At 41.2% G+C, this 144,179-nt stretch overlaps 1 protein-coding gene across 8 annotated transcripts; it reads right to left on the bottom strand.

The window, feature by feature from the left end:
- Positions 1-32,283: 32,283 nt before the first annotated feature.
- Add3 (adducin 3) lies at positions 32,284-140,476 on the bottom strand. Of its 8 annotated transcripts, none has more exons than XM_036172336.1 (16): positions 140,243-140,476; positions 90,060-90,212; positions 66,702-66,913; positions 55,051-55,189; positions 50,414-50,565; positions 49,312-49,392; positions 48,368-48,517; positions 47,577-47,720; positions 47,366-47,464; positions 46,091-46,273; positions 45,107-45,364; positions 43,632-43,751; positions 43,128-43,214; positions 37,056-37,179; positions 35,240-35,335; positions 32,284-34,460 (listed from the first exon to the last, which is right to left on the bottom strand). In XM_036172336.1, exons 3-16 carry the CDS (start codon positions 66,894-66,896, stop codon positions 34,168-34,170), a joined length of 2,121 nt encoding a protein of 706 aa, XP_036028229.1. In that variant the 5' UTR covers positions 66,897-66,913; positions 90,060-90,212; positions 140,243-140,476; the 3' UTR covers positions 32,284-34,167. The 8 variants fall into 8 exon arrangements, with proteins under 8 accessions (XP_036028229.1, XP_036028235.1, XP_036028213.1 ...); XM_036172342.1 differs by lacking the exon at positions 140,243-140,476 and adding an exon at positions 137,917-138,220; XM_036172320.1 differs by lacking the exon at positions 90,060-90,212.
- Positions 140,477-144,179: the final 3,703 nt, after the last annotated feature.

The following is a 144,179-nucleotide window of genomic DNA, read 5'->3' as shown; positions in this document are numbered from 1 at the left end:
ATCCATACACACACATACACACACACATATATACACATACATATACATGCATGCACATACATACGCATACACACACATACATACACACACACACATACATACGCACACATATACATACACAAACAAACAAACAAACAAATAAATGCATGTAGTAAAACCACTTTTGGTCACTGATGGCCCTGCTGCCAGGAGGCAAAAGGCAGGGGACTCTCTTGGGAAAGCCTGTGACGACCACACATCAGAAAACTGCCTGGACTACTTCCTGTCCTTGACACATGTCTGTCAAGAAGTGAAAGGGTTCCCTCTCAGGCTCTGGGGCACTAGAAAACTTCTTGTACTACAAGGACACACCCACTTCTATCCTAAGGACAGCCCTGTGGACCCTCAAAGTGTCCACCACATGTACAGAAAATAAGACAGGGTTACTGTCCGTCCCCTTCCTGGGCACCAGGGTCACATAGGTGCCCAGGTGTCTCACCTCTGAGAAGAGCCCAGGGTCAGCACTTCAACTCCATCATATAATCATCTGCTCAGGGTTGGGAACATGGGTGGCAGAGCCCCAACTCTTGGAATGGAACCATTTACCTCTCTGTGTGGCTGATCAGTCTTCTTGGCCTCCCGTAGGCTCTATTGGGCCCTCCTGGAATGTCCTGGCTCCCAGAGCATAGGCTAAATATTTCACAGCTGTGGAAACAGGCTCATAGCCTGTGGTAGTGTCACCACTGGGAACAAAGCAAAACACACACACACACACACACACACACACACACACACACACACGCACACACACACGCACTTACTTTACATGGCTCACGTGGATAACCTTAGTGGTGGCCCTGTCACCAAAGCTGAACCACAGAATGGTTGTATACTGGCTGCTATATGGGCTATCTTATTTCTCAGAGGAACCATGTACGATGGGTACTAAAGATTCTCCCTTTTTCACAGGTAACTGGAGACTTGGAGAGACTTCTCTAGTGCTCAATGGTTTGAACCCTCTGTCCCCACAGAGAGGGAAGGTGCCCCAAATAGACACGCCAAGTCCCATCATCCCCCCGCAGACCACTTTCAGGGTCCCTTCTCCTCCAGGGAAAAGAGGGTGCAGTCACTCCAGAGTCTGTTCCACAGAAGGAAAGAGAGGGGCTGAGGCTGGTCATGGGAAGACCCTGGGCCCTCGAGGGTGCTGGCCATCGGTTGAAGGCCTCCTAACTGCTGATTCAGGCGGCGCGCAGGTGTTGGATGGAGTCATTCAGCATCTTGCTGTCCCTCTGACATTCTTACGGCTATTTCCTGCTAGTGAGCTATTAAGTCCCACCAGCTCACCTGTTCCCTCTTTGGCTCAGATACAGTTACTGGGGCCTTCTGGCAACACAGATGTAAAACATTGTGCATTGGGACACCATGGATGGTCTAGGGGTGGAGAAGCATCCTATCTTCTGAATCGTGCTTGGTGGTTCCGCCCATCCTTGAGGAGCCTCACAGAAAAGAGGTGGAAGAAAGCATCTTCTGTATGTTGGGGGATGGTGGTGGTGGTGGAGAAAGGGGAGGTATCTATCTGCCTCCAGATGCCTGTAGGACTGTCACAAGGAGAGATCTGGAAACGAGGCTCTGAGGCACCAGTGCCCATGGGTATATCCACATCCTAGGGCTGCAGATGTCAACACAACCCGAAAAAGAACGTGGGATAACTTTCCTCTTGCAGCAGCCATTCCGGCAACAGCCGGTTATTGAGGACGACGACATCAAGCCCTACACTAAGCACTTTTATCTACACTGCCATCAGTAAACCTACTGACCATCTGGGAACTAGATGCCTGCAATTAATTACAGCCCCCACATCACACAGGAGAAACCATTAAGTAACTGGATGAATGTGGCTGAGCAAGCAGCTGGGAGCACCGAGGCCCCTGCCCACATCTGGCTCCAAAGTCTGCATTCTTAGTGGTTAACTCCCTCTTCACTGCTGCGCTTGAGAAGCAGTGGTGAGGTCGCCATTCTCCAGGGTGGTCAAGAGATGCTGTAACTTGCCTGGCTGTAGGAATCACCTGACAAGCTCCTCAGTATCCCAGTTCCCAGACCCCACCCCCTCTGAGTAGGAGCTGAGCCTACAGGGAGGGCCCCTAGAATCTGCTGTTACCCAGTACTGAGCAAGTATGGGAAGCCTGAGAGATGCTGTGCCCGATGCCCTATCAGAGTTCCTAACTCCTGGGTGGCCTGAGATTTTTGAGATTCTATTTTTAGGCAAGTCCTTCCTGAGACACTGTGTCAGACTTTCTGGCACCTTCTAACAGGCTCCAAGGCACCTGGGCTGTCTTAGGAGCCGCCCTGATGCCCCAGAGATACCTTGAGCAGGGCTGGGAGGAGCCATGTACGGGAGGGCAAGGCTTCCTGCCGGGGGCGGGGCAGAGGGGTGTGCTTTCCTTTCTCTGCAGTCTGGAGGCCCACTGCCTGGAGGCAGCCCCTGCTTGTAACCTCCTTTGCAGCCAGGTTGGCCTTGCTGAAGCCCGTGGGTGAAGAGAGGAAGGACTTATTTACAGTACTGTTTCCTTGGCTGCTTTGGTGGCTAGGAGATGGTCTGGGGTGAAGAGTGGAGAAGACATGGCAGCCCCGTCTCCCTCTGCAGCACCCACGTGGACAGTGGCAATCGCTGAACCCTCCTCACTGTCTGGGTGCCAGAACTATACCGCAGACCCCCACCACAGCCCTCCAGCAATCGTCATGCAGTTGCCTGAAACAAGCACCATGATTTTGCTCATGTTACAGACGAGCTATACAGGCCCAGGGAGGTGAAATGCCCTTTTCAGCAGCACATTGGACATGACCCAAGGCAGACACAGACCTTGGAGACAAGGCTAGACTTAACAACCCACCATCCAGGGCTTCGGGCACACAAAGGATGTCATTTCATAACTTCCACTTGGGATTACGAGTTCTGTGGGGGCTTTGTTTGTTTTGTTTCCGGAGGAAGACCAGGCTAGCCTCAAACTCCTACATCGGCCTCTTGAGTGAGGAGAGCACAGGGGTACCAGGTTCCAGGGCATCTACTTTTTTTTAATGCTTGAAGCTATTGCTAGCTATCAATCAGGGATATCTGTCATGGGTAAAATACAAGAAATGTTCTAGGTCCTATGTATATACTAATTGGGTTAATCCTATTGACAACCATATAAGGCAAGGAGGATTATTAGCTAGGTTTGTAAACGAGATAACAACAAGCATAGTGATGGCTGCCCTGGTCGTAAACTGCAATCTGGCTTCACATTGGTGGTCCTGACTCTAGAGTTGACACCATGGCTACTGCTCGATGTCGCTTCAAAACAGAAGCAGAGGGGTACACGTGTGTTACTTGTGTACTTGGTTCCAAAGATTTGGGCTCTCTTCAGGCCCTCTTTCGATGTCCAGTTTCAGATGAACAAAACCCAGGGCTTAGTTTATTGTTTTTGTATGCCACACCAAAGATTTGACTTGCTGCTTCAAAGAAAACCCAGGCTGTCAATTCCAGAAGGATCAGTTATGTTTTCTAACTCACCCTGCTGGTGGGCAATGCACAGCCCCTTGTCCTGGAATTGCTGGCCAACATTTGTCCTTTTGTGAAACTGTAAGCCTGGGTTTGAGTCTAGGGAAGGAAATTGTCAGTGGGGCAGGTAAAGAAAGTGTTTGAGTTCTGAACTTTTAGTTTCCATCAGTCACCTGTTCAAAAGCAGGTTCCTGGGCCCCACTCTGAGCGTAGCAGAGAGGCAGTCTGGCACTGGTGTTTTTAATAAAGGTCACAAGCATTCTTGACAGCATGACCTACTGATGAAGGCTGCTCATAGTTAGAGTCAGAAGGCTTCTTGGTTAATCCCACCTGTTTGGGACAGTGTATGAGTGTAGAATCCCAGAGGGGTGTGGATCTAGTCAGTGAGGACAGAAGGAAGTAGTCCTTGGAACTGTTCCCTGGCTGTGCCCCCACCCCACCCCCATCCTGAGAAGTTCCCACTGTGCAGTCAGCTGCTCACTGGCTTTTGCTAAGCCTTGACCTGTGTGCTATGCAGGGAGACAAATCAGATTTGACACAAGAAGACACAGTCCCTGGCTGCAGGGACCTGGAGTCTAGTTCAGAAGATGGACAGTTAAATGAGAAATGTCAGTGAACCTGAGGTATTTGAGAGCTGGGAATGAGGAAGTCCCAGCACGTTAGTGAGGGAAGGAGCACACATCTCAGCAGGAGGGGATTCCAAGGGCTGCAGGGAGTGCTGTCTGGGGACCTGAAGGCCTCTGCAGGGGAACCCGGGAAGTGTGGGAATAAAGGGCCTCATTCTCCCAACTGGAAGGGTATATTGCCTAGGGTGGAGAAAGGACAGGTGGATTTGAGTTCATCTGCCGCAGACCGGGGATGCTCTCCAGGACACGGAAGAGCCCACCTGAACACTTTTATGGTACTAGACTCTACTCAGGAGAAAGGGGACAAATGTAGGCTGGGGGATGATCACTTGTGAGTACCCAAAAATGCATGTGCACTGTCTGTCTCCCCAACACTGCGATTATAAGCCCACGCTGCATGGCTAGCTTTCCTTCACATTGGTTTGTGGCATCTAAGTCAGGTCCTCACACTTTCAATAGCACCTTACCAACTGAGCTGTCTCCCCAGCCCCCAAAGCTCTTTTATGAGTCACCACAAGTCCCTAACGTGGAGGACTGGACCCAGTCACCTGTGGTTCCATGTACATAGGTGAATTATACCACCACGAATCCATGGAAGGGCAGGTGCCTGCTTAATTAACTGAACTCTTGCTATGTACAGGGACTGTGATAAACATCTCATACAGCCTGTCTCGTCTAATCCTCTTAGCTTCCCTGGGAGGGAGACTTTATTGCCTCTATTAGACAGATGAGAAAATGGGTACAGAGGGAGGAGTCCACCTGCTGTAAGTCACACACCCAGCAGACAACTACCCTGGTTTTACCATACTCAGCTTCGCAGAAGGAGGTGGTGGTGGTGGGGGGGGGCACTGCAGGGTTCTGTCTCCAGCTGATTACAAACACGTCTCCAGGTTTAAATGAAGAATGCTCACCCGTGCCGGAGAATGGGAACCAGAACAAGGAAGTGGTTTTGCCACTACACCATATTTTTAAAAAGAAAGATCCGAACTGGGAAGATAGCTCAGTGGGTAAAGACCTTGCCACCGAGCCTGAGTGCAATGCCCTTGAGTCCCACACGGTAAGAGAAGAAAACCGATTCCTGCTCACTGTCTTTTATCTCTATTCCGGCTCCACAACACACCCACACATAGCCATACAAAATAAATAAAAAAACAAAACTGTAGTTTACAAATTTACTTGAAAAACAAAGAAAAATAAAAATTCAAAGCCAAGTGTGCTGGTGTGTGCTTGTAACTCCAAAGAAGGCTGCCCAGGCTGCTTAAGAGACCCTCATTTTAAAACAGAAAAACAAGAGAGGTAAAAAAAAAGTAATTGCTAATGAGAAATCACCGAGACAACATCAAAATGAGCTTTCAGGGTTGAAGGCACTGGAGATCCCCTCCACACAGTCCAGGGGAACCTGGAAGCTTGCGGCTCCCAATCCTGCCTTGCCTAGGCTGAGACTTTCAGTCAGGGAGAGCGGTCAGCATGGGACAAAGGAGTGAAAGACCACACCAATATCAGAGGGGACCCCGGAGTCTCCCTGGGTCCAGTCATCCCACTACCAAGAAGCTCCTGGCTGCAAACCTTTGGCAGCCGGTGGCACAGGGGAGCTTGGAAGAGGAGGAACCCCTCCCCCCCAGCATGGCAGTCTTCCCAACTTTCCCACTGTGGCCCACAGTAAGGAAAAAAAAAACTTCCTTTCTTTCCATTTCTTTTTCTTCTTCTTTTCCTACCCCCACTTAAAACAAAACAAAACAACCAAACAAACAAACAACAGAAAAAACAAAACAAAAACAAAAAACACCAAACCCTAAGCTTTGCAGTCTTGCCTGGCCTTGAACTCATGGTGCAGTACAAGGGGCCTCAAAGTCAGCGATTGTCCTACTTTGTCCCCCTGTGTGCTGAGGTTTCTGGCCTGGGTACCGTCCCGTTAGGAAGCACAGTTGGCTTTGAAGCACAAGGGCTTCTCTGAAGTGTTATTTATTTATTTAAGATGAGGTCTCTTTATGTAGCCCAAGTTGGCTTTGAACTCATGGTCCTCATGCCTCAGCCTCCCTAGTGTTGAGATGGCAGGCATGTATTACTACACCAACTTGGCCACTACACCCAACTCGGCAGATTCTTGTAAAACTAATTAAATATTCTCCTAACACAAGACCATCAATCACATCTCTTGGTATTTACTCAAATGAACTGAAAATTTATGTTCACACAGTAGCCTACACACCCTTGTTTATAGCAGCTTTAGTCCTCATTGTCCAAACTTGGAAGAAAACTAAGTGTCCATCAGTAAATGAGCTGAAAAATAAACTGTGATGTATCCAGAAAATGGAATTGTATTCAGCTTTAAAAGAAATGAGCTATTGGGCTGGGAAAAAACATGGAGGAAACATGAGTGCCTAGTGCTAAGTGAAAGACGTCAGTCTGAAAAGCGCCCCCCCACCCCATTCCAACCATGCAGCCTCCTGGGAAAGGCAAAGTTATGGAATCAGCAGAGAATCAGTGTGGCTGCCAGGGATTGGGGTACAGAGGAATCAATGAGGCATAGAGCATTCTTAGGGCTGTGAGGCTATCTGTTGTCTGATGTTCTACTGGTGGACGCCTGTCAGTCACCAAAGCCCACAGTCTCTAACACCAAGCAGGATCCCCAGTGTAGACCTCACACTCTGGGGGAGGGTGATGGCATGTCTGTGTAGTTCCTTCAAGTGCATGGAATGGGCCACTCTGTTTGGGACACTGACGGTGGGGAGCTGTGTAGGGCTATGTGGGAAGCCTCTGTGCCTTCTGCTGGATTTTGTGCTGCCCCTGAAGCTGTTCTTTTTAAATGCCTGCTTTAAAAAGTGGACCTTGGGTTGGGTGTGGAGGCATACACCAACAATCTTAGTAGAGGCAGTGGGATCATAGCAAGTTCAAGGCCAACCTGGTCTATGTAGTGAGCACAGGTCAACCAGGGCCACAAGACAATACCTTGTCTCAAAACAAACAAAAAAAAGAAGAAGAAATTAAAATAATTTTTAGTTAAGAATTTTAAGCTGGGCTGTTGTGACACATGCCTTTAATCCTTTAATCTTGAGTTCAAGGCCAGTCTGCTCAACAAGAACAGCCAGGACTGTAACAGAGAAACCTTGTCTCAAAAAAAGAAAAAAAAAAAATTAATTAATTAAGATGGGTTTTAATAAATGTGAGGCATATATGTAATTTTTCAATTGCAAAATTTGAGATATTAACTCATTGTGCATAATTTGTTTCCTTTTTTTTCTTTTTCTTTTTCTTTCTTCTTTTTTTTTTAGTGAGACAGGGCTTTCTGGAAAACACTAGTAATTTGTTTCTTAAAGTGTACCTTTTGGTAGATTTTGGTATACTCAGAAGGTTGCCCAGGCACTGCCACCTAGAACATTCCCATCACCCCAAATGAAATCCATATCCATCAGCAATTGCTTCCTGCTGCTCCACTCGCCTTGCTCTGGCAGCCATACATCTTCCTCTGGCCATAGATCTGCCCGGTCTGGACTTTGCACTTGTACAGGTACCTCAGATACTCAAGCCTCTCATGCAAAATGGGGCAGAATCTGCATATAACCTATACATATATCCATGTCTGTGTCAGTTATAACGCCCAACACTTTGGTAATGTTTGTAATCTTAAATTCCTGTTTTGTTTTTTAAAAGCAGGGTCTGCTATACAGTCCAGACTAACCTCAAATTACCACTATTCCTTCCCCTACCTCCCAAGTGCTGGGGTTATACATCAGGCAACACAAGCTGATCCCTGTGTTTTCTTCTAGAGCTTTCTTGTGCTAGCTTAGAGCTTTGATCACCTGAGTTAATTTTTCATATGGTGCAAAGGTAGATCTATTTCAGCCCTCAGCATGTGACTCTCGGTTTGCCCCAGATCCTTTGTTGAAAAGATCTTCTTTTTTCCCTATTGAACAGCCCTGGCACCCTGTTGAGAATCAATTACCCTAACCGTGAGGCTGATTTCTGGCTGCCCAGCCTCATCTCATTGATCTGTGGATCTGTACGCCTACCCTTAGGCCAGTTCACACTGTGCTGGTGATCATCGATTTAGTAAGTTTTAATTTGGGAAATATGTGACCTCTGTGTTTCTTTTAAAAAAAATTTATTTTGTCTAATCTGTGTTAATTGTGTTCCACATTAATTTCAGCATCAGTTTATGGATGCCTGAAAAGAGTCAGGTGAGATTTTGCACTGAGTTTCTAAGTTGTAACAGCTTGGAAACTGTTGTGATCTTCCAACTTCTACCTGTGGGCTGTTCCATACTGAGTCTTCCAAGTTGTAGCCACAGGATGGCATTACATTTATTTGGGTCTTTAATTTCTTTTAACATCTTTTTTTCCAGTTTTTACTGCCCAAATCTATTACATTTATTCCTAAGCATCCTGGTCTTTTGATACTATTTTTTTTTGTTTGTTTGTTTGTTTGGTTTTTGGTTTTTTTTTTTGAGCTAAGGACCGAACCCAGGGCCTTGCGCTTGCTAGGCAAGTGCTCTGCCACTGAGCTAAATCCCCAACTCTTGACACTATTTAAGTATTTAAGTAAAACTATTTTTCCATATTCGTTTTTTGATTCTTTGTTGGTATTGTATGGAAATAGAAGAGATTCTGTTAGGTGTTGTATCCTGAAACCTTGCTAGACACATTTATTAGCTCTGACACTTTTTTGGAGTGTGGAGTAGGGAGATGGAGATATCTCAGGACCTTTGTGAAAGATCCCTTGTCTATGTAGACAGACACATGGATGTAAATAGAAATAGTTTCACTGTTTTCTTTTCAAGCTGAATGCCTTTCATTTAATTTTTTCACTTAGCTTTCCTGCCTAGAACCCCTGGTGCAAAATTCACCAAAAGTGGTATGAGCAGGTGACCGTCACCTGTTTGTGGTCTTAGGGGAAAGCTTTGCTTTGTGACTTTAGTTGTATACTGTGTTATTTTAAACTTTCTAGTAAGAACATTTAAAAAGGCAAAGATAAAGCAAGTGATGCCACTATAGTTGGTTTAACCCAAAATATCATACCTATGTAGTTAGTCTCAAGTTGTGGCTCTGTTTGCACACCACGCCTCTGAAACGTGCTATGGGTTAGGCTCTCGGCGTGTGTCTGTTCGGAGTGCCTAAACTTTTCTGGCTCCTTCCGCATCAGACAGCCCGGAATATGCCTAGCTCAGTACAGTGACAGCTAATGGTTATTGAGCACTTACCAGGGGCTGGGAGCTCAGCTAAGATTCTCCATCTGTTTACGCCATTCATTGGTGACACACCAGGAGAGAAGCATGAAGAGCGATAGTTCTTGTCCTGGCCCTGCTAGTGCCGAGGACAGCTGGGAATCAGAGCCTGAACTCTTTTGTTTTTCAAGATTTCAACCAGGCATGATGGCGCATGCCTTCAGTCCCACCCCTCAGGAGACAGAGGCAGGTGGGTCTAGGCCGGCCTGGACTAGAGTGAGTTGTAGGACAGCCAGGGCTACATAGTAAGATCCTGCCTCAAAACAACCAACCAACCAACCAACCAACCAACCAACCAACCAACCAGCCAGCCAGCCAACCAACCAACCAAACAACCAACCAGCCAACCAACCAACCAACCAACCAAAGAATCTCATTAGGGTTGATTAAATAAGTTTAAGTAGCTATTTTGGTTCTCTGCTAAAAATTCTTAAGAGATAAGTTAATGATGTGGAATTGTTTTTATTCTCCCTAGCATTGTTAATTCTCTCCCTTCCTCCTTCCACCCTCCCCTCCCCCTCCTCTCTCCCCCCACCATTTTAGGGTTTTATCCAGGATGGAATAACTCCTGTAAAATGTCCCCCTGCTCATATCAGTTGGTAGTCAGCACACTCACCAGACTGTAGCACATTTCATACAAAAGAGGGAGGGCTCATGAAGGGGGGTTACTTTCACCAGGAGTATAAGCACTGATAGGTTATCCTTACTGCGGTGAGTAAGCTCAGCAGAACACAAGCACATATAGAAACACACACATATCCACTCACACACACAGACACACACACTCACACACACACACACTCACACACACACAGACACACACACTCACACACACACACTCACACACACATACACACACACTCACACACTTAGAGACACACACTCACACACATACATACACACACTCACACACACACATACACACACTCACACATACATACACACACACTCACACACAACTCACTCACACACATACACACACTCACACAATTAGAGACACACACTCACACACATACACTACACACACATACACACTCACACATACATACACACACACTCACACACAGACACACAACTCACTCACACACATACACACACTCACTCAATTAGAGACACACACTCACACACATACACACACACATACACACACTCACTCACACACACTTAGAGACACACACTCATACACATATACACACAGAGACACACACACACATACACACACTCACTCACACACTTATAGACACACTCACACACTCACATACATAGACACACATACTCACACACTTAGAGACACACACACACTCATTCACACACACACACTCACACACACATACACAGAGACACACACTCACACACTTAGACACACTCACACACACACACACACACAAACGATAGGAAAGGAGGAGGATGTGCTGGGAAGGAGAAAGGTTTCAGTAGAAGAGGGAGCAGGGAGGAGATGGGGAGTAGGGGATGAGAAGGATGAAAATTCATTATATACATGTAGGAAACTGACAAAGAATAGAGGAAAAAATAATTTTTTGTTTTTTGTTTTTTTCCAGACAGGGTTTCTCTTTGTAGCACTAACTGGCATGGAACTCTGTAGACCAGGCAGGCCGAGAACTCACAGAGATCCACCTGCCTCTGCCTCTTGAGTACTGGGATTAAAGGCGTGTGCCACCATGCCAGCCAATGTATGATATAATTAATTCTTTGTTTTAAATGGCAGATTTATTGAGGTCTAGTTTGCATTCTGTAGCATTCACCCATCTGAAGTCTGTACTGAGCCAGTTTTGAGGCTTTCTCATCACTTAACTGTACCAAGTTTCATCAACTCAGGAAGTTGGTAGTCACGCATTTCCCCATTTCCCAGTCCTTCACAAGTACCCACCTACTTTCTGCTTCTGTGTAGTTGTGGACTGTGGAATTTCATGGAAGTACAGCCAGGCAAGATGTGGTCTGTAGTTGCAATTTTCTTTGGGCTGCCAACCATCTCCCAAACAAAGACATGGAGACTTAATTAATTGTGAATGCTCGGTTGTAGCTTAGGCTTGTCCCACTAGCTCTTTTAACTTAATTTAACCTCTTTTTATTCATCTATGTTTTGCCTCAGGGTTTTTTACATTTCTTTTATTCTGTATGTCTACTTTCCTGCTTCCTCTGTGTCTGTCTGGCCAGCAGTGTCTCCCTGTCAACTCCTTTTCTTTATTCCTTGAACCTAAATTCCTCCTCCTACTTACTCTCTCTGCTGGGGAGTTCTGCCTATATCTCCTCCCTTGCTATTGGCCATTCAGCCTTGCCACCACTGCCCGTCGGGGCCTGTTTTATAAAGGCCAGGACACACATGTGCATACAGGCCCATGTGGCTATTCCACGCATGCACATGGGTTACATAGGACATATGACCCAGAAATGACTAGGCAGGGATGACTAAATGTCCCACCAGGCATGCATGACCGTGGTTGAAATTCCTATCAATAGTGTCCCATCCTGTTGGTATATCACATTTCATCTGCTCACTCAGCCTCTGATAGCATTGCTTTCCATTAAAAAAGAAATGGTTTTATTTCATATTAATGTTTGTGTTCCATGTGTGCATATGAGCATGTGTTATGTGTGGAGGCCAGAAGAGAGGGTGGCCCCCGGAGCTGGAGCTGCAGGAGATTGTGAGCTAGTGACTGAACTGGGTCTTGTGGAAGAGTGTCCACTTACTTTAGCTGCTGAGCCGTTTCTCTTGCCCCGTTCTCAGTTTCCAACCAGGCTTTTGTTTGCCTCTTTGAGACAAGGTCTCAGTGTACAGCCCAGGCTGTCCTGGAACCCAGGCTGTCCTGGAACCCAGGCTGTCCTGGAACCCAGGCTGTCCTGGAACCCAGTCCGACGACCTCATTCTTCCCAGTGCTGGCACCACAAACATGAGCCATCGTAGTAACATTCTGAACAAGACGGGATAGACATGTGTTCTCCGTTCTCTTGGGTATGTAGCCGGGGAGTACAATTGCTGGACATGGTGTCCCACTTTCAGTAATGTGACCTGCTAGGCTGTTTTCCAAAGTGGCTATGCCATGTTGCATTCAATTTCTCCTGTCATTGTCAACACTTAAATTATCTATCCTGTTTACCATTGTCTTAGTGGGTGTGAACTGGCCCAGAACCTAAACTTCTAAGTCTCTTCTGCACAGGAGGCACTAAATGGATATTTTGTGTGTTTGTTGGAGCAGTGGTGGGGGATGGTGGTGGTGTGGGGGGTGGGCAACACGGAGGCCAGAGGATGATGTCATGTGTCTCCCTTTATCTCTCTACCTTATTTTTGATACTGGATTGCTGTGGATATCACTCTGTATAAATAAAATGCTGATTGGCCAGTAGCCAGGCAGGAAGTATAGGCGGGACAAACAGAGGAGAGAATTCTGGGAAGTGGAAGGCGGAGAGAGAGACATGGCCAGCCGCCACCATGACAAGAAAGAAATAAGGTACTGGTAAGCCATGAGCCACGTGGCAAAGTATAGATTAATAGAAATGGGTTAATTTAAGATAGAAGAAGTAGATAACAAGAAGCCTACCATGGCCATACAGTTTGTAAACAATGTAAGTTTCTGTGTGTTTATTTGGTTGGTTTTGAGCGTCTATGGGCCTGGCTATGGGTGAGAGAGATTTGTCCTGACTGTGGGCCAGGCAGGAAAACTCTAGCTATACCGGATCTCTCAATGAACCTGCAGCTCACCATTTTGCCTATGCTGGCTGCCCACTGAGCTCTTGGGACCTGCCTGTCTCCACACCTTGATACCAGGGTTCCAGGCACATGTGGCCATGTCCATCTCCTTTGTGGGTGTTGGGGATTTGAACTCAAGTCTACTGCTTTCACAGGGAGTGCTCTTGCTTGCTGTAGTGGATCCTTACTACGTACTGTTGAATGAATGAACTAACAAGCCTGTGGCCGGTGGGCATTCTGGGTAGTGAAGCAATGCAGTCACAGCAGGTTAGCAAGGAGCTCCAGTGAGAAGGGTGCTTCCCCAGAGCTGCAGCCTCCTGGCTGCCGGAAGCACCTGAGGACCAAATGCAGAGGCCCAGGTCCTACTCCCAGAGCTTGACTCAGCAGGAAAGACAAAATCTAGGAATCTGTATTTTATTTAACTTATGTATTTTTTTGGACACAGGGCCTCACTATACAGCCTTGGTGGGCCTGCAACTTAGTATGTAGACCAGGGTGGCCTTGAACTCTGCCTCGCTGGTGCTGGGAATAGAGGTGCATACCGCCACACCTACCTGGGAATCTGCCACACTGTCTGGTACTGGACTTGGTGACCTGAGTCTAGAGTCAGTGTTTGAGCATGGCCAGTGTCTTTCAAAATGTCGAGACTGTCCATGGCAGTGAGACTGGATAAGGAGCCAGAGCCGTGCTGGGGCTAAATGTCGCATGCCAGCAGAAAAGAGAGGAATAACAAGACTCCCTGAGTGCCTACTGTATTTCGTTTAACCTTCTTGTGCAACACTTCACTTGATCTTCAAAACACCATCCTGGAGAAAGGTGTTTATTTATTTGCTTGTTATTTGTAGACAGAGTCTGCCTGTGTAGCTCGGCTGGCCTTGAACTCACAATCCTCCAGGGTGCTAGGATTACAGGCATGCACCATCATGCCCAGTTGAAGAGAAAGTACTCTTAATTAGTCCTTCCTCACAGTTGAATAAACGGAGTCTGCAGGGGGAAGTTGTCTGGGGTCTCGAAGCTCCCCGCTTGGCTGCAAGCCAGGTCAGGGCCTGCTCCTTCCCCTCTTCTGCTTTCTAGTCTTGAAGTGAGTCCTGTGGCAGCTGGAAAGGCCGACAAGAAAGGAGTAGGACAGACACTTGGTGGGTGTTGGGAGTAGATGAACTATCAGGGAACAGAGTGTTGGGGGAGAAGAACCAAATGGGAGGGGTCACTGTGGCAGAGCCTCTGAACAGCTCCTGAGCCCCATCCTGACCCTGCTGAGGACCAGTTCATCACAAGTACCTGAACAGCCACTGGCTGCTGTTTGCACACTTGCCCCAAGATGCTCTCCCATGCTCCCAGGGGAGTCAGAATCAGCAACTACTTTTTCAAATCAAAAATAATTGCTTTTGCATATAACACCTCATTGAGATAACTTTCCAGTGATGAAACTGAGGCTCAGAGACATCAAGGAGCTTGCCTGAAATCATACAGCAAATAATTTACAGGAATGAGGTTCAATTTTTTTGTTACTTTCTGCTATGTTTAAATCTTCCTCAAACTCATATGCTGATATTCTCATATCCAGAGTGATTGTGTGAAGCCTTTCCTTGGTGATTATGTCATGAGGCAGAGCTCTCACACTGGAATAAGAGTCCTTACCTCACCTCCACAGGAGAACGTGGATAAAAAGCCACCTCTGAGGCAGAAAAAAAAAAAAAAAAAAAAAAAAAAAAAAAGACCCTCCCAGCCTCTAGTACAATGAGAAATAAGTTTCTGGGACTGAAGATGTCACTCAGTGGGAGGGTACATACTATATATAACATGTGGGACCCTAGGTTCATTCCCCAGCACCTCAAAAATAAATAATTACAAAGCTGTGTCCCCTAGAAAAGAGACTTCTGTTGATGAGCCACTGAGGGCGTATCGTTTGCTTCGTCATAGTGACGGAGCAGATCAAGGTGCTCCCAGTCCAGTGCTCTTTGTTCCTGCTAGTGATTGTTAACTGGATGCAGGTAATGGATCCCCGAGAAATCCTGACGTCCTGGTCCAGAGTGAGCATGCAGAGGAGTGGATGCACCAAGCTCACTCTCAGCACTGTACATTTACAACAGTGCTGCTCCTGGTTTACGCTGCCCTCCCCTCTCACTCCTGACCTGAGGAGGCCCTCCTCAGCGCCTGGTCATAACAGATCTCTCAGAGACAAAGGTAACAACTTAAAAGGGCTGGCTTATCACCTCAGTGGGCCCCTTTTCAACAGACCCAAGGGGACCCGGAAACCATCAAAAGCTGAGGCTGGGAAACCCAGCTTCCTGTGTCTGGCCTCAATTCCCCACCACATCACCACCATGACCACTGAAAATAAGAGCGAGCCCAAGCCGTGCTGTCCCTGCCCCAGAGTCACTCTCCTCCTGACTTGTCCCTGGCTTCCTGTTGATTATGAAGGTCGTTTTCATTTCATAGCCTGTAAGTTCTGTTCACAGCCCACTGGGTACTTCCCCAGCTTGGGAAGAACTGGCATTTAAGACTGAAGGCAAAGAGGAGGTGAGGGAGCAGCAGGGCACAGAGGACCCGCCTTCCTTCTCCCCACCCCCTCTGCCTCTGCCTCCCCCCCCCCCCCATCCTTTCTCACCAGCTGTGGGGAGAACACAGTCCACAGGACCCCGAATCTTTGAGGACATGGACAATCTTTGGTTGTTTTTAGTGGAGTTAGATTTCTGTTTACTCAGAGCAGAGACAAACTAGTTTCGACAAAAGAATAGAACGCCTTCAATGCCATCGAGGTACTTGAATGAGTAAAACGCTGGCTGTGGGAGCCTGGAGACTTGAGTTTGATCCCTGGAATCCACTAAAGGAGCTACGGGGTGTGGGGTGTGGGGTGTGGATTCAACGGTTGACTTTTCTGAAGCTGCCCCTTTGAAGAGACAATTGTTCCAGTTCCACCTGGGTTCTTTTGTATTTCACATTCTGGAAAGCACCCTAGTGAGCAATTAAATCCCTGGAGACTGATGGCTTTTGGAATATTTAATAAGATCTGGAAAGTTCCCTTTAAAATGGGCAGAAGCTGGTCATCTGGGTGTGTTTGGAAGGCCTTTGTTGTTTTGTTTGCTTTTCTGTTGAAGTTTGTTTTTGTTTTTAGAAAAGGACTCATTATGTAGCCTTGGCTGGCCCAGAACTTGCTATGTGGACCAAGCTGGCCCTGAACTCACAGAGATCCTCCTTCCTCTACCTCACAAGTGCTGGAATTAAAGGTGTGTGCCACCACCATACCTGGTACCTTGTAAGTTTTTAAGAGAACCAAGGGCCCTGGCAGAACTGGACTAGGCTGTGGTTCTTGGTGGGCTGGGGCCTTCAAAACACACAGACGGTCAGTCTAGGCTCCACAGGGGCTCAGCAGGGCCCTGGGCTTAACTTGTCCCTGTCAGCTGCTGCATCCGCTGGGGCTGCTCAGGATCTTGTCAACTGTACGGCTTCCCGGCTTCCCTTGGAAGCCAAGGGAACGTTTCCTCTCCACCGACTCCTTCCTTTGCACAATGTACATCTGTTAAGAGTCAGCCTCTGGGGTCTCTGTGGCCCTCTTTGATCACAAGGACAGAGGACTTCCTGGAACTGTAGGGCCCTCTTAGAAGGATTCCCATCCTCTGGGTCCTGGGTGACCTTAAGGAGCGTGTTACTTTTCTGGTTCTTGTGATCAAATCCCTGGCAAGTGGCAGCTTAAGGAAGAAAGGGTTGGTCTTGGCTCATGGTTTGAGGGTGCTGTCTGTCGAGGTGGGCTAGGCATGGTGGCAGGACAGAGGCAACTGGCCACATGGCCCCCAGAGTCGGGAAGCAGAGAGAGATGGATGCTGGTGCCCGCTCAATTCCTGAACTCTTGACTCAGTTTGGGGCCCAACCTCATTGGTGGTGGTGCCCACACTCGGGGTGGGTTTCCTACTTCACTTAAAACTTTCTAGAAACATCCTCATAGACACACCCAGAGGTATGTTTCCATTCTGATCCTAAGTCTAGTCAAGTTGGTAACCACCACAGAGGTTAACTGACTGTTCTCTTAGCCCCTTTAACCCTTGTTAGTTAGCTTGGACCTCAAAGCTTTGGCTGTTGAGCATTCCAAAGGAAAGTTTCATAAGTCTTGAAGAGGGAATGGTGGATCTTAGTCTCAACATTCACACAGAGACTGGACAAAAATAAGTTCTGTGTTCCTGGAGCTCTTCACTGGGACTGAACCACGTTGTCCCATGCTCTCAGCTTCCCTTTGCTGTGTTTGTGGGTTCTTGGCTACACTGTGAACCAGGGGAGAAGGGGACACGTGACTTCTCATGCTCTCATTTTAGACATCACCAACTATACATGCTTATGGTGTGAAGACTGTAGAAAGTTCAGATGGACCCCACTCACCCAGCCCACGAAAGGATAAATGTATCCACAATGCCCCAGAAAAGACCTGTGGTATCTGATCTTCCTTATACATATGCGCACGCGCGCACACACACACACAGAGCTAGCACAGTATTAAATGCTCTGATCTGAGTTCCATAACTTCTTCATTACTATTCAACAATTTTAAAACATCTGCACACCAGCTCTTCGTGCTACCAGAAACTCCTGCTGTTTTCTCACCACTCTGCTATTATCATAGCATTCAGGGGCTCTCTCTTTTTGAAGCCACTTTCTTGAGAAATAACTCACATGCTGACATTCAGGGTGCTCCCTGGCCAGTTTTGAACCACACACAGCACCAGACTAGTCCCTGGATACGAGCTTGTGCTTGTTGGAATAGTCCTGCGTGTACCCCAAGGGACAAGTTTGCCTCTCTGAAATTCACCTACACACCTTGTCCCTCACAAAACATGGAGTCAGATCCAGCCACCATGCCTGAAGCCATGGGAGGCTGTGGAGAAGAGGTGTCACCAGAGATGGATGACAGAAGAATGAGGCTGTGAGTGAGGGCAGGCCGGACCTGGGTGTTCACAGTTTAGACTTGACTTTATCAAGTGGGCATGATCATAGTACAAATAAGGACTTGGCTTATACCTGGCACACAGCAGATGCCCTTCTGTCCACATGAGCTCGATGAGGTCATGCCCAGAAAAGAGCACCTATGAAGGCCCAGGTAACAGAGCAAGGAGCTGGAGTGAGGGGCCTGGGTGGCAGAATGGAAATAAAGCCAGGGGACATGTAGGACCAGATCAACAATGGACTACCTTGCATGGAAAGGAGGTCAGATGTCATAGAAGTCACAGGGTAATGAATGAGGCTACAGTGACGGGACTGAGTTGCGTTTTAAAGAACTCCTTTTCCAGCTGCGAGGCTGGCTGGAGGGGTCCAGACTGGGAGCATAAAGACGGCAGCAGTGGGGGATACTGGAGTGGGGTGGGGGTTGGAAAAGTGCCAATGGATTTATTGTTTAAATGACTCAGGTGGGCAATAGGAGCTTAGACTAGGCTGGACAATGGCCTTGGAAAAGGAGCCAAAGAGGAGATGTCAGAGATATTGTTACAGAGTTTGGTGGCCTTATGACCTTTGAGTTACAGTCCCAGGGCACCTGCCAGGAGGGAGAGCAGGTCCACCTCCACTACTCTTCACTTTCCTGGGGACAGATGAGAAAACCAGGGCTGCAAGAAAGAGACCCGTTTGCTGTCTCTGTGAAGGACTTGGCTGCACTGTGCCCAGGATGGGTCTGGGAAGAGAGAAAGGAGGTGCAAGAGGATTCTCTCTCCCTCCGAAGCCTGTCTTCTGAGGGAGCGAGGCAGGGGTGGGGGGTGTCGCAGGACAGGTGGTTGAGACTAGACAGCAGCCCTGGGCTTTGGGAAGCTTTGACATCAGGAGGGCTGCGTGGAGTTCAGGCCCCCAATGAAAAAAAGTTAACACAGAGACCATGACTGCTACCCAGGGCCTTCCTCATAGGAGGGGCTGAGCTGAGGGTCAGTGTGGACAGGATGCAAGATTCACCTGAATGAGGAGCTTGGTACTTCCCTCTTGGTGCCTGGGGATGGTGACCTCCACAGTGGAGTACCAAGCTCCTAGGCTTCCTAGAAAAAGAGAAACCCCATCCTTTTCTCCACCAATCCACTCCCACCAGGCCACGCCTCCTATGGTCCTTCATGTGCACATTAGCCTTTGTTCTCCAGCCTCTGCTCACTTGGCTTAACATTAGCGGAAGCCCAGATGGGGACATGGCAGAGAGCCTTCTGGTCTTCTCTCAAGACCCTCAGCCCTCCACCCCTCCCAATGCCTTATCCTGAGATTACCCCTTTATCCCTGACCCAGAGTCCTTACCCTGTTTGCTATCTGTCAACTAGGCGGCCTCAATACCCTGTGTAGGGCAAGCTAGCCACACAAGCATGGCTGTCCTCACCCTCCCCATGTCTTCTTCCTCTGGGTTGGGGGAGAGGGGAAAAGGAAGAACAGAAGCCCACAGCATCCTTTCTGGCTAATTGACCACCGTCATGGTCCCTGCGGTCATCCCAGCTTCTTCTCCAGCCACAGCTGGAGTCCCCAGTTGGAAGTCAGGGGTGAGAAAGAGGTAACAGGCAGCAGAGGCCTGTGGTGAGGGGTGATGCAGAGACCAGGGGCATGGGCTTGGCTGTCACAGGACACAGTTCATCCTGTGACTCAGGACCTGGCTTAGTTAACTTTTCTGGGCAAAGTGTTATAGGTGTGTCAATGGCTCCTACCTGAGTGAGGGCAAGGCTCAGCCTGGTCTCGCCCTGGCCTATTGGAGGCTTCCAACCACCTATGAAGAAAGGATGAAAGTGGAAAAGGAGAGACATGGAGAGGCACAGCAGGGGATGGGGACAGAAGGTAGTCTCCAGGAAGGGTCTCACCTCATAGGGGCCTTTAACTGACATCAGGACTCACATGTGCTTCATTTCCAGTACCAATATCACAAGGAAGATAGGCTCATCCCCACTTCACAGCCCAGAAAACTGAGCACAGAGGACATTTGCCTGAGGTCACTTGGCTGTCTCAGGGCAAGGCTTATGGCTCCAAAGTTCACCTACTTTGAGGCCACAGCCCCTGCCTTGCTATCCTCTGGGCAGAGTATTTCAACCCTATTCATAGCCTAGGGCACCTCTCACCCAGCACCCCTTTGCTGGGCTGGGTTCTGCTTCCCGATTTGCTCTGGAAAAGCATATCTTCTTTAGGGAATCACCTGGGGCTACCGGAACAGCTTCCAGGGTGAGAGGACAGTGCCCCTGTCCTCAGGGAGGGACTGAGGCAGGACAGAGATACAGAAGGGAGAAATGGAGATCATGGGCACAAAAACCATCACTCTTCTTAGGTGCAGTGTTGCTCACGGGACTCAGGAGTCAGACACCAGGCTTGGAATCCTCACTCCACATAATCATGGCGTAGGACAGTGTTCAGCCTCTATGGGCCTCATGAACAGGGTAGGTGGTTGTGGTCCAACATCTTCAAAGTCTGAAGTGTAATGGTCCAGGTGGCACTGGGCTGGATGCCTTTGCTGTGACAGGGGCCACATACATCCTGGGACTGCTTCTCATTGCCATCCATTCTAACATAAGGTAACTGCTCCAGGGCCCATGCATCACACTTCCAGGGGCTCAGGGTGACATGGTAGCAGGCCATTGAGCAGGGATTGGTTCAGGTGCACACAGCACAGACTGGCACTGACTTAGGGCTGGGCACCTGGAAAGGCGTAGACTCACCTTACTTTAAGGCTCCTCAGTGTCAAGTGTCCTGGCACTTCCAAGGAATGGACCGACCCAGCTATGAGGAGGGTGGAAGGAACGTCAGCTCTAAATTGCTGGCTTTAAAACCAGGCTGAAGGTCGGTTGCAGCCAGTCAGCAGTAGGTGTACAGATGTGGTCACTCCCAGTCTGCCTCTACTCCATACAGGGTGTCTCTGGCATACCCCATAAAGTCGCTGCTGGGACAGGACAACTCACCCAAACACATATGCCAACCAGGACCCAACGCCCCCACAGGAGTGGAGCCTGACACCTCTGCCTGCTGGTTACTTCCCTTTACTCTTCTACCCAGAGAGGAGGTTGAACCACACCCAGAGACAATTCTGGCTAGTAACTAGATCATCTTTGGCAACCAGTGGATGTCAGAGGCTTAGGCCTCCCTAGATATCTCAGCACACTGCTCATTCCACTTTAGGCACTTTGCTAAATCAACCTTCTTCATTGTGCCCACCCATCTCAGGAGCTGAACTAGCAGGTCAGCAGACAAGCTTATTTGGGTTCTAGGTCCAACAATTATTCTCTGGGCCTTTCAGCTTTTAACTTAGGGGAAATTCTTTGTGCCTTCGACGTCTGCCAGTGGAGAATTCTGGTGATGTTTGTTTCCAGAAGGATTGGACTGCCACTTCTGACAGGAAGTGGGCGTGGGAAGGACATGGCTCCTGGACACGAAGCTGTCGCCCTCAAGAGTCAGCTCCATCTCCAGCTGAGAAAAGACAGCTATCTTCAGAAGACTCACTGCCGTGACTATGGACATGTGCAGTGTGGGGAGAAATCTATATTTGGAAGCACATAAGGGTTGGGCGGGTGGCTCTCTGGCCTTATCAGGTGCCCACAGTACAGCATGCCACCAGGACAGATGGGATTTCCCATCTCCACCCTGCTGGACTTGGCTCTGTCCCTGGAAGAGGGCCTTGCCCTCATATACCTCTGGACTTAGTGTCAGCCTGCTCTGTTGACCCCATAGGCTTCTTCACCACAGCACCATAATAAGACTAGGAGCTGGCTGGTTTTCAAAGCCAGGGGTCAAAGGAAAAAGAAGACACCAAGGTGCAGTTGGAGGACACTCCACACCCGTGTGATCTGGGTGTTAGAAGCACACCAAACACCTCCATCAGAGCTCACTCACCTTCATATGCTAATCTCATTTCTCTTTGGTGGCCAAATGGCCTTGGCTCACAAAAGTCAGAGCAGCAAGCTTGTGGCTCTGTTTTCTACTGAGGGACCGGGAGGGGACCTTGGCTTGCCGTGGGTAATGTGCTCCTCTGTCATTAGTTGTGACCTTGAGCAATCTTCTCAAGAGTTCCACTTTCCTCCTTCTGTGAAATCAAGCCCCACAATGTATATCAGGTACACAGCAGAAACACCCATGGCTGCCACACACTGGCTCCCTTTCCTCTGTTGTCATCTTATTTGACTAATTGGCTTTAAAATAGGACCCTGTCTGAATGAGAATGGTCCCCATAGGCTCATATATTTAAATGCTTAGTCACCAGGGAGTGGTTCTATTTTAAAGGATTAAAAGGATTAGGAGGTGTGGCCTTGTTGGAAGAAGTATCACTGGGTGTGGGCTTTGAAATTTCAAAAGGCCTAGTCTCTCTCTGCCTACAGATCAGGATGTAGTTCTCAGCTACTACTCTAGTGCCTGCCTGCATGCCAGTTCTCTGCCATGATGATAATGGACCAAATCTCTGAAACTGTAAGCAAGCCCCGTTAAATGCTTTCTTTCATAGAGTTGCCTTGGTCCTGGTGCCCCTCACAGCAGAACAACAGTGATGACTGGCAGGCCTTTGACATTCTTCTCTCCAAAGGTAAAAAAACGAATGTGTCTGGGGGACTAGGTGGCTTGTTTTCTTTTCCTTTTTCTGCTTTCCTCCATTTAAGGTGGGACCCTTGCTATTTTGACCAGACTGGTGTCCAGTTTGTAGACTCTATTACTGCCCATCTGAACCTCTTGGGTATCAGGAGCTGTATGTGTGCACTGCCACAGCCAGCTCAAGGTCTTGTTTGTGGTAGCTTAGGCTAGCCTCCTGAATGCTGGGATTACAGGCATGCACAACCACTCGGCTAATGGCTTGTTTCTGATGAAAGCACATGACACCTGCCCACGTACTGTAATTTCCATTTTACATGGGTCATTCTGACACAACCTCGTCAGAGGGACACTGGAGAAGACTAGAACAAGTCCTCGTGGGGAACATCTAATGCCCGCCATCAGCTAATACCAATGGTCCTCAAGCCTGGCCAGGTTCTCAGCCCCCTCTGGCTGACGTCCTAACTGCAACTTCAAGACTCCAAGCAAGGTTCCTGAGATATAATAGCACATGTGTGTTGGGTGGGGAGGGGAGTGTAGAGAACAGAAGAGGAAATCCATATTTCTGGAGCTGGAGTTACAGGCAGTTATGAGCTGCTTGATGTAGGTGCTGGGAACCAAACTCAGGTCTTCTTGAAAAGCAAGCACTCTTAACCAGGGAGTCATCTCTCCAGCCTCTTTAAATGTGCATTGTTTTAAGTACCTATATGTTGAAGTGTTTTATCATCTGGCAACAAACAGGTGCCCACTGCCTTCCAAAAAAGTTTTTTTTGTTTTTTTATTTTATTTTTATTTTTTGCCAGAGCTGAGGACTGAACCCAGGTACTTGCTAGGCAAGCGCTCTACCACTGAGCTAAATCCCCAACCCCCCAAAAAAGTTTGAAATTGCGTGTAGCTAATGTGTAACAACATGGAAAACTAGGGGGAGATTTGAAAAATGACTGATGTCATAAATGATGAGTCAGCCAGATGTGCTGGGGTATTCCATTAATTCCAAGAGGTAGAGGCAGGAGGATCATAAATACAAAAATGGATGGGTGGGTGTGGGTTGACTGAACCAGAAAACCTAGCTGAAGATGAAACACAGTTCTAAGGTCAATGGAAGCCAGGGACAGGAAGGATACTTGATAGGTCACCCTCTTAACGAGGACAGCCATTTGGCACATGGCCTTTGGATAAACACACAGTAGGATGGGTGACACCTGGAGACTTTCTGCCTACTTTGGTCATACTAAGCACCTCTGAAGTGGCCATGAAGCAGTGCTAGCAGCTGACTGTGGTGGTGAAAAATTTTCTGACAGTTTTCAGGGACTCTTGGTATCATAAAAATAGAAAAAAGGCACCCTGTCTTTCTTACAGATTAACTTTTAACATAGGTAATGGGTAGAAAACAGTAATAAACACAATGGTCAGGGTGTGAGGCCTCTCTCTCATCCCCATCTCACTTCCCTTCTAACGAGCACACTGTGTGATTCCCATCCTCTGCTTCTGCAATGTCCACGTACATGCAAACACGTGATAGGAATGTCCCCCTCATTACAAGGTGGTGGCTGCTCTGCGCCATGAAGCTGACTATTTGGCACTGATGTGACTCACAGCAATGTCTTTCAACTACAACAATTTTTATTTTCAGTCTCCCCTCAACTTTTTTTTTTTCCTTGAGATAGTTTCTTGCCATGCAGCCCTATCCGGGACCATGCTGGCCTCTAACTTCTAGCCACCCTCTGGTATCAAGCTCCTGAATGCTGAGGTTACAGGTGTGAACCACCATGCTAGCTGATTTTTTTCCACTTCGATTCATTTTTTTCATTCAAATTCAGAAACATAAAAAGTCAAGAATTAAGGCACACGTTCTACCACCAAGAAAGCGCCATTTTGGGGGTATCAGAGGTTTAAAACAGGATCTCCCTATATCCCTGGCTGTACTGGAGCTCTGTAGACCAGGCTGGCCTGAAACTCAGAGATCCACCAGTTTCTAGTGCTAGGGTTAAAGGCATGTCAGCACCACTGTTAAAAACATGATGTTTGCATGTTTTTTTCCTTGTTTTTCTCTTATACATACAAATGTGTGTAATATATTAAATTTCAAGAATAATTTGGCACCAAACTGTAGGAAAGACTTTTAACAACCCCTCCCCCATTTCCATAGATTTCGATATAAACACAGGCATTTCTTAAGAAGCATACGAAGGGGCTGAGCATGGTGGCACACACCTTTAATTCCAATACTTTGGAGGCAGAGGTAGGTGGATCTCTGTGAATTTGAGGACAGGATAGTCTACACAGTAAGTCCCAAGAGAGCCAGGGTTATATAGAGAGACTGTGTCAAAAACAGAAAAACAAACAACCCCAGTCCAACCCCCTACAAAACCCAATAAAACAAAACAAACACCACCACCACAAAAACAAAGACAGCAGTATATTTTGCTGCCTGGTGACACGGCTGTCATCCCAATACTTGGAAGGTGGAGGAAGTTCTGGAGTTCAGGTGGTTGTCAACTGTGAATCTTGGGCTAATCTGGGCTGTATAACACTTAAAACCAACACAAACAGAATAGGAGGGAGAGGCGAGAGGGGCAGCGGCAGTGGCAGGGACGGCAGCGAGACCAGGAAGAGGGGGCTGCAGCGGCACGTTTACTTTCTGAACGTCCTGCTCAGCCCAGGACTGCCATGGACCTGTCTTTCTCCAGCTTCTGCATTGTTCTCAATCTGGACTAGCTGGTCAACCAGAGCTTCCCCAGGATAGAAAACAGATGCAGCATTTGAGCCTGTTCAGTGTGATGTGTCTGGAATATCTTTTGCCTATGTACATGTTAACATATAACTAAGGTGGACCGTGTTAGCAACCATGACTGATAAAAAGGCAGTCTATTTTGGCCAAGCACCATCGAGTCCCTGCTTTTCTGGAGCTGTCTTAGAGTCAGATACAAAATCAGTGGTGCTGTTTAAAGATAGGCTGGTATGGTCCTCAAGTACTGCTCAAATTTGACAAAGTCTTACATTGAATTCCTAATTATTTGGGTGACTACTAATTTATTACTACAATCTTATTGTAAAGAATTTGCAAATAAAAACATCACTGTGAAATTAATCAGACCTCAAGTTTATACATATCAACAAACTTCTACCTTGTTAAGAGTGTATTTATGCCTTTGTTTTTGAGCCAAAGTTTCACTATGTACCCTAGACTGGACTTGAACTTGGGACTGCCTTGATTCAGAGTGCAAGCCAATGATAGATTTGTAGCATGCACTGAGCAGGAAGAAGCTATTTTGGTAATGGAAACATCTTCCTCCAGTGGGGCTGGCCAGGTGGAGAAGGTACTTGGAAAACTGGGGAAGGTAAAAGCCCGTGGGCACCCAGGTGAGGCTGTCACTGTGTGGACAGCTGCAGGTACAGATCTGCACTTACAGAGTAGCCTCTAACAGCAGGGTCTGAGGAGTGAATGAGAGGTCATTACTTGGGCAGGTGTGGCAACACAAGTCCAAGAGGCCTCTGACTCAGTGGCGAAAAGCAGTGAGACAGCAGTTTATAAAGGACAGGTCAACAATCGAGGCTCTCACAGGCACATCTCGGAAGCACTGACCACGCTCTGCTCATCTACTGCCCAGTTAGTGTTCTTGAGGTGCGTCTCTAGTGCTCTGTGAGAAACGACCTCCAGACAACATTAGCTTGTAAAGAACACAGGAGCATCTTCACAGCCGGTCTGGGTAGCACTTGGCTTTTGCTCAACAGACTTTCCTCTTGCTCTAGGCAGGTTCTGGTGCAACACTCATGGCCCCTCCTGCAGCCTGGCACCTCATTGTCACATCGGCACTTCCTTTGTGAAAGCCCATCAGGCCTTCCTGCCTCTGTAGTGCCCTTCCTCCCTTCCGAGGGAGGGCAGCCTCATCTCCCTTGGATGGGGAAACAGACAGGCATCCATCTTCTCTCAGAGTATTCACATGAAGCTGTTATTACCCAGCCAGGCCAGACTTTGCCTTGGCACTGAACACTGCCTGGTCTCTGGCTTCTCAGTGGTTACAGGGCCATGGGCCATTTCCTTTACATCCAAATTCCTCTCTTGAGTTGCCAGGTATACCCTGACCCTTAAGCCTGAGGTCCTGCCTTGATTCTGCCATTAGTCCACAGAAAGGGGAGGAAGCAGCACTTCTGCAGCCCTGTGCTCTTGATGGGAACAGGGACATGAGCATCCCCAACACAGACGTCCATCTTCCAGGCTCCATGCTGTACTTGCTGGCCTGAACTTGCGACTGGCTTCTTCCCCTCCATCTGGTCTCCTAACACCTGACCTGATCAGTGAGTGGGAAGAATTCCAGAATTGCCCCACCCAGTCTGCCCTGCTCTTCAGTTAATTGAGCCATGCTTGCCTGGCTTTGGCAAGTACATGTGCATATACTCTCTTGCTCAATATTAACCTAAAGGTCAGATGGAGCCAAAAATCTTTTATATACACAGTCCTAAGATGTATTTTGAAACAAAGTCTCTATCATACTTTATATGTGCATATGCATACATACACACACATACTTTTTTTTTTTTTCCCAGACAGGGTAGCCCTGGCTATCCTGTAACTCGCTTTGTAGACCAGACTTGCCTCAAACTCAGAGATCCTTCTGCCTCTGCCTCCTGAAGGCTGGGATTAAAGGCATGTGCCATCACCAACCTGGCAAAATATTTATTTTTTAATTAAAAAAATTGAGATACAGTCTCACAGTGTAACCCTGGCTGGCTTGGAACTCCATACAGTTATGTTTTTTAAACTAAGTAACTTGAGAAGTCTACAAACTGAAGAAACTTAAGGGCAAAGGGAGGCTTATTCCTCCTTAGCCTCTCTGTGGACTACTAGTAAATTATATTTGGGCTTCATTCTTTGGTTCCTTTTCCTCAAATGACCTTTCTTTCAGTTCAAACAATTGAAGCCAACATTTCCAAAATAGAAACCAGGTAGGAAGTAATGTTTAACCTTGGTAGTCCAGTAAACAACTTTGGGAGCACTTGCCTGCTCCTGCACCAAGCTGGCTGTATCTACACGTTCTCTCATAAAAACGGGCCATCTACTCTGAAGCCAAAGTCTATCACAGCAGTCACCATTGCAAAGGCCCCTCAGCAGTACCCAAGCAGAAAGGATGGGGCCAGCACAGCTACTCCCCCCACGTGACTCTTCTGTCCAAGGAGGTTTGTCACTCTGGACTCGCCTACGAGGAACACGTCCTCTGCCATGGCCAGCAGCCCCTGAAGAAGCTCTAGTGCTACCCTGGTTCTAGGGCTGGGCTGCTAACCTTTTTATTTTTTTAACTGAGAATATTTTTTCAAACCATATATTTTAGATTATGTTTTTCCTTTCTTCCAATTTCTTCAGGATCCTTCCCACTTACTTAACTTTGTCCCTTATCCTCTCTCTTAAAAAACAACAACAAGCCGAGCAGTGGTGGTGGTGCATACCTTTAATCCCAGCACTTGGGAGGGAGAGCCAGGCGGATCTTTGTGAGTTCGGGATAGCCTGGGCTACAAAGTGAGTTCCTTTCCTGGGCTACACAGTGAGTTCCAGGAAAGGCTCGAAGCTACACAGAGAAACCCTGTCTCGAAAAAACAAAACAAAACAAAAAATAAAACAAAACAACCCCCCCCCCAAACAAAACCAACCAACCAAACAAAAAAACCCCAAACCAAAACCAAACAAAAGCCAACAAAACAAATACAAGCAAACCAGGACTAGACAAAGGGTTCCAGTCCAACATGGTTTATGGTAAGGCCTTATCTCAGAAAACCCCAAACTAACAACAGCAGCAGCAGCAGCAGCAATCAAAGAAGAAACCCCAACACCTTCACAGTTAAATCATTAACTTGAAGCACATTATTTGGTCCATGAAACTAGGTAAGTTACCACTCTGAAGTGGCTTTTCTACAGGGCTCACCGGCTTACTACTTTGTTTGCAGTGTTGGGGATTGAACCTAGGGCTTTGCACATTTTAGCTACATCCCAGTGCCCCACCCCCCCCATAGGAGGCATCACTATATAGCTCAGACTGGCTTTAATCTTCAGGTCCTTTTGCTTCTGAGTGCTGGAATTACAGATGTGAACATCAAGCTGGGCTTACTGGCTTTTTGAGAAGAGTCTAATAATGAAGGGAAAGTGTCCATACATTCTGTCATTTGATGATACCTATTCTATGACATACTAATCCTTAGTTGCCATTTCAAATCACATTTTAAAAAAATCTTAGAAGCGTGGGGAAGTGGTGACACATGCCATTAGTCCCAGCACTTGGGAGGCAGAGGCAGGAGGATCTCTGAGTTCAAGGCCAGCCTGATCTACAGAGAAAGTTCCAGGGCAGTCAAGGTTATACAGAGAAACCCTGTCTCAAAAAAGCCGAAACCAAACCAAACCCAAAACAAACAACAAACAAAAACACAAAACACCAAAACTTAGACTTATTTCTTAGAAACTCAACTCTCTTCAGTGCACATCCTAATTCAATGAGCAAAATCAATGCTATTTCTTTTAAGGCAACAAGTTCAGCAGGAAACTAGTATTTCTGCCTACTGACAGACCTCCATGAGACTGAAAATAAGGGATTTCCCTACCCTCAGAACCAAGGTCAAGGCTGGCTCTGGAGGACAAAACCTGCAGTGTGTAGGGATAAAACCTAGAAGCAAAAGCTTTGGTGGCAAGCCTTTCCCAACAGAAATTCTTCAGGTTTTAAAAACAACTGTGGACTGGATAGATCTCTATCTTTTTCCCCGGCTAGGCATAAGGAATAACAAAACATGCATTTGTTATCTGAATCACAAATGACATTTAAAAATTTAAGTTCTATGTGGAAAGAAAACCTCACCATAATTAACTTGAGAGAATATTTAAACAACTCTCAAGGTTAACCTAATAGCTTACAAACATCTTAAAGTTTCTTCTTTTAACTAAAAATTTTTTATGTTTATGAATGTTTTGCTTGCATGCATGTCTGTGTACATGTATCTGGTGCCCTCGGAGGTCAGAAAAGGGCATTGGATCTCTGGAACCATAGATCGAAGTCATGGGACCCAAGCCCCTGGCCCTCCAAACAGCAGTCACCTCTCTAGCCCCTAATAACTTTAAATGTTAAGAGTGATTGATAAATAACATTCAAGCTTGGTCTTGTAATACATGTCCTTTACTCATTCCTATTTTTAAGTATTAAATACTAGTTGAGGAACATAGAATTTACCTAATCCTGAGTTATGTTCCTCTAGGGGTCCAAGAGAGCCCATGTTATGGTAGGAAAGCAAGAGGCACATGTGTGGAAGCCCCCCCCCCCCCCCCCCGCTTGAATTCTGACTTTGTCCCCTTTCTTACAATCTCTCTGAAGAATTGATAGCCTCACTCTAAGGACCACAGGATGCAATCTGACAGTTATAAACTTTCCTCAACTTTAGATTGTACATTGTGATGCATACTCATCAAGTTTCAAGCCAAAATTAAAAACAAATTAAATGAAGTTCCCTTGACTAAATATAGGCTCAGTATTGCCTCCTTGTAGTCATCTCCTAGCAATGAACCCCTGGGAACCAAGTTTACCACTTTTTCCTACTAAAAGCTCCTCAAAACTCAATCACTCTGAACTCCAGCACGCTCTTCTACCCAAGAAGGGCCATCTCAGCATCCACTTTAATAACTAGCTCACTGCATCTTGAAATATGCATTTATATCTGGACCAAGCTACCTCTGCAGGTTCTTAAAACTGCCTCTGACTGTCTCCTGACTCCCCCAGTCAGAAGGACACAGGGATTCAAGAGCCAATTCTTCACGCAGACACCATCACCACTGTTCATCTCTACTTCCCACCCAAAAGTCAAGTGTTTTATCTGAATACACCTAAAAACCAGTTCACTGTGGGTGGACTTGGCTCTCTGTAAGCACAGAGCAGAACAGCACAGAACAAACCCGCTAGAGCTGCACCAAGATGAGCACAAAGGTGCCACCAGGAGTTCTGGAGGTCTGAATCTATGGTCAGCACACCAGGTCTGCCTGCCACACAAACCTTCGTTTAATCACCCACAAAGTGAGGATAATACCTTCTACTTTATTGGGCTGGTGGGGAGAGGGTCAAGTGTGCTAACATATGAAAAGCATCAGCATAATCTTTGGTACACTGAGACATAAAGCAGCAGGTATTGTCAACTACTTCCTTAGTAAAAAGAAGGAAGTCATTGTATTGTCACAAGTATGAAACCTGTAGGCAGTCACTCCTGTCATGGTTGATGTGTTCTCTATCTCCACAGGCATTACAACCACTGCAGGTGACACGGGTCTCGGTGAACTAGGACCTGCTAGAACAGAGCTGAGGGACAGTCTCGCGAGAATAAGCAACAAAAGAAATGGCATCCAAGTTCCTCACAACAAACATGGTATTTACTGTCTAAGAAAAAAGTAGCGTGCCAGAACTGGAAACTGGATTGTTAGGTAGTCACACCCCCTAGTGGCCACAAAGAAAATGTTTCTTTAAAATGATAGTTTGGCTAAGATCATTTGCATATGTACGTGAGTTTAAAAATAGCTCATTTACTTTTATGGGTTTTCTGCCCATTAAAAAAATAATGTTACGAGACATGATTAAATATTAACTTAAAGACACAAGCAATCATTTTCTAATCTATGCTCATTCAGGTGAGAACCAGGGTTAAGGAGACGTTTGATCTGAAACACTGTTTTCTACCACTGAGTTATTTACAAACTGAGGTAACCCAGACTACAATCTTTGATTAACCAGAACCTTCAATGAATACAATTTTTTCCTCTTGCACTCCATTTCTAGGACAAAGTAGAGAAAATTGAAAATAAACTATTCACTTGAGGGATTTGGTTGGTAACCTCCAAGAGTGTGTTTCCCTCTTTGTAGACAGGGTCTCTTCCACATCTAAGGCCTGAATTCCTGACCTCTGCACCTTCATCTCTGAAGTACTAGGAGTACAGGTGTTTCTGGGGCAGGCTATTTTAGAAAAAAACAGGGTAGAAATGATATTTGTGCTATGATTGCCAACACACAGGAAATACATACATAACTGGGCAAGAACTAGAAGGGAATGAAAAATTAAAACCTATTTTTTTTGGGGGGGGGAAACCAGTGAATTTTCTTTTTCCTGCTCTTTTCCTTCCCTTGTTGTTTCAATGATTTTAATGTTTTTCTTTTTTCTTTTTTTTTTTTTTTTTTTTGAGACAGGGTTTCTCTGTGTAGCTTTGCACCTTTCCTGGAGCTCACTCTGTAGCCCAGGCTGGCCTCGAACTCACAGAGATCCGCCTGGCTCTGCCTCCTGGGTGCTGGGATTAAAGGCATGTGCCACCAACGCTTGGCTGTTTTTGTTTTTTCTAAGAGAAGATCTTGCTATTGAAGCCTTGGCTGTCCTAGAACTCAGAGAGATCCACCTGCCTCTGCCCCTTGACCACTGGAATTAATGGTATGTGCTATGCCCAGCTATATATACACAATTTTTTTTTTTTTTTACAGAGCACCTTTCAGTACCATGAACACTAGTCAGTAGGGGTGAAAGCTCTAGGTAGGCACCAGCTCAACTTCTCAGTGTTCAGTGAGTTATGTAGGTAGGATGAATGTTTATCAGAGACCTCCTTACTCAGAAGACAATCTAATAGTTCTACTGTTTTACATAAAACTTGGCAGACCACAATGTATAAACTAAGAAATCATTCCTGAATGGAAACTTCATTATACCAAATGCATATATTTAAAATACTGTTTATTTGTGATTTAACATTAATTAGCATAACATCTAAGAGCAATATCAGATAACTTTTACACATTTCTCCACAGGACACTGAGTTCACTGGCTCATTCATTATGCCAAAGCAAGTAAATAGAAGCATTAGCAAAAGGTGCAATAGTTTACTGTTGTGTTTAAAAAATATTTATGCACACTGCATTCATTTAGATATATATATATATATATTCTTTAAAAGTTATGGAAAAGGATAGTTCACAGGTTACTGTGTCTACATATGTTGTAATACAACAAAAACGGTGTAGAACATAAAACAGTCCTCAGATACATAGTTCAGCAATTCAGAGTTTCCACTACGAGATGAACAGACTCCAGTAGTTAGTGAGATCTAAAATGACATTTGCAGGCTCTGTTTCAAGTTTGCATCAGCACACAGTCAGACAGAACCAGCCCAGAGAACACTGTGGTCAATGTAACTTCCGCATGCCAACTCACCCTCCAGGACACCTTTATTATGTGTACTCACTGAGTAGTTTAGAACATCCATTTACATTGATCTGTGACATCACTTGGGAAAATGGAGAAAACTATATTAAACCTAGATTTAAATTTGTATTTACAGTAGAAAGTTATAAGAATTTTTAAGTTTGCAAAAATCAAGAAGTGGTAGTTTTCTTGCTGGTGGGATTAGACCTGCTGATTGGTTCCAGTGCTGTCCTCTAAAAGTCCGTCTGTCCGTCCGTTCGTCCATTTTAATCTTTTTAGAACTCATATAGCAACCAAGACTGATTTTGGCAGAGAAACAGAATTTTAGAAATTTGGGACTGATTTTCGATAAATCAAACTATGTATTTCACTGTGGATATACGTCATCATCAAAATAGACTCTTCCTTCCCATCCCTTCCCTTTTACTTTCCCTTTCCACCTTTTCATTTGGTTCCTTAGGAGATACTCTTCCGCCGTCAGCAATACTAAGAGAAAAATACATTACATGGTTCAATAGGAATCTAGACCTTTCTATGCCCTTTGGATGCCGTGTCCCTGGACTCTTGAACCACACCGGGGACCAAGCAGCCCGAGGGATGCTCTGCCGCCAACTGATTGGTAGATGCACATGACACCTTATACTGAAGGGATACAAATGTTTCAACATACAAAAATTGTTTTTGCCAGAGTTAAACTAAATAACTCATGTTATGTGTACAAAATCCCCTCTATGAAAAATAAGGGGCTTTCTAAACTAATAAAAAAGGAAGTTCTTCAAAAATTAAGTTTATTAAAATGACTTTTTTGGCAAATAGTTACTTCAGGTGAGGGAATTTCATACTATGAATAAAATTCCAAACAAATCTTTTCTTAAAACATCTAAGAAAATTATGTGCCAGTGTATACTAATGCTACAGATTCTTGTTGTAGAAGCTTTGAAAGCATTCCATTAATGCCCACTGTAACAATGGGGACCCAAAAGACACAGTCAATAACCATGACAAAATTAGAGTCTGATGAGCAAGTGAGGCAGCTGTTGAGAAGTAAAGATTCTCACGTGTTCACTGGCAATTTCTTTCCAACAGAAATGGTGGAGAAGGCCTGAAGTAACAGACAGGTGTCTGTTAGTGACCAACAACCATAATACTTCATGAGGGTAGTGCTAAGTAAAACTAGCAACTGTTTAAAAGTTCAAAGCCATTTTTGGACATATAAAAAGAGATGAATTTAAAAGTTTTCCATAATATTTTTCTTTTAGTAAAACTTCTTTCCAGTTTTTAAAGTCCAGTTTGCTACATAACCCCAATCTAATCTACCACTGTATATTAACAATGAACTAAAATGTGGTATTTAATTGTGCAATGTCACATTGTAATATACAAATTACAAAAGGACTACTTATGCCTCAACTTTCTCCTTTTTTTTGTTCTTTTTGAGAAAAGAAGGTGTGCGGAACTTCTTCTTTTTCTTGGATGGTGACTTTGAAGGTGAGCCATCAGGTGACAGGACCTCTTCAGTTCTGTCTGGAGACTTAATGGTGATCTCGATGTTCTCTATGGTCGTGCTCGTAGTTAACCTACTGACCCGCTGAGCAAGCTCATCTTCAACATCATGCATCTCATCCTTGCCATTCACAATCATGACAGGCACATCCATGGAGGTGAAGCTCTTGGAAAATAGCTCGTGGTTTTCTATAAAAGGGGAAGGTTTGGGGGGGGTTATGATTTACACAGTCAACATTGCTGTTTAGTTCTCAAAACAGAAGTTCTAGTGATGTACTGAGGCATTGCCTTAATTTTAATGAGGACAGATTATTATTTTAATAACCTATGTATCTATTAGCATGAAGCTAAGTTTCTTACATGATACAGAGGGGAAGAGAACACAGGCATTCAAGGAGTCAAATATAATTGTAGTTTGATGTCATGCCATTTCACCGTAAATGAAATCATTATAAATGAAGATGACAACACATTTTTCTCTAGTTTGAGGGTCATTTGACATTTAAAACTGTAAAGAACTTTATGCTATTGGTTAGAAGATGTATGACATGATCAGTCAATTTTAATTCCACAAATTCTTTTTTTTTTTTTTTTTTTTTGGTTTTTCAAGACAGGGTTTCTCTGTGTAGCTTTGCACCTTTCCTGGAGTTCACTCTGTAGTCCAGGCTGGCCTCGAACTCACAGAGAGCCACCTGGCTCTGCCTCCTGAGTGCTGGGATTAAAGGCATGCCACCACTGCCTGGCTAATTCCACAAATTCTTAAAAATTATGGGTTAGCTCAAGGCAGGCAAAAGTGAATCAATATAAATGATGAATAAAAGTAGCACCCCATTTTATAAATGTGTAACATTCTGGGAGAATTCAGTAAAACTCTGGCAAAGTTACTGTGAACAAGCGTTCAATTTCTTACATGGGTAAATTGTCAAGATTCTTACGCTGTGAAGGCTATGGAAAGTTACAGTGAATACCTTCTAATTTTTCAGGGATACTTTGCGGTGATTGAGTTTGAGACTGAATTTGTGAAACAGATGCAGCATCATCTGAGAAGGACTCCTGCTCAGCGTCTGTTGAATAAGATGTTCAGTTAGAAGCCATGCAAACAAAACAAGGAAGCTTGCGGTTTCAGAGGTTAGTGTGCACATCCAATGCCTGCTCACAGAGGTGGTAAGTTCTTCAGCTATGAGCTGAGCACGTTAAGAGCTATCCCACATGTCAGTGATGATGATTCTGAGGAGATTAATGTGTTAAAACTTTTGGCCATGAACTGTAATTTTTCACACTGGGTTAAAAGAAGCATGGATATTGGCAGTCCAGACAAAGAATGCATATGCATTTAGCTTTTGCTAGTATGGGAAACTGAAATCTACGTGGCTAGATGAGAAGAGGTATAGAACCTCACCAGTGTTGCCACATTAATGAGGCAGAACGGTTCACTGAGTTTCTAACCATTTCCAGTTAGTGATTCCTGTTAGAGAGTATTAGTGAGCTAATGCAGGAGTGTAAAAGAAATTACTTACAAAGATATATACAAAAAGTGATGTCTAGAGTATAATATATGTATTACCTGGCATCCTTAGGCTTTCAAAAATAAGAGATTAAATAGGGAAAATTTATAAAATATAATAAAATGTTTCTGTCTTATGTTAGAACAAACAGTTAAATATGCCATTGAGAAAAATTTGCTGTAAGTACATTAATGGGTAGGGTAAGTTGCTTTTGTGATAAAGTGAATACCCTGATAAAAATGGTTTCTTGGATGGTCCAGATGTCATTAGCCATTAGCTATCAGGTAACCCATGGTATTTAACAAAGACCCCCATTCCTTGCCCCAGCCCTGGCTGTCTGGAACTTAGCCACACAGACAATTCTTTTATTATTGGTTTCTGCTTTGCTTTGGTAGAAATGCTAACTGGGCACTGTAGATGAGCCAATGCAGGGGCTCTTACTGGATCAGAGACTTGTAATTTTCTACCCTGATTCCTGCTTGCCCAGGTGACTTTATACATAATTCACTGTCTATTTTTCAGGTGGCTTAAAGACCCAGCCCTGAGAAACCCTGTGAAGATCAACTCTTACTCTAGAGCAAAGCAGAGTTAGGACTCAACTGCTAGGGCTTTTTCATTAGTAATTTATTTACTTTTTTGAGACAAGATTTCTCTATTTATCCTAGGCTAGTCTTCCATTACTATCCTCTTGCCTCAGTCTCTGGTGCTAGGATTACAGGCATATGCCTCCATACTTGGCTCTTCACTACCAGTTCTTAACTACCTACTTATAAACTTCCAAAGACTTCCAAAGTCAGGGAAACTCAATGTAGTAGAGCACTCAAGGGCCCTAAGAAAGTAACTTCAAATTCCTAGCAGTATATGCTAAATGTTAATGTGGAAATAAAATGCTTCTCCTGGCACCCTGACACCAGGAACAGAGATCTCACAAAGCATTAGTCATGTCTTTGAAAATCTGTGACGAACAATCCACGTACCATGCAATGGTCAAAGCAAGAGCTGTCTTTACTTTGTCTAGAAATCTTCTGTTCCTCTGGGCCTTGGTGTTCTAAACTGAAGGTAACACAGCCCATGTTCAGACTGCTTTCTGAGAAGAACAGCTTTCTCTGTCTGAACAAGTAGGAGTGCTTTTCTGCATTTTAGCCTCACCTGCATCTAAAAAGGACTAGAGCAGATGAACTACAATAGAATGCAAAAGCTCTGACTGCCTCTGTCATCCAACTTGGGTGCTCTATGTTATCAGTGTGGTGATCCCAGACCTAACATAAGAGGAACTGACCGTCCAGGCCGCGTTGCTTTCTTTCGATTGTCTTCGTATATTCTTCCAGTTCTCCTTCCGTGAGATAACTGAATGGGTTAGGAGGAGCTGGCGGGCCCTGATCGTCATCTTCGAATTGCATGCTCTTACGAAGAAAAAACCCCAACTTCGATTATCAAATGCTTTATATATCTTTCATATCTTTATCTACCTATTCTCTCTCTCTCTCTCTCTCTCTCTCTCTCTCTCTCTCTCTCTCTCACACACACACACACACACACACACACACACACACACACACACACTACATACCCAAATAAATGCTTGTGATTACTCACTTCATAGTAATTGTAAGAAATGACAAAGGAACATGATTTTTAACTTTTAAAATACTCTGATCAGATTATAAACAGAACCACCATATGATCCAACTATATAATTCCTGGGTATATACCTGAAACAGCCAGTCAATATATAATGGAGATTCATGGGAACAGATACGTAGACAAAGAAAGTGTACATATACACAAAGGAGTATTATTATTTAGCCACAAAGAACAACAAAATCAGATTATTGCAGGAAAATGGTTGTAAGCAGAGGTCATCATGTTAAGTGAAAAGATGACAGGTCCAAAAGGATGCGTATCACCATGTTCTCTCTCATACGTGACGTCTGGAGTGTAAAGGGATCATGAAAATAGGAAGTCGGCTGTTTGGGGAGAGGAATGGGGCTGGGGAGAGGATAAGCAAAAACAACGGGGCGTGAATATGATCGTGTATATGGAAAATTCCAGAGAAGCCTTGGAATTTTACTCATGGCATGAAATTTCCTCACCGCAAGTAATTTTGCCAAAAAGTCGTTTTAATAATCTGTAAGTTTTGAAAAGCTCTATAAGTTCCAAAGTTTCAGATCTTACTCCAAGGCCTATGACCTTTGACAACTTTGTCCAAGGTGAGGGCAGGACCTAGTTTCCGTCTTCTGTGTGTAGGTTCGTCCAGGGATTTGGGGCCTGTGTACTTCCAGGGGAATTTTACTTCTCTTGCGCTTTTTCTTTTCTTTCTTTCTTTTTTTTTTTTTTTGGTTTTTCGAGACAGGGTTGCTCTGTAGCTTTGGAGCCTGTCCTGGACTAGCTCTGTAGACCAGGCTGGTCTTGAACTCACAGAGATCCACCTGCCTCTGCCTCCCGAGTGCTGGGATTAAGGGCGTGTGCCACCACTGCCCGGCTCTTGCACTTTTTCTTTTTTTTCTCCTTTTTTAATTTATTATATTTGAGATTTAATTTTACACATCAGCCATGGGTTCCCCTGTCCTCCCCCTCCCACCCCCACCTTTCCCCCATCCCCTCCCCTCCATTCCCATCTCCTCTAGGGCCAAGACACCCCTGGGGATTCATTTAAACCTGGTGGATTCAGTACAGGCAGCTCCAGTCCCCTCCTTCCAGGCTGAGCAAAGTGTCCCTGTGTAAACCCAAGGTTACAAACAGCCAGCTCATGTACTAAGGACAGGTCCTGGTCCCACAGACTGGGTGCCTCCCAAACAGTTCAAGCTATTCAATTGTCTCACTTATCCAGAGGGCCTGATCCAGCTGGGGGCTCCACAGCCTTTGGTTCATAATTCATGTGCTTCCATTCATTTGGCTATTTGTCCCTGTGCTTTTCCAGTCTTGGTCTCAATAATTCACACTCTTGCAGACCCTCCTCTTTCACGACAGTTGGACACCTGGAGCTCCACCTGGGGCCTGGCTGAGGATCTCTGCATCCACTTCCATCAGTTATTGGATGAGAGTTCCAGCACGACCATTAGGATGTTTGGCCATCTGATCACCAGACTAGGTCAGATCAGGCTTTCTCTCGACCACTGCCAGCAGTCTACAGAGGATATATCATTGTGGATTTCTGGGGACCTCTCCAGCACTCTGCCTATTCCTGTTCTCATGTGGTCATCATTTATCACGGTCTGTTATTCCTTGTTCTCCCTTTCTGTTCTTGATTCAGCTGGGATCTCCTGCTCCCCTAAGCTTTCTTTCCATCAAACCTCGCCTTTCATTACTCCCACGGACATCCAGGTTGTTCACATAGATCTCATACATTTCTCTGTCATTGGGTGATCCCTGGGTCTTTCCTAGGGTCCCATTTTCTAGGTAGCCTCCCTGGAGTTGTGTAGCAGTCTAGTCATCTTTGTTTTACATCTAGTATCCTACTATGAGTGAGTAAATACCATGTTCGTCCTACTGAGTCTGGGTTACCTCACTCAGGATGATTTTTTCTAGATCCATCCATTTGCCTGCAAACCTCATGATGTCATTGTTTTTCTCTGCTGAGTAGTACTCCATTGTGTATATGTACCATATTTTCTTTATTCATTCTTCAGTTGAAGGGCATCTAGGTTGTTTCCAGGTTCTGGCTATTACAAACAATGCTGATACAAACATAGCTGAGCAAATGCCCTTGTGGTATAATTGAGCATTCCTTGGGTATATGCCCAAGAGTGCTACAGCTGGGGCTTGGGGGAGATGGATTCAACAACCTCTGGAGGCATCACAATCCCCGACCTCAAGCTCTACTATAGAGCTACTGTAATAAAAACAGCTTGGTACTGGCATAAAAACCGACATGTGGACCAATGGAATCGAATTGAAGACCCTGACATTAACCTGCACACCTATGAACATATAATTTTTGACAAAGAAGCCAAAAATGTACAATAGAAAAAAGAAGGCATCTTCAACAAATGGTGCTGGCATAACTGGATGTCAACGTGTAGAGGGCAGCAAATAGATCCATGTCTGTCACCATGCACAAAACAAGTCCAAGTGGATCAAAGACCTCAACATAAATCCAGTAACTCTGAACCTGATAGAAGAGAAAGTAGGAAGTAGTCCTGAACGCATTGGCACCGGAGATCACTTTCTAAATATAACACCAGTAGCACAGACACTGAGAGAAACAATCAATCAATGGGACCTGTTGAAACTGAGAAGCTTTTGTAGAGCAAAGGACACAGTCAACAAGACAAAGCGACAGCCTACAGAATGGGAAAAGGTCTTCACCAACCCCACATCTGACAGAGGGCTGATATCCAGAATATATAAAGAACTCGAGAAATTAGACATCAAAATGCCCAACAGTCCAATTAAGAAATGGGCTATAGAACTAAACAGAGAATTCTCAACAGAGGAAGTTCAAATGGCTGAAAGACATTTAAGGAATTGTTCGACATCCCTAATTATCCGGGAAATGCAAATCAAAATGACTCTGAGATACCACCTTACACCTGTCAGAATGGCTAAGATCAAAAACACAGAAGACAGCTTATGCTGGAGAGGATGTGGAGCAAGGGGAACTCTCCTCCACTGCTGGTGGGAATGCAAGCTTGTATAGCCACTTTTGAAATCAATATGGCACTTTCTTGCACTTTTTCTAATGGCTAAAGACAGTGAAAATTTTTTTCCATGTAGTTATTCTGTTGTATTTATGGATCAGCTTATTTGTTGTTTGGGTGCTTAGCTTTTTGAGTTCTTTATGTCTTCTCAGTACTAATCACTTGTCAGAAGAATAGCAAGCAAAGATTTCTTCCCTTCTCTTTGCTGTTGCTCCTCACTACTGTGTAGACACTTTCAACTTAAAAAGTCATGTCTCGGCTGTCAACTCCTGCTTAGTTTTGCATCTAACTGGAGTTCCTTTCATAAAGTTGCTGCCTAGCTCTCCAGGTTCCCCAGGACGTTTTTTTCACAGCAGTGTCAGAACTCCAGCTTCTGATTAAGGTCTTTGATACATTTTGCATTGAGTTCTGTGCAGGGTGAGAAGCAGGGACCTGGTTTTGGCCTTCTACAAGTGGACAGGCAGTTCCCCTGCCTTTTCTCTGTATTCTGTCAAGTCATGTGGATATAGCTTTGGGGTTCTTTTGGGTTCTGTGTTGTATCCTGCTGATTTACATGCAGGGTTGTCCATCACTGCCAGGTTTCTTTTTACTATGGCTCTGTAGAATAATTTGGAGTCATGTAATACTCCCAACCCTTCCTCCTTTTCTCCTCCTAGAATGAAAGCAACTTTATCATGGTGTGTGATGTTTCAATGTGTTCTTGAATTTGATCTGTAAATATTTTACCGAGGATTTCTGCATCTGTGTTCATTAAGAAAACCGGCCTACAGCTTCCCCCACCCCCCCACTGTATTTTTATCTGGTTTTGGAATCAAGGTATTATTGTTTATGTAGAATGAAAGTGTTCCTTTTCTATTTTATGAGCCAGTAGTTTAAGGAACAATGGTACTCTTCTTCAAAAGTATGATAGAATTCATTAGTAACTGTCTAGCCCAAGGGTTTTCTTTGCTGGGAGACTGTTACTGCTTTGGTTTTGCTTTGAAAGGAGCAGACAAAAGTACCTTGGCCTAAGGAGAGCCATTTTGACTTCAGACTCCATTTTACCTGTAGGGTGTAACAAAGTCCAAGTTCCCAGGGGGACTGTCCAGAAGCTAACCATCTTCCTCCCTAGGAAACAATCCCCAAAGCATAATGTCTGTTCCTAACAACAAAATCTAACAACAAAAGGAACAGATGAATCTAACTGGTTGGACATTCTGTGTTGGATGACAATGATGGAATAGATAAGAAAAACCCCAATCCTTGAATCCTGAGTGGTGAAAATCTAACCGTCACTTGGCACAGGTGTGCTTATAAACACCACTTCTGCCCTGGCTCGGGACTGCCAGGAAAAACAAGGCTCCCGAGTCCTGTCCTGCAGCCCTGACCTATGTGTGACCCTGATTAGGTGATTACTAGAGACTCAGGAGCCTTCAGTGTTGCTCTCCCTCCTTGTGGTGCACAACGGTGCACAAGGGACACCTCTGTAACAGCTGCTTGGTACTGAGCTGTTGAGTTTTTTTTTTTTTTTAACTTCTTGGCCCAATTTTGGTAAGTCATAGGTATGTAGAAATTGATCAATTTCTTCTATACTTCCCAACTTATTAGAATGTAAATTTTCAGAGTACCCCCTAATGATTGTCTGAATTTCAATATCCCACTTTTCAACTCTAATTTCATTATTTGTGTCTTCTTTCTCATTTGTTTAGTATGGCCTCTAGCAGCTACCTACCTACCTACATACCTACGTACCTACCTACGTACCTACCTACGTACCTATGTATGTATGTATGTATGTATGTATGTATGTATGTATAGTTTCCATTCTGATCTTTATTTTTTCTCTTACTAAATTTGGAGTTGGCTTATTTTCATTTTAAGCTACATCACTAAGGTTATTTATCTGTAATCTCTTTTGTGTGGGTTTTCAGGGTCAAGTGAAAAGGTCTGGAGAGAGCTATGGCAATGTACTCTGAGCACCATGCTAACGTGAAAGAAGAGCAATTATTAACTTAAGGCTGGGAGCTGGCTGTGTGAGAAAGGAAAGAATGTACATGGGAGACCCACCTGGTCAACATACACATAACAACATAAACCGCAGAAGCTGATCTATTAACAAACAAATACCAAATATGACACACCTCCTAGGGGGCTGGGGGGAAGGACTGGAAGCATTTTGTAAACACAGGTTGTACTAAATGCGCATCCATAAAAGGGTCACCACTGTTCTTACCTCTAAGATGAACTTTCCCCCACATTTTCTAATCTTTGAAATTGGAAATCATAATTTATAGCTTCCTACAATATAAATGGCAGTGCCATTTCTCTTTAAGTGAGAAATAAATAAATACTTGATAACTGATAAAATGAGTCAAGGTTTAAAACTAATAAGCCAAGAAAAAGCAGATTTAAAAAAAAGTGTATTTTAATTGGGTGTCATGCTATGCTGTCCAGGCTCTCCTCACACTTGTAATCCTCCTTTCTTGTCCTCCAAAATTAGAATTACAGGTGTGTAGACCTGGACCATAAAGATGCTATTTAAAAACATGAAGGCAAGTGCTTGAAGCAACTGAAAGAACAGTCAGTCTTTGCCTCTAGAAATTGGGGATGAGATGGATTCTTTTGACTTTTACATTTTTACTTTTAGCAACCTCAGTTTAAAAAAAAAAAAAAAAAAAAGGAAAGAATCTATGTGGCAGATCAAAACCCAAGATACAATGCTTCAGACTTACAGAAGGTGGCTTGTCCACAACAATTCCTGCGAGCAGTTGAGACTGTGGTCCTGCTGTTTTCAGATCGTATCGATTCTGTTCCCGAATCTGAATGGAAATAGTAAGTTCTTGGGGTCACCAAGCAGATGACCTCTGCCTTCTCTTTCCTAAAAGCTACTGTTTGACATTCCCAAGTAAGAGTCTCTTAAATTTTCACCTCCATGAAGTAAGGCCCCTTTTATCTCCACCCTCTTGGCTTTCAGTTTCCTACTGTCTTACACTGTGAGAGAATTGTACTTCCCATTACTATGAAGGACTTGAAAGCAGAAACATGTTGACTATTCCTTTCTCATAGAGCCTGTTCACTGATGATTAGCACAGAGCTGGAGGTATCCGATCAAGCAAAAACTCATGAATTTAACTCTTAGGTTTTCATACTTCTAAGCATGTGATCAGATTCCATCCCTAGTAAATTACACTGAACAGGATACAGATGTCTTCTCTGGCCACAGAGCCATGGCTTACCTTATTTCTCTTTTCTAGCACCTCAGTAGGGTTCGTGTTTAAAGGAACAAATTGATTGGGATCTTCAATTTTGATAGGTGTTCCACTACTAACTTTAGAGGAGTCCTCTGCTTTCATCCACTAAAGAATAAAGAATAAAATTATTTCTAGAGGAAAGCTTTGCGTTAAAGAAATATTAGACACTGAGTAGTCCAGCTGAGTCTCAAGGGGGCATATTTTACTAAGAAGCATCTTTGTAGCTAACTCCTACCTCATGCTAGTCAGAGATGCCTCCCCAAAACACTCACTCTGGAGGAAGCAAACGACAATACAGTGCACATGAGTAATTAATCACATTTCTAATTAAAGCTCTCTCCTTTTGACAGCTAAAAGCAGGATGTGGAAACTACTTCAGACAGACAGACAGACAGCATGACTGTGCATTATCTGCCGTTTGGAGTTCTGTCTTCTGCACTGAATCTCATCAGGTGACAGCAGCCAAGAAGTCATAGAAAGACTCAAGGAAGGTACAATTCAAGGTACAATTTTTTAGATTTTTTTTTGCCTTTTAGTTTTGGCTGAAATTGAACAGACTTGAATTAGAATGCTTTAGTGAGTAATCTGAAACATGTAGCATAATGGGAACCACAGTGTTTAGGGGACCTTCTAGAATTCTTCTTACTCACTCTACACTCTATCTAATCCTGAGAGAAGGCTAAGTAAGATCAGTGATGGCTGACTGGCAAGCTCTGATTATTAAACGAATTCTGGGAAATGTATGAGTTTAATTATGTATCTTTTCCTGGAGATAATTGAATTAGATAATTAGAATTAAATGTGTAAACATTTACATATTGAATGTTATTCATTTAGATGGCAGGTTGATCTAATCTTAATAGCTAAGGAATATTTGGTGGAGCTCCTGGGTGTTGGGGTGCACACCTTTAATTAATCCCAGCACTCAGAAGGCAGAGGTGGGCAGGTCTCTGTGAGTTCCAGGCCAGCCAGGGCTACACAGTAAGACCTTCTCTCTTTACCTAACCCCAAATAAGTCTGATGGTATGTACTCTAAAACCAAGCCAAATCTGAACCAAAAGATTTAAGACAGACTAACTCAATCTCTCTAAGGTCACGCCCCCCAAAACTACGTATATACTAACTCATGCAGTTCCGACACATGTGGTGTCGGAAGTGCTCATCTTTACTGTCCTGAGCAGTGTCGTGCAGTGGGGAAGAAGAAGAAGGGTCAGGACACTGCTGTTATTCAAACTCTGATGTAACCGGCAGAGTCAACCTCTTTTGGTTTCCTCATCTAGAAAAAGGAGAAAGTATCCACTTTGTATTAGGAGAAGAGAGTGAGACTCTAATACCTGACAAATGACAGTGGTATTATTTTTACAGTACCGCCTACTTTCCTATAAGTCAGATGTGGAACATTCAGGAGTAATTAGGTAAAACACTGGGAAGGCAATCTATGCAGGATGGAGGCACCATACTGTGATTTTGGTCCTGGGACTAGTTTCCCCATTCCGAGACTCCTCAGGCACATTGACTTTCATGTAAGTGTTTGGAGAGTTCAGCCATCTTGTCTTTTCTCGCTGCTGTCTCTGTGCCATATACTTGAGAGGAGAGAGAGGCACAGTATCATCCTCAAAGGAGAAAGCAGTCACAGTTGCTGGGATTTCCACATCACTCTTGTGCCGAGGCTTTTCTCGAATGAGAGGATGCCTGTACGCATAGCCTGTTCGGTAGCCCTGTGAGAGGGAAAAGCCATACTCAATCAACCAGACCTGTTCTAACAAAGCACTTGGAGGCTACATCTTTAAATGAGATTCAAAAAGAGTCCCTGTTGAAAGACAGGAGGAAAAATGAACTGCACATGGCCTCCACCTAACACTGGAGTTGAAATGGAGTCCATTTCTAGATATGAAATGTAGTAAGATTTGAAACTGACTACAGCTGGCACTCCAACTTCTACTCAACTGTGCCCAACAGAGCTAACTTCAACCCTGATGTCAAAAACATTTCCTGCTATGAAGTTGGCTTTGGGAAACCAGAGCTGGGAGTCTTTCTTCCTAGGTCTAAAGATAACCTGTCTCCTGACCCTGATTCTGTTCTATTCTATTCTATTTATTTAATTTATTAATTCATTTTATTTATTTAGTATATATAATGTCCTTAGAGGCTAGAAGAGGGCACCAGATCTCATTACAGATGGTTGTGAGCCACCATGTGGTTGCTGGGAATTGAACTCAGGACCTCTGGAAGAGCAGTCATTGCTCTTAACCACTGAGCCATCTCTCCAGCCCCCCTGACCCTGATTCTTAAAAACGTGGTTAAATTACACTGCAGTGCCTCTGTAGGCTCAAACTCTCGTCTTGAAGAAGTTAGAAGTATGTTCTAAAACCACAGGGCAATGGAATCAACTGCATTTGAATCCACAGACAAGAAACACAAGTCTAGGTTCAAATTTCACCTACCAAATTATCCAGAGTCCTCATCAGCCCTTCAAATTCAATCTCGCCAATCTTCCATTTCTGATGGGAACCCATATTTACTCCACCTCCTCCAGATGTAGCTACACCATGGGTGAAAGCTTTATACTTCTGAAGATCCAGTATGAGCAGATTGTCGACTCCCCCTGCCCCTGCTATCGCCTGCACCTGTAATTAGTGGCGAAATACAGATAGGCAAATTGTGAAGACAGTAGCAAGGCTCTTACTTTCCAAAGGTCATAATTTCAATTTGGCGACAGCTCACAAGATGTGTCAGCTGCTAATAACAAATAAGAGACAAGCTAACACTCCTGTGCAGTCTGCAGCTGCAGAGCCTTTCCTACCCATCAGGAACAATGCCTTCCAGGACTCCCATACTTCAGCTGGGGAGCCACATTTTAACGTATTTCAAATTACTGAGCTTTCTTGCTAAATTTTAAAGCCCCTTTCTTGAAAAACTTCCCATGGCTATGCAGCTAATATTTTTTGTTAAAAGGTGTACATAAAAGAGGACTATGGAGATACTGTGGTTCACACTTAGGGACATTCAGGCAGAAGGTGACACTCATTGTCTTAGTTAAGCTTTTCACAGCACTTGAGAAGAACCTTAATGGCAAAAGAGAAGTTGGTCAATACAACTTAGAGTTAGTAGACAAAGACAAAGCCTGGTAGCACATTGCCGAAATTTTAACTTTAGGAGGCTATGGCAGGAGGATGTCAAGTCTGAGGCTAGCATTGGCTACATAGAGAGACCGTGTTTCCTCAAGTTATAGAAACGGCTTTCTTTCCCTTTTTCCTGGTCCTTGAAACAAATGACAACAACTTTTAGTTACTTTTGTGACTGCTTGACTTTGAAGGGACACTAGAGCACCTCTGAGGAAAGTGGTCAGTAACTGTCCAGTGTGCTCTAACACAGAGGTTGAAGGGCTGCTAATGGCACGAGTTTATCAAACACCTGGCCTCAGTCTGAGCTTTTACAAAGCACAGCCAGCTCTCGATTTGCAGGCACCTCTGTTTCTTAGTCAGCACCATCACTAGAGGGAAACAAACTGTGTTTATTAGGCTCTTAGATTCTGGGCATATAAATTTAAGTTCTTTTCCTTTTTTTACTTCAAAGGATAACTGAGTTGACTAGCTTCGTTACCAAAATAGAATAGATAAATAGATATCTATCAAAAGATAAAACAAGCCCCTGGCCAATATGGCCAACTAAACTGGCAAATGAAAAGCAATAAAAAAGAGGGAACGACCGGCTCCTACCTGAATCTCACAGGCCATCTGCACATTAAAAATATAATGGAAAGCCTCCTCAAGTGTCTCCCCAAGTGCCACCACGCCATGGTTCCTGAGCACCAGCACCTATAGCAGAGGCCCAGATCAGCAAGTTAATTGCACACCTCAGTGTTTTTTACCAAGAGCAACAGCAGCAACAACAACAAAAAAAACCCTTTAGATACAGACCACTCCATACCTTACAGCTTGGACCCAGAACTTTCTGAAGTTCAATTCTTTCTTCCTCTTCATCAAGTGACCCCTGGTAGTCATAATAGGCTACATCTCCCAGGATAAGAGACTCTTGGGAAATTGGAAGGATCCCACACTTCATGGAGGACACCTATGGATGGGGTCCGATATTATAATTTAGTTATTACACACATTCATTGGGATTTGATTCCTTGGATAGCCCAGGAAGCACTGGGTGCTTGCCACTACAGTGCAGCCCACCTCCCACTCTAATTCTTTACTTCTTCCAGAAAGAAGGGCAGGGAGTTAAAAAGGATACAACACAATTCAAATGCATGTCAAATATTATGAAAGATGTTCTTCCCTCAAATCCTCATTGACCTAATTATTAAACTGCTTAGTTTTTAAATTATTTATATTTATTTTATGTGCATAGTTATTTTGCCTGCACGTGTAACTATGTGAAGGTGTCAGAACTCCTGGAACTTGAGTAACAGACAGTGGTGAGCTGCCATGTGGGTGCTGGGAACTGAACCCAGGTTCCTTGGAAGAACAGCCAGTACTCTTAACCACTGAGGCATCTCTCCAGCCCTAAACTCCTTAGATTTTAAATCCACACTTATTTCTGCAAGTGTTTCCTAAAGTGGTAGCATTTGGTTCCAAGAACCTTTTGCTTTCTGGGAATGCAGAGGGGTTTGCAGGGTGTGATAGAAGATGTAGCATGAAGTGCCATGTTGGGAAAGTCATGAAAATAGTACTTTCTGTAGTCATTCTGGTTGGGGCACAGGGCTGACTTACAGCCGCAGTAGCAAGGGTATGAATGTGTATCACACACTTCACATCAGGACGTGTTGAATAGATTGCAGCATGCGGACTGAATCCTGTATGGTCGATTTTCAAATTGGTACTTCCCTGGTCAACCACTTCTCCTATTATATTGACTTTTACCTGGAAAAATCAGAAGGATATATTTAATTTGTACATATGTGTCAAATTTCATCTATATTCCACAGCTACCCCCAGGCAGTAGCAAGTTTGCTCAGATAGTGTTTTAGATGTTGTGGTCCTGTTTCAACAACTGAACTCATCACACAGAACAAAGAGAGCCAGAAACAATTCGTAAAATAAAGGGTACAGCTCTGTTCCCATAAGATTTTATTTCTAAAACAAGTACTATATATTTAGATAGTAAGAAGCACAGGTAGGAAACTGATTAACAAGTTCTTCATCTGAGGTTTGGACAGAGTCTAGCATTTGCTGCAAACGGCTGGAAATGTGCCGCTTGCTAACATGGCAGCACCCAGGACTAGTGTGATTCCAGTTGTCTTCCATGCTCATGGCAGCAGCTGGGCATGCAATCACAGAGAAAACAAAATACAAGGTTGTGGCCAACTAAACTGTTTAAATCAAACTGTGGACTATATTTTGACCTTGTTTGGAAATTTTTTTCAATGTATACAATTTGGACAGTATTTAGAATATTTTATTTAAAATAAAGGCAAGGCCTGGTGTGGTGGCACACACCTTTAATCCCACATTTGGCAGGCAGAGGCAGGCAAGGTTCTGTAAGTTTGAGGCCAGCCAGGACTACCTACTAAAACTCCTGTCTCAAAAAAAAATTAGGTAAGGTAATTCCAACTCAACTTATTAATGTTGTCAACCATCCTATTTTTCTGGGACTCTAAAATTTTTCTTAAAAACAAGGATACCCAGAAAAAGTAACAGAGGAATAAGAACAATACCAAAGTGGAGGCTGTAGCTTCAGAAAAAGAGAGGCCTCTGGGAATTATTATAATGTGGTCTTGCTCCTTACTTATTCGCACCTGGAAGAAAGAAAAAACAAGGACTTACTCTGAGGAACTTGGACTTACAGAATAAATATGGCTAGGATTATGTTTCCAACGCACGGGGGTCTGGAGGGAAAAACCTTCTCCTGTGAAAGAATCCAGGTAGAGACAGAGTGGGGAAACCAAAGACTAGCTAGAAGAAACAGGACTGGTGTTAACCTGCAGGACTCTGTGCACCACTTCATCACAGTAGTTCAGTGCTTTTTATTCCAAACAATGTCATCCTTCCAAGTGTGGCAAAGTGAAAACAGATGGCAGTGAACAGGAAAAGTGCATTTATTTATTTATTTATAGTTTATTAGCTTACAAAGCATTAGGTTTCATTGTGGCATTTTCCAAGGAGAACTGATTTTTGTTCTCTTCTCGCCCTTCTTCCTGCACAGCTTCTCCTCCTCCCGTGCCCTCTCACCTTCGGAAGCCTCTTCTCTACTCTGTCACTTACGACTCAGGTTCAGAAAGACAAGAACCTGATGCTCCCTCACATGTGGTTCCCAACCTTAAGTGCTTGTGTGTGTATGCAAATAAGGAGAAGTGTACTTAAAGATCACAACCACCAGGGAGGAGACCTTCCGTCCTCTCCTTTCCCTGTCTTAAGGGTTTTCTAATGCCACCAAGGTTCAGCTTAGACCATGGAAAAGGATGATCTGCACGACTTCTTCCTGGACAGGCTCTACAGGTGGACTGCAAAGGAACCTCATGGGGGGGGGGGAGAGAGAGAGAGAGAGAGAGAGAGAGAGAGAGAGAGAGAGAGAGAGAGAGAGAGAGGAGGGAGGGAGGGGGGAGGGGGGAAGGAGGAAGAGGAGGAGGAGGAGGAGGAGGAGGAGGAGGAGGAGGAGGAGGAGGAGGAGGAGGAAAAGCTGGGCAATTAGTCTCTTCCTTGGAGAAGAGGCTTAATTTATCAGTAAGTCTGAAAAGTGGACCTTCCAGCAAAGTTAAGAGGTCACAGTTAGTATCTAGTTGGAATTTTAGAAAAAGGAACCAAAAGTAAAGAACTCACTGAGATGTATGTATTTGCCAGGTGTGCCCATCCAAATAAATCTGTAAGTCTGTACAGGCTGGCCAGTTTGCAACGTGTAAGCTTTTCTCCCTTCACATATGAGGATGTATCTGCACCAGGAAGGTCATTAATAGGTGTGACCATGCCAAGACCTAAGTGGAAAAAAGTATGAGAGATCTGAGTCAAATCATTCTTTAACCTAACAATTAGTTCTCAGCAAGTAGCTCATGCTTTGTGAATTCCAGCTTTGTAAACAACCATCTGAAATTTATCAGTGCATACAACAGTTTATTAGTTCAACCTCCTTCCAGAGAAGTGTACTGAGAACAAAAATAAGGATTGTTATTTTCACTGATGACTTACTCAGTGAGGGGGTACTTCACCTAGTACCTGTGTGTGGTGGTATTGTGTTCCCCAAAATATTGTGCACCCTAATAAACTTATCTGGGGTCAGAGAACAGAACATCTACTAGATACAGAGGCTAGAAAATGGTGGCATTCACGCCTTTAATCCTAGCATTCCAGACACAGAAATCCCTCTGGATTTCTGTGAGTTCAAGGCCACATTGGAAACAGCCAGGCATGGTGACCCACGCCTTTAATCCCAGGAAGTGATGGCAGAAAGCAGAAAGGTATATACCGCACGAAGACCAGAAACTAGAAGCTTTTAGGCTGGTTAAGCTTTCAGGCTTTTGAGTAGCAGTTCAGCTGAGATCCATTTGGTTGAGAAGTTGGAAGCTTCCAGTCTGAGGAAACAAAATCAGCTGGGGAATTGGCAAGGTGAGGAAGCTGTGGCTTGTTCTGCTTCTCTGATCTCCCAGCATTCACCCTAATACCTGGCTTCAGGTTTGTTTTTATTAATAAGACTCTTTAAGATTCCTGCTACACCCGTGAGAGAGTGACTAAGTTATAACACTGGGAAAAGATGGTCAAATGACCTCAAAGGTAAAAATTGCTACTAAGAAACACATCTGTTTCTTATAATAAAAAGGCATCAAAAGAAAAGATGTCTAATATCTCTTGGCATATTCAAATATAAGAGCATCTAAAATGCAAACAAAATGCAGGCAAACAACTGTCTGGCTTCGACCTTCTTCTAAGTACCAAGTCCAGCTGTTATCAAGTCAGTGGCCGGCTTCGGCTTCTACTCACTGGTGACCTTGCAGTGTGTCCTCCTCCTCCCTAGAGTTTGTCCCCAGGCCCAGGGTTCTGTGCTGACTCCTGGCTCCCCATCCTCCTACTTCTAAGTTCTCTTCTCCCACCTCCTCCAACCTGTTCATTTCCTGAGCCCGGGCTTCTGTTATATTCTCTCTGGTATCATTTTGTGAGGTCATCGTCATCTCTCTGTTCTATCTCTAATGACCTGTGACAGAGTGACACACAGAATCTAAAAATGACTTGACTTCCTTTCACTTAGCATCTTTACTCCTTTTTATTATTTAACTTTCCTTTGACTTTGTAGCCTTGACTGGTCTGTAACTCGCTATGTAGCCAGGCTAGTCTAGAACTCAGAGATTTGCCTGCCTCTGCCTCCCGAGTACTGGGATTAAACACATGTGCTACCACATCCAGCTAAAATACTTTAATTTTTAATAAAGTTTTATAGTCACCATTATTTTATTCTTTGCTCTCTTTCCACTCCCAAAGTAACTTCACTTTTTTTTATACCACCACAAAAGAATCTTCCAAACTAGTGCATTTCCACTTCCTGACTTGTGGACATTACTGGGACATGGCTTTCCTGCTGCCATGCTTTGCCATCTACAACCCCAAAGGTGAGTTCCTGATGTGGAATCTACGATGCTCAGAGGGCAGAGTCTTGTTAGTTCTTTCCTCTGCCAGCCTTCTTCAGAACTTTTAAATTTCCCCTTTGACTCCTAACTCCACCTCCGCCTTCTCGGGAGAAGCCGTGTGCAGAGGCTCCTGGGGTAGTACTTCTATCTACTGCCAAGATGTTCTCCTGAGCACTCGACTGCCATAGCTCAGCACCTTAAAGCAAACATGCCACAAGTTGAAAGTCTTTCATTTTCTCAATCCAATCTGGATCCTAAACTCTGGCCTTTCCTTCTTTTCTTATTGATCCTATGAATCTTCAGGTCCATTCTTGCACAGAAAATCTAGTGGGGCTTTTAAAATCACTCTCCAGTTTAAAAATGTCTTTCCACAAGTAGAAAAAAGATTCAAACTTCCAAACCTGGCTATGAGAACTGACAGCCAGCCACATTACAATCACATTTAAGTAACACTGGCTGTGCTGTTATCTAATTTTGTTCTATTTGTCCCCTCAGAGAACAAGCAGGCTATTATTTTTATTTCTGCTCCTTGAAGAGCCCAAACTTATCCCCAGTTGTCCCCCCACCCCCTTTACCAGTTTCCGGGACTTGGATATTTTCTTTCCATCTTAAGACATACCACATACCTTACTCTTCAAGTGTCAGTTTACATGATGACATGTAAGACAAAGAGGTTGTCTCTGGTGACCTTACCTTTGTACTACCCAGACACTTCCAGCACATAACCATACTGTAATTCTCTACATGACATTCTCTATAGTCTGATTATCTTTATTTAGTGTATTTTCAAACTCTAAGAGAAAAAGAATCTTGCCAGTGTAGTCCTTGTCCCTATAACAGTGGGTTTGGTACAAATGCCCACTGTTTTATAGAGTGCTTAAGAATAGCTCAAGCTTTGTATGTCTGTTTCTGCTGGTAGACTGTTTCTTAGAAGCTAGAAACCAACCACTAGGTGACTCACTTTCGCCTCTCCCCAGCACATCAGGCCTGCCACTAAGCTCCCTTTGGTTCTCAGCTCTGTTGGCCTTGTTTTCCTTTCTCATACACCTACAAGCACTAATCCAGGTATTTACATCTCTCCTGGAGAATCTTTCATGGTCTTTAAATGATCTGACTTCAGTTTCTTTTTCTTTCCTGGCACTCATTCAGATCATCTATTAATTCTTTCTTCACACAGGTTTTCATTTTCCATGCTGGCAGCTGTCTTGGGGCTAACAGTGAAGGGTCTCTTCAGTCTGACTCACTTCCTTTCCCTAGACTGCTATCCCAGGACCCTCAGGCCCAAGGCAATGGTGCACTTGGGAGTTCTACAAACACCCCTGCTTTGCATGTTCCTACTATCATGTCTCAAGTGTTTGGAAAAAGACTTGAATTCAATAAACTCCTAGACACCTCTACTGACAAAAGGAAGAGAAAGAAGGGGACAAAGAAAAGAAAGAGCAAATAAAGGGCCTATTTCTTGAGTCTTCCATGCAGCAATGTCTGTTAGTTCTCTGTGGACTCCACATCTGCCATTCACTGCAGAAATTCTGAAAAGTCACAGACCAGAGCTTTCAGCCGATGGGGTCTTACTTTTGAGGGAGTCGACATAAACTGTTGCTCTTACTAATGAGCTATACAGTGAATAAAACACCCACTCCTTTACACAGAGCTCTCACTAGAATACTCTTCGGAATATGACTAACTGGTCCTCTTCTTTCATCAAGTTTTTCTTCAGTCTCCTTCAGACAATCATCAATTCCAACTCTCAGCTCATAGCATAAGGACATAGGAAAGGGTAACAGATAATTACTTTTTAAGTTTTTCCTTTACAGTTACTGTTATGGCTTGAATCTCAAATGTCCACTATAGGATTATGTGTTGAATGCTGGGCCACCAGTTTATGTCCTATTGTGAAGGCTGCACAGCCTCTGGAAGGAGGCTGGCTGGTGAGAAGTAGACCACCATGGACAGGCCCACTCTGCTCTCTCTGCATCCTGTGCTGTGGGCATCTGCTTTGCCTCAGACTCCATTCACAGCCAGAGCTGTTTTGCCTTTCCTGTCATGATGAACTGAAACCACTCTGAAACTGTGAGCCAAAATAAGCAAAAATAACTACTACAGTGGTCTTCCAGGGTTAATTAAAATACAATTATCTGGGACAGGACTATGTCTTAGAATAGTTTATAAGGCTTACAAAGTGTGCTAAGTGTCTGTGCTATGGGATGTCTTTCTGTATGCTGTGGCTCCCACTGGATAATAAATAAAGCTGTTTTGGCCTATAGCAAGAAAGCTTACAGCCAGATGGGAAATCCAAGCAGAGATACAGAGAGAAGAGGGGTGGAGTCGAGGGAGAGTCGAGCGAGACTCACAAGCCCACCACAAAAGGAGCAACAAGATGTCAGCAGACTGGTAATGCCATTGCCACGTGGCAACATATAGATTTATAGAAATGGGTTAATTTAAGATGAAAGAGCTAGCTAGCCAGAAGCTGAAGCCATAGGTCATATCATATGTAATCAATAGAAGCCTCTGTGTGTTCACTTGGAACTGTGTGGCTGTGGGACCGTGAGGGACACTGAAAACTTCTGACTACATATGTGTCAGATGTTATTAACTTTTAAAAGTTACTGGGACTTGAACCTATGGCCTTGTGCATAGTAATGACCACTGAACAATATCCTCAGACTTTTTTTTTTTTAAACTTTTGAGGGTCTTCATTAATTTGCCTAGGCTGGCCTTGATCTTATAACCTTTTGCTTCCATTCCTGACACAGCTCTATGTTATATACTTAATCTGAACAGAAAAAATAGCTAGAGAAGTAGTGTTCTACAGTAGAGAAAACAAAATCACAATAGACATACTCAGGGGAGGTGAAGAAAAGCCTGAGAAAGAGTGGGCCATGATGTAATCGGCAATCTGTTGTAAAGCTAGTAAACCAGTTGGGTTGTGGCCTTTCTTCATCTGTTCTTGGATGAGGCATTCCAAGTCTTCCCGAAAGGCCTGTAATACACAAAACAACCATCTGAGCACAGACATCTCACATATAAACACTTTCTCCCAAACCTCTTCTGAGGGTTGTTCCTATGCTGTTTAAAATTAAATATGAAACATAAAATAATAAGTTAAGACACTATAAAAAGCAAGAAGCTTTTAAGGGAGAAAAAATATTAGGCATTCTTAATCTCAAAGAAAATGAGATATAATATCTACGACAGGCACAGATAAAACAACTGTTATTAATATTTAACTTGAGCAAAGTTAATTTAGTTCCTGTTTGAATGTGGTATCCCTCTGGATGCAGAAATATTTTATATGTATATGTATATGTATATGTATATGTATATGTATATGTATATGTATACACACACACATATGTTGGTTTTCAAGACAGGGTCTCTCTGTGTAGCTTTGGCTGTCCTGGAACTTACTCTGGAGACCAGGCTGGCTCTGAACTCAGAGATCCACCTGCCTCTGCCTCCCGAGTGCTGGGAATAAAGGTCTTTTGCACTACCACTGCCTGGCAAAAAAAGTATCTTAAAACATAGGAAATTTATGATTTCCACAGCAGTTCCTTTGAAGTTAGTTCTATAAATGCTAATTTAAACTAGTAGGAGCTATGCACTAAGTGATCCTCTTCCACGACGCTATCAGAGAAATCACAAATTTCTCTAACTTGGGGTTCTGTATATTCCTATTCTCTATCTTTTCACTGTGAGTGGGGGTGGCAGAAATCATGTATATGTAAGTCAAATACTGAGTACTACAAAGAGCAACTTCATTCTTGTAACTCTGGGGGAGGGGGGGTAGGTTACTGGGGTTACGATTGGATCCTCACCCATGCTAGGTGAATAGTCTACTGAACGACTTTCTCAGCCATTCCAGTGACTTGAGCTGTTAATATGACTCATCATCCCAAATGTCTCTAATCCTTCAAATTAGCTAAAAAGTTGGTCTTGTCTTTCCAGCACATCCAATTCACTTTAAATTTGTTAGTTTTAGCATTTATCCTCTTGCTCATGTACATTTCACTCACTTTAAACAAAAGTTCTTATAACTCACTCAAAACTTGTTCTTCTTTTTGAGACTACTACATGTACAGTAGGAAGCCCAGTAAGAAATGAAATTCAATATTCCTCCTTTGCCTAAAGGACGAATTAATAATAACATAGGATTCCATGATGGCCAGGGGAAATGTGGGTCTAAGCATATAAAATAGAGGTAACATGTTAGGACCAGGCCTGACTCTATGTGGGAGAAGGCAGATAATGACATCAGTATAGACACCTTGGAGAAATGTCCCTTAGAAGATCAGTCCCTTTTAGACAATGGGAGTCACATTTTTCATAAAGGCAAATAAAAAAAGTGATAAATAGGACTGAGATGTAGTAATGCCTAAAGGCCGAATTAATAATAACATAGAATTCCATGATGGCCAGGGGAAATGTGGATATAAGCATATAAAATAGGGGTGACATGTTAGGACCAGGCCTGACTCTATGCTGTTCTTAGAACAGCAGTTAAAAGGACTCCACAATCATGACCTGAACAAGCCGAGTCACCATGAGACAGAAAGCCCAGGAAGAGGGTCATCCTTCCTGCTGTTCATGGGGGCCACATTAGGATCTGGGTTCAAAGTAAACCCGCAGCAGTTCTGCTTTTCAGTGGAAAACTATCTTTGAGCTCTATCAGCACGTGGCAGAGTGTGCAGTAGAAATGTGCAGACTTTCCTCTTACTTACACACAGGCATACACATTCAGTGGATACATAAGATGAGACCTCTGGATGGTATAAGCTTTGGAGTTCTTGGGATGATTCATGGAAAATACAAAAGCCAAAAGGAAGAAGCTATACTTTCTGCTAACAAGGCAGGTGGATATTTGCATTATTAATTAAAAAACTGCTAACAATGAACATATTAGAATTTTGAGTCCATGAAACAGTTTGTTTTTTCCCATTATAGATTTAAGGCTTGTTAAATATAAATCATCAGTACAATTCTAAAAATGTAAAAACACACAATTGCATTTAAATATATGACTGAAATCAGATCAATCATACCACAAAAATCTCTAAGACATACTACATTAGAAAACGCCATCCAAGACCCTGTGGATAAAATATATGTGAGCTGTTTGTAAGACGAATTGACACCCTTAAAAAGAAGAGTAAAGTAAGTATTTTACCATGCTAATGGCTGGAAAAAAAGCAGCTCCAGACAGCCTCATTTACTTTTATAGAACTATAGAAAAACTTGGACACATAATAATAGTCCAATCTGTTCTTGTAAAACTGTATCTTCCCATTAAAATAAAACCATTTAGGCATTCCTTAGCTTAAAGCAGCTATAATTAATATTCTTTGATTCAGTTAAAAAATACCACCTATGATGTATATCATTCTATTCTATATATCAGCTATGAGAAGGGAACACACTCTATCTTATTTAGTGTCCTTGGCCTTATATTCTCCCAGGAAGCCTTTAAGGTAGCTTCCAATAGATTAAAATGAACAAAAATAAAATAATTTAAACACAGGCAAAGAAAGTCAACCTAATGAGAAAAATAAACCCAATCAGGCCAGTAAGAACGAGGAACGAGGTTAAGCTATTAAGTATACACCATAAAGTTGCACATATTTGGTAGAAATGTATTAAAGTTTATCTCCTCTCCCAAGGAACGCACATGAATCAGGAACACCTGTTCAGTGTACTAATACAACAGCTTCAAGATTAATGAGCAACTTGCTGTGCAAGAGAGCTACAGGTATTTGTTAATTGCTTAAAAATTTCTGCTAAGTGAGATAATACAGTGTCACAAAGGTTACCCTAAGTCACATAGGTTGTAAATGCCAGGGGTAAGAACACCACCGACAAAGCTTTTTTGTTGGTAAAAAGTGTTCTCACATTGGTGGTGGTGTACACCTTTAATCCCAGCACTTAGGAGGCAGGCAGGCAGGCAGATCTCTGAGTTTGAGGCCAGCCTGGTTTCAAAGTGAGTTCCAGGACAGTCAGGGCTATGCAGAGAATGAAAAACCAAAAACCAAAACAAAAGTTCTCACTTCTATAGAACACACGATATAGTAAGCAGCACCCTAAAGCTTAACATATCCTAGCCTTTTCATATATAGTTGAAAATACATCAAGATAATTCTTTTACAGCTAAAGATTTAATTTTTTTTGTCACACATATTTACAACTCAGTTTTTGTTTTATATGTTTTTGGAAGGTTATTCGGGTAGTTACTTAGGTCATAAATCAGCAGTAACTATAACAATTACTACCCATATAAACTTTCAGTTGAGAAAACTATCATCAAATTTACTCAACTTTCAAATACTGAAAGAGCCAGGCACCGTGATATATATTTATAATTCAAGCATTGAAAAAGCTAAGGCAGGGGGATGCTGACTTTGAGAACAGCCTGGGCTACACACTGAATTCCAGGCCAGCTAGCTTGGGTAACATAGTAAGACCCTATATTACAACCAAGAAACCAATAAAAGCACTTTGTCTTTAAGATAAATTGTGGTATTATGTTCCCCCAAAATATTGTGCACCATAATAAATTTATCTGGGGTCAGAGAACAGACAGCCACTAGATACAGAGGCTAGAAAATGGTGGCACTCACGCCTTTAATCCTAGCATTCCAAAGACAGAAATCCCTCTGGATCTCTGTGAGTTCAAGGCCATATTGGAAACAGCCAGGCTTGGTGACACACACCTTTAATCCCAGGGAGTGATGGTAGAAAACAGAAAAGTATATAAGGCGTTGAGGACCAGAAACTAGAAGCATTTGGCTGGTTAAGCATTTGGCTGGATAAGCCTTTAGGCTTTGAGCAGCAGTTCAGCTGAGACACATTCAGATGAGGACTCAGAAGCATCCAGTCTAAGGAACCAGGATCAGCTGAGGAATGGGCAAGGTGAGATAGCTGTGGCTTGTTCTGTTTCTCTGATCTTCCAGCATTCACCCCAATAGCTGGCTCCAGGTATCATTATTTTATTAATAAGAACTTTTAAGATTCCTGCTACAATAAATTATTAATCACATTCTTACAACAATCAAATGTCAATAAAGCAATTCTTTGTAGTTGACATGAACATATGAAAAATTCCTAAAGTATGCAATGATTTGCTCAAGGCTGCATAGCTATAAGTAAAGGGAATAAAAATCTAAAGCTAGAGTTTTCACTTGGGCAGAGGATTGTTCCCTAATTTTATCATAGTTGGGGTGTACCTCTGAAACCAAATATAAGGCAGCAAGTATGCTGGAACCAGAATGTTGAGTGAGCACCCCCTGCACTGGAGCATTTGGTTGGATGTGGATAAAACAAATGAGGTTATTTAGTGGATTATGGCAATCCTGGAGTACTAGTCTAAATGTCTGCCTCTGTGCAGCAAGAATTCATCAAAACACAGTGAGACAGTAGCTTATAAGCAGGCAGCAAGGTTACACCCTGGCTTCTAAAGGGGGATAGCTAACTATTATGTAAACATACATAAAAACCCACAGTATAAACTGTATCCTCCTCCTCAGAGGATCATCAACAAAGGAGGAACTGGAGATTGTGACATTCTATAAACAGTACAATTAAGTCAGAATGCTATCAGAGTGACAGAATCTTTAAGACCTTCAAAGGTCAGACTATCATCTAAGACATCATGACTATAATCTTCAAAGGATTGCCACAAAAGTATCATATGCTTTAATTTAGCAATTTATGTACACAATTTCCAAAAAAAACCCTGTTGTGTGATATTTTGATCCCATTCTGACAATAAAGCTTGCGTTGAGTCAGAGAGCAGAGCCAGCCACTAGCTGACCAAAATTAACCATAGAGGTTTTGGAGGAGTATGGACATATAGGAGACAGTAGTAGTAGTAAGGCAAGGCTGAAAGAGGATCTCAGCTCTTTTGTTTGGAAGAACAGAAGAGATAGGAGGTCACTGGTGGCTTCTCAGCTGCTCTGATCATTCAGGTTCTTACCCCAATATCTGACTCCTGATATTTTTATTGATAAAGAATAATTAGATAAATGCTTCACAAAACAGTTACCTATGGTGATATTTTATTTGTGCTGAAATGTGATTTTATTTGTATGTTAATAAATAAAGTTGCCTGGGGATCAGAGCTAAGAGTAAGCCATTTAGCAGAAGTCAGTGGTGGTGGCACATACCCTTAATCCGATCACATGGCAGGCAGAGTCTCTGTGTGTTCAAGGACACAGCCAAGCACCATGACACGCGCCTTTAATCTCAGTACCAACCATAGAGACCTGGAGGTCTGTATAGACAAGCAGTGACGAGGAAGTCATGTGGTTGGGTTTTGAGCCAAAGAGAAGGCAGAACAGAAAGGCAATAAAAAGAGAGGACACAGGAAGAAGGTTTCTCTCTCAGGGGAAGGAAAGCAGCGAGTGGTAAGATAAAGTGGTCTTAGCTCTTGGCTACTGCTCTGATCTCTGGGCTTTTAACTCTTTATTTGGCTCTGTGTTTTTTATTTAATGACTGTTTAGAATTACATCTACCCTTACCCACAGTGTACTAGGCACAGTTACATACCTTAGTTGCTTCATTTCATTTTCACAGCAAATGCGTAGTTTCCTTGTTTACCAATGAGGAAACTGAAGTGCAAGCTAAGTGAGTTTCCTAATAAATGATGGTTGAGGTAAGATTTGAACACCAATACAAAACAAGAATTGTACACACAAATGCATTATGTGTTACATTTAAAATGAAAGATTTAAACTGGAAGTAATGAGAAAATATGTTGGCTCTTTGGGACTTCAGGAGCTGCACAATCAATGGCCTTCTAATTCTAGTTTTATCTGCCTGAGGCCCTGATAACCCAAGGCTCTGGTCCCGCCCTCAGCATCCTCTTGTCACAACATGCATTTTTGTCGGCTTGCTCATTCTACTCAGTCAAATGTAAGTGCTGGCTTCCACTGCTCCTCTTTCCTCAGGAATTCTTTCCCTTTAACTAACATTTGTCTTAAATGCAACCTCCTTCTTGGAGTCCCTTCTAAACACCCTAGTTAGGGGGAATCTCAGTCTTTCGTGTCTTTTATGACACATTCTGAACTCTTTACATTTCCTTCCATCATGTTCAGGGTGCCTGTATTACATCTGTACTGCTAACCTATTCTTCCTATGCTACCACACCATGAGAGTTCATGATTAGGACATTGTGCCTTTCATTTTTCTAGATGCTCTGTGTCAAGTTTATCTCAGTTACCAAAATAAATCTTCTTTTCCTTTTCCTAGATACATGTGAAGAATCTTGACTGGAGTAAAGGATGGCAAAGATTCATTTCATGGGTTATTACTTACAAACAGTCTTGTCAGTCTATCACTTGGAGGATTCATTTCTCCTGTGGAACAACTGCACAAAACTGTCATCTATTAGGATAAATTAGTTTTTAAAAATAAGATTTTAACTTCATTGGATGCTTTACATCTTTAAGAAGTCATTTAATGTTGCAACTTAAAGTCTCACTTGAAAACTTTTGTTTGTCTCCAAAGTATGACAGTTTATACAGTGCTCTCACCAAATACAAGTCTAAAACAACACAGTATATAATGCCTAGGTTAAAATGCTCAAGTTAGGGAGTTAGGCTTATCTGAATTTTGAATCCTTTTATTTTCTTTCATTGTTGACAAAGATCATAAAATATAAACAAAAGTAAAGAGGCTAGAAAGAAAGCTCAGTTGGTAAAGTGCCTTGCCATACAAACATGAAGACCTGAGTTGAATCCCCACAACTTATATAAAAAAATCAAGGCACGCCCTGGGTGCAACAGTGGCATGAACTGTCAGGAAAGCAATCCAAGGCTTTCAGTTTGTACATAAGGCCTGCTCCATAGAAGGACATGCACGCTTGGTACTGTAAACCTGACCAAGACTCCACAACTGGGGAACTCAGAGGTTCCAGGGATGAACCTACTACTATTTGCTAAATGAACATAACAGCAAACTATCCTCTAAATACGTATCTTTCTACCTATAGACTAATAAGTTCTCAGTCCTCATCAGAGAAATTTCTCTGTGCAGTAGATGACTGTTAATGAAGAAATCCACAACTGGTCAGAGTGCCGAGAGCAAATGTCTGTAGAGTACTCAGCCATGAGAGAGGGATCTGTATCACACCTCTTCCCCTAAGGCTCAGAGAACCTCAGGAGAGGAGGGAGAAAGACTGTTAAGAGTCAGAGGTTGGAGAGGATTTGGGTCAAACTGTCTTCTGGACTCATAGCAGCTGTGGGTGCCTGCATAAGATCAAGCCCGTCAACATTCCAGCATGGAGGGAAGGAGGCTGACAAGCTGCCATCACTAGCTAAGAAGCAACTAACAGCTGATGGTTCCTACAGGAGGGAAGTCTGCTTTCTTAGAGAGTGTGGTCCTTGGTAGGTTGACTGTGTATCAGTGGATGGGCCCTACACTAATGTGTATATAGGCAGCACAAATTAGACTTAATGTGTTACATAAAAAAAGAGGATATGAAATCAGAGAGGGGTAGTGGATGGGGGTTGGATACAGAAAGAGTTAGGGTGAGGTGTGTGGGATAATTATGATCAAAATTTTGTGGGCATGTGTGAAATTCTCAGAGAATTAATAAAATGTTAAAACAACAACAACAACAGGTGTGGTGACACATGCTTGTAATCCTATTGCAGGGTGAGTGGAGACAGGTGATCTTTGGGGTTTGCTAGCTAGCCAGCTTTGCCTACTTGGCCACTTCTAGGTCAGTAAGAGACACCCCCACCCACTCAACCTGCCTGCCAAAAGAAATGGGCAGTGAACAACATCTGTACACGTGTACATGTTACACATACAAGAACACCTACACACTTACACAAACACATAGATACTAAAAGAAGAGCAATTTGGGAAAAGAAACTAACCTGATGCAACTATTTTAGCTAATGCTACAAACAACAAACTACACATACAGATTTACCACTAATATCTACCTTAGGAGACTTAGGTAACAGAATCCTGGTTAATGTTGAAGACATTAGATGAACTCTAAGTATCCACTTCTGGATATTGTATCTCAATTTCTAGAGAGGAAAACTGGGTGTGTATGTCTGGGGGTTAGGGGGAGGATCACAGACTTGCTCCCAGGGTACCCTACAATTATGCAATTAGATCTCTCCTAAAGCAGGATTAGGAGCATAATAACTTCCTTAGAATTTCTCCACTAAGAAATGTATTCATCTGGAAATAGATATTACTGGTCCTGTTGAGGGGAAAAACAAACAAATCAAACTTCCCTCTGGACGGTCTTCTCCCACACTGACTTAATATGAAAGCAAGGCTAGAATAATACATTTTCTTCAAGTTGGTATATAAATAAAATTTATAAAGAATAATTGTATCTTAAGCTTCCTAAGTGACCAAAAAGAATATGGTGATGCTGACCAATTATTCTCATCAGGTCACAACCATTAACACTTAGGCCTTAATTACAATCATATACTAAATGTAAATGCTTTTGAAGTTTCTTCTATGTTAGAAATAAGCTTACATATCACAAGATATTTCCTTGTTATTTTAAAATACTATTTATGTCAGGTGTTTGAATTATATGACCTATACTTTTCCTGTTTTATAGATTATAGCATTCATGTGCTAACCAGTCCAAATTGCTTCCTATGGTGGCAAGGTTTAATGTCAAAGACTGTTGCCCATATTAAGCAGTCAGTTTGAGCTGTTGGATGATATTCCAATGTTTATTACTCAAAGCCCACTTAACTATTCACATATCTATCTACCCATGCATTCAGAATTTATTAAACGCCTACAGAGTTCAAGGTGTTGTCTGCTAGATTGTCAATTTATATGCTTTTTTAACTTTGATGAAGTACCACTTAAGATCCAATAGTCCACCTTGGACATTCACTTCATTTTTGATAAAAGGTGATATAATCAAGGGTCTCCATAGACATTATATATGAGGAGTATATTAGTCAAGGAGAACTTATGGCTCAAGATTTCATATTTTTAATCTTTAATTACATGTATCTGTGTGTAGGAATTTGCAAGTACACGTGGAGGCTACAGGTATTAGGTCTCCCTGAAGCTGGAGTTACAGGCACTTGAGAGCTGCCTGATGTGGATGCTAAGAATCAAATTCCGATCCTCTGTCAGCGAAGTAAGTGCTCTTAATTGCTGAGCCATGTGTCCAGCCCTACATTGAAAAAACATGATTTAGTTTACTCACTGACATTTGCTTTCTAGAATGAAATTTTTTATTATTAGTGTGCATGCACATCAGTATGTGTATGTGTGTATAGGTAGATGCAAGTTATTGTGCACATATGAAGTCTAAGGACAACCTCCAGGAGTTGGTTCTCTCCTTCCAATTCAGGTTCTTGGGATCCAATTCAGGCCATCAGGTTTGTGCAGCAAGTGCTTTTACCCACTCAGCCATCTTCCTGGCCCTGAACTCTAGTGTGGAATATTCCTTTATACTATGTGAATATATGTCACTGTGATTGGTTTAATAAAGAAATTGACTGGCTAATAGCTGGACAGGATAAGGTACAGGGAGAGCCAAACAGAGAATGCTGGGAAGAAGGAAGGAGTCATAGGAGTCAAGAGAGAAACAGAAAGAAGCAAGATGAAAATCTAGTGTTGAAAGAAGGTTCTACCACATGGCAGAGGGTAGATAAGATATATGGGTTAATTTAAATGTAAGAGTTAGATGGTAACAAGCCTGAGCTATTGGCTGACCATTTATAATCAATATTAAGTCTCTGTGTGGTTACTTGGGAGCGGCTTGTGGGACAGAAACTTCCGCCTATACTCTAGCATTAAAAAACAACAACAAAAAATCAAATATGAAAAGAAGTATGAAATTCCTAGAAAGAAATAATATTTCTTTTCTTGAAAGTCAAAACACGACAGATTCTCTTTTTGTTGAAAAACATTTCAAAAGTTAAGGTTTCTGACCCTTTAAAGGGAAGGTGAAAACCACTGTCTCAAGCCATGGCAAAATGCAAAGTTTACATATGTTTTCCAAAGTTTTCATGAACAAAATTAAAAATTCATCGGCAAATCTCTAAGAGAAAAAAAATCTACTCTTTTTAAAAAAATTATTGTTTTAGTCTCTTCACTCTTTTTTGGGTAAAAACTGACCATTCTTTCAAGCGAGTAGATAAATGGTAACCTACACCTGTTCTTTCCCACTATTTAAGTTCTCCAGGGTATAAATAAAGTTAATGCTTTTAACTTAAGTTAAAAATGGAAATATATAGTATAAGAGTGAAATATTCTCAAAGTTATGACCCCATTAATGAAGGAATACTAGAAAACAAAAAATCTGGCAAAGAAATATAGTTCTTTTTCCATTTAAACTTTCATTGACTGGTCCTCTAGAGGGGACATTTACCCTTAAAAAAAAAAAAAAGTTAATATTTTACAATCCTGAACAAAATTTGGCCTTGATTTCATTCTTTCAATCACTTTATAGCATGAGTTACAATAATCATTTGGATAGTGAGTTAGTTCACAACCGTGGGTTCTTATGCTTGAGTATAGCAAGGCACTGAGCATGTACTCCACCATCATCATCTCTCTGGTTGGTCTCTGCTCCATTTGAAAGGGTTCTTTCAAACTGGCACTATACTTAGAAAAATCCATCAAAGCCTGCACTGTTTTGTAACTTGTCTTTCGATGCTTTCATCAAGGTCACTGGTACAGGAAAATCACTCAGAATGGAATTCCCCTTTGGCTCTGGACTCTACTCCTGTGATTAAATTCACAAGGGCACATAACAAAATGACTTACCAGGCCACGTCAGGCAGCTGGATGGCCTGTGCTTATTTTAGCAGCTAAACTGGAAACCTAATATAATCCTAACCTAAATACCATGTGCTTATTTGTGCTAACTCTGCCTTAAGAGTCCTACGATCCTCATTATGCATAAATCTATTTTATTTCTCAAATCAAGGAATTCTATCATTTCCCATCACTTTACGTACAATCCACTAATTTGGAAGAAATTTAACAAATCACTTGAACACGATTTAAGTCAACTTCTGTGTTGACAAAATTTTCAGCTTAAGTTAAATTTATAATTTACTTTTAGCCTAGTTAGTGTGGAATGTGTTTACATATTAACAGTAGGCTACCAAAGCATAGAACTTCACAAAATCCTGATGTCTTTCTATTCTGCTATGAGTGTGAAGGTGAGGTATCTAAAAGAACACAAAAACATGCACATGAATACACCTAGCATGTTCCCGTGATTTGAGTGTATTCACCTCTCTGCTCAGATAATGTCTTGTTTGGGTATCTGCAAACATTCAAAAAAACTATCTGTCCATCTTTAGAAGCAATTATACCCAGAAAACACAGAGACAATGTACATAATTAAATAACTGTTCTGCACACACATTTATAAAAAATGAGTCCATTCTTCCTTTACGCAAAAGTTCACTCTTTCTTCATCCCTCCTCTCATTACATTACATCATGGGCTCCAAAGAGGAAGAAAGACTTAGAATTATTTCAACTCACAGGGCTCTGTAGGATTTGAGTAACTCGCTTCCTCTGCTCCATCATATTGAAGTCTTGTCGTAGATCAGGAGACATGTTCCTCTCTCGAAGGTATTCTGGATCACTTTCATTGATTCGGTCAAAATACCTCTCTTTGTGAGGCATGCTGGGGAGGGGAGGAGTAGTGATCACAGATTGGCTGGTGTCTGAACTCATGTTTCAAGTCTTGTTCTCTACATAATAAACACAAAGACAGGAGAGCATTTATTATGACACCTTATTAACACTTTACAGGAGCCAAGTAGAACTTTAAAACTTTTGGAACATTTAAACTTTCTTTAAAAAGTAGCTTCAGGTGCTAGAGAGAGAGTTCAGTGGTTAAGATCACTGGCTACTCTTATAAAGAACCCTGGTTCAATTCCCAACACCCACATAGTAGTTAACAATGGTCTGTGGCTTCAGTCCCAAAGGATCCAACACCTTCGTCTGGTTTCTGCAACTAGGCACATACATGGTGCACACATGCAGGCAAAACACCCATACTTAAAAATAAAATCAAATAAAAAGTAGCTTCATGGAGGAAGGTTGCTTGATGGGAGGACCAGTGGTAGAGAGAACTATTCTAGTGCACTCATGGCCCTGGGTTCAATTTCCAGCACTTAAAAAAATGTAAGAAGGCAACTTCTCCACAAATACTAGAAAAACTTTTTATTTAAATAAAAACTTTTTATTTAGAAAACATTTCTTAACAACAACAACAACAAACAATACAACCAAACTGCATCTGAATAAAAGTGCATGGATCTTGTTAACAGTACCTGGAATACGGTACAAATACTTCTCTTGCAGACTTCAGGAGTTATGGAATGTAAAATGGTTATGTATGGTCAGAAGATTTCCTGTGTCCTGGCCTGCTGGTGGTCGGGACAAATCTCTCCCACTTGTGTTCCACAGAGGCTTATGTTAATTATAACTGTATGGCCATGGCTCAAGCCTTTTGCTAGCTACCTCTTATACCTTAAATTAGCCCATAACTATTAATCTATGTATTGCCACATGTTCCGTGGCTTTATCTGCATCCCATTACATGTTGCTCCTTGGGCGGCTTGCTGGTGTCTCTCTCTGCCTTTTTCCTGTCTCTCTCTTTGAATTTCCCACCTGCCTCTAAGCTGCCTTGCCATAGGCCAAACGGCTTTATTTATCAACCAATCAGAGCAACACATATTTGCAGCAGAAAGTTAAACCAATACAACTAAACTATGTCTGAATAAATATGCATGGATCCTGTTAACAGTACTTAGAATACAGTACCACAAATACTTCTCATGCAGACTCAAGTTGTGGAATGTAAAATGGTTACATAACAGTTTTCCTAAGCTATGCACAGTTAAAATATAAAAGTCCCTGGGACATATAATGAAATGTAGCATTAGAGGGAATAGGCATTTAGTAGCTAGTATTCAGATCTTTGTACCAGTTAGGAGACACACCAAAAGATACAGGAGGGGAAATGCTAACTCAAGCATGCACTTGATAGAAACCTGCTCTGTGGTCAGAGCAGTTTAAATATGAGTACTTTCTGTGAGATCTCTCTCATAGCTAAATGTTGTTGAAATGGTCTAGGAATTTCAGCTGATTACTAGCCTAAAAAATTTTAAAATAAATTCTGAAAGTTTCCATCTATGTGTCCTTTCCAACCAAAAAGCAGCCTAGTACAGAGACTGGACTATGGATAGACTTTCACATGTCAGCCACTGAGCCAAGGAAAGGACATAGACTGGCTCATTTACTACTCATAATTTTGTGTACATACATCACCTTCACATTACAGATAAGGAAATGAAGTTAAAAAGCTAATTGATGGGGATGATTGATGGGGATTTGTGGCTAGATTTGTTGAAGCCTACAGCCCATAATCCTAATCAATGAGTTTGGCAGGTAGGTTCTTTTTCAATGTTAGTTCATTATCAGTGTTGGAAAGCCTGAACCTCCCCCCAAACAAACAAACAAACAAACAAACAAACAAACAAACAAAGAAACTGCCCTCTCTTGAAAGGAGCTTGTATACCCAGTCATTTCTGGCTCCCATGCCTCCCAAGAAAGGGACACCTTAGTGGTGGAGTATCCACTCAGCTCCAAATAATCTACTGAAAACATAAATACTTCTTTCTATATCCAGGTAATATCTGATCAGTTTTAGCTTCATGGTGCTTTCTCTTTAAAACTGACCACACCTTTTAAAAATACATATCCATCCAGGCATGCTTTTAGTTCTTACGAGTAATGTACACCTGTACTTAAAAACAATATAAACTAGCGTAAACCAGCGTGCAAACCAGTATCATATTCTTTGATGCGTGCTTGGTCAGCTGGAAAAATATACTTTTTAACATAAAATGTAAAGACTTCTGGCAGTTAACACTGTAAACTCATCAGCCCTATGGGTTTTCCTCTGGCTGTCTTTGGCTGAACAGATTAGAAATAAGACACTAGAAGTGGAGCCAGTGAAATGACTCAGTAGGTGAAGATACCTGCTGGCAAGGCTGACAACCTGAGCTGGAAGAAAGAACCTCTGATATCCACACATGCACGCAAATAAATGAATGTAATACAATTTTAAAGAAGGTATTGAGGGGATGGGAATCTAGCTCAGTGGTAGAGCACTTGACTAGTAGCACAAGGCTCTGGAGTTGATTCTCAGCTCTGGGTATTGGGGTGGGGAGAGCTGAGGAGAAGACACTGAGAATACACAAAACTATCTGAACAAGTCTTATGCCAAGAATCTGTAGAGTAACAATCCAGCATGAATGCTGACAGACTAGGACGAGACACAAATAGATGTGGAATGCTAGAATGGTGGCTTGAAAAATAGTAATCCACAATAAAAACATTTTCTATTGTATTCACATAAAACATTAAAATATAAATGAAATGAATTAATGATTGATACTTTGATGGTAATCCTGATATTTTAATGTATTTTTCTCTGCCCCCCTTTTAAAGAAATGCTAATGACACTGATTACTGATTTATTAGTGGGTTGTACCATACGGTGCTACTCTAGAAATTCTAAATTACAGTCAGTTAAAAAACCAAAAAGAAAGATGCATGTGGTGTGTGTGTGTGGTACGACACACAGAGAATGAGTGTGTGTGAGACAGAAGAGAAAGGTGTGATGCCTTGATTTTTTTTTTTTTTTTTCATGTATATGTGTGTATGGTTAGGTCCATGTGAGCACAAGTGTGTGTGATATGCCATATACAGGTGTGCATGGGAGGTCAGAGGTTGACATCAGATGCATTCTGTGATTGTATCACTGCCAGTCCAGCTCCAGGTTCAGTAACAGACCCTGCTCCGGCTGGGCAGTGGTGGCACACATCTTTAACACCAGAACAGGCAAAGGCAGGCAGATCTGAGTTCTAGGCCAACCTGGCCTACAGAATGAGTTCCAACACAGCCAGAGCTACATAGAGACACCCCATCTTAGAAAGGAGGTGGGGACTCTGCCTGAAAAGAATAAGGCAGGCAGTGAAAGAACAGGTCATTCAATGTCCTTCTCCTTCATACACACAGGTGCACATATCCACACACATACATTCACAGATGTCACACATGCACAATCTCCAGTTCACAAAACAAACACAAAAAAATGAAGTACTGACATTCTATAACATGTTGGTTGGATCATGAAACAACATGAAAAGTGAAAGCCAGTACCACAGACCACACATTCACTTGAAATGTCCAAACAGGCAGGCCTGTAGAGGAAGAATCTGGATTATTGGTTGTTTAAGGCTGGGAGAAAATAAGGGGTAGCTTCTAGTGAGATTGCTTCTAAAGAATGATAAAAATGTCTTAAAATTGTGACTATAATTGTACAATTCTGTGACTAACCAGGCTGGGGTTTAACTCAGCTGGCAGTGTTTGCCTAGAATACATGAAGCCCTGGGTTTGATCTCCAGCATCATATAATCCAAGTGTGGTGGTACAAGCCTGTAATCCTAGGACTTGGGATGTGGAGGCAGGAGGATCAAAAATTTAAGATCATCCTTGACTACCTAAACAAGTTCCAGGTCCAGGATGGACTACTTGAGACCCTGCTTTAAAACAGCAACAACAAAGAAACAAATCATATACTTTAACTAGGAAAAGCATATGATGTGTGATTTATGTCCCTATTAAGATTATTACTACAGGGCGGTGGTGGCGCACACCTTTAATCCCAGCACTCGGGAGGTAGAGCCAGGCTGATCTCTGTGAGTTCGAGGCTAGTATGGTCTACAGAGCGAGATCCAGTATAGACACCAAAACTCCAGAGAAACCCTGTCTCAAAAAACCAAAAAAAAAAAAGAAAAAAAAGATTATTACTTTTAAAATTCTCACTAGAGAAGCCCCTGACCATCTTGCAAATTTGGGGTGAGGCCTGTCCTGTATGCAGGGTGCTGAGCTGCATTTGCAACTCCTTCTAACTAACCTGCTCATAGTACTATAAGTTTATGAGTACAATGAGTTTATAGCTCATATAGGCTATAAACAATTCAAACAAAAAGACTACTCATAAAAAGTCTTTCAGAACTTCAAATTCTTGGTAGTTTTAACTGTTTTCCAATAAGGATAGATGCTGTGCTTTCAACTCTTAGCCTACTGTCCCACACTTGGAATGATAATCAAACATGTCAAGACTTCAAAGCAGCACTTGGTTAAGAAACAAGCACTGTTTATTGTGTTAGCTCTTCTGACCATAACTATGGAATAGTGAGGACACTTAAAAGTTCTAGAAAACAACTTAGACCCTGTACAGACTTTAACAAACCATATCCTTAACCACTGAAGTTTTATTTAAGCTCAGAAAGACATAAGCTGCTTTTATCTGCTAGCCACAGTTTTATACACAACTGACACAAACATGATCAAGACATGTAGCTGAGAAAAACGAAACAAGTCAGCTGGCACCAGACAAGATGGCACTTTCTATGACCCCTAAGAGGAAGATTTAATTATCCCACAACACACTACATCTTATTGCCATAGTGGCTATTGACACTATGCCAGGTTCTCCTGGACTATGTCGGATTTAAAGGCCACATTTTGCAGATGAGACCAAACTATATATTCTTTAAGGTGGTGATTTTTCTTTTTAAAGTACAATGCTCAAGGTTTCATATACTGGTACAATATCATAGCAATGGCATTTATTAGTGTTACATGTTACTTTCAGATTATTCCACAGTCTAAATTTACTTCTTCAATGAAATTTAAGTGAACAGGCCCATCACACCATACTTGTTTATACTTAATAAATGCCACTGGCATACAAATAATGTTAAAGGAAGGGCTAAAGTCCAGTGGTTTATGAATAACCTTATTGGTCTATCAATTTAGTATGTACAGATAGATGCAGGAGTGAGATAATCATATAATGGTTTCATCTAAGTCCTGAAGGAACATGTTTTTCCTTAAGTGCTAAGTTATTAAAGATATAGAAATGCCCATTAACATTTTATTAATATTATACCCTTTCACTTAGTCTTTAAACACTTGGAAGCAAAAGAGAATTAGCCCAAATTTATTTTTCTCCAGATTGCTTATCAATGAAGAGGTATTAATAATGAGATATACTTAAATACACACATTCAGTATGAGCATGCTCAATGCTCCTGGAACAGGCCTCTCCCACCATCTATTTCCTCATGACCTTTCATCTTATATACTTGCTTTGCTCTTTTCCCCCAGTAGTGCTGAATAAAATAAGTAAATAAGCTTCCTAAGGTCAGATAGTATTAGGAGATGGTCAAACTATAGGTAACAATAAATTACATCATAAAACACTGCAGTATATTCCATACAATTCTGAATTCTAAGCAAAAAAAAAAAAAAAAAAAGAAAGAAAAGAAAAGCATGCAGGGTAAGGGCCTTTAGCTGAAAGGTATAGAAGACCACAGAAGCACAGAAGCACTGCTAGTATTTTGGAAGCTGTAGCTGTTAATCTTACAGCTAACTGCTATGTATCATTTATAGCTATCAGCCAAATACGCAAATTTCCATTTTATCTCTAGAACTAAGCATCAAATTTGAAAGCTTGAGGGCTTTATCATGAAATGAGCTTGGAAAAGATTATATTGCAATCTAATGAGTACAATATACCAAATGAATGGGGTGTGACAGACATTAAGAAAGCCAGATAGATGATACTAAAGCTCAGGAGATAAAGGAAGGAAGATGGGGAGTTTAAGGCCAGTGGGGTTTTAACACTGACTCAAGAACAACAACAAAGAAAAGAAGGAAAAATCAGCTTATAATGGGTAAGGTATGGAGTCTGGTGTGGTGCTCATGCCCATAATCCCAGGACTAGAGTTCAAGGCCAGCTTAGCTCACACAGTGAGTTCTATGTAAGCCTGGTCTACAGTGTGTGACTGTCAAATAAGTACAGGGAAAGAAAGCTGGGGGAGAGATAACATGACTCAAATGGGAAAGGTGCTTGCCCACAGGCCTGGCACCCTGATTCTAATACTGGAATCATACAACTCTCTAGAGTTGTCCTCAGACCTACACACACACACACACACACACACACACACACACACACACACACACTGCATGTACATACAATAAAAAATTTAAAACCACAAAAATCAAAGATAGGCACAAAATATAAACTTATGTATACATATACATGCCGAAACTCTAATCAGTAATTCATTTTTTGTAACCATACACTTTCAGATATTGTGTTCTACATATCTCATTTATTCTGATGAACAGTCTATATATATTTCTCTAGTCATCATTTGTTCTCAACATGGAGTATTTGGAAATGGTTGAGGGAAAAAAAATAGACTTTTCCTTCCATGAGAAAGATGACTTGAGATTAGTTCTGTTACTGAGTCCCCTAGTATCAGTGACATTTTAAAAAGTGAGATTCAGGAAATGATCCAGATGTTGACAGCTCATGATAAATGAGGGGTTTATAAGGAAAGGAATCATTAGAGATTCAGGGTTTAGAGAAAGATTAATCACTCACAGTTTCTAGCAATACCTCAAATCTTTGGCTCATTACCCAGATACTCCTCTTGGGAATAAGGATCAACTCCCACAAACTTCATGAACTTAAGTCTATTTAACTATTTGTGCAGGACTAAGTTTCAAAAATCAAAACTACTTGCTTTTGACTTCAGTTATGATTGAAGTCAAATCCACTCTTACTGCTTTAAGTATTACTGCAATAACCATACCCAGCATATAATAACCAATATGAAAAATACAAGAGATACAGAAAATTTCCCCAAACCCTTCCTTATTTTACATCTTTCTTTTTCTTTTTTGTTTTTTTGTTTTTTTTCATGACAGGGTTTCTCTATGTAGCTCTGGCTGTCCTAGAGCTCTGTAGACCAGGCTGGCCTCAAACTCAAAGAGATCCACCTGCCTCTGCTTCTCAAGTGCTGGGATTAAAGGTGAATACCACCACCACCACTACCCACCACCACCCACCACCACCACTACCCACCACCCACCACCACCCACCACCACCCACCACCTGGCTTATATCTATTTCTTAAGATAAAAAAAAATTGGTTGTTTGCTTTGTGATGATTTGTTTTGTTTTGTTTTTTGGACATGAACTTTCAATCCTCTTGCCTCCAACTCCCAAATTCTGGGATTACAGGTATACCAAAAAAAATTTCAGTTCTATACAATCTGAAGAAATACAATCCTACAAGGTGCATTATTAAACACAAGTGGGGCTTGTAAAAAAAAAACTTTTACCCCAAAGTCTAGAGAACTGAGTTGTATCCATTGTACTTCTGAGTTTCATTCCTAAGATGCTCTCTATGATCAGTGGAGATAGGAGAGGGCTGGATGGAGGAGGAAAATAAGACAAAGAGCCTTACTTCAAGAAGTGGAGAAGGGGCTGGAGAAATGGTTTAGCAGGTAAGAGCATGTACTGTTCTTGCAGAGGACCTGAGTTTCATTCCCAGCACGACACTGGGCAGCTCACAACTGCCTATTAATCTCAACTCCAGGGGACTTACTGCCTCTGACCTCTGTAGGTACCTACAGTCAGACATGCCATGCATGCATGTACACACATAATTTAAAATATTAAAAATAAGCTCAGTGGTGGCGGTGGTGCACACCTTTAATCCCAGCACTTCAAGTATTTTTTGGTTATAACCTGCCAGGACAGAAACCTGATGATGGTTTTTAAGTGAAGTCTACAAAGACATTCTCCATAACACAGAAATGTTATTTTTTTCCACAAAAGCAGTTTTTCAAATCTTTCTTTGTCAAAGAATCATCCTTTAAGTCTCAAGTTTTTTTTTTTGTTTTTTTTTTTTTTTACATTTTTATTTTATTATTTGTGTGAGCATATTCGTGTGTCAAGGCACTCCTGTAGAGGGCAGAGAACAACCTCAGGAGTTGTTTCTCTCCTCTTACCTTTGGCTCTGGGGTCAAACTCAGGTTGATGGGTTTGTTTAGCAGGTGCTTTTATCTACTGAGCCATCTTGCCAGCCCTAAAGCTGAAGTTTGATATTCCATAGAGAACAGATAATTTCCAACTTAGGATGGTTTCACTCACAAAATTTTTTTTTAACTTCATGACATTGTGAGAGCAATATATATTCAACAGAAATGGTACTTTGAATTTTAATTTTTTAATAGGCCTAGCACAATATACAGTGGGATAGTCTCTTTTTTCTCAAGTTAATTAAAATCTTTATTAACTTCTGATATCAGAAAAATTAAAACAATACTCATTAAACATGTAATATTGGTGCTTTAGCCACCCCATGGGATATTTCTCTTTCTTCTTACAATAAAAAAATAAAGGAAGATGTTTTTTATGTGTATGGCAGTTACAAAAGATAAGTTAGATATAAAACCTTAGACTCACAAATATAAGATAGATAGGATATCTTCTTTAATATTGTAACTGTAATTCTTCCTTGATAATTGTTTTGTTATCTGTAATTTTACTATGTGAAAGTTAACCTTCCTTTTTTTAACAAAAAAGAAAAGGGGAAGTGCTGTGGATATCACTCTGTATAAATAAAATGCTGATTGGCCAGTAGCCAGGCAGGAAGTATAGGCGGGACAAGGAGAGAGGAGAATTCTGGGAAGTGGAAGGCGAAGACAGAGAGATACGGCCAGCCACTGCCATGACAAGATGTAAGGTACTGGTAAGCCACGAGCCACATGGCGAAGTATAGATTAATAGAAATGGGCTAAATACAAGAGTAAGAAGTAGACAATGATAGGCCTGAGCTAATGGCCAAGCAGTTTAAATAATATAAATGTCTGTTTGTTTATTTTATAAATGGATTGTTGGACTAATAGGCCTTGGCGGGGGCTTGAGAGAAGCTCTCCTCCTACAGTATGGGGGCTTGCATGTATGTCTGTGTGCCACATGCATGCAGCAGTGCCTGAAGTCAGAAGGCATCAGATGCCCTGGGACTGAAATTATAGATATTATAGATAGCTGTAAACTGCCAGGTGGGTGCTGGGAACCAAGAGCAGTAAGTGCTTTTAATCAATTGCTCTTTTTACCCACTCAACTACACACACAGTCAATACTCTACAGTATACTAAGCTGCTCTGCTATTGTGTTTGCTAGGTAAGTTTATGAAATGCATTTTCAATTTATGAAGGATTTATAGGAAGTAACCCAATCGTAAGTTAAAGAGCATCTATACTGAGTTGGATTAACAACTGCCCCCAAGCTCCATTACGTCCTGAGAACCTCTGAACATGACCTTATTTCTAGTAAGGAAATACAAGATTTGGACAGAGGAGGCACATGCAGACAAAGGGCAGGTAATGAGAGGCAGCAAGTTGCAAACCTAGGAACACTATGCATCGGTGGCCATTTCTAGAAGCCAGAAGAGGCATGGCTTAGATTTTTCCCCAGAACCTCTAAAACATGGTTCTATCTGTGGGTCACTATCCCTTTGGGGGTAAATGATCCTTTCACAGGGGTCACCTAAGACCATCGGAAAACACAGATATTTACATTATGATTCATAACAGTAGAAAAATTACAATTATAAGTAGCAACAAAAATAATGTTATGGTTGGGAGTCACCACAACATGAGGTACAGTATTAAAGGGTTGCAGCGTCAGTTAGGTTGAGAACCAGTGCTCCAAAGGAACCAGTCTGCAGACATCTTGCACTTCAGGCCTCCAGACCTCTAAAAGAATAATAAAATGCTGTTGTTTCTAGCTACCTGGTTTTGTTCTGGGTTATGATAGCACTAGTAAACTAATCTATTCCAATGGAATTTCCATCTTACGGTGTGCTTAGGGAACATTTTACTCTCCTAACAGTGTAAGAGCACACTTCTGTAGAATCAAAGCTCTGCCGAACTAACAAAATCCATTAAAGTAGTAATCTGAACAAAACATCTGATATAAAGACAGTGTGTTTTTCCACCATGCTGTAACCTTTGCTAAGTACATCAGACTGAAAAGTATCCAAGGAAATGTGAACCAAGAAAACGTTATCATGTTAGATTCTGAACAAAAATGTTTGTAAAACCCTGTGAAGATAATTCAAAATAAATTCCAACCATAAATACAAGCTGCAACAGGTTTTACTGCTTTTGCCATAGCTGAAATGTTAAAGTAGGTATCAGCTCATAAAATATTAGTTTGGTGAAATGTCCTTTTCACTTAAGCAAGGGCAGAGCTTACGTGCTTGCCATGAATGCATGCATTTCTGCCCTTTTCTCTACACGAGGAACTGTTCATAGCATGTCTGCAGCTTTAGCAGCATGCTGGGCTCTGGTCCGTCTGGTTATGAGAAACTGTAAGAAGCTGGCTTAGTGCAACTGAGTGTCAAATTCATGTTGTTACTGGATCCCACACTGATATCTGACTTTACTTAATTATTAAGAAACAGACAAAAGTGTTGCTGAATCACTAATTTCTAAGACCCCCCAAATCATTCTTGGGTGACCTAAATCCCTTCCTTATTTTTCTACTGTATAATTTCAAATACTCAAATGCTAAACTTTCCCATTGCTTCTCTATGTGGACTTCTACCAACTACCACCCTTTGCCAAAAGCGCCCTGTCCCTGTGTTCTGCCTACATGCTGGGGCTTGACAAATCCCTCAAACTCACTGTTCACATAACTGGGCTCTTTCCAATTGCCTTTTGTTAGAAACTGCCTTCTTCTCAGGGGTTTATTTACCTGAATTCTAAATCTTTGTTTAGCCACTCTGTTCTATTTTAGTCCGTGTTTTCACCAAACCACACTAGAATAAAGATACAGCAAGAGGGGAAATATCCAACATTTCTTGAGCTCCCATCATTGTTTAACTTCTTTAATGATGGAGCATGTTTTGAGTCACTGAATCTCACAATAACCCTGAGAAGTGAGTGCTGTTATCCCAACATATTGATAAGAGAATGTCTTAGCTACCTTTCTATTACTGTGAAGAGACACCATGACCAACACAATTTATAAAAGAAAGCATTTAATTGGAGGGTTAGGGTTTCAGAAGGTGAGTCCATGACCATCAAGGTAGGATTGTGGCAGCAGGCGGGCAGGCATAGTGTTGGAGCAGAAGTTGAGAAGTAGCTGAGAGCTTGCATCTGATCCTTAAACAAAAGGCAGAGAGCTGGCCACCTGGAATAGTGTTGGCTTTTTAAATCCCAAAGCCAACCCCCCAGCGACAGATCTCCTCCAAGGTCACATCTCTTCATTCTTGCCAAACAGTTCCACTAACTGGGGCCTAACCATTCAGACAGATGAGCCCATGGGGGCCATTCTCAAACTACCATAGGAAACATGGGACACTAGTTCCTCAAGCTCACACTCTTGTGTTTGGCTCTAGAACCACAATTCTCTTTACCTCCACTGATGTTTCCAAAGTTTGAGTCATTTTAGACCTAAAGTTGTTAAGATCTTTTGCCAAAATTTTCAACTTCTTTTCCTATCAAATCAAGGTTCCCATTTTTAAATATGAACTCTTTTGTAAAATAATGTATCTTCATGGACTGGCTATCTTCAAATGAAGTTTATCTGAATGTCAGAAGAATGAAATAAAGGGTTTGGCCCTCAGGAATTTTCATCAAATCAGTAACCAACAAACAAAATCCTTGGTTATTCACAAAATTCAGTGATCTACAAGTGGAATATAGACTACAATTATAATTTTGAACTTTAAAAAGGAATGGCTTTTTCTGGACCCTCGTATCTAGATAACATGTGCCGTGTTATTTTACCCAAAACTATGTCAGACATGAATTGCTGTGTAGATTCATCTGAAGAGATTTAGATTCTGTCTGACACAGAAATAAGATCTAGCTGTGAAAAGCAGGACTACTGACAAGAATAAGGAATGGAAGTGAGTTTGTGTCTTGGTGCTTTAGGACATCTAACTCCTTCACCTTTGAGAGGACTCAGTCTCTCCTGGCACACAGAGACAGTGAGGAGACAATGACAAGGGAAACAACCCAAATTTCCAAACTGTCTGAGAACTCAAGTTTTGATTTAAAAAAAAAAAAAAGGAAAATCTAAGAGGATTTTAAAAGTTCAATACCAAACTCATGGGGTAAGAGATATTAAACCACCTCATCATTTAATTTGTGAGAGTCTATTTTAAAACCAGCAACAGAAATGCTGATTTTTAGAAGATGAAGAATCATTAAAGATATTGAGAAACAACATTAATTTAAGAATATAAGTAATTTCTACAAGAAACATTGTCTTCTCTGATACAAATTGGTGTTAAAAGTTTAAAAGAACATGAGGTGTTACTGTTTTGTTTTAGCCTATCATTTCTCCATGAAGAAACAGGTCCTAAGAGATAGAACGTAACTTGCCCAAACCCCTCAACTTTATCTTACTTAATACTTTTCATATTATGGAGATACACAGAATGTTGACTAGAGGTCACATGATTCATTGATATAAAAAAGCTCTGAAATATGAATAACACTTTTTGAAATTCCTTTAAAGATATGGCAAGACACACATTTTAAAAACCAATGGGCAGTAAATAGATTGTCTTTGAAAACAGTCACATAGTGTCTTAAGTTCCGGTTCATTTTGAAGGGATTTATAAATATGCATTCAGGGTTATAAACAGAGGAAAAATTGGAGGGCTTGTTTTCATAACAATTTTATGCAATCTGTAATATTTTAATACTGAGCCCTGTTTTCATGGTAATTCACTTGAAGATAAACTTTAAGTCTCTCTCTCTCTCTCTCTCTCTCTCTCTCTCTCTGTGCCATTCACACGATTGCTAGCTATAGCTTAAATTCAGCTTGAAGTGGGATTCTTGTTTCTCTGAGGCTCACAAAGACTAGACTCAGCTTAGTTCTTTAGTGCCTATTTAGTTGGACTTAAAACCCATATCAAATACTTTATTATCAAATAAAAAGCCATGATCATGGCTCAGTAATTTAAGTAGTTCTCCAGAGTTTGGCAAATACGTTGTGTCTACTTTAGATTTTCACTGTCAAGGAATAATGCTGTGTTCTTGAAGAAGGCTATGGAGTTTTGTTTTAAACATCTAAAGGTAGTGTGAACACTATAACCCTGGGGTCTTTGGCTGCTACTGAGAAGCACAAGGCTACCTGTTACAATTTTGTTTTCAGAATACTATTCCACTAAGGTAGAAAGATATCTTGGAGTCTCATCTATAAGAAAAACTTGGGCTGGAGAGATGGCTCAGTGGTTAAGAGCACTGACCGCTTTCCCAGAGGACCCAGGTTCAATTCCCAAGGTCACACCTGTCTGTAACTCTAATTCCAGGGGATCTGACACCCTCACATAGACATACATGCAGGCAAAAACACTAACACACATAAAACTAAAAACTAAAAACTAAAACAAAAAAAAACAAAACAAAACAAAAAAACCCTAAAAAAAAGGGGGGGGGGGCTGGAGAGACAGCTCAGTGGTTAAGAGCATGGCTCAGTGGTTAAGAGCATGGCTCAGTGGTTAAGAGCATTGGCAGCTCTTCCAAAGGTCCCAAGTTCAATTCCCAGCCACTACCTGGTGGCTCGCAGCCACCTATAATGGGATCTGATGCCCTCTTCTGGCATGCAGGTGTACATGCAGATAGAGCACCATATACATAAAATAAGTCTTAATAAATTATAAAAAAAAAGGAAAACTTAGGAGACTAGGGATGTAGCTCAGTCATGCACTGCCTCCATGGGCTCAGTCAGAATGTAAAGCTGGCATGCACCGCCCAACACCGTCCTCAGTCCTTAGCACTGCATGGAAGAGGAAGGGTCCTGTGCATGCTTGTAACCGCAGCACTTGGGAGGTGGAGATAGTATCAGAAGTTTGAGGCTATTCTTGGCTTAGGGAGTTCCAGGCCTGCCTGGGCTGAATGAAGCTGTGTCAAACAAAACAAAACAAAACAAATGTACAGAACATTAGGAATCACGGTAGTGGTGGTGCTGTGATCTTAAACAATATTCAGGCTCTGAAAAATGGGTATAATAGGCTTCAAAGGTCAGTCCCTTCTAGGTTTAGTGGGAAGTAGTTTTTCCTAACAGCCACTCCCCCAGAGGCTTGCCACATCTCTTATACATCTAGATTATTTTCTCTTCTCATCTCTATTATCAGTTATCAGTCCATTATTGATGAAATTATTAAGGCCACTCCACGTAGTTAAAAGGGAGGTTTATTTTGTGGGGTAACTTACAAATGAAGGGATAGGTTGTAGGGTCTGGCGGTGTTCCCTGGAGAACTCTGCTTGGTCTACCTCCAGCATCCAGGGTCCCAGAGCCAAGAGAGACCTCTCCTCTCGATCCTGGGTCTTCAGCTTCCTCCCTCAGCCCCAACTTGTGGGCGTGACCATTACCGAAGCCTCAATGGGGGTTGGAACTTCCAGGCCAAGGCTGGGATGGCTACCCACTACAATCGATATTTTGAGGTCTTATTCAAACCCAACTCACTCCCCACTCCATCAAAATTAGCCTTTCCCCACTCCACCTCACTGCTCCTAAAGTATTTTGTCTTGTCTGTAGAGAAACTGGCCCAACAACTAACTTTATTACGCTCATAAAAGTTACTCAATAGTGACACTGACTCTTGATATTACACTCTACCAACCTAAGTAGAAACCAGGACAGAGGTTTAGAGCAAACTTCAGGTTTGATCAAAATGCTCTGGTACCCAAGATACTGGTTTGGTTTGAGGTAATCAATACTGTGACTTGCATTTGAAATATATTAATTTGACTTCAAAATCATTAAAGAGAAGTATGAGAGTATAAGAGCAATTTTGAAAAATATTTATTTATTATGTACACAGAAGAGGGCACCAGATCTCATTACAGATGATTGTGAGCCACCATGTGGTTGCTGGGAATTGAACTCAGGACCTCTGGAAGAACAGTCAGTGCTCTTAACCTCTGAGCCATCTCTCCAGCCCCAAGAGCAATTTTAAAAGGCTGTATTTATTGACTATTTTGAGACCAGATACAAACAATACTATAAAAATATTACCCTAAAAAAGAAAGCAGGGGCTGAGAAGATGGCTTAGTAGATCAGTGCTTTCAGTACTTAAGGACCTGAGTTTGGAACTCCAGCACCCATGTAGAAGTCAAGACACACACCTGTAACTGAAACACTGGAGTAGGGAAGGGTGTGTGGACAGGCAGATTTCTGTTGTTACTGGATCCCACACTGATATCTGACTTTACTTAATTATTAAGAAACAGACAAAAGTGTTGCTGAATCACTAATTTCTAAGACCCCCCAAATCATTCTTGGGTGACCTAAATCCCTTCCTTATTTTTCTACTGTATAATTTCAAATACTCAAATGCTAAACTTTCCCATTGCTTCTCTATGTGGACTTCTACCAACTACCACCCTTTGCCAAAAGCGCCCTGTCCCTGTGTTCTGCCTACATGCGGGGCTTGACAAATCCCTCAAACTCACTGTTCACATAACTGGGCTCTTTCCAATTGCCTTTTGTTAGGAAACTGCCCTCTAAGTATAGTTGTGACTAGATATACATTGACCACTGAAATGAATAATAATAATGAATTGATTCTCTTAACTATATGAATACAGAGCTTCAAAAATGTCACCAAACCTTGGGGCTGAAGGGATGGATGGATGGCTCAGTGGCTAAGAACACTTGCTGCTCCTGCAGAGGATCCTAGATCCTGGTTTGCTTCCCAGGATGCACATCAGGCAGCTCACAACCACCTCTAACTCCAGTTCCAGAGTATCCGAAACCTTCTTGTGTGAACTCTGTGTGCACCACGCACACACATGACGTATATACATATATACAGGCACTTACACATACACATCTAAAAAAGTTGCCAACTCCCAAATAAGTAGTACTGGCAAGTGAATTTTTAATTGCAAACATCTGAAACTGAAAATGACAGCACATGAGGACTTGACATTTCAAAAGAAAATTAAATGTGAGGCTTTCCCCTGCTTTATACCAATTCATGATGTTTAAAATCTAAAACAGACTTTTAAATGAACATCTTGTGTGCCCTCAAGGATTTGTTTGATGTGACTTACTCTTGTCTCTCTGCACAGGCAAGTGTTGAGGGTGAGCGAGCCTGCAAAGGTCCTCCTGGAGCTTCAGCACCCTTTTCTGCTTTGCTCTTTTTAACCATCATGACTTATTATTATGTTCAGCTGTTACTGATGGTCCAGTGTATTCTGAAGCCCAGCCAAAGTTTTTTTTTAGAATAATACTCAAAACAAAGCAAATATTGGCTTAGCTATGACACTTGTTGTTCTAAAATGTTAATAGCCTATTGTTCACTGTGGTTGTCTCAACGAGATAATACATTGAAAATCAGCATTTCCTGATAGGAAGTGAATTCCCACTGTGTGTCACAGGACTCTAGGCAAACACTGGGAGGGCTGCATCAGACCAGAGTAGTGATGAATCTCTTTCTGTTCCCTATCTCTCTCTTCTTTGCTTCCTCCTCCTCTTTATCCCTCTCTTTAAAATGGATTTCTGCTTCAGCTCAACCCATAATCTATTTGTCCATTTTGCTATTGCTGAACTGCTTTCCTAAATTGACTTCAAATGTTTAAGCAAAGTTTGTTCAACATCCTGTGGAGAGCAGCATCCTGTATATTCCCAACCATGGAGAACTTCCTTAGTTGTAAATGCCACAATAGATGGAATAATTGACAAAGAAGCTATCAGGATGTGTCCTCAAAGCACAGTATATCCCATTTCCAAGCTTTCATTTCATATAAGCAATTGTTTAAAGAAACCATGTATGAAGAACAATAATCACAACCTTCCCTATCTCTTTATTTTAGTAGGAACAACTGAACTTTAACTTACTAGTTCAAGCACTACAACACTGTTTAATTCCTTTAGAGTTTGATTAATAAAGAATAGTCCCTAGCAGATCCTCACACAGAAGAGCACTGTGATAGTACTGAAACTGCTCTAGCAGCCCTTTAAAAACACTTAAAATGCACTGTCTTCATAAACTCAAATTTTAACAAGTTTCTCTGCAAACCTTTACAGGCCAGTTGATAATAGAAAACAACAAAGGAATAGGAGTCAGGCATGGTGCCACCTGCCTATGATCCCAGCATCTGTGACTGAGACAGGAGGATTACTAGTTTCAGGAAGGCCTGGTCTATGCAGTGAGGCCCTGTCTCAAAACAAGAATGAAGAAGAATGGTCAGGAGATTCCAGTGGGGCTATCTCAGTCATCAGGACACTCACCATGTACACAGTGCTTGCCTTCTAGAACAGTAATACACTTGCCATTTATATGCTAGCCACCACAGAAAGCAGTAGTTACTTAGCGTTACTTGGGTAAACAGCAACCTCAGATTTTAAAGTACACTTACTTAAGGTATACCAAGCCTTCCACCAAGAAGTCAGTGCGACACACACACAAGCACAGATCCTGCCCTATTTCCAGGTCTTCAGAGATGTCTTACCACACAGCTGCAACTACAGGTGCAGCTCTTATGTCATTTGCTTAGAACAGCTAGCATCCAACTCAGTGAAATCCAAGCTGAACAGGCAATGCTGGACACCTTATGTATGATGCAGCAAAAATCCCAGCCCTTGTTACCTTTTAACTTTCCTGGCAGGATAACCCTGTACAGTTCACTTCTTAGCCTGCTTCCTCAGCACTAAGTTAGAAAACTGATCACATCAAGTAGTGATGATTTTGGCATTCAAGGAGACAAGGAGGAGAATAAGAGGGTTAAAAAATTTTAAACATAACTCTTGAAGGTAATTTGTAAAGTTCTATGTCACATTTATTTGTGTGTGTACACATACTACAACAAGTGAAGAGGTCAGGGGGTAACGTAGGAAGTGGTTTCTCTTTCTATCACATGAGTCCTACAGATTGAATCAGGTCATCAGGCTTTGCTGCAAGTGCCATCTCACTGGCCCTTGGAGCCAAGTTAAAAGCTCTAGGGATAGCTCTTAAAGGTTGGGACTCATTAAAGTTATAAGGACCGACTTTAAAAGCAAGTGTCACCCTGTATTCTTTTCTCTCAACTATTAAAGTTTGATCAAAAGATTTGGTTTTACTTCTGGAATGGGTTTTATAATATTGAAAAAGAGCTGTCAGAAAAGAACAGTTTCTGTAAAAAATAAAATAATATTCAACTGCTCTCTTTACCTCCTTAAACTTTCAAATAGTTTAGGCCATATGGCATGTCAAATAAATTACAGCCTATATGATACATAAAACATTATATATAAAACATACATATGATGTTTTCTATTTCAATAACAGAAATCTTATATAATTTAGGTCCTGTAAGTTAAATCACTATTCCATCAACAACTATGTCAATATGAAAGCTGGAAGGAACATTAAAACTCATTTATCCAACTTCTCAATTTACAGACGGTGAAAAAGGGTAAAAAGAAGTTAAGTGACCCACCTGCAATCGCATAATCTCACAATCAACTTACCGACTTCAAATCCAACATTCCGTAGGCAAATTTCTACATTCTTTTCTTTCCCTATTGTACTGAAAATCATTCCCCTCTGGAGCAGTTCTTACCCTCTCATTCACGGCTGAGTAGGAAGCCTACTCTTGATTGTCTAATCAGATGAGAAAAGGCGGGTGAGGGATTTCTGTTCTCATGAAACCCCGTCATCCTTCACAACAGTCCATGGGCTCTGTCCCACAATGGAGGCAGAAGAACTGATAGCAGAAGCACAACCAATAGAGGGAGTGGATGGGAAGCAACTTGGAAATAATCCAGATACACATCAAAATAAGAACTATTGATCGGGAGCCCATCTGAGCATACACTGAAGCAGTACACAGCACTTACCAGACAGCTCCTTAGGAAGTATGAGCTAAACACACTATAGTAGGTATAGCTTCACTTTACATGGATTTTAAAAAGTCGTCCAAATATTTGAGTGGAAACAGACATATTCAAACATACACATATTCACTGAAAATTTCTGGAAATATAGAGAAGAAATTATCCTTTGGGAAATAAAGTTAAGGGGACTGGGGTAGTAAAGAGACATTTTGTCACACGTTCTTTTATATTCCTTCACCTTTTTACATGTGCATTTTCTCTTTAAAAGAACACTCTAATGAAAAATTTGGTCAATATAAAAACATTTAAGGTATGTAATGACAATGACAAATAGCAACAACAACAAATATACATTAAAGCAGAGAAAAGGCTAATAAAGCCCTGGGCAGCTTCTTGGTAAGGAAGGTAAAGGAGGGATTTATCACTGGAATCTGACAGTTTATATCTAGTCATACTTACCATTATAGCTACTTCTCTAGAAAAGACCTTACAACCCCTTTCATACTGTAGTCTGTGTATCAGTGTTCATGGATCAGCTATGGCATGAATGAGGAGGAGAAATTTGTTTAGCATTCCTAGAGCGAACAGGGTTTGGGGAGCAAGTACATAAGGCAAGGTAAAAAGTCACTTTTTTATATTATGTAATTATCATAAGAAGAATACAAGTATTAATAGAGATACTAACTACTGATTTTTAAATAAAGGTTCCAAATAAATTTAAAATAATCTAATTAAACATTTACCAACAAACTGGGTGTCAAATTTTACTCTGGCATAACTGTAAAAGCTCAAGTCCAATTCTCTTTTCCTACAGGTAAAGGCACAAATAAACAGAAAACAGCAGACTGTTTTCTGTGTTACATGAGAAATTTATTTCCAAGGTTGAGAGATACATGTGTGGGTTGGGTCTTGACACAAAACACATTGGGGGGCGGGAGTTTAAAAGGCACTTAGCCAAGTCCATACAGATAATAACTGCATGCTCAGTACAGAGGGTGTTCAAGAAAGCTGAACGGCTACAACGATGGGCCGGTCTCATTTCCACTTGGAATCCATTTTGATGGGAGGTGACATATAGCCAGATGTACACCCTAGATACTAAAAAACAAAAGTCCTAAATCCCTGACAGATACATCGAAAACACAGCTTTGGTTTTCCTGTCATTTATAAGAAAACGAGAGCTAAACAATCTTTGCTTAGTTCTACCACACTCTCTATTGAGATTTCTGGACGAGTTTGTGTCATTACAAAGAGATTTAGGGTATTCTAATCTGGAAAATATCTAACGGGGCTAACCCAAATTCCTAATTTTATAGGTAAAGAAAGTAATGTCCAAAGTAAACTTGTCTTGATTGCATTCTTCAATGATATCAGACTTGACTTTATTCTTCCCTTCGTGTTAGGTTAGAAATAGCTAAGTAACAAAGAGGAAGGTGAAACAAAGCAATGGTGGCCAGGAAGTTTAAGAACAAAAAAGATGACACAATGTCACCCCAAAAGCTTTACAGAAATCTGCCAGTTTCAACATTCAACTATGATTTCGACTAAGGCAAGCTGTTAAACTTGATTGCACTGAATGGGTGTGTCTACCCCTGAAAGAGTACACAATGAACAAATAACACAGAGAACAAGTCACAATCTCAGCCTCTCTCAACATGCCTATGTTGGTCAGTGCATAATTGAACACTTTACAGACATTTAAAGCTCAGCTACAAACACAACTCAGACATCTAATGAGAAAGGTTGGGAAAAAAATGCTCAACATGGATCTCGCTGAACAATAATTCTCCTACAGTTCAACTTACCATCACGTCACAAATTCTAGAGAACACAGAGACAAGGAACTGGCGGAACTGCCCAAGCATGGAACAGAACTTTGGGCTGCAGCCTGCCCCAACTCTTCCAACAAATACCCAATAGCAACAGGACAAAGCATCATTATGACAGAAATAAAGGGCCTTTAGAGGCTGCCTTTTTTTTTTAATTCGATGAACCCACTCTTACACACAAAGTTCATGCCACGATGTCTCGAAATGCAGTACTGCCCAATTATGCTATAAAAGTGACTAATAAATTCAGTACAAAACACTTTAATGTTGGAAAATTAGCACAATTGGAGACTACTAGTATTATCCTCCCTTTAAAACAGCCAATGACACCCACAAACAGTTAAAAATAAGAACAAGTAGATAAATAGTATAAGAACATAAAAAGCAGACAAATGATCTAAAAGAAAACAATCAGTTGAGTGAGAAGCCACAGCTTACTCCCAAAGACAAGACTGCATGCTATTAGTAATTGGCACAACATTAACCATCAGCTTTGTTTCCTTCCTAAGCTGGTAGCTCTAGGTATTACAATACATAACCCACTACTTACAAAACCCCTGGAGCCTCTGGACATTTCTTAAACTCATTTTCATGTGGCAATTCTGATGCAATGCTGCCCTAAAAATGATCTTTGTTCTAAACAGCAAGCTATCTACACGGTGTGGTTAGTGCAGGGTGGAGCCCACTCTGGGGGAAACAACACACCCAGACAGATTTCAGTCAGAGCAAACTGCACATTAATACTGTCACATTTCCCAGGGCCTCACAGTCGAAATTCATTGGTTAATTCCTCCCAAACTAACAGAGGAAAAGTCCGTGTTTGGAGAGCAGCTTTCCTGTCAGAGCATGAACTATAGGCTCATTTCTGTTTGAAAAGAGACAGAATCATTAGATAAGCCAGGCAGCTCAATCCACACACTGGTAGGTGGAAGTGGACTACTCTAAAGGAAGTCCAACCATGCTAGCTTCTAAGTTTAGCAACTGCAGTTTTTACATATCTCAAGGTGTCAGAAACACAGCTTGTTTTAGAATATTACTTTAGGGGACTTGAACACAAACACAAACTATCCATTTTTTCTTCCTCACCACTTCTCTACTTTTACCAACATAGAAAAAAATAAAAGCATTACATTTACAATTAGCAAGAGTTGCCTTCAAAGCAAGGATGTCAGGCTCTGTGGGTAAAGTAATTTGCTGCTAATAAGCCTGATGACCTTAGCTTGACTCTTGGAACACACATGGTGGGAAGAGGTAACTGACTCCCACAGGTTGTCATTAGACCTCAACACATGAGTCTCAGTACATGTACAAGCCCCCACACACAAAACATACACACATAATACATATAAGAGAAAAAGGATGTGATTTATGGACTTGCTTTGGTATGTCATTAAAATGCATGCATAAAAGGAAATTAATTTTGATGAGGATAACTAATATGCATTATATTTCAAAATTTTTCTAGAATCATCTATGTACAAATTTTATAAGAATTTTAGTTTAAATTTTTTTGTATTTTTTCCAAATAAAATATTCTATAGAATAAAAGTACTATATTAAAAAATCTGTCTAGTTTTTCAGTATTAAATTTATCACTATACAATAACTTTATTTAATGTTATTTTTAACAAATACCACTTTCTGCATATGTACATTCAGAGATGCAAGTTAATTTTTCATTCAGATTCTATAATCATACAACTGAATAGTTTTCTCTGATTAAAATATCCAAGCATGTTTTTCTTTTTTTGTTTATTTTTGGTGTTTTTGTCTGTTTTGTTTTTTGAAGAAGGATTTCTCTATGTAGCTCTGGCTGTCCTGGAACTCACTCTCTAGGCTACGCTGGCCTGGAACCCAGAGATACAACTGCCTCTGCCTCCTAAGTGCTGGGATTAAAGGTGTACACACCACCACCACCTGGCTAAGCATTTTTTCTTTAAAGTTGTCGTGGATTGTTTACACACAATGTAAAACAAAAAAATCAGGAAAGGTTTTGAGAGAAAACCAGGAAAACATGTTTAATAATAACTATCATATTATTTTCAACAAACGTTACCCCTCATATGAAAGAATAAATCACTATGAATACTGGACATCTGAGAGATGGCCTGAAACACCCTCTTTAAGGATCTAATGAAGGGTACTCATTAATCTAGCTTTTTCTTAGGTTGTGAGGTCACCTCTAACAAATAAAAAGTAGCCATTCCAAAAGCACCTTTTGCAGTGCAAGTGCCTGGTTTAGTCACTCTCCACCATACATTAATTATGAATTACCTACTGCCATCCTTTGCTCTTCCTTGTCTCACCCCCAATACTGAACAACTCAAAGGTGCCAGCTGGGTATCAATTAGAAGAATCTTGTCTTGATACTTTTTGGATTTACACTGCTGGAAATGTCTGTTTTCAAGTCAAAATTCACTTTCACAGCTGCAAAGGAAATGACAAGAGAAGAAAAACATAGCCAATACGTATCAGCAATTAATTCCATCCACAACTGCCCAGCTGTTTGTGTATGGAGGAATCAGTCTGTTTCCTTTTGGGGCTTTCACCACTGAAAATTGATACTGCACATTCAGAGACACAAGCTGTTTGTAACATGTCAGGAATGTGCACAAGATCACACAGAGTTGAGAGACAAAATGAAATCCAGATTCAGTTTTCTTGGAGCATGTCAGTATTATTTCATAGTTTAAAAACTCAAAAACACCCCAATCACAGAGAGAAGAAATACATTAAAAGAAATCTCATTTCTGAGTATTACCTTTCCAATAGAGAGGAAAATCTGCCAATGACATCAGATTTAGTAACAAAAAAAAAAAAAGACACCGATTTATTGGTATAGACAAGGTGTGACATTCTTAGGAATCCACATGCCCCAAAGATGTTAAATAAGGCTAATACTTTTTTGAACACATGCACCCTCCCCCCGCCAGACATTTAATGTAAAAGTCATCAGCAAATGGTATTCATACCACAATCATGGAGTAAAGCAAGTTTTTCTAGTTGGTTCAGACATTATTTGACATACACATGTCTATTTCAGAGATTCACATATATTTATAGATCCAGTCTTCTAGGGTAATGGTCAAGGAGTGAAATTTTTCTTTCCTTTCACTCATCAGCTTTGTGGATTTTAAGTAAAAACCCTCTTATTGAGTGACACAGTGCTTAACAACCATAGTATGGAATCATGCAACTCAAAAAGTTAATCTCTGTCCCCTCTCTGCCCTTCAACTCCAATTTTATCTGAAATATTTGTCATTTAAATCTTTGTAGCCTACTATTGTTATATTTTCCTGTATAAAATAAATTCTATTTTCAGTACATAAAATGATTATGACTAGTTATTATGAAAGTTAAAAGAAAAAGATGGCATTTTTTTTGGAAAAGAAACTGAATTGAGTCCTGAAAGCCTGAAGCTTCATTTGTTAAATAAATGCATTTTAAATATGTGGTAGACTGAAAATAGAACACACCACCAAAAACAGGGCTTTTTCCTTCCCAGTAAATGTCATCTAGTTGACGACATACCTGGGAGGAAGAGAATTTAATCTCTGCTCATATGACATGACCTTTAGTAGTACGGTATAACCATTAGTGACTAAAACCTTGTCTGGCAAGTTCCAGCTCTGTGAGATTCTCGGGCTAGCTTCAAATACCCAGGGGAAGGAACTTCCTCACCCATGAGACGGGCTAAGGCAAAGGGGTCCTGTTTTTATAAATTGATAAGCTGATTATTGGACTCAATCCATGGTGGCCTCTGGGCTGGGGCTACATTAGCAAGAATCTTCATTAAGGTCACTGATAATAAATTTTAAAGTGAGTATCCAAAAAAATAGCTTATTATAATTTTAAATTTTATTTCTAATATTTGTGTGTGTATGCGTTTGTACAAGTATATGTACACATGTGTGTAGGTGCCTGTAGAGGCCATATATCTGAATCTCTGGAGCTGGAGTTACAGATGGACCATCTGGTTGCTGGGGACCAAACTCAGGTCTTTTGTAAAAGCAGAATATGTTTATGAGCCATTTCTCTATGTCTCTTGTATTTTAATTATATATTTACTATTTCATTATAAAATGTTTAAACATACAGCAAATTTGAAGGAATTTTATATCAAGCATCATACAAACATTGCTTAGGGTCTGCTCAGAACACTGTAGTGTACCAGTTTTGTACCCATCATCTTTTTACTCCTCTATCCACCTATCCATTTTATTTTTAGTGCAGTTTAAGGTAAATTATAGGCTTCAGTACATTTCTCCCAAATACTTCAAGTTACTTCACTAAGTACAGTTCATTATTTTCTTTCAATGTAAATTTTAAACATAATGATATTTTAAAAGCTAAGTGTACCTTGATGACCCTAATTCCTATAGAGGTATGCAATATTATCTGTATCCCCTAATGTTCCCTCATACTTCTTTCCAGATAGGTCCTGCCCTACTGCCCCAGAAGCAATCTCAATAGCTAGGCCTTTGAGACCAATGCATTAAATTATACTGCTGTGCTACATAGCTTATACTTGGGTCACAAAGAATGACAATTGGCAGGTATGAATCATCTAGATGGGAGGAACCTAAGAAGAGATCACAAGTTAAAAGTGACTATAGACTCAGCTACTTTAATTACTCAACTTTGTAAGTGAATAAAGCAAAATTTACACTTCTTATTTGCCTCTCTAGGGCACTCAACTAGTCAGTAGTTATTGGAAAGGCAGAAACCTGATACACAGCTCATGTAGTGACTCTTGCTCCATTCTAGAATGAAGGCAAAAGCTGGAGAGACCTGGCTCAGAAGAAGAATGCAGCTGTCTGAGAATCAGTTTCCTCAGCTATAAACAAGAGAAATCTTAATTCACAGTCAAATGTGTGAAAACAGAACACTGGAGTCTAAGGTTCATCACATGATGCTTCCTCAGCTCTGTGCTACCCCATATTTGGCTCTCATTTTATATGCAAAATGTATATACACATAAAGCAGAACACTGCCTCAGCACAGTAGACTGAACCTAAGCCCTCACAATGTTAGGGCAGGGCTCCATCATTGAGCTATACCCACTCACACACACACTTTTTTTTCTTTAACTTTTTAGTTTGAGGCAGATTGCCCTGGGTGACCATAAACTTGTTCTGTAGCATAGGCAAGCCTTAAGCTTGCAGTCTTCCTGTCTCTGCTTTCCAGGCCTGGCTAGAACCCTCTATTCACTGGTAAAACTGAATCTGGGGGGGGTTAAAAGAGAGGTATTTTTGCTACCAGAACTGGAGTGGGGGAGGCACAGATTAGTGACTAGATATTGTGTAAATACTTTCCCTTTAACTGTCTGTATAAAAAACTCATTTTGCCTAATGTGTCTTCCTTTTCTTCACCAAAGAATCAAGGAAGCATTCTGGGCCTTATAAATCTAGCCTCTTTCTTGGCCTACTGAACCATGTTAAAGCTCCTTCATCTATGTCTCCATAGTTGCTTTGTCTAGACCAGAGGTTCTCAATCTTTCTAACACTGCAACCCTTTAATACAGTTCCTCATGTTGTGGGGACCCCCCAATCATAAAATTATTTTCATTGCTACTTCAGAACCATAATTTTGCTACTGTTATGAATCGTAAATATTTTTAGAGATAGAGATTTGCCAAATGGGTCATGACCCACATGTTGAGAAACAGTGGTCTAAACATTACATTACAGAACTCATGATGGCTAGCTGCTTCTCTTCTAAGGACTCATCTACTTATTTGGAAGCACTTCTCAAATCTAGTCCAGAGCCTCACTGCTGGAATCCTCTGTAAGTGCATAATGAACGAACGTATCTTGGAACAGGTATTCAGTTTCAATCAAGCAGCAGACTAACTAAGGTGGAACACTCACCAAGAAGGCAAAAGGCCAGAAGAATGAGAAGCAAAACAATAATGGGATAGTGACAGGCATGGGACAGTAAAGCAAATGAGCAAACGTGTATGTCATCAAAGAAGCACCATTGGAATAAGGGAGACCATTGTGTGCTTTACATACAACCCTACAGAAAAGATTAAAACTAGAGAGGTTAACCAAGTAAGGTCACAAAACCAGTGGAATCAAGATTAAAAACAGAGACATGGGTAGGCAAGATGTCTCCACACTTGCCATTGAGCCTGATGACTTGAATTTGATTCCTACAATACCATGGTGGAAGAAAAGAACCAACTTCCACAAGTTATCTGACCCCATACACACACACACACACACACACACACACACACACACACACACACACACTATATATATATATATATAATATATATATAAACTTTAAAGTGTTTTCTTAATCATAGACCATTTTTTTAATAGGCCAATTTTATACTTAGTGTGGAGACTTTTGATTAAAGAAAACTCAGTTCTGGGGACAACCAAATTGTACAGGGACGTTCTAGGTTGGCTTCAAGATCAGTAGACCAAGGCCCACTCACTGTGGGAAAGCCCAGCCAGTCAATGGGCTAAAGAGGCATCAAGCATAAGCATCCTAGATTCACCAGGAAGGGCTGAGGCGAGGGCAAAGACACTGTTAACAGTGTTTAACAAGGCACCTGAGAGACGAACTTCTGTGGCCTGGAGAAGAGGAATGTGGAGCGGGCTGGGAATGCAGCTGAGTGACTGAAAGCCATAGCCGAAGAAAGGCTGAAAGTCTGACTCTGAACTCTGAAGGGGGGTGCTAAAATGACGAAAAGGACCCGTGAAGGTGAAAGGAATGCCAGACTACCAACAATTAGATATTTTGATCAAGCTATTTTGATGTGAAAATTTCATAAATATTATGTTCATATACCAAACTATACACAAGCCCCCCCATTTTAAAAAATTCAAAGAACATGATGATCATTTGCAGCACACATCAACATAAGAAAAAAAAAACTACTTACAAAAGAGAAATTAAGGGAGAGTTATTTATATTACGTGAATTCTTTAGTCTTTGCCAGGTTCTTTTAAATAGTAACCTCCTGCATTTAATCACATTTACTGGGTGCAGCCAACTTTGGGGAACAAATGGTTTGCATAAGAAAAGCCACCTGTGATTTACATTTATGAGCTCGCACTTGTAATATCTAAGCTCTGACAAAGGGAAAAAACTATTTCGCCTTTTCAACTGTTCACACAGTTTAATCCTGGAGCAGGAATTTCTCGATGAAACATTTATCTTTAAGAGAGCATATAAGTAACTTCCTCAGAACACATAGAAGAAAAAAAAGGTCACAAAAACAACTGCTTCTGAGGCAGTCCCAAAGCTGGGTGGAGTAAGGAACATTCAGAAGAGGGGTAAGCACCAGGGTGGAGGCAGGAGATAAGAAGATCAAGTGTGGTTGGCCACACCCACAGGGAGCTTTGCAGCCGACTTCAAGGGGTGCGAGCGACATTGCGCAAGTGAACAATTTTGGTTTTGTTTCGCTGAAAGGTTGCACAATCCCACAAGGAGAAGAAGGGATGCAAAGGAGTGTTTCTAACATAGAACAAGTTAAGATGTATAAATAGCTATCTCTTTAGGAGTATTAAAAAATGAATGTCCAATCATAGAATAGGATAAAAGGAGTCAAGCAAAAATAACTGCATTTTTAGTATTTCAGAAAGGCAGTATGTACACCTTATAGAGGAAAATGAAAAACTGAGAACTTAGATGAAAAACAAAACTCCATGTTAACTCAGGGAATGATCTGTTATTTCATGATAATAACCCTTTTACTCTCATAGACTACGCCATCATGAGATAACAAGACCTCAATAAGTTATAATGACAAGAATTTGGGATGTCTGGATAAGCACAGCCTTTTGTTGTTCTGATTCAAAATTTGGCAGTGTATAGAAACAACTCTCTTTCAATGGCTGGGCTTTTAAAATTTGTTTCAAGATAAGCAGGACTTGGCTCTGCTGGGTTCTTTCCAAGCTGCCAACTTGTTAATCTGTAACAGCTCTAGACTCCTTTCAACTGATTCCTGCAGCTCCAATATAGCATGTGATAGGATGCTTTAACTAAAAAAGGAAAGTAGATGAAGAATGTCCAGCTACCTTTGGAGTTGTTTTTAAGCTCAATAGTAAAGGGTTCTACTTAGTATGCCTGAGGCCATATGCTTGACAACAGGAATGCGCGCACACACACACACACACACACACACACACACACACACACACACACATCCCTCCTATCCCAAACCAACCAACCAATCAGCTTGTGTGAACTGGAAGCAATTATTACTATACTTTATTTCAATTATGTGGCTAGAAGCCACAAGATGGATTTTAGAAAGGCCTTCTGTGAGAAGAAAATAACTTTTCAGTTTCAACTTTAATATTCTCTTTGCTACACTCTCAGAAAGGAAAGTTAATGAAAGTGAACACTTTTGGTTCTGTGTAACTGGAAGACTGCACAATCCTTCTCAATGATGAGGTACTTCAAGCTTTGGTGAGGCATTTCTTGTGGATGATTTACTACATTAATCAACTCTCCTCATTCTTCTAAGCATTAATTAATATTTGTCTACAGAACTGGAAAAAGGGCACCATCTACTCAGTAGTGTTTGCTTTTCCTGTGACAAGAAATTTCAAGATGTACCTGATAAAGCGGAAAACATCTGGGACACCTAACTAATATTTTAACACAGAAAAGCAGCAGCTCTTTCACTAACATTCTGGCTCAGATTAAAAAAAAAAAAGTGTAGCTAGGCCTCAAAAGAGGACTCTAACCTCTTCTGATGTCAAGTCATGCAGTAGTGCTTTGTGTCTGGTTTGGTGGGGAGTGCTGGAGATGGAACCCAAGCAAGTGTTCTACCACTGAGCGAGCACAGCCCTAGGCCTGACACTGTTACTGCAGAGTCATGCCCCAAACTCCTGCACATTTAATTATATTTCAATATAAACTGTCAAAAACTCACAAAAGGATTATGACAGCCCCAGTCAGGAACTCTATAGAAGCCTGATCTTTCTAAGCAGCAAGTGGAGGAGAGAAGGCAGAAATCCTTTCTTATTTCATATGTGTCTCAGATCATTTTGTATGCTAACTAAAAACAATTTTTAAAATACACTAATAATTAAGGGTTGAAAAAATGACAGGTAGTCTGAATTATGAATTATATCACTAGTTTACAATGAACAAAGCAGAGGCAGGAGGATTTCAAGTATCAGGTAGGCCTAAGTAAAAGTGAGACCATGTCTACAAAGTTAGACCGTGTCTCACAGTTAGACAAATATGTCATCTGCCCACTAACTTGGGAACAAAGGAAATGTGAACACAGACAAAAGGAACAGAGGCAGGTATGGTAGTACATACCTATCAGCCCCAGGGAATGTGGCATGGCTGAGGCAGAAAAATAGTTTGAGGCTACCTTGGGTTAGAATAGCAAAACCATGTTAAAAGAAAACCCTTTAAACACTCAACCCCCAAATCAAAAAGCCTTCTGCTTTTTGTTCTTCCCCAGAATGGTGAGTGGAAAATAGAAGACCTTTCCTGAGAATTGGAAGAGGCCTTCTCTTTTGAGGATTTCTTCAATTTTACACCTGGAATTTATATATCAGGTGGTCCAGAAAAGTCTAAGCCAAGAGAAGAACACTATGTTGTCTTGGGCCCATGGCAATCTGATACACCTGGAGAAAGGTAACCAGAAACCTTTCTAGAAGAGTGGTGCTCAAAACAGACTGTCTTGTCCCAACTAAGGCTCAGGGGCAGAACACACGCATAGCAAATGGAGGCCTTGGGCTCCACCCCCAGTATAGAAAATTAATAATTAATTAGTAACAAATAAATAGATAGCTTAAGGACTCCCGCAGATAGAACTCTGTCAACTTCAGAACTCAGAAAAACAATGCACACAAGTCACATACTTCCTTAAACAAAATCCAGGAGAAAAACTGGGCAACAAAACTCCATCCTCCTCTCCAAGAACTGCAAACAATGGAATAATTAAACAATATAAAATAGGGAGTGTAGCTCCTAAAGAACTAACAGAGGGGATAAGGGAGAAGCCAGAGTCAAAGAGAGCAAGGCTGGAAACAGATTAGTAGCCCAGAGATAGGTCTGACCTACAAGAGACTGACACACTTGCAGTAGACTTCAAAAGAAAACTAAAGACCAAACAAAATTTTCCAACTGCTAGCATGAAATAAGTGTTGGCTTTAAACTATCCAACAAAACTATCTAGGTGGGTGAAGAGGAAAATAACTGTGAGAAAGAGTGAGATGAAGAACAAATAAAGTGGTAAATACACAATGCTAAAAAATATTACATAAAGGGACTAGAGAGACGGTTCAGCAGTTAAGAACACTGGTTGCTTTTCCAGAGGACTTGGCTTCATTTCCCAGCACCCGCATGACAGCTTACAACTGTCTGAAACTCCAGTCCCAGGGAATCTAATGCCCTCTTTTGTACTCTCTGGGTACCAGGCACAGATATGGTGCAGATATACATACAGGCAAAACCCCATACACATTAAAAACAAAACAAAGAACCCTCCTAAAACAACAGAAACGATCCAGGCTTAGAGATACATGCATGCAGTAGCCCTACTACTGAGACTGTTCTAAGCCAGGAATGGCAGTGCACGCCTTTAATCCCAGCACTCTGGAGGCAGAGGCAGGCAGGTCTCTGAGATCCAGGCAAGCCTGGTCTACATAGTGAGTTGTAGGACAGCCAGGGCTATACAGAGAAAACTAAAACCAACCAACCAACCAAACAAACAAACAAACAAAAAACCCAAACAAACAAAAAAACAAAATTATTCTGGGGCCTTCCTCCTTGTCATTCAAGTTCAACAACACACAAACTCCATGTTTGATTCACTATGTGTCTACAACCAAGCATTTAGCTGTTATTCATATTCTCATCTGTGCATGTGTCCAACCTCTTGCTCCATGAAACACTGGAATAAAATTTAATGCATTAGGAAATCAGAAAAACTAAATGAATGGGTGGGGGGGGGGAGGGAGAAGCAAAAACATTTTCACATCAAGTACAGGATACAGCTGTGATCTGTCAACCTTACAGGACTTTCTTTAGCTAACAGCAGGTTACATGACTGTCTCCTCTGCTGCACAGGAAGCAGCAGTCTGAAAAGACAATGTTCCCAAGCTCCAGCTCCACTGCTCTCACTTCCCACTTCCTACACACCCTCAGCCTCTGACCTGGGCCTGTGCAATGTGCCCACTCAAGCCTCTTCGATGAAGTACAGGCAAGGTATTTGGGGGAGTCCACAAGTAACCTTTAGTTACCATGTTCCCAAATACAGAACCCCACGGGACTAATGTGTTTGCTGTATTATTTGAATAAACAGGTTGTAGCAAGCATGACAAAACTAGTTTAAGCTCTTGAATCCATACCTGAATACACAATACATAGTCTATCCCTTCTGAAAATTGTTTCTGTGGCAACAAGTGTAACTTAGAAATCAGAATTTTTCTTTTTGCTCTTCACAGAATATGATGTGACGCACAAACAAGGCACTTAATCTGGATCCCAGGCAACAGAGGTTGAAAAGGAGTATATGGAATTAAAATATGATTTATAAATCATGTATCCTACAAATTGTAAATTAAAAAGAGAAGTTAGTTAAGCAAAGAAACATTGAGACAGTGTTCCAGGCACCACAGCAATATGCACAAAAAAATGGTCCATTTGGGGGCTGATGATAACTAACAGTAATATGGAGGAGTGTTCCCTTAGCCCCCACTTTAGAATAAATTTAGAATACTAAAAACAATCTGCTTGGATGCATAAATGCTGATTAAAGACCCCCTGGTACATGGGCAGGAGTGTATGTTTATGTAATGATTATACATATATAAAAAGACAAGCTCCAAAGTAAATAGTTATGTGCTCGATGGGTATGCTTAGAAGATAGGAAGTGGTGAGCATTTTTAAAGAAAATGCTATAGAATTACTTTTAAAATACTTTTAATACTTCTTTCAATGTCTTCATTTCCCAATTTACTTTTTACCTCAGAGGGCAACAGAACAGTGTTGCCCTGGTCCCCACAGGAAGCACCACCACCACATACCTGATACAAAACAGCTAGCTCTGAACAGGAAGCCACTGCATGACAGACAGCCACGCATGAAGGGAGCAGCAGCACATGGCAGGGAGAAGGCACTCTGCTCCAAGATTCTTCCCTCTCACAGCAGCTACCAGAATTTATGAACAGCTGGAAATTTTTCTTTTCATAGGAAAGAGTAACTTCTTAATTCAAATTAAAGTGGAAATGAAAAAAAAAAAAGACATTCTACATTTAAAAAAAAAAAAGGTGTTTCCTGAAGGCAAAGACAGCACTGTCTTTACACAAAATCTAACATACACACGCCAAGCAACAGGAGATGTCTTTTCAGGAGGTAACAGAGAAAATAACTCAAGGAAATGCAGAGTTAGCCTCAGAGGGAGAATCATTTTCATCCAGTGGGCAATCTCAAGTACAAATATTCTTAAAAGGAACATCATTGATTCTACTTTATATTCTGCAAGGATTTTTATCTGTATTTTCAAAAAGTCTTTGATAGTCATATATGTACATAATATTTTTAATCACATACAACCCCAATTGTCCCCTTATGTCTTATCTACTCCCTTTATCTGTATTTTTAAAAATATGAAACACTATATATTTTACATTTATTTAATATATATGTATGTTTGACTGAATGTATGGCTGTGTGTTCCTATAACCTGAGTGTGCCTGGTGCCTCTGCAGACCTTAGATCTTCTGGTACTGGAGTTACAAACAGTTGTAAGCTGCCCTGTGGGTGCTGGGAATTGAACCCAGATCATCTGAAGGTGTAGACCCATTTGCTCTTAGATGAGCCATCTTTCCAACCCCAATCTATAACTTTTTTAAATGATTATACAGGTTCAAATTTTCTACATATGCATACAAAATTTCACCACTAGTTTAGCTTTATTCAGATTATCTTAAAAACAATTTAAATGGCTCATTATTAAAGTTGTACATTTTTAGTAAGTGTATTTCTTTATTCTTCCAGTTTTCTTCTGAGTGCCTATAACAAGCTGTCTTCACAGAGCTTAGACATGAGCTCATTTTCTTTCATATGCTCACTGTTTTACTCATCAGAGCAGTTTCCAAACTTTAATGAAAATGTAGATAACAAACCTAAAAAAAAAAATTCCCTTGCTGTAACCATCACTTAAATGAAAATCTCAGGGATGAACACAGACCATAGTTTTATTATTTAAGTTTTTTGTTTTTTATAGACAGGGTTTCTCTGTGTAGCCCTGGGTGTCCTGGAACTCATCCTGTACACCAGCCTGCCCTCTAAATTCATAGATCTGGCTGGCTCTGTCTCCCAAGTTCTGGGTTTAAAGGCATGTGTTAGTTTTTAAGCTTCTGGTTATGCCACAGAAAAATCATGCTGAGTCTCAGAGCATAGTGCCCAACTTTAGGAAACAGATAATTCAAACATCCCTTGCATTCTTCTGATCTCAAACAAAAGGGAGGAGGGGAGGTTCATTGACAGGGACTAGTGAGTCACCTGTTACTCACAACAGTAGCTACTCTTGTCCCACTCTAGCTGAAGAACAACTTCTGTGGAGGGGCTGTCTAGCTTGCCCTTTTGCATCGTGCTTGGAGCATCTGGGGTACTCAAAAGGATGACAGAGTACTCATTTGGGGATATGCCAACACACATGAAGTACACAAGGGTACTTTCATAATATAAAAATTAGGACATAAAAAGTTTTTAATTTCTGCTTTTTAAAATTACTTTTTTAGCGTTAGGTAGGAAAAACAATGTTTTTGTTGTAATGGCAAGAATGCAGGCAAAAATAGTTAGGTGGCTGACAAGATGACTCAGTACGCAAAGGTGCTTACCACCAAACTAAAAGACCTCAGTCTATTCCCCAGGGCCCATATGGCAGAGAAAGACTTATTCTGTCCTCTGTACATGCACCAAGGCATACAGGTGCCCACACATGCCCATGGGTACATGTATGCAAACACAACTGCAATTTAAAAATCTTTTTAAATCACCACGAAGCTTTCAGTCCCAAAGTAGCTAGTATTAATAATATTAAAATTAAAGGGTACAAAAACAAAAGTCTTTTTATAAAGGAAAATTATCATTTTGAATCCTGTATTTCCATAGATGTGTTTAAAAAGCAATTTGATTTTATTAGTATTATTTCATGTGTGTGGGTATTTTACGTACATGTATTGCTGAGCACCACACATGTGCCTGATTCAAGAAGAGGCCAAAAGAGGGAGTCAGATGCCCTGGAACTGGGGTTGTGAGTTACCATGTGGGTGCTGGGAAATAAACCTCTGGAAGAACAGCCAGTGCTCTTAACTGCTGAGCCATCTCTCTAGTCCCTAAAAAGCAATTTAAATCAATAGGCAATAGAACTAACTTTTCCCTATAAAAGAGCTAGCTCTATTAAATGCTTTGTTTAATTTAAGTAAAACAATCTATATAATTCACATAATTCTTAAGAATTCCTGTGTCAGACGTGTACAGATGTCTATGCCTGATATTCTATGTATTACCTAGGAAAAAGGCCACCCCTGGTGTACAGACCCTGTGCTTATCCAGCTTACTATAGGCTAAGCATTCTACCAGTCAGATGCTACTGCTCAACCTTGCAAATGTTTCATTAGTCTCTTTCTTGATCTTTTGATCTCAAGACAGGTTACAAATACTTATACCATGTATGACAGTATTCATTATACTGTTTCTAGTATGCATTTTTTAATCAAAAGAGGATATCTTTAATACTTTGTCTCATTTACATGTCTAAAGAATGTAATTGGTAATAGCACATGTCCTGATTTTAGAAAACAACCTAATGACAATTAACACTAAATGGACTCAGTAGGCTGTATTTACATGTTCATATATAGGTATATAATAAAGAAAAAGAAGTTGCAAATTTATGGGGGAGTCACTAGGGGTGGACACAAGAGCTGGAAGAGGGAATGATGCAAATAGAGGACACAAATATTACATTTTCTTTTGTTTTTTTTGAGACAGGGTTTCTCTATGTAGTCCTGGCTGTCCTGAAACTCATTCTGTAGACCAGGCTGGCCTCAAACTCACCTGTTTCTGCCTCCGGGCTGGGATCAAAACTGTTCACCACTATCACCCAGATGATTTTTTTTTTTTTATTTTGAGAAAAAAAAACCTAATGGAAATATTAGTTAACATCATATGCAAACAAATGAACAAACAAACAAAAAAATTCCCAATTCTAAGATAGTCAAGAATCTTCATTATAATATACTGGTAAACAATATACTGCAAGTTTTAAAACATGTTATATATATTCAATTCATGTTATAAAGACATCCTTCTAAGTTTGGTGAATATATTTATCTAATCTATGAACCCAGTGATTAAAGATCTGGTACCAACAACAAAAACACCTCTTCAGTAGTAAAAATGCTTTCTTCCATCTTTTTAAGAGAGAATTTTCTAGAGCAGCTATTAAAGAAAATTACTGGCAATCATTCCAACAATGTAATACATTCCATGTACAGACAGGTTAGCTGCTACAGAATACCTGACTAGAAAAGTATGGAGTGGGCTACAGAAGGGACTAAAGGAAGAACTGAGAGTACAAACAAAGACTGTATATCATAAACTTCATAAATGCAATCACTACCCCACACTCACCTCTATTAACAAAGGTATCAAAAGATTTAAACAACAAAGGAATTCTTGAGAAAAACAATGGAAACTGTTAATAACAGCCTAGTGTTTCCTCACAACACTGACCACAGGAGTCCAACAACTTCATAATAAAGACACAAATCTGGAAAGAATCAAAGATCACCAGAATGCCATCTCTGCATTAGTATGATCATGTCTAAAAATCCCTGAAAAGACTAAAATTAATTAAGAGAGACAAAGTTCTCTTTTGGCTCTAGGTACATGGTGAAGATACTGAGGAAGGTAGGCCACAGAGAACATCATCTTGTATTTGACAGAGGCTGGGGTTTGGAATCTTGGAATGTACAATTGTTCCTTAGCCATTATTACATATTACACAGTGGTTAGCATGAATTTACAATAAATTCCATTTTGACCATCACTGTCTCTTTCCTTTAAGAAAATTAACATGATGGGCTTTTATGTCAACTCACAAAATAAAGCATACAATGCAAAGAAAGTCTAAATTAACAAAGGATTACATGGCTCCTTCAATCTGCATGGAGCCTCCAGTTTACAATGACTTTCATATCCATTATTTCATTATGTTCAAGTCAACTTTCTATAATGATAGCGCCATTTTCATGGATTAAGATCATCTATGGATTGGGGACATCAAGGTAGTAAATAGCAGAGTTAGGAAAAGAACCCAAATCTTTTGAGGCCTGCTTCTTTGTTAAATCTACATTTATAATCTTTTTTTTTTTTTTAAATCTGAGTGTTTCTATGTTATATAAAATATATTACTAATACTGTAAAGTTTATGAATCATTTTCAACCTTAGAAAATACCATCCCTTTAACAACTTAGTCTGTGAAATTTGGCAACTTGTCTCTCTAGCAACTGCCAAACACAGAGTTTTGTCGTTGGTGTCCTTAGTCCAAAATATGTGCCTTTTGAAGTCAGGCAATATTCTGGAAATACACCATTCAATATTTTTGAAATTAAGAATTATAGTGATAAGCAGCTGAGCAGTTTATGGAAGGTCTCAATTTACTACCACATTCTATGTCTACACAACATAATTCAGAATACTGGGGCAAAAAGTTCAACAGTTCAATTAAATGTTTTATTAGCAAAGCGTATTCCTATTTTTCATGCTAGAATATTTTCCAGTTTGACATCATGTCAGTCAAGAGAAGATTTTAGCAGCATTATAATAATGGCTAATGTCACCAGGCACCTACTAGATGCTAAATGCTGTGCAAAGTACTTCTAATGGATTTCACCAGGAAGCTGCCTTTCTCTCAAAGCCAGCTGAGTAACAGTTCCATTATCAACTCAGTTACAATGCATATCTTTGTATATACAACTTGGCTGTTTTTTGGATATAAAATGCAAATTCCTATAAATGTAACTGATGAGGCAAGTGATAGGAGTATTTAATTAACTGATAAATACTGACAAACTGCCTTATATGACAGTCAAACTTCTAAAAACACATACATCAGAATTATGTTTTTGTTTAATATCTGCTCTGGCTACTTCACTCATTCTCATTTTTGGCATATTGATTAGAATAATAATCTTAGTACATAGTTGTGGTGGTCTGAATAAGAATGGCCCTGATAGGATCATATGAACACTTACTCATCAGGGAGTGGCCCTACTTGAGAAGGATTAGGAGGTGTGGCCTTGTTGGAGAAGAGTGTCACTGGCGGATGGGCTTTGAGGTTTCAAAAGTCCAAGCTATGCCCAGTGTCTTTCTCTTCTGCTGCCTGAGGATCTGGATGTAGAACTATCAGCTACTTTTTCAACACCATGTTTGCCTGTGTACTGTCATGCTCTTTGCCATGATGATAATGGACTAACCCTCTGAAAATGTAAGGCAGCATGCTTTCTTTTATCAGAGCCATGGTCATGGTGTCTTTTCACAGCAATAGAACACTGACAACAGTATAGTACAAATTTTACTATTTTAACTTTATACATATAAACAGTTGAGTATGACGGTGTATGCACTATATTTTAATGGAGTGTTTCTAGAAATGCAGACACAAAATTTAACTTAACACTTAAATGACCTTGTAGAATCTATATAGACAATGATAGTAGAAATAATCAAACATATGCTATACAAAAATGCTCACTGAAAACCAAAAAGCTACTTTATTACCATCTGCCACAAAAGGGAATGTATCTACACTATAACCAAGCACAGACCAGAAAGTGGATCAAAACCATTCTTTCTGTTATTGAACTAAATGTAAAAACATGTAAAAAGATCACTATGGTAAATTGCCAGGGCTATTTTTCCCTCTTCTGCTATGATTGTAATGCTCTCAGCCATCTAGTTTATATTTATTACACTACTAGGAAGCTGTCATTAGTCACTAACAAAACTAAAAGCACTATATTTCCTCTTTAGTTATTCCATATGTTTTGTTTTGCCCATTTCAGTACAGATTTTTTAAGGCCTCATTATTAACACCTTGAGCCAAAAGAATGCTATGTACTTACAATGTAATTGTTCCTGTACTCATTTCAACAATGGCTTCTTGAAGCTCTAAGGAAATTCCTCCTTTTCTACTCAAATTTCTCTAACAACCCTATCTCCAGAGGTCCCTAAGACCTTTCCATCAATCTATGTCAAGTCATTTTCTTTACTATCCGATGTGTCTGTAGCTCCTCTGGAATTGGATTTAAGATTGATTAAAATATCATTCATTAATTTTTTGCTATAAGCTTTGTGTGAAAATATCCAGTGCATACTAGAAAAGTGTGGTCTTTAAACACGAAAGTGATCTGGTTAAAATTCTACTCCACTGTCTTTGGGATGAGCATCTCTGACCTGCTGGACACCCTTATGGCTCACTGTAGGGATCACTTCAGAATCACACCCATCTCAGCAATGTTGGAACACAAACTCCAAACACACACACACACACACACACACACACACACACACACACACACACAAATAAGCTAAAATATTCTAGATTCTGACAGTACTATTACTTTTTCTCAACACTCAAATATTTTCAAAGCAGTATCTTATGTTTCATTAAAAGCTAATATTGTTTATTATGTTTATTTATTGGGGAGGGGAGCACAACGCCTTTCATTCTAGCACTGTGGAGGCACAGGCAGAGTGATCTCTGAGTTTGAGGACAGACTGGTCTATACAGCAAGTTCCAGGCCAGCCAGGCCTACACAGTGAGATTCTGTCCCCAAAAACAAAATTGCTACTTGCTCTATATACTATTTTATACTCTGAGAATGAGTTTTTCAAAGTTGATGATATTGACTAGTTAATCCAGATTAATCATTACTGGCCTAGTATATACAATTTGCTGAGTAGCAGAAACAAATAATAGTTCATGAAAAGAAAGTTATAAAGTAACCCACTAAAACTCAAGGAGGGTGCAGCAAGATGACTCAGCTAGAGTTCAGTTCCTGCTCCTCAGATAGTGGCAGGGAAGAACAGCTACGGAGAGTTTTCTCTACCTTTACAGCACATATGCACATCCATAGAAATGTAATAGAAAACTTGTCAAAGCTCTAAAGTAGACAATTATGCATTTTGTCTCTTTTCAAATTTAGATCAAAATCAATGAAGACTTTCCCTGATGTGTGCACACTTTTAGACAAAGAGTAGTCAAATTGCTTTGCCAATAGTGGGGAGTCTTTCTCTTGAAATAATTGCTAGAAATGGATAAAACAGTACTTGCTTGTAATTATCAAGAGAATTGGATTTGGCTTCCCAGTCTAAAAAGTAAAAACACTAATGAAAAGAAGTATCAGACAAAACTCATTGGTCAGTTAGATTATTAGCAGTAGTGTGCTAATTCTAAACAGCTTTTTCTAACACTACCAAAATCTTCATAAATACACAAAATCTACATTTCATTTTACAGGTATTTTTATTAAGAATGGCATTGTTTTAATTGAAATTAATTATTCTTTTTCTCTTTCAAAGCATGAAGGTTTCTTCTTTGTCAAAAGAATTATAAAGCTGTCCCTGGGGTGGTACAGCTGTAATCTCAGAATTTGGGAAGATTAAAATAAAAGCAGGAGAAAAAGTTCTCAGCCAGCATGGGCTACACAGTCAGCCGCTATCTCAATCAATCAATTACAGGATCATGTCTCACCTAACACTCTTGTAAATACACCAAGTCACCTCAGTACTAATTCTGATCAAATGACAGCAAGCCAACTTTCTGTTCTGCTTAAGCCTCTGCGACACATTATTACCACCTTTGGCTGTCTTACCACCAGGGCCCTTGTTGCTCCTCCAAATATACTATACAGTTATTGATGATTTCTGTGCATTTCAATATAACTGCACATGAAATCATCTCATTTTTCTTAGTGTTCACATGGCTCTGTTGGCCTACACAGCAGACAACTACCTTCTAGTTAGAATTCCTCACTTATGACCATCAAGTCAGTCTAGTTCAAATTCTTCTTTACAACAAAGAAAGTCATAAAGTTTTAAGAGAAGTGGATTTTCCCATATGTAAGGTTTTGTTTTCAAGTTTTACAGAGATTTATTTTTTAAATTTTATGTGTGTGAGTATTCTGCCTGGATGTATGAATATGTTCTATACATGTATCCGGTGCTCCGAGAGGCCAGAAGCAGGCACTGGATCCCCTGGAACTAGAGCCACAGATGAATGTGAGCCACCATGTGGGTGCTAGGAATCGGGCCTAGTTCTCTAGTTCTCTGACTGTCATCTCTCCAATGCCGTGTTTTCAATTTTTTTGAGACAAAGTCTTGCTGTATAGGTCAGGCCATCTCTGAACTCATCATCTGTCTGCCCTAGGTTCCCAACGGTTGGAATTACAGACTTTTGCAACCACTGGTGAGAATAAGGAATTTCTTTATACAGGATCCATTGGAGCCACTAAATTCCATGGATAAACTTCAGAAAATTCAACTTGAATTCTCTCAAAGAGAGGGAGAAACTCACCCATGAACTTTTCTGAGCATCCCTAGCTTCCATCAATTCTCAAAGGGGTTCTGTAGACTTAAGAGTTCAACAAGTTAGGTGATGAGAAAACACATTCAGATAGTATACTTTGAGTACTTGACCATGGAGTACCAGCCCTAAGTGGGGCATCTATATCGCCCCCTCTAAGGCCCAGGGAATAATGCAGGAGAGGGGGCAGGAAGAATGTAAAAACCACAGAATGAGAAAAGTTGAGCAAAAAGAGTTTTCCAGAGACATGAGGTAGCTGCCGCACTCATGAACTCACTGCAGGTGTGATAATATTCCCAAGATTAAATATCATGAATTGGGGAGGGGCCCACTAGGCTTCACCCTTCCCTAAAGGACTATTTGCAGTTAATGGTTGCTAAGTGAGGACATGCCCTCTTTTTTTTTTTTTTTTTTTTTTTTTGCAGTGCAGCCACTGATAAGTTGCCCATGTTCTAGTAATACCTCCTCGAAGCTAGTACAAACAATTCCTGCTTCTGCCTTCACCTCCCGAGAATGGGAATTAAAGACCTGCGTGCCACCACCGCCCATGTGCAAACAATTCCAATAGACTTAGTGGGTCACACATTAAAAAGACATAAAAGGGAGAAAAAGACTTGGGAAGAAGGGTTTCATCTGGAGGGGGAAGGATGACAGAGGAATGTGGAGTGAAAATTACTAATTCATTATATACATGCATAAAACTGTCAAAGAACTTTTAAAAGTTCACCTGATGATTTCACTGGCACTTGCCTTTCAGATGGGCGGTATAGGTGGTAAGCGACTCATTGCTGATTAAGAACTTCTTTGTGAGGTGACTGCTTTTGAAAGTATGTAATACACCAGGTATAAGGTTATCTTTAGTAGAATAACATTCTTGTTTGCTACTTTTCTTATATGACAGAGTGCCAGAACAGCAGGAAGTACCCACAATTATAAGCCATCTGTGGAAATGTGCCATTCACATGAATAATGTATGTTAAATTGGTCCAGCAGAAAACGCTTCAGAACCAGTGGCTTGAACTCCCTATCCCCCATTCCCTATCCCTTAGAGACAAAAAAACACAGGCTTGGGGACAGACCTCATTTCTGCAACTCAGTCAGGGCTGTAGATGAAAGGGATCCTCACAAAGCATTGTCTTAGTCTGGGCTGTGGCTTTTAAAAAGGGATGATTTTATGCTTTGGTATGTGTCAAAGTTCCATTTTTGGTGTCCTTTTGCACACTCCTCTTGGAGAGCCTGGCCTGCAGGCCACACTTGAGCCACTGTTTCCCCTGCCATTGTCTCACAGATCTGCATTTCTAGCTCCTACTCCTTCCTGCCCCAGTGCCTCCAACTTCCCGTGCTACACAACCAAACTGCCTCTCCACAGTCAGGAGGGGAAGACAGGCGGGAGGGAAGCGGGGAGGAGAGTGGGAGAGAGGATGAGAGAAGAAGTGTGAACTTTTGCCCTAGTTTTCTTTCTCCATGCTGAACCAGGACTTCTTTAACTTGACCTTCACCTTAACCTTCACTTCCCACAGTCTTCTGACTTTCTTAGTTTTCCTCTTAAGCTAGTTTTTCCTTCCCCATTCTTGGACACTACTCATTTATTTCATGCCTTAGTTCTTTCTTTCTCTGTGGAATACTACCAGTGATCTTTTTACCTCAGCCTTACACCTCTCCAGCTACTCTCAATACCACTGCCAAAATAAGACATTAAAAACACAAACCTGACCACATCACTCCACTTCCTATAAATCTTTCAGTGCCTTTCCATTTTGCACAGAATATAGTCCAAAGAACATGGCATATAAATGTCTGTGGCATAATCTTTGTTACAAATCTATTCTGCTTTATAATAGAATAGTTCATAGTTAAATATGGAATTAAGTATTTATTTTTATTTATTTTTTTTTGGGGGGGGGGTTCGAGACAGGGTTTCTCTGTGTAGTTTTGCGCCTTTCCTGGAACTCATTTTGTAGGCCAGGCTGGCCTCGAACTCACAGAGATCTGCCTGGCTCTGCCTCCTGAGTGCTGGGATTAAAGGCATGCTCCACCACCGTCTGGCCGGAATTAAGTATTTCTTATAGTAGGTGATAATCATAAAAAAATTACTGTACAATTACACAGAAATTAACAGGTTCTACAACATGTATGTTGTGTGATTCTGACATTGTCCATTTGTTCACTCATGTTTCAGGTAAACTAGTCCATTAAATTACCTTTTCATCTTGACAAAAGTTTTACACTATCAAACGTACCCCTTTAATCCCAGTTACTCAGGAAGCAGAAGCAGACAGATTTGTATGACTTGTAGAATAGCCTGGTCTATAAAGCAAGCTCCAAGCCATCCAGAGCTGCATGCTCAGACATTGTATAAAAAAATAAAAAGTTTTACATAATCCCACTAAATATTCTATATGTTCTTACCCACCTCATTCAGGGTAGCAATATCTAACATTTTTTTAATATGACAGAATTTGGAAATCTGTAGAAAAATTAATTTCCCTAATGATTTGCTTAAAGGCAGTAAGTATATTGATTACACTCCTCACTTCTGTGACTAAACACTTGACGAAAGCCACTTAAGGGCTCAGCTGGAGCTGTGTCACGTGGGAAAGGCATGGCAGCAGAACAGGAGGAACCGTCACACTGTGTCCACTGTCATGAAGCAGAGAAAGATGAAGTGGTGCTCAGGTCACTCTTCTCTTATTTAGTCTGAGAACCCAGCCCCAAGGATGATGCTGCCCAGGGTGTGTCTTCCCTCAGGCTACACTTTTCTAGAAATACCTTCATAGATACACTCAGAGGCATGTTTCCATGGTGATTCTAAATCCAATCAGGTTGACACTAAAGATCAGCCATCACTGACAGAATCAATATTTGAGGTTAGAAAGTTCTAAGATGGCCCCAGTGATCCCATTCTCTATTACTCACATTCTGTGTAGTCCTTTTTCACACTTTACCATCAAGGATAGCATATGACAGAAGAGAGTGTGTGTGCAAAATTAGGTTATTAAAAAAATAAAAACGAAAGGAAAAAAACATGGATCCCATCCTCTCTGCATCCCTTCAATTACGTCAAGGGAAGACAAAGGCCACATCTTACGGACTCTTTCATCCGCAAAAGGAATGAAACTCAAACCCTGCTAACACCACTTCAAAAAATAAAACAATCGGGCCGGGCAGTGGTGGCACACGCCTTTAATCCCAGCACTTGGGAGGCAGAGCCAGGGGGATCTCTGTGAGTTCCAGGCCAGCCTGGTCTACAAAGCGAAATCCAGGACAGGCACCACAACTACACAGAGAGACCCTGTCTCAGAAAAAAAAAAAACCCAAAAAATAATAAAATAATAAAATAAAATAAAATAAAATAAAAATGGATTAAAGACTCAAAGACTGGAAACTATGAAACTACTATAAAAAAAAACATAATAATGACAATTTTTGACTTTGTAACAGGTAAAAGGGGAGGGGTAAGACCCCAAATCACAGGAGCACAAGCAAAAATGAGCACACTTAGAGCTCTGGAACAATAAGGAAACAGTTCCGAACAATGAGGAAACCTGTGGGGAGGGAGGGGAAGGGAGAGGGAGATACACACACACACACACACACACACACACACACACACACACACGGGGCGGGGGGGGGTTGAAACTTAATGTGACAGGACTTGAATATGGAGAATCCATAAAGAACAACATATAGACAAATAATAAATAATTTGGCTAAAGAAAAAAAAAAGGAGAGGGAGCACCAAACCTAAACAGACAGTCCTCAAAATATATACAAATGGCCAGCAAGCAGGCTTACTCCCTTATAGCCTAAAATTCCCTTAAAACATGTACTGCTGATAGACAGGGTTGGATACAGGATGCAGGCAGTATTAATTAAAACACAGCAGCTTGGGGTGCTGAGTGGAAAGATGAATGGATTGAACAAATTAAATAGGATGGATAATTACCTACTGTCTTAGCTCTGGTTCAGGCATGGAGAAAGAAAACTAGGGCAAAATCCACAACCAACCAACCAACCATAATACTACAGAAAACATCTTATGTTTCAGTAAGAAAGGTTCCTGCTTAGTCCTAAGTACTGCCTTGCATTAAAACACCATTTTTAGCTATTCAGCAAATGTAAGCCTGTACCAGGCTTTTTCTTTTAGGCCACCAACCAGCTCCCAAATCATGACACAGAGACTTATTATTAGTTTTAAATGTTCAGCCTAGCTTAGCTCATTTCCGGCTAGCTCTTTTAATTTAAATTTTATTTAATTAATATTTTTCATTTATTTTACATACTGACCACAGTTTCCCCTCCCTCCTCTCCTCCCCTGCCCCTTACTCCCATGTACTGCCCTCCCCATCCACTCCTCTTGTGGGCTCGAACAAAGCACGGCACATCAAGTTCAGGCAGGACTGAGCTCCTTCCCCTGAATCAAGGCTAGGCGAGAAAACCCAGCATGGGGAACAGGCTCCCAAATGCCATGTAAGTGCCAAGGACAGATCCCGATCTCACTACTAGAAAGAAGCCTTACAAACAGACCAAGCCACACAACTGTCACAAAGGGCCTAGGCTGGTACCACGCAGGCTTGTTAACTGTTGGTCCAGAGTCCATGTGCTCCTACAAGCTCAGGTAAATTGACTCTGTAGATTCCCCTGTCATGACCTTGACCTCCTCTGGCTCGTACAATCTCTCCTCCCTTCTTCAGGAGGACTCCCAGAAATTGGCTCAGTGCTTGGCTGTGGGTCTCTGCATCTGCTTCCTGTTGACAGTCAGGGTAGTCACCAATCTGATTACAGTAGACAGCCAGTTCAGGCACCCTCTCCGCTATTGCTAGAAGTCTTGGCTGGAGTCATCTTTGTGGATTCCTGGGAGTTTCCCTAACTCCAGGTTTCTCCCTAACCCCCAAATGGTCCCCCTTTTCAAGACATCTCTTTCATCACTCGCCCTCCTCCATCCCCCACTCCCAACCCGCCTTCTATGCCCAGCCCACCTAACCCACGCTCTCAAGTTCCCATTCCTCCATACCCAGCCCCAGTTTACCCAGGAGATCTTTTCTATTTCCCCTTCCCAGGGAAATGCATGCATCTCTCTTTGGGCCCTCTTTGTTCTCTAGTCTGGCTTGCCCTTTTAACTTAACCTGTTTTTCTTTATCTACCTTTTGCCTTGGGGCTTACTTTTCTTTCCTTCTGTGTAACTTACTTTCACTGCTTCTGTCTGGCTGCCTGCTTCTGGGGTTGGCTTCTCCCCCCTTCTCTCCTCCTCCTCTCATTCCTCTAGATTTCTCCTCCTGTTTATTCTTTCTCCCTGCCAGCACTGACCTAGCTATTGGCCATTCAGCTTTTTATTAGACCAATCAGATGCCTTAGGCAGGCAGGGTGAAACAAATGCTACACATCTTTACATAATTAAACTCATATTCTCATATGGTTAAACCAAAGCAGCATGAAAAGTAACACACCTTACACAGTTAAAGTAATATTCTGCAGCATAAACCATTAAGCTTTGGTATATATCTCTGTAATTTGAACATCCTTTAGAATTCATTGTCTAGGATGAACCTCAAAACCTCACTTAATACAACTGATTATAAAGCAGTATTTTGGAACAGTTAAATCTTTAATTTTACTTTCAAATAAAAATAAACAGCCTACTTTAAATACCATTAACATGTCTTAATGTAATCATTACATTTGAAATAGCTATATTTTAATTTGTCCATTGATATACATAATTTTGTAAAATAGCTTAAGAAAATTACATGGTAAGAAGTAAATGTTATTTTTTTAAATAAAAGTACATTTATAAAAAGCATCAAAATATCTCCAAATGAAGATATACTTGTATACACACACACACATATATACACACACATACACACACACACACATATATATATCAACAGTAATTCAAGAGCATTCCCTATAGAAATTAATATTTCACAGAAAATAAATATTTGTATGTAAAATGGCCTTAGAAGTACTAATAGTGCTCAACGTTGTAGCAAGAATTTAAACCCCAAAACTGAGAAACCTTGAAAAAAAAAAGATTGTAAAACAGAGCTAAAAACAACTTCCTAGTTGTGTCTCTCAGGCAAGCCGTGAGCTACAGTATGGCAGGTTCAAGGCATGTGGGCTTGACCTACAGCATGGCGGATTCCTGCCATGGTACACAGAGGTGTGTCTAAGTTGTGCAGCGGACTGCATGGTGGATTTTGCTTTTGCTAGTACAGACAAAAAAAAAAAAAAAAAGGTTTCTTGGCTACACACTACTGGATGAAGCATAGACCCTCTGCTTCCCAGACTCAATGATAAGCATGGATCCCAGAGATGGCAGTAAAGGTACCTCTGCCACGATGGGAAGCTGAAGATGGCTGGAGTCAGCAGATAATGTAACTATAACTCTTGCTTAATAACTATTCTATTATATGAAATTTTACTATGTTAAAGTTAAAACCTTCCTTTTTGATTAGACAGAAAAGGGAAAGTGCGGTGGGATGTTCTTTTTGTATGCTGTGAATATGTGTTGCTATGATTGGTTAATAAAGAAGCTACTCTGGCCTATGGCAAGTCAGGTTATAGCCAGGCAGAAAATCCAAGAGACAGACATGAAGAAAAAAGGCAGAGGCAGGAGAGATCCCAGCTGCCACCAAAGGAGAAGCAGATGCCAACAGATAGGTAAAGCCATGGAACACGTGGCAAAACATAGATTAATAGAAATGGGTTAATTTAAGATAGAAGAGCTAGTTAGCAAGAAGCCTGCCATAGGCCATACAGCTTGTAAATAATATAAGCCTCTGTGTGTTTACTTGGGTCTGGGCAGCTGCAGGACTGTGGATGAGAGAAATCTGTCTGGGGTGGGGGTGGGAGTAAGCAGGTGAGACCTTTTGTGTGAATTTTCAAGGAAAAAGTAATCACAACAAAGCCTAACTATGCAAACCTGTCACTTGACCGGCACTGTTTCTCCAACACATGTTCCAAGAGCAAGAGCTTCACTAGGAGACTGGTTTTATTGGAGACACTGGTTTTGTGCTCTAGTCTCCTGGAGACAACAATGAATCTGAACAAAGAGGGCTACCCATAGCAGCACTTCTTTGCTATGCTAAGGTGTATCATGAACTTTATAGAGAAGGTGCAAGAAAGTAGTTTTCCCAACATACTTGGAACTACTTTGCTGAGAAATCCTAAAACTAATGAGGTATGGAACATACAGTGGGAAATAACCCTCTGGGCATAAAGTGTGAAAAGGTAGTGTATTACTATACTTATGCAAAGCTCACCTCAAGGTGTAAAAAGGTCCACAGTAACTCTTAAGTTCCAGTCATCATCTGTGACCTTTTTCATTTGTACCAAGTGTTACTCGGGTAGCCCAACTACCTGCTTCCCTTAACATGACTGCAACTTTCTCCATATACAAAGATAGCAACTTGTACTATTCACTAGGCTAAGCCATCTGCACCTCAGCATCTTTCTTGTTTGTAGATTCATAGAAGCAAGCTATCATCCTAGGAACTCAAAGCAGAATTTAAAGCAACTAAGGGTAGTACTTGAATTTATTTCCCTGTCTTTTACTGTAAGCTTCTAGCAGTAAAAATACAACATGAGCATATTTCTGCTAGATATTTAATGTTTGTACTGTGTATCTTTTAATATAGCATTTGAGAATTTTTAATTATAAACTAACTAATTTTAAAGTAATTATACTGCAGGAACACTGCCTTTCACTATGAATCCCATTCTCCAGAAATGAGCCCATCTGATCTGCCAGCTGGATGGATCCCAAGTAAATTTCGATCAGCACTTGGCAAATACCCCTTATACACACAACATTTAAATAGAATACACATTAAAGATGCATTCTAAGACTGTCCTAAAAACCAAACAGTGTACCGTAACACAAATGTATTAAATGTATCATCTTTAAATTTGCAGTTTAAACTGGATGAGCAGTTTTAATAATACTCCAATACTGTGCTTTAACTCTGCATCCATCTATTCTGTTATTAGTCTGCTGGCATCTAATACTGGATTGGGAAAGTCTGCCATCTGGTAGTTATAGCAACCCTTCCCTAACTTGGTTAGAAGCTGAAGATCATGAGTCACCCAGAAATGAAAACCAAGCTTATTATTACTATGAATATGTTGAAATCTTTCCTTCAAAAATAGTCATTCAACAGGGCTTTTCACTCAGAGCAACATCATGTATACAAACATTATATAATTGACCTACCCCCCCCCCAAAAAAAAATCAAGTTTTAAAGGGATTATTTGGATGAATGATTGAATTATAAGTCATTAGCTTCCCATTCCCCTCCCCCACAAGGCGGCCACTGTCTCTTTATGAAGCCCAGGAATGAAAGCCAAATCAGCCAACTGAACTCTCACTTCTCTTCATCATAATGTGGATGCTCTTTGGTACACATTCCTTTCCTCTCGACGAAATTTCAGGTAGACAATACTTCAGATAAATAATAAACGATATAAAAACAATACCAACATGTATAGCATATGAGTATGAACAAAGTGTGTTTAAACTTGCCCTGATCTCAGTCAGGAAGGAAAGGCAGAATAGGGAAGAAAATTACAGAATCTGATCATCTCAGATTCTACAATTTCCTAAAGTTACATAGTTAGGATACTGGAAGATTTAGGAAAACTGAATCTACACTACCTAGTCAGAAATGCTAATACATCAGTTTCTTTTCTGAAATAACAATAACCATAATTTACATAGCTCTTTATATTATAATGTTATTACATGTAGAGTGTGTTTTTGGTTTGCACTTTGTGCCTCTCTACCTTTTTCTCTTCTCTCAAACTCACTTTGAAACCTATGCAGGCCTCAGACTCAAAATCTTCCTGCCTTAGCTGCTCAAGCTGAGACTACAGATATATGACACTATGCCTGGCTCTGCTCTGCTCTTGGAACTTGCTCAGATATCATCATTTCTATCTTCCCCAGTTTTCCTTTACTTTTTAAATATTTCTGTTCTTCCTTTTATCTTTCCAAAGTCAGCAACACATACTTGAACCTGAGTGAAGGTGGCAGGGGTTGAGCAAAGGCAGCATCCAGCCCTGTACAGCACTGAGATCATAATCATAGCTATTCTAACTTAGCAGCTAACATGTCAGCACTCTGACATTTCCGCTCGATCATTCTTAGTGCAACAATGTCAAGGACATGGCCATTTTAGAGATGGCCTACAATTATGCAAGGCTTATCCAGCTCAATACGCTTATTCTATCCCATTATTTTACTTCAACACTCTATCTATAAAAAAGCCCTTCCTTATGGGGTTGGTCTCTGAAGCCCAAGATTTGATACTTCTGCCATTTAGCAGAGATTCTTCTTGTATCTTTTCCTGAAAGCTTCTGAAGAACTTTTGGTAACAAAGAGTTCAAGGTGAAAAGGACATTTTTTTCACAAGCTTCGGATGCTCCACTCTGCTCAAAAGGCCTTCAGTAACCTTAAGTCTTTCTTAAAAACATTTGAGATGTTCTTGCCACAAAAAATAAGTATATAAAATAGGTAAGACACATGTAAATGGTTAATTTAGCTGCTGTGTAATACTACTTCAAGACACGTTGTACAAGGTAACATAAAATTTTCCTCAATTAAATTTTTAAAAGGAAAACTTCATTAATGTTTGATCCACTCACCAGGTACCAAATGTGGGTAGAGGGTGGCCTGGAGGAAAATAAGTCAAGGGTTCTAAGTGGTGATCAGTCAATATCATTTGGCAATGATATTTTCACTTCTTTACCTATTGCAATGGTGAAGGTAAATGGGTTCATAACAAATCATATAGAAATTAAAAATATAATGTATAGAACATCCTATTGGCTCAGACAATACTAGGATTGAAGATTTTATGTAATGTACCTATATGACAAGTGTCCAAAGAACAGCAGCTATTATTTTTGTCACCTGTCTTCAAGAAGGCTGGTCAAGAAGAACCCATCTGAGTAGAACAACCATTTCTTGTTTTTAACCTTATCCTGGGAAGGCTACAGAATAAAGAGGCAGTAGCTGCATGTAGGTAACAGACCCCAAAATAGCCCTTCTTATACAAGCTGGCCACACAAGTCGGCTGGAATACCTGCAAGCTAGAATATCCTGAGCAAGCATTTTCCAGATTTCTGCCGGCTCCCACCTATAAGGAACACAGCATGAACTCTTTCCTTCATGGCAGCACCGTTCAACAAAAATATGATGTGAGCCAGAGGCATATACACACTTCTAATTTTCTAGTAGGTACATTAAAAAGTAAACAGTAAGACCAGCTGTGGTGATGAGTGCTTGTAATCCCAGCACTTGGGAGATAGGCTTATCATTATGAGTTCAAGGCTAATCTATGAAAGTAAAAAGCAATCACTTAATTTGTACGGGGACTTGGGGTGTACTATATAACCTGTGTGCAGGTCTGCCTGCCAACTAAGGTGCATGCTGAGGCCAGAGGTTAATGTCAGAATGTTCTTCCTCAAAGGCTTCTCCACCTTTTATCCCTATTGATTTATTTTTGAGGCAAGGTCTCTAATTGAACCTGGGACTTACTGCTTTGCCTACATCGGCTGCCTGATGAGACCCTGGATACTTACTGTCTCCAGCATTGCACTTCCTCCCTCACTACTGGGGTTATAAGCTCCCAACTTAATTTTAATGTATTTTGTTTAAAGGAACACCGAAAGTTCACTTCAACATATAATCAAAATTAAAAATTAAGGTATTTTACATCCCTTTACTGTAATCAATCTTTAAAATCTACTGTGTACTTTACAACATTTCATGTAACCAATATGTATGTGGCTGTTGGCTGCATTTGGATAGTGGAGCTCTGTAATTTGGCAGCAAGCCTGAGCCCACTCCAAAGAATCTCTGCTATCTACTAAGTTTCAGTTAGAGCAGCTCTAGCATTTATAATCATTTCATAGACCTCTTTATATTGACAAGAGACTCCATTACCTTGAGTACTGTAATGAAAAACAGTATATCCAAAAGCTGACACAGTCAGCAATGACAACATACACATAAGCAAATGACAACATTTGCTGGAACTGTAGAAATTGATGAACAGAAGTTGATCACATCAATCAACACCAGTTTTGATTGTTCACTAGAGGAACACATTTCAATCAGGTTTACCCTTAATCTAAGAGTATATTTTTTAGAAAGAGGACTTCCTTAAGGGACTTTAATAAAATAATGTTTTGAAAAATGAAGGTCAATAAATTACAGGAAACTTTCATTTATAAAGTTTAGTGGTACCCCACACATGTGGATGCTCTACCTTTAGTTATGCTAAGTTTGCTAAAGTTCAACCAACTGTAAACAGCTTTCCATCAGCAAAGAAAACGTTCATATGGCTTGCTTGTCTTCAATTCAAGAATGTGTTCAAAGTTTATAAAGTATAACCAGATGTTGTTGGCAAACAACTGGATTTTCAAGCATGACTGATCACCAAGAACAATACCAGAGATGAGGTCTACACACTGGTGAGGGTAAACTTTTGAAGAATTCATATCTAATTCAACAATTGTCTATTTGAAACTCTCTTGCCCACATTTCAATATTTTGGATTTTTCACTAAATTTTCCAAGGTGCATAACAAGTGGTAAGTCATAAATACTCCTTCCCAAACAGATTCAGAACACGTCATACAGCTAATGTCATTAAAAAAAAAAATCAACATTCTACCTAAAAATATGAGCTGATGTTAAAAGTTGATTGAAAACAAAACACTAAATTAATGTTAATCCAAAGTCACTAAGTGGCGGTTTTTCTTCCTTTTAGAAAAGTTTTCCTCTGTTCAAGTTACCACACAAGTTTATAATCATCAGAATGATCTACTACTCTGTAAACTGAAATTCCAAAGACAACAGCCTCTCTAACAAAAACTTTATAAAGAATAGAACACAAGGACTTGTATCTTAGCTCAAAAAACAAAAAAAAAAAAAAATGAAGCTTTGAAAACTGATGATTTTTGTCTTAAGCACTTGAAACCAATTTAGGAACAAGCAAATGCTACTGACTAATGGGATAAACGCACTAAAATTAAATTAAAATCAGTGTCTTACTACATGCAAAACAGAGTATGAACAATTTTACATCATTACTTTCTGAACCTGCCCTTTAATTCTTATTTAAAAACTCAATATTGCCAGGTGCAGTGGGGCACACCTTTATTCACAGCACTCGAGACAGAGGCAGGCAAAGCTTACTTACTCTACACAGTAAGTTCCAGGCCAGCCAAAGACACTCAGTGAGACCCTGTCTCAAACAAACAAACAAAAATAAAAACAAACAAAAGAACCATCTCAACCACAATGCTTACAGCCTACTTTCTTCTGGTCAAACTTAGGAATGGGTCAATATTCTTGCAGATGCTACACTCATTCACGCTTGCTTCTTTCTTCTTTTCTCCATAAGGGTTGTGCGTAGCAAGCAGGAACATGTAGTCAATACATTTATTGATCAACTATGTAATGATACTGTACTTATGTCATTCTCACGCCACCTTCAAAGCAATGTGAGAGATTTTCTTTATCACAGTTCTCCATTTGAAGACAATGGGAAGGCTCACAGGTGTCTAGCTTGCCAAAGGCCAACTGCAATAGAAATCAGATCTGCCTAATGTCAACAGCTATCCTTTTAGCCACACATGATGGCTCCTGGCTATAATGCCAACACTCAGGAAGCAGAAGCAGGTTCTAAACCAGTCTGAGCTGCAGAGTGAGACCTTATCTGAAAACACAGGTGTCAGAGTCTGTGCTTATGTGTTCATGCTTACAGAGAAAACATTTCACATACTGAGCCATCTTCCCAGTCTCAAAATACATTTTAATAGCTAAAATTCTCAAATCACAAAACTAGACTTTAAAACACTAACATTTCTAACATGACAGATTTACTATGCCTTATGTAATAGCCCACTTAGCAGAAAATAATGGAAAATTGGGGTCAAAAGTTCTATAATCTACTTCACTCAAACAAATGATCTAAAACATTTCCTTTGCTTTGGAGGAGTGCAACTGTTTCTCATTTAAATACGTTCCTTAAAAAAAAAAAAAAAAAAGGTCAAGGCAGCCAAATTCATTCAGTTTGAATTTTGAATTTTCAATATAATGTTCCCAAACATGTCAGAAACATTTACCATATACACGACTTGCTTCAGTGGTAAGCATATGAAATTGGAACAATACACAAAAGATCAGCATGGCTTTTTGTTAAGAAAACAAGTTCATGACAAGTTCCAGTACACACACACACACACACACACACACACACACACACACACACACACACATCCAATTCAATGAAAGAGTTAAAAACTGAAGGGAAAGCTAGGCACTATTTCCTGAAAAGAAACCTCTAAGTCCAAACAACTGAGGTCGCCCTGTACAAACCCTGCTCTAGGCAAGGTCAAGTGGAACTGTCAAGTAAGCCCTCAGAATAGAGCTGCACCAGGAGCTCCCTTCTCAACACAGCAGGCAGAGAGCACTGGACTGCAAAGTGGGCATCCAGCAGTGAGCCACACAGTGCCTCACAAGACACTTCATAATCATTGAGGCCTCGCCTCTGCTCAGAGAGGAGAGAGAGCCTTGGGATTCTGGACTCTCCTGTTCTTTACTTCCTTTTCTCCAAATTTGAAAGTTTCAAAGACTTCTTGCTCCTGTCACTATAAACCTCAAGTAAAAGGTAAACCTTTAGCAGCCAAAAAAACTTGGAAGTCCAGGAAGTGAGACATGGAGGCAGACGTCAGCTGGCCACCACCCCCTGAAGATCCCTCCCTTCCCTTGATTCTCAAATTCCCTTCCCTCTACCAAATCATCTGTCCAGCTTGGGTGGAGGGCCCCTCCAATTGTGAAGTCCATGATTCCTCATTTATAATAATGGCCAGAGGTTCTGGGCCCCTATCTCAATCTAGAAACTTGAAGATTAAACATAATTATTGTTGCAAAACATAGACCTTAGTTTTTAAACTATTTGTTCTTTCAAGATAGTTCTGGCTGCCTTGGAACTCATTTCATAGACCAGGGTGGTTTCGAACTCACAGAGATCCACCTGCCTCTGCCACCTGACTGCTGGGATTAAAGGAGTACCACCATCACTGGCTAAAACTATTTTTTGAAATCCACCAAATATGGGTTATTATTTAGAGTGTGAGTGTAAAGTAACTGCAATGAAACTCTCACTTCCAAACTCTCTGCCTTGAGCAGAAGGGAAGGGAGGAAAGGAAATTTCAACAGAAAGAGATAACAGATGGAGTATCTTGTTGACGACCTCCCCAGGCTATTCTGAGACCAAATCTAGATTGACTTCTTATGTAGCAATATATTGGACAGGTGTAAGCAGGAGTCTTGATTCAGAAACTTAAAAGTAAATAAAGAAAAACATTTCTAGAAAGATGCACAAGGGATATTTAAGCCATTTAGCTTAATTATTGTTACCTGATATGGAGTAACAACTTTTTACTGTTAAACTCTTGTGCCTTACAGACTTTGATATCTATTTCTTACTCAAAATAATTTTAAATTCTTTAAAATGAAATTGACTTTACAAAAGTTTGGTTAAAATATGAAGTTTAATTTAAACTTAAATAAATCTTGTTTTTTAAACACTTGGGTACCTTTTATATATTTTATGCTCATAAAATATTTTAAATTTTATGAAGAATGTTTTTGGATAAACAAGTTATTCCAAACATTTTTTTAAAGATTTATTTTATGTATGTGAGTCAAAGTACCACATGTGTGCAGTGCCTATGGAGGCCAGAAGAGGGCATCAGACTCCTCGGAACAGAAATAACAGATGGTTCTGAGGGCTATGTGGGTGCCAAGAATTGAATTCAGGCCTTCTGCAAGTGCAACGGAAGCCTTTCTAATACCAAAGCCATGGCTTCTGTTTACCTGCTCATGTCTAAATGCCTCTAAGCTCAATTCTGCCAGCACCCATTCCCTTCATTGCCATATTTGTAACACCAAATCTCTGGCACATTCTATTATGGCTTTCACCAATGAAAACAGGTTTTACTGGACTTAAATCTAAATTTCCTACAATACCACCCCAAACTCTCAATACAAGAGTGCTCTCAATCTCACTGCTTCCACTTTCCCTCTCTCCCACTACATCCACCCCAGAGTTTCATGTGGCTTTGGGATTCTACTATCTTGGCTGATACTTACCTTCCTCCCTAGTAGCTAAAATCCTGATGGACCTATCAGATTCAAATCAAAGGCCACATTCTCCTTAAACAGGTCTCTCCTCAACAGGATAAACAGCCCTTCTCTGCCTGCCATTCCTTTTCCTTCTTTCCTTTACTTGGATATGATACTGTAACTCAGGGTCACCTGGCACTCACTATGTAGCCACATGGCCGGTACTTTGTGGCAGTCTCCCTGCCTCGACTACTGGAATGACAGAAGTGAGCCATCATGCCTGGATGTACTTCCTTTACTCTTGGCATGGAATAATTCTCAGGTTGGAGTTGGAGTCATAGTCATCAATTAACATATTCCTCTTTTCTATAAAGTTTCATTCTAATATAGATTATTTTTTTCTAAAATAAATTTAGGGAGTTATTTTTATGCTGTCTGAAGTATGTCTTGGCAAAAAAAAAAAAAGAACATTAGACGGCATGGTTGCATACATCTACAATCCTAATATATAGGAGATTAGGGCAAGGGGATTGAGAATGAGACCGTGAGAACCTGTCTCAAAAAGGGGTACTATGTGCTAAGATTATAGCTCAACTGATAGAGTACTTTCCAAGCATGATAAAGCTTCAATCTCCAGCACCACACAGAACTGTGTGTAGTGGCATACCCCTGTAAATCTAGAGGCAGAAGAATCAGAAATTCAAGGTCATGTTCAACTAAATGGTAAGCTGGAGTTCAACCTGGGCCACATGACACCCTAAAAGAACTCAAAATAGTAGTAATGCTTGTAGTAACAGTGGTGGTGGTGGTAATATATTAATAAAAATTAAAATATTAATATAGATGGTATAGAATATGACAAAGTAAAGAATCTTCTCATGTACTTTCTAAACAAGTTATCTTCAATTGTAATATTTTTCAGTAGCTAAGTATCATCTTGGGCTTGCCAGAAATATTATAAATTGAGTGCTCCATATCCTTTAATTATAGGCATGGAAAACACAAATCATCTTTATTGACTTAGGACCTCACAAACATAAATAAGCTGGCTCTGCTCCCCAAAGCCCACAGAACTGATAATCATTGAGCTTTCTTTTGCTTAGCTAGGTCATCCCTAGAAAATGGGCATTCAAGAGACTCACTCATGACTTCCCAAGAACACCTCTTGATTTCTATTTGTATGCACAAAGCTTCTTAACCTCTTTAAGCAAAGCAAGCTAAACCAGGTTGGTTGTGGGAGAGCAGTGCTGTTTCAGAAATAAGGGTCACATCAATTGTTAGTTGGTTTTTATGAATGTACACAATACACATTTTCCTGATACTTTTTTAAAAACTGAGGTATAATCCAAGTACCATTAAGTTTGTTCTTTCAAATTATCTATTTTAGAGGCTTTTAAATACATTCACAACATTGTAGTGGGTAGCCATTCCAGCACTGGCCTGGAAGTTCCAACCCCCATTGAGGCTTCGGTAATGATCACACCCACAAGGCGGGGCGGAGGAGGAAGCAGAAGACCCAGGATCGAGAGGAGGTCTCTCTTGGTTCTGGGACGCTGGACACTGGAGGTAGACCAAGCAGAGTTCTCCAGAGAATACCGCCAGACCCTACAACCTATCCCTTCATTTGTAAGTTATCCCACAAAATAAACCTCCTTTTAACTATGTGGAGTAGCCTTAATAATTTCACCAATACAACATTGCAACCTTCACCACTATATAGTTCCAAAACATTAGCACTCTAAAAGGAAGGCTGGTATATATCAAACTCAGTCCTTCACCTTCCTCTGCACCAGAATTTATTGTGAAAGTGGACCCATACAGCACGTGTCCTTTGAAGCCTGCTTCTTCACTTGCATAGGTTTATCTGTCTTAGCACTTCATTCTATCTTATGATGGAACAGTATTCCATCTTACATGAACACCACTCTATTTTATGACTGATTAGCATTCTACCCTGTGGATATATTGCCCTTACTTATCTGCTTATCAATTGTTAAATGTATGTTCAGCTGCCACTTTTGGGCTATTATAAATAATGCTGCTATGAACATGCTGTACTTTTTTTTTTTTTTTTTTTTTTGGAAACCTGTTTGTGTTCTCTTGAGTATATAGCTGTCAGAATTGTTGGGTCATAATGATAACTCTATTACTATTTTTAACCATGCTAACTGAGAAACAGCCAGGCTATTGAATTTATAATCACAAACATTCTTAAATGACAGTAGCAATGACAAATTTGTTTTTACTTTTAATTAAAATTATTTTACCTATAGACAAAATTGATATCCTTGGGTACCAAGTGTCATTAGAAGTTAAAATAAATTCGAAGTTTGGGTAAGGTAAATTAAAGGCCTTGAAAGCATAAGGATATATAATAGTATTTCAAGCCCTTACTACAATAAAATTTTTCTTCTAGTCATTAAAGGGATTGAGTATGCGTTCTTTAAAAAAAAGGGGGGGGGGAACCATGACAATTCTCAAACTTACAGTCAGCCTATAGCTAAGCACTGCCCTCCACCCATAGCGACTCCCAAATAAGTTTTGTCAACCAGAATGCTTTCAGATCAGGCTCCTGTTAATTACCCTTTCTCCAAACTTCTGAAAACTTCTGTTTGGACTGAAACTTCCGGATCAAGCTTGATTCTCCCCTCTTGTTTATACCCCACAAGCCAGTTATAAAATCCTGTTGATGCTACCCTTAAAATATACCTAGAATCCAACCTAATCTCACCACTTCTACCTGATGTATTCCTTGCCTAGCACTTCAGCAGTCTCCCTGTAGCCACACTTGCCTGCTATGGGCTACTCTCAAAACAGTCAAATTCACCTTTAAAAAAATACATGTCAGCTGAGCGGTGGTGGTGCACACTTTTAATCCCAGAGCTCAGGAGGCAGAGGCAGGCAGATTTCTGTAAGTTTGAGGCCAGCCTGGTCTACAAAGCAAGTTCCAGGACAGCCAAGGTTACCCAGAGAAACCCTGTCTCAAACAAAACAAAAAACATGTCAGACTGTCACATCTCTGCTCAAAACCATCCTGAGGCTTCCTGTTTCCCCCTTCTCCCATTTTGTTTCATCCATGCCAGCTATGTGGGCCTGGAGGGCTCTGGGCTTGTTCCCTCTGCCTGCAATGTTCTTCCTCACATATTCACACACAATCCTCTGCCTTCTTTTTACATCTCTGTTCATGTGTCACCTTCTCAGTGAGGGGGTGAACTGGTCATTCTATTTAAACTGGTGTTTATCCCCACAAAGTTCTGTTTATCTTCTTCCCTGTTCTACATTTTTCCATAACATGACATATATTGTATTCGTTTATTTATTTCTATTTGTTCCCACAAACACAGACTCTATTAGCTAAAAGGGTTTGTTTGCCTGTTTAGTTTACTGAATACTCAGCATTTAGAATAGGGCTAGCACATTACTAACTGCATAATAAATACTTGCTGAATGAATACAGGAACAAATGGAAGGAAGCATCAAGCTGGTCAAAAAAAAGGAAACCTAAACGGAGGCCACAGGAACATTTATGAGGGAAAACACTACTAAGCACAATACAATCAGGATGAGATCTGAAGCGCCATTTCTGGAAAAATACACCACAGCGCTTGTGAAGTTTGCTTTAGGAAAAGTTGCCCTCTTGGCTTGTCTCATTGTTATTGGAAAGGAGATGCTGCTGCCAAAGCCCCCCCCCCCACCCCAGCTCCTGAAGAATTCAAACTCCCAGAGTTGACGAGCTCCTAGAATGATGATATCCTCTTAGTGGACACAGAGACACACCACCAAGGACTTGCAGGGCATTTATTTGCCTTCTACTAGATCCATTTTCCTGACCTTCACACCAGACAATCAGAGGAGTCTCAGCTATCTCGCAACCAAAACCACTAACTAGCAAGATCTGTGTTCTTTGCACTGACCGACATACCACCTTCAAGAATCTTAAGATGCAGATTGGGGCCCTGCACATATTTTAACACACAGAACACCAAATATTTCTTCAAGTTATACTCTTTCTCAAGTAGTAAATTATAAGCATGGCCAAGTACAAGTGGAGACAATTGAGACATTCTAGAACAAAACAGAAAGTTATTCTACAAAAATTTTAAAATAGCTGTATCTCATAATATCACCAACTCACTCCACCCATCTATCTGCCCTCCTTAAATTATAGTAAGACACAACAGAACTATTCTCTAGTGTTCAACAAATAGAGATTCTTTTTTAAAAATACATGCCTCTTCCCCAAAGGAGGCTGCTTATTCAGTGTTGGGAATATTAAGGATTCCTAAAGTCTTCTGCTGATGCCAACTTTCTAAGCATTTTGACTTTCAACCATTTTGTAAGAATGTTCCTCTCAGGGCTGAAGAGATGGTTCAGCGGTTAAGAGCACTGATTGTCCTTCCAGAGGACCTGGGTTTGATTCCCAGCACCCACATGGCAGTTCATAACAGTCTGTAACTCCAGTTCCAGGGGACCCAACACCCATGGCAAAACACCAATGCACATAAGAAAACAAAAAACAAACCCTTCCTCTATCCTACTAGACCACTACATGCTCTTTTTTTAAATAATTTAATTTTACATATCAGCCATGGATTCCCCTGTCCTCCCCCCTTTTCCCCCCCCCCTCCATTCCCGCCTTCCCCCCAGCCCACTCCCCATTCCCATCTCCTCCAGGGCCAAGACTCCCCTGCAGATTCAGCTCAACCTGGTGGATTCAGTACAGGCAAGTCCAGTCCCCTCCTTCCAGGCTGAGCAAAGTGTCCCTGTGTAAACCCAGGTTCCAAACAGCCAGCTCATGCACTAAGGACAGGTCCAGGTCCCACAGCCTGGATGCCTCCCAAACAGTTCAAGCTATTCAATTGTCTCATTTATCCAGAAGGCCTGATCCAGCTGGGGGCTCCACAGCTTTTGGTTCATAGTTCATGTGTTTCCACTAGTTTGGCTATTTGTCCCTGTGCTTTTTCCAATCTTGGTCTCAACAATTCTCGCTCTTACAGTCCCTTCTCTTTCTCAACAATTGGACTCTTGGAGCTCCACCTGGGGCCCGGCTGAGGATCTTTGCATCCACTTCCATCAGTCATTGGATGAGCCACTACATGCTCTTGATGTGACTTGCTGCCATCTGCTATTGGGAAGAATAAATTTATTTAAAAAAAAAAAGAAAAGAAAAGAAAAAAGAATTTTCCTCTGAGCTCCATGAAAGTAGTGCTAATGTCTGTGTGATCTCCATTACTACCAGCACCACATGCCATATTCTGATACCACCTCCAGAGGAAAGTCCCCAGCACTGTTCTATGTTGTGACCTCCTAACACCTTACAGAAGAAGAGATTGTGAGCTACAATTAAAAAAAAAAAAATTATCATGCTATAGAAAAAAATTCATGGACAGAAATTCTCCAAAATCCTTTCTGGTGTTTCTAACCAGTAAAATCCTAACTTCCCTTTAGCCCCACTCTTACCCCCTTCCTAAATACCCTTTGTAGTTTTCTTTTCTATGGAATCTGTTTTCTGTGGCTGTCATTTGGCATCCAATACATACTAGCAAATAACATCTTTTATTCTGTTTCTATAGTTGCTGCTGACTTTTCCTTTCTTTTTTTTTCAAGACAGGGTTTCTCTGTAGTTTTGGGCCTTTCCTGGAACTCGATTTGTAGACCAAGCTGGCCTCGAACTCACAGAGATCTGCCTGCCTCTGCCTCCCGAGTGCTGGGATTAAAGGCATGTGCCACCACCGCCCAGCGACTTTTCCTATTTTTAACAGCAGAAGACAGAATCCCAAGGAGTTATGCTTTTCACAATCTATGGAGTTTTCTAAACGCTTATATGGTACAGCGTCAAACCTTAACATACAAAAGGGAAAAGCCAGCAGCAGCTCTAAAGTGCTGTTTTATAGCACGACTGTTGCTGAACTACAATGTCAGAAGGTTTTAGTTAGGGGCTGGAGAAATGGCTCAGTGGTTAAGAAACTGATATTGCAGAGGACCCAGGTTCAGTTCCCACATAGAACAGCCCGTAATTGCCTATAACTCCAGCTCCAGAGGATCTGACACCCTCTTCTGGCATTTGTAGGCACCACACGAACATGCACAAATCTACACACAGACACAATTTTTTTTTTTTTTAAAAAAAAGGAAGCTTTTAGTTATATCAAAACAATGATCTCCAACCTTCTAATAAGGATGTCTGTTAAGGGTTAATTATATAAAATAAACAAGAACAGCACACAAGTGTAAGCAAGTCATTTGTTTGTTTTTGAGACAGGTCCAATGTAGTAGTCCTGTCTAGCTAGGATGTAGACCAGGGTATTCTCAAACTCGTCACAATTTTCCTATTTTTGAACCTCAACTTTCCACATGCTGGTTTTACAGACATAAGCCACCACACACACAATTATGAATCTCTTAATTGAATGGCTCCATGAACTCAATAAAATATCAAATACAGATGACATACAGTGTATTATATTTAGTGGTGTGCAAAGTGTACTTGGTACGCATGAGATGTTCAGGCTATGGACATGGTCTATCTTGACCCTACTGCAAGTCCTCCCACCTAAAAATATTTAGGAGCAAGAAAAATACAGGGCTGGAGAGATGGCTCAGCATTTAAGAGAGTATACTCTTCTTGCAGAAGATCCCAGTTCAATTCCCAGTAGCCACATCAGGGAACTACCTGCATTACGACTGCCTTTAACTCCAGTTCTGGGGGGACCTGATGCCTCTTGCCTCCTCAGACACCTGTATTCATATTCATACACACACACACACACACACACACACACACACACACACACACACACAGATTAAAATAAATGATACATAAAAATAGAGACAACTAACAAACCCCTAATTTTCTTTTCCTTACCATAATCAGTCCAGCAGAAACCTGTAAAGTAACTCACCCTCCCTTCCCAGGAAGTCATATATTTAGGCACAGTTTCTATGGCATGTGAAACAACTTATTTCATGGCTAAATAAACTCTTCATGTTGGCTTAAACTAAAAGAGCAAAAGGAACAAACAAACAAATAGTACAGAAAAAAATAGAGAATACTTCAAAATCTACTTCATGAATACTTCCTGATCCTAGTGAAAATTCAATCCTGTTTACCCATCTGTTCACTCATTTAAAAGAAAATATTTTCCAATGAAGACAAGAAATATAATCTTGGTTCAAAGGGCATGTGTAAACCTATGAACATCACAACATGGTGTTTGGGGACAGTTTTGAGTGCCTAAAACAACTCCTGATTGTAATCTTATATGAAAGGTATACTAAACTTCAGATATATGTAATGCTTTATCATGATTCTGGCAGTTTTTAAGGGCTGATAAAAATGGCTACCTAATTAGTTATATAACAAATATAGAACAATTCTTACAGTAACAATTAGTTATATAATGAATATAGAACAATCAAGGGTATTCTTAGTGTAACAATTTCAAAGCTTCTTTTCAGTTCTTACTGTTAAAGTTCCTTCTCATCTGGCTATGACAGGTTTGTCCCAGGTAGCCTCTACTGACCTATAACAGTTTTTTACTAAAACCAGCTTTATCTACACCTGCTACTACAGTTTCAGCAAGACAGGAAAACAAAATGAAAAACCTAGAAGATAGTTAGAATACATTAGAAAGAAAAACAAACCACTAAACAAACAAAACCCCCTGGAGTCGGTGAGTTTGTAGGAATCACTGCTTTGACATGAGACCAAATTAATAAAAAAAAAAAAAAAAAAGCATAAGGGAGAGCTTCAGTACTATTTGCTGGAGCCATCAACAACCAGACCTACTAATAAAAATACCTCAAAAATAAATTTGTTTACCACATAGTTTATTAATTTCACCAGGGCTAGACTGTTTTTAATATCAATCCAACAACTTCTTGTGGTTCTTCTTTCCCATGCATTCCAACAAGTGCTGAATTAGTTCTTCATTGTGTGTTCAGGCCTCCTGCTGGGAAACATAATTAAAATGAAGCAGGCAACAATTCCACTTGTTACTAAGAGCTTTTCAAATCCTCCAAATGAGGCAAGGCCTGGTTTCTCCAGAAACTGCCTGAGTTCTGCAAGGAAAATGGAGATGCTGCTCAACTTAATGCTGGCCATTCAGTAGATGGCACTCTTCTCTTTGGGGTCAAATTAAACAAGCTCTGGGAGGCATGTGCTGTGACATTCAGGTGTGATAGATACAAAGCAGAGACTCCTTCAAAGCACTTAACTGATAGTTAAATTCCTCCTGCCCAAGGGTGCTTTCCTAGCATGTACAAAGCCCTATAAAAAGCACAGGGAAGTTGAGATTATCATATACATCAAATGCAACATACAATCACTAACTCAAGTGACTACTAAGTAATCAGTTTCTCAGAGCCTTTACTATGGCAAGCAAGTACTATTTTCCTATTCAGGCATAAAATGTCCCATTCCTATTCCATTTAGTGGTAGTGGTCATAGTATCTACATGGCTGGTGACTAAGTCCTTGTCTATGATTATTAATTAGGGTGACTAATGACTGCAGAGTATTTAGGGAACTATGATTGTATCATTATCAACATTTACTAAGACAAAGAACACACCAGTTTCAACACTAACTGAAAATAAGCTTTGGGGGCTGGAGTGATGGCACAGTGGTTAAGAGCGCTGGCTGCTCTTCCAAAGGGCCCGGGATCAATTCCTAGTGCCCAGGTTCAATTCCTAGTGTCCAAATGGCAACTCATAACTGTCTCTAACTCCAGTTCCAAGGGGTCCGATACCTTCACACAGATATATATGCAGGCAAAATTATCAATGTACATAAAATAAAAATAAATTGTTTTTTTAAAAACAAACTAAGCCTTGATACCTACTTAAATAGACCAAACATTTTGATACAAAGCCACTGCAGATCTGGTTTTGTAAAAATAAAATACGTTTAAAGCAATGTAAATTTCTCATTCACTGGTGATATTTCACTTTAATGGCTCCTGGGGCCAGGAAGATGGCTCAGTAAGCAAAGGTGCTATCCAAGCCTGAGAGCCTGAGTTCAATCCCAGTACCCACAGGAAAAGCCCTGGGGGAAGGATGGGGGGAGCGGAGGGTGTGTGTGTGCATATTTGTAATCCCTGCCCTGAAGATGGAAACAGGAAGATCCTTGGGGCTCACAGGCTGGCCAGCCAGCCTAGCCTATTTGGCAAAGCCCATTTAATTCCTAGTGTGAGACCTTGCCTACAAACAAACAAACAAACAAACAAACAAACAAGGTAGACAGTTCCTGAGCAATGACACCTCAAGTTGACCTCTGGCTTCCATATTCATATACACATATGTGCATACGAACATGTGTAAATACATGCAGGTGTGTGTACACACACACAAAAATGGTTCCCAACTGTTAGGTGATGAGCGAGGTTTTCAGAGACCTATCGGTGAGATTTCAAAAGCAAGTCAACTGTGGAAAGGGAAGAAACTCCTCCTAGTGTAACCTCCAGCTGGAAGCTGATCTGCAGCAATTACATAGGAATCAACCTAGAAAAAAGCGACCTTTCCCTAGGAGAGAGAACACTGCGCTGACGACAAAAGTCCTAAGCGAAAGGCAAGGCAGCACACTATTCTAATGCTTAGGAAAGAGAAGAGTAGCCAGGCGGTGGTGGTGCACGCCTTTAACCCCAGCACTTGGGAGGCAGGCCAGCCTGGTCTACACAGTGAGATCCAGGACAGGCACCAAAACTACATGGGAAAACCCTGTCTCGAAAAAAACAAACAAACAAAACAAAACAAAACAAAACAAGATGGGGGGGGGGATTGTACTCTCTTCCAATCTCTTCCCTTTCCACCATCAATCTGTCCCAAGCCCATGAGCAGCAACGAAGTCCCACTCATCAAGCTCTAATGCCTAATCACAACTCCACGTAAGGTCCCACTACTGCCTTTTCCCAACCGCTTCCTTGGCTATTTCACTGGCATTATAGAATTTTTTTCCATGAATAATTAGAAAGTGAAAATAGAAGAGTCATGAAGCTAACAGTTATTGATTTCATTTCTAAAGGATTAAAAGTAGTGTTTTTCAAAGTTCCATGGGGTGGGTAACCCTAAATATATTTCTTTAGACATACCAAGTAAGCCTAACTATCTCTTCCATCAAGAGATGGAGTAAATTCACCTTTCAGCTGCTATTCAATTTTCCCATTAGAACCAAAGTTGAGAATTCTGTATGGAAAAGAAAGAAACAGTATCCTTGCACAGAATGAGTGCAGCCCCTGTGGAAGAACTCTACACTAACACTGATGATGAGGACAATGATGACAAATTAAAGACATATACCCAAGATCGAGGAAACTTCTCCAACCTGAATGACTGCTATATTGTTGGGAATTCCAGCTTAATAGCAGGTAATTAGCCAACAGCCCTTAGAGTTGAGTGGAATAAGCTTACTCATGTCTGTGCAGCCCTCTCCATTTTCATATAAGGGCAGTATTTCTTGGTTGGAGATGGAGAATAAAATATCACAAAATAAATTTAAAGGGATGGCTAAAACAATAAAATAACAAGCTCATGCATATTATTCAGAGTTAAGTTCTGTTTGTAAATCAATGTTTGCTTTGATATCTATTTGCCTTTAATGCATAATGTAAACATTAAAATTATTTTACAGGAGCTAATCTTACCTCACCAACTCCGTAGCTTCCAAATGCAAGCGACTTCCTATATGCTTTGCTGCTCTACCATTTGATTTGCTCTTTCTGTTCAGCTACAGTCCACTGCCCCTCAAAAAACAAACTTTATAACCTGATATCCAAACTATAGTCTCGTTTAAGGAAGTAACATTCCTAAATGTTGGCCAATGTGCTTCCTACATACCAGTACCTTCACTACCAGTTTCGGGGAATCTGAAACCCAGATTTCAAAGTTCATCTTATATCAGTAAGTCTTCACACTTCCAGCTAAGCTTTAACTAAAGCTGACTCTGAAAAAGGTGTAAACGTATAAGATAATGATGTGGGTCCTTTTGAAAGGTTCCATTTAGACCCAGCCTCTGTATAAAGCTCTATGTTGAGCCTATTCACGTTTATTTTAGCACAGTTAAAATTAATCTATGCTACCCTTTCAAGATGCAAACTTTCAAACACTGTCTTTTTAAAATCAAAGACTAGGGCTAGAGATGTGACTCAGCTAGTGGAGTGCTTACCAATAGGCACAAGCCCTTAGGTATGAACCCTAGCACCATAGACGTGTGTGTGGTAGCATGTACTTCTAATCCCAGCACTCCAGAGGTAGAGGCAGGAGGATTAGGCGTTCAAGAATGTCATCCTCAGCTACATAGTGGTTTTGAGACCAGCCAGAGCTGCATGAGACTGTGTCTCAAAAAGATTAAGTTTTGTCTGTTTTATACTTTTTGTTGATCATGATCATTTGGGACCGTCAGATAATTCTGAAATCCAGAATCATTCTTCAAGGCTTCTAGCATGCTCTTCACTAAGTGTAGTAAGTAATGTCCTAGAAGGATGAAAGGGGTTTTCACTGAGACTCTGAGTCTCATTATCTATGCATACACCAAAGCTTTAGGGTAAGTTAAATAGTATCCTTATAACATTCAAATATGCTTTCAGCTGCAAAATTAATTAAATCTTGAACTTTGAGACTTGTATAGCTACAAAGACCAACATTATTATTAAGACACATGAAGTAAAACAAAATAAACTGCAAGTCTCTTTTTCTTACTTAATAACTTTTCATTGCTGGTACTCAGTAAACATTTACTAGATGAAAACCAGGGAAATTCATTAATTTTACCTGAAAAATAACAGAATTCCAAATAGACGCACACACACAAACACATAGGCCCCCTATAATTTACTGTCTCCAAACGAAATAATTGCAGCATATCTTACTTATTTTAGAGGGATACATTCCAAGACTCCAGTAAAAGTCTGAAATTACTGGTATATGTATTCTATGTTATTTTTAGATAATGTTTTATTTATAAATTAGACACACCAGGAATAACAATAATTATAAAACATAGTATACTGTTATAAAGTTATTTTAAACTTAAAATTGTTCATTTCTGAAATTTTCTACTTAATATTTTTAAACTATATTTGACCAGAAACCACTGAAATCCTGGAAAGCAAAACTGCAAATAACTGAGAACTATTCTATATGCATCTAGCAGATAATAACAAACTTCTTCCAAATCATAGTCAGTGTGAGTATTCTCACATGTGTACTTCAGAGATTTAGTACAGATAGCCACTACAGAAAATCTGAAACGGCCTTGGCTTTCAGCCAGGGAATTAAACCAATGACAAAACCCAAAGACCTCCTAACAATTCCAACCTTAAATACTTGGCATGGACCCTAAGTTCAGACCATAGCACATTAATGTAAGAGACAAGAAGAAAGCACTAAAGCATTCATTTTGAATCTCAGTTACGTGACTCAGTCTGTGATTGTTCAGCAACTGTCAAATTGGACTTGAATAATTTCACTTAAGCTTACGGTTAAAAGGAAAGAAAGCATTATTGATTAGACATGTTAAGTTTTCCTAATCAAATTCTACATGGCTAATTTTTCCAAAGGAGTGTAAAATAGCACTATTAATTATGGCAGAACCAGACTAGCAACTTGTGCACATCTTTTGGACAGTCTACACTTCCTTTACTTAATATATTTATTTTAGCATTTCCCCCTTAACATCAAGTTATCAGCAAGGGGCATATCAGCTCTCTTTAATAATTCTAAACATAGCTTGAGTAGCTCCTAATTTATAATTACTCTGTTTGATATACCAACAAGTTATAAAAACTATTGCACATCATTGAGTAAAACTCACATTCATTCCAGAAAAGTATTATTGATTTAAAAAAGGTGAGAAAGAGTAAAGTGTACAACATAATTTCTCATTCACCTTTAATCACTGACTAAATCTTACATTCTGAAAATACCCTCCTATCACGTAAAATAAGTATTTTCAGGGGTCATGTGATCATCTATGTCATATGCCAAAACTTTATCAAACATTTCCTGATATGACACATGCAAAAAGCTGCACTGTATGTAAGTCTCATAACCAAGTATCTAAAGAACTCCTTAAACTATGTTTAACATTCTAAATAGATAATTGCTGGGGGTTTTTTGCCTTTAAAGCAACTATCACCAACACGCCAACACTTCTGGCCAATTTCAAAGTAGCAAAGACTGAATTCTCTTTAAAAAGGTAGAAAAATTAAAAAAAAAAAAAAAAGGTGCCCCCACCACACACACTTTACTCCTCAGTAAAGTTAATCTGATCAATTAAAGGAAAAAAATGAGTTCCCGTGCAAGTACGTACAACGCAAAGGTGATTTAGCTATAAAATCTTTCCAGAAGTGCTCGAAAAGAAACAACCCTATCAATGAGTCAGTCCTATACCTTAAAAACACAGGTCAAGGAACTTCATTTTAAAAAGACACATTGCACTGTACTTGTACTCAGTAGAATTCTCCTAAGACCCAAATCAGTACACTTTCAGTACGCTGTAGATGGGAGTCCATTCTAAGGGCAACCATTTCACATTGCTCACTCTAAAATTTTCATAGTTCATCATAAAGAACTCACACATGTTTATGTAGCTCATCCCAGGCCCGAGTCTTATCGATTCCTTCCCGAGCCTTGCTCCTAATCCTCACCCAAAGCCTCTTGGCTGAACTAAATCCCACACCACTCTAGCAAAGTCAATCTACGAGCACATGTGCCAAGGATATTTAGTGGTTTTCCTTACACTACCAGTTTAAACCGGCACCTACTTGCAATTAAATCTCTGCAACAAAAAAGTTCACCTGAGGCCATTCTTAACCATTTTAATAGAGGCCTGGTTTATACTACCTGCCGTGGCCTTGCCTCAACTATTACATACCTCCAAAGAGGTTGGAAGAGCCCCAAACAGCAGGAAACCAAACCTGCAGCCAACTCGGTTGTCACCCCAACAATGAAGACTACATAGCACGTATGCTTGAAAGGGTATAGCGTGAGCGTGTGCGAGCGTGAGCGTGTGTGTGCTCTGGGGAGGGTTATCCTGATTAGAGTGGTTGAACAATTTCAACTTGTGACTGAAGTTTCTTAAACCAGGAGGATTAAAAACCAAACAAATCAACACGGTCTCCTTCACCTTTTCCAAGCGCGGGAACCTCCCACCGTCCTCACGCGCACCTTCGGGGTCAGCAACCCCACGCCGTCCCGGGGGTAGCCAGGGAACTCCCGGGAGAACCGCGGCCCTCTCTGCGGACCCCGAGATCCGGCCTCGCACCGCCGCACCCGGACCCCTCGTCCCCGGGTCTGCGCCCCTCGGCCCGCGCGGGGCTCGCCTCCCCGCCCCAGACACGGTTCACCTGAGGCCGCGCGGCCGGCCAGGAAGAAGTCCCCTGCGGACCCCAGCTCCCGCAGGATTACCTCGCAGCGCAGCCGGCTTTGTGCCCCCTCCTCCGCCACCTCCGGGCTGCAGCGGCCGCCGGGTCAGCCGCAGCCTCCTCCTAAGCAGCGGCGCTCAGCTCCCGAGGACAGGGCCGGGAGGGGAGGGGGCGTGGAGAGGGACCCAGACGCCGAGCCCCCGGCAGCAGGAAGCGGCGACACCTGGTCGCCGACGCGTCTGGCTCTCGCTGTTTCAAAACAGAACATTTAAACCCTTTCCTCTCCCTCCCGCCCCTCACCAGGGCGACCGTTACCGGCAGGCGCCTCACGCTCTGGCGGGACTAGCCGAACTACCCCCGAACGTCCTCGGCCCCGCCCCCCTGGGCCCCGCCTCCACAGGGCCTATGACTCCGCCCCCTACAGGCTGGGCCCTCATAGCCCCTAAGCGCCCGGAAGGCCCCGCCCCGAGGGTCCGAGCGCCTTGGCCCCGCCTGCCATAGGCCACGCCCCAGCGCCCTTGATCCGCCCCCTACAGTTTTGACCCTCCGAGCACGCCACTTCAAGGCCCCACCCCACAGGACCCGGGAACCCTGGTCCCGCCTCTCGTTAGGCCGCGCCCCAGCGCCCTCCGCTCCGCCCCGTACAGGCTCGGCCCTCGTAGCTCACGAGCGTGCCCCTGGCTCCGCCCTTCTGTTTCCCCACCCCCCGCCCCGGCGGCCCCCCTGCGTCCAGGCGCCGCTTCCAGTAGGCCACGCCCACAACGAGCTCTTGCGCTTCCCAGGCCACGCCCCCGGTGCCCCTTGCGATCTCTGGCCCCGCCCCTCGAGGCCCCCTTAGGGCTTCAAGCTCAGGATCTGTGCGGTGGGGGGCCTACGTGCTCCGCAGGCCGCGGGCCTGTTGCGGGGCGGCTGCCTGGCGTCTCTGCAAGGTCTTCCTCCCTCCGTGCTCCTCCGATCCGCTGCCGGAGAGGGCAACGATCCCGACAGAAACCCGATTGAAAGCGAGGGGGTTCCGCCTAGGAAACATCTGCCTTCCCCAGTCGGAACATGCTTCCCCCACCCAATGCGGCTGAACCTCAGCTTTCAGATTGAGCCTGTGCGGCCCACAGAGGCGCTGGGCGGCCCTACGGTTGGACCTCAGCACGTCTCCCACAGAAGGGGCCTCGATTTTCTTCTCAGCACATTTGCGTTTGGGGGAGTCTCCTGCCTCCACTCACTTCCACTGAGGGGCAGGGCAAGGGCCCTTAATTCATTTGGACCAGCCCAAAGTCTGCACTCCTGCTTTGGCCCCTTGCCTCTTAAACCTTCTGAGAGCTGACCTCTTGGGAGATGAAAAGTCTAGGCTCCGCCAGCAGCCTTTAAAATTAGTCTGAGGCCAGGCAAACTTTGCAACACTCATTTGCAGAGCTGGGGATCCCTCCACAGGTGACACTAGACTGCCACCCCCGCCTCCCAGACATGTTTCTCACTCCAGCCTATTCTCGAAATAGACCTCCAGGCACACGCTCTCCTCCGCCACCCACGACTTGCACACCCCTCCAGCACACAAGCCCTCGACTGCACGAATCCATCCTCAAGCACACTCCTCCAGCGCCATTCCTGGTCCCTAGGGTTAACCCCACCCTAACACACACAGCAAACTTCATTCTCCACCCTTATCTCTCGTCCTTTTCAAGGCACTGGCGACAGGCCACTTCATTTCCTTCCTCATCTGCAGGCTCTCTTCCCCCTCAAATACTTCACGCCAGCCCCCTCGTCTTCATCCCCTCTTTCTCTAAAAATGTGCTAATTAAAATGTAGTTTCCTCTGCCCACATATGAAGTGTGGCAAACGAATCTCATTCTTGGCACACACTGCAATTCATTTATCCCCCTTTTCTCTCTCCACTGGACTAAAGCTATAGAAATTTTACTCTGTCACTATCTCTCATTTTCTTAAAAAATCCTGACCATGCCTTATTATTTTTAAATTTTCCTCAACAATCGTGGGGTAGTCTTGCTAAGGCTTATGAAGAAAATGATATTTAGGAAACGCTCAGCCTGTCATTTTATTTGCCATTTAAAAATATCTGCAGTGTTTGAGAGAGATTGGGAGTGGCTGTGTTTTCTTTTAAAAAGATAAAAAAAATGCTTTGCATGCATCAAGGTTAGTCTTTTTATGCATAGCCAAAAAAAAATTACTGTAGGAGTACATATCATATAATAGTATCCACTACACAGGACGTGTGCCAGACAGAACTGTAGACCCCAACCCACCTCCAAAGGACGACAGATTCACATAACGTTTTAAGCATGGCTGATGAAGAGCGCGTTCCACGACCATTCCCTTTCCCACGGTTCCTGAACAAAACGGGTAAGAGATGTGCTTACCTGCAGACGATCCGAAGCTTCTTTGCGTGCAGGGGAGCCGACGTGCGTCTGTCTTCCCTGGCTAGGTGTGGATTCTGCAGTGCTGCACGGGAACCCACTGCAGCCGCGGAGCAGTGGCAGCGGCAGCGGCGGCAGCTGCTTCTCCCAATGCTGAGTAGTAAAGTGTGTGACTTAGAGACTCCACGGTTGCTGTGAGGCGCTTGCTTGGAAGAGAGGAGGCGGAATCTTTCTTAAAGGAATGGGTTTGGCTTTTCCTCTCCACTGTTGCTTCATCAGATGCAAAAAAAAAAAAAAAAAAAAAGGGTGGAATCAGGGAGTTTCTTTCTTAGACTGAGCAAAGCAGTACAGCTGTGGGAGGTCAAGGTTAAAATTAACCGCGAGAAGGGAGTGACAAGAGTGAGTCAATGAGAAATGCTGGAAGCACTAATTTTAAAGAGCCCTCTCTACTTCCAATATTGGGGCTAATTGCCAAAATAAAGCTGTGTGCCTTGAAACCGATCAGCAACTTGTGCTAATATTTAATTTCCAACCACTGTACTAAATAAACATAGAGAGGCTATTTAGTACTTACTACAAGTATGGAAGGAATAATGTAAACTTGATGTGTGTGCTGACACCTATAAATATACCTGAAAGTTCTAACACACACACACACACACACACACACACACACACACACACACATACATTTGGGGGTTTTTGTTTGTTTGTTTCTTTTGGTTTTTTTTTTTTTTTTTTTTTTTTTTTAAGACAGGGCCTTACCATATAGCCTTGGCTGGTTCGGAACTTGCTGCATAGACCAGGCTAGCCTCAAACTCACAGAAATCTGCCTGCTTCTGCCGCCCAACCGCTGTGATCATAGGTGTGTACCACTACAACCAGTTTGATACTGGCATTCAGTACCAGAAAATATTTTATTGACAGATTTCAATGTATACTTTTATGTCATAAAATCATAGTATTATATACAGAATAAAACATATCTAAAATAATTTTTGAAAATGATGGCAGGGTTACTATGTTATTGAGTGAAAATTCACAAGTTAGCAGAATTAAGAAACTTAAGTGGTTTTGTTTATTTTAAGTGCTTATAAATCTACTATTTAGATTATTAAAATGTACCCTGCCTGTCAGGAATCTGTATTATAGCCTCAAATTTTGTTTTTTAATATTCCTTCATCTAAGCACTGAGCATTTATTGCCCTATTCATCATACTGAGTATGGAAGAGCGGTCTACAAATAAAGAATAGATAAAAATACAGAAAATATTCTGCCATTGATTTTTCTTTCAATAGCTTTTTGGTAATAACCTGTATGGTATTGAACAAGTAACTATCACTTGGTTGTTAGGTCTCTATTTTGTAACATGTGAAAATTGGGTTGAAATTTCTACTAAAAGAATGCTAAACAGGAAATTGGTGGCACACACCTTTAATCCCAGCACTTGAGAGGCAGAGGCAGGCGGATCTCTGTGAGTTCCAGGGCAGTCTGGTTTATAGAGAGAATTCCAGGACAGCCAGGGTGGTTACACAGAGAACTCCTATCTCGAAAAACCAAAACGGAAAAACAATGCTAAAAGAGTCATTCCCAATTCCAAATAACAGTGACTTCATGGGATTCCAATATTTGTGTCGTTTAACAGGAGTGGAAGTGAGCCCCACTTTAAATTACTTTTCCTTAAAGTGTAGATTGAAATAAAACTTGAGAGCTGGGGATGTGATTGGTGGTAGAGTGCTTGCAGAGTGTGCATGAATGCTGGGTTTGATCCCCAGAGCTGGAGGGGTGGGTAGCACACTCCCACTGGAAGTAACACTCAGATTGTCCTCCCTCCTCATTGTGCGGAGGAGCTGGATGAACACCACCTCACCTTGCTGATATCTGCTAAATAAATGTACTTGGCCTTTATTTAAAAGCTGGAGCATCATCTGGTGAGTCGGAACTGATTGTAGAGTTCACCTGTTGTTTTCAGACATGGGAAACATAGAAATCCAGAAAAGTAAATCAGGACAGTGTTAGAGTTAATGCCGAGTGCCCATTCTTCACACACAAGTAAGGTGAGTAAATAATATCTATGAAAATGCATGGTTTCATACCTTCACTTTGGGGCCTTAACAGGACTTGTCAACAAAAACGAAGTAGTTAAACTCAGGACACTCTCTGTTTATACCTAGGACATCCTAAAGAGATGTACTAACTAGTACTTACAGTATCAACACAAATTTTGCCTTCAGGTTTAGACACGCTTGTGCCAGAAAGTGAAAAAATTTGTCAAGAGCAATGTAAAAAAAAAAAAGCCAGCAAGGGGGAATCTCACAACTTTCTGTTAGCAAACTCTTATTTATCTTCTTAAAAGTGAACTTATTCATTTAAATGAGCTTATTTATTTTTACTTTATGTGCATTGGTGTCTTGCATGCATGTATGTCTATGTGAAGGTGTCAGATCTCCAGGAATTAAACCTGGGTCCTCTGGAAGAGGAAGCTGTTAACCGCTGAGCCGCCTCTGCAGCCCTCAACTCCTGTTTATCTGACAGGACGTTTCACTAGTCACCCGGTTGTTTCTTTGCACGTGTTGGTGCCTTTGCTTTTGTCTGCATTCTCAAACACGCCTGACACAAGGAAAAATGGTTTTGTTTGTGTTTTGAGCCGTGGAAAGAAGAACATTATGTAAATGTATTTCTGGTCTTTGGGAAAGCTTTGGGGATACTATAGGCCTTGGGCAAAATCCTGACCCGATATTCCTGGTGAAGAACCTGGCGCCAATCTACCACCAGTCCCCCGAGTTTCAGGGAAGCATTAGTGTTGTACTTTATTTTAGATGACACAGCAAGAGAGTTTTCATCACATTGAATGCCCCCCCAAAGGCTCTTACCAAAAGAGAATGGAAGGAAGTTAGTTTTCCAGCTTCTTTCATCATCTATTTTGGTTTGAACTTCTTCTCTGCCTGGAAGTCTTTTCATCTATGAGGTGGCAGTGAACAATGGGTAAAACAGTGATTATCTGTGTGATTCAAAGCACACACAACCCTCAAATTAAATACTTTCCTTTGTATCTTTCCAAAATGCCGAGCACAGTATCTTATAGAAGGTACTTAATAGATACTTTTTAGAAAAATGAAAGCACAATTTACTGAATGAATTGCCTCTCAAATGCCCTGGAACTGATCACAGAGTGTTTTTGTTTGTGTTTTAATTTGCATTGTCTGAAAGAACTGAGTCTATTCTCTGTCCCCCTTTCCTGACACAGTCATGATCTAAGGGACACACAGCCTTCTTTCTACAGCATGCCTAATTTGTATTCTCCAATTAAATTGTAGCCACAAACCTCCACATGAGCTCTGGTTAGATCAAGCTGTGACAGAGACACTTTCTGCCAAGAAAATATAGGCCTAAGTTTCCAAATCTTGGTGTTCTGGTTTTGTGACACCAACTGGTTATATGACCTCAAACAAGTTTTTTGACTCCTGGGCTTCAAGAGAGCCAAGTGGTGGAGGTGGCTTGAAATACTCGCACTTGCTGCTTTATAGGCTTGTTGTGAAGTTTAAATGAAATACAAAAATGTGAAAATGCTTTGAACTTTTTGAAGCACCATAAAAATATAAGGTATTATTATAGGAAGATGCATTTTAAATCAATTATCTAGTTCAAGAGACTTTCCCTAAACAACCTGTTCTGCTACTTGCTGCTTCAGAAAGAAAACAGCTCTCTCTCTCTCTCTCTCTCTTTCTCTCTCTCTCTCTCTCTCCTTCTCTCTCTCTCTTCCCCAAACACACACACACACACACACACACACACACACACACACACACACACACCTGCTGTTTCCAATTTATAACCACTTCTCGGCTTTGAGGACTTTCCCATGTTGGCAACTACAATCTGCAGTTGAATAGGAAGTGCTAAACCTGTATAGAGAACTCTCTCCATAGCCCAGTCATC

The sequence above is a fragment of the Onychomys torridus genome, chromosome 1 (assembly GCF_903995425.1).
Source record: "Onychomys torridus chromosome 1, mOncTor1.1, whole genome shotgun sequence".
NCBI classification, from domain to species: domain Eukaryota; kingdom Metazoa; phylum Chordata; class Mammalia; order Rodentia; family Cricetidae; genus Onychomys; species Onychomys torridus.
Note: the sequence above shows the minus strand (reverse complement) of the source record. Positions and strands in the feature narration are given on the sequence as shown.

Bases quoted from the DNA above. Each gene is read 5' to 3' on its own strand.
- Add3 (XM_036172336.1), bottom strand. From the start codon at position 66,896: ATGAGTTCAGACACCAGCCAATCTGTGATCACTACTCCTCCCCTCCCC. The intron at 43,752-45,106 runs GTATGGTGCCTC...TTTATTCTTTAG, and splicing joins GTCCCAGGACCAAAATCACA to TGGATGAAAGCAGAGGACTC. The intron at 37,180-43,127 runs GTAAGTCTGAAG...TTTCTTCGTAAG, and splicing joins TTGTGGACAAGCCACCTTCT to AGCATGCAATTCGAAGATGA.